Here is a 144,179-nt window from a genome sequence, read left to right as displayed (position 1 = left end):
TGATTGAGCAGGGGTCACGGATAACATTGGGAGACCGGTGACCAGAAGGCCAGTGCCCATGTGCCAATCTCCCCACTGACAGATTGGCGCATGCGCAGTGGCCCGCTCAGCACTATGCTGCCGGCCTCTCCAGCAGAATGAGGCCCCGCCCCCTACTTTCCGGCATGAATCTCTCTGAGGCACTCTCCCATTTTCCCACCCATTGGGCACCTAATTTGTTTAGGGAGAATCCTGTCTCTGGGGTCATGTTCCACCACCACTGGTACATGACGGTTTTAGTTTGGCTTCTTAACTGAAGTTCTTTTCAAGGCTTTGATGTAGGCGTGGAAAAGTCAGGCTGCCTGTAAAATCCAAACCTTCCACCCCCCCTCCCCCACTTCCCCTCCCCTCCTCTCCCTCCCTTCCTCTCTCCCCTTTCACCCTCCCCCCTTTCCTCCTCCCCACCCTTCCCCCTCCTCATATCCCTCCCTCAACTCCTTGTTTAGAGACAACAGAACTGTTGTGTTAATGTATAAAAACATTTTATTGACTGTTTAGAGAAATATATATTTTGGAAGAAATTTGAAAAGATGAGGCAATTAAACATGTCATAGTGCAGCTGCTGAAGTAAAATGTTTAGTTAAATGCTAAAATGGTACCGAAGTTTTGTATTTATAACAATAATATTTTTTGTTAATAAATATTTTCCATTAAACTACAAAATTCTACTAATATTTTATTGAACCAAAACATTTAAGTATGAATGTTTGAATGTGGTGAATCTGTGGAACTCTTTGCCACAGAAGGCTGTGGAGGCCAGATCATTGAGTGTCTTTAAGACAGAGATAGATAGGTTCTTGATCAATAATGGGATCAAGGGTTACGGGGAAAATGGGGATGCAAAAATATCAGCCATGATTGAATGGTGGAGCAGACTCGATGGGCCGAATGGCCTAATTCTGCTCCTATGTCTTATGAAATTATACAAATGCTTTATTGAAACATACAGGACAGTTAAATATGAGAATTATCAATGAAGTAAGCAAGGCAGAAGAATACTAATGATGAACACATTTAGATTTTCCACAGCTCAATATGTGATCTCCTTTGCTCAACTTCATGCAATATGATACCCAAAGCAAGGTCCAAGAAGCTCTGACCTCTCACATTCCCCGTTAATATTCTAAATTAAAACACACAAACACTTCTATAACTTCTATAATAATATAATGCAGATTTAAATAGTTTCCCAGATTTAGAATATTCTAAATTAAAACATGCAAACACTTTTAAGCATGCCACATGCAGAAGTATATAATAATATAATGCAGATTTAAATAGTAGTTTCACAAGCAAGACCTATTTATACATTAAATAATACTCATCTTCAATCATTAAAAAGCTTTTTAAATGAGCCAATAACAATAGGATTAACTACTTAAAATAAATAGTTTTTAAAATTTCAAAAAGCTTCAACACACCTTATATAACAGCAGGAAAATCCTTCGCTGTTTTCAATGTAAAGCTACAACTTCCAAGCTGGAACCCAATGGGTTTTCCCAGTCTGGCCGCATCATGAGGGGGTGTGGTTCGAATCCTCCTGTTATTCTGGGGGCTGCAGAGATGGCCCCACTGAACACCAAAGGCTGCTGCTCCCATTGGGAGTTCCGGCCCAATTTTTCATGGCAGGTGAGCACCCAAAAGTTTCTTTTATTTCTGGCAGAACCTTTGCTGTCTGCCGGCAATCGGGAGTTATGGACCATTAAGTATCGTTTCTATTTTCCCTACCAAGGTGGATAACCTCAAACTTATACACGTTAAACTCCATCTGTCAAATTTGGCCCACTCACCTAACCTACCCATATTCATTTGTAAATTTCTTTTTATAGAATCATAGAAACCCTACAGTGCAAAAGGAGGCCATTCAGCCCATTGAGTCTGCACCGACAACAATCCCACCCAGGCCCTACCCCCACTACCCCACACATCTACCGCACGAATCCCTCTAACCTACGCATCCCAGGACACTAAGGGACAATTTTGCATGACCAATCAACCTAATCCGCACATCTTTGGATTGTGGGAGGAAATCGGAGCACCCGGAGGAAACCCACACAGACACGGGGAGAATGTGCAAACTCCACACAGAAGGTGATCCAAAGCCGGGAATCGAACACAGGTCCTTGGAGCTGTGAGGCAGCAGTGCTAACCACTGTGCCACCCAATTTCTTTGTTGCACTTTGCTTTCCCACCTACTTTAGTGTCATCGGCAAATTTGGCTCCAATACCTACTATTCCTGCTTCCAAATCATTAATATAGATTGTAAATAGTAGGGGCCCAAGGACCAAACCCTGTGGCACCCCGCTAGTTACATCCTGCCAACCAAAGAAAGGCCCATTTATCCCCACTCTCTGTTTTCTGTTGGTTAGCCAATCCTCTATCCAAGCTAATAAATTACCCCTCACCCCACGAGATCTTACTTTGTGTATTAACCTTCTATGCGGCACTTTATCAAACACCTCCTGAAGTGCTGATATATTACATCTACAGAACCCCCATTATCCACTTCGCTTATTACATCTTCAAAGAACTCTAGCAGACTAGTCAAATTCAATTTATCCTTCATCAAACCTGATGGATTGCGTTTTGACTGTCCAAATATCCTGTTATTACTTCCTTAATCATGGATTCTAACAAATTCCCAAAACAGATGTTAAATTAACTGGTCTATAGTTTCCTACTTTCTGTCTCTCTTCTCTACCATCAAGGCTATCTCTATGGGAGCACTTTACTTAGTTGGACCTGCTATAGGGTAAAAGACTCAAGCCCCTTGTCAGGCTTCTCATGCAGTTTTTTTTAAAGGAGTTAAACTAACTGTTGTGGGTTATTTTTGCGCGTTGTGTCCTGACTGCTTCACTCAGCACTGTGCTTGGAAATGACCCTTCCTTTTACAACTGTAACATTCAGAATTTCTGCAGCAGCAAGCTTCTCGGGAGCGTTCTTCCCCTATTGAAAACAAGCTTCCGCCCTCATTGTTGTACTCCCTTCATCGGAGCTCTGCTGTGCCCTCACGCGAGCTGTTCTTCACAACTGCCATTTCCCGCCACAAACAATTCATCTCTTTTGGTGCACCTTGTAACTCGCTGGAACCTTGTTCAGCACATTCAGTTGCCTGGGCCAACTCCACAGCTATTTCTGAAGAGATTTTAGTCTCAGCTAGTAACTTCTTCTGTATTATAAGGCTGTTTATACCACAGACCAGACGGTCTCTTAACATTTCTCCTAAAACTGGGCTGAATTCACAGTGCTCTGCTGATCCTCTCAATCTGGCCATAAAGCCTGAGATTGTCTCCCCTGGATCCCCAACAACTGAATGAAATTTGTACCTCAACATAATGATTGAGGGTCAGGATTTAAAATGATTTTTTTTTACCGATTGAACTACCTCATCAAAAGACTTTGGGCGGGATTTTCCTGCCATGCTCGCCCCAAGACTGGAAAATTCCCCCCGAGCTCAACAGACCTTTGCATGGTGCTGTCCCGCCCGCTACGATTCCCGTGGCGGGTGGGACAGGGAAACTCCGCCCTTTGTATCTGGAGCACACAGCAATGTTAGACTCCTCATTAAGCTGTAAGTTTGTGGGCCACAGACTGTGAGCAGAATAATCTTTATCTTTTCTTCAGCTGTTACTTAATTTGCTACAAAGAAGTAACACAGCCTTTCATAATACTGTCCCGAGTTTTCCACTTCTGGGTCAAATGGTTTAATCTTTCCATTTTATTGTGTGTATGTGCCTTGCGTCTTCATAGTTTCCATACTTAAGTCTCCTCCCCCTCTCGTTGCTCACTGCAATCCCTGATAACTATTGAAGGTTTTTCCTTGTCGCCAGTGTGACTCGATGTGGCCCAAAGAATAAACGGGTTTATTTTCAATGATAAATAGTTATTTACAAACAAGAGTCTGACAGAACTAACTATTCAACTATTGTCCGCTCCTCCCTGGCTACAGCTGAGGATCCTCCCCAACCTGAGATACTCGTCCTTGCGCTGAATTGGTTCGACTTCCCACCTCAACACTCCATAGGGTGCAGCCTGATCACGTGACCTTCAGTGGTTGCCCCCTTAAAAGGGCCATGCTACCATAGGAAGGTAAATGGAGCTGAGGTAAAATCAGCCAATATCTGTCAGAATGGTAAAGCAGGTTAGGTGGTTTGAATGTCCAATTCCCATTTCTAGGTTCCACCCCTCTAATAATAGAGCAAACCAAACAATTAACTACATTTAAATTAAACTGATATGGTGATTGTATGCAATTTCTCTACATCTGTTATAAACCCCCAGTCTTTCTAATGTGGTGTCTTTATTGAACTGAATGCATCATGGCTGCCACCAGATATTCCTGCCTGGCAGAAGTCACATGACTATGGCAAGCTGGACAATTTAGTAATAATTGTATTTCAAAATCCAAACAGACTCTGGGTCCAATTAGTCCATCCACTAATCCCCCTGGTCTAATCAGAAGAGATTTTGGGCAAAATGGAAGACAAGCAAAATAAAAATGCAGTAAAGGCAATAAACTGGTTTAAAATATATACAGTGTAATGACTTCAATCAGGCCATTCAGGTTGGCCTTTTGGAATATGAACTCCCTGATTAAGGCGTAAATTGATGGGCCAACCAAGGAGTATTTTCCTTGTATTTAACCGGGCGTGTCAGTTCCTCTGGCACTGCCGAAGGTAGACTGCTGACTGATAGCACCCTGTGTACTGCTGTTGGAATTGTAAATAAAAGGGATTTTGGTGAAGGGACTTCTGTCTCCGAAGACTTATTACATACAATCCACAAACTTTACGGGGCAGCATGATGACACAGTGGTTAGCACTGCTGCCTCACAGTGCCAGGGACACAGGTTCAATTCTGGCCTCGGGTCACTGTCTGTGTAGAGTCTGCATGTTCTCCCAATGTCTGCATGGGTTTCCTCTGGGTGCTCCAGTTTCCTCCCACAGTCTGAAAGACGTGCTGGTTAGGTGGATTGGCCATGATAAATTGCCCCTTAGTGTCAGGGAGGACTAGCAGGGTAAATAGATGGGGTTACGAGGATAGGACCTGGGTGGGATTGTGGTCAGTGCAGGCTCGATGGGCTGAATGGCTTCCTTCTGCACTGAGGGATTCTATGATTCTAACTGGACAAATAAATCTGACAGATAAAACATCTGGATCCAAAGGGAGCAAATGGCCAAAAAGCTGGAAGTTTACTTGAGAAAGGTAGGGGTTACATTAAGGAAATGAACAAAGAAAGGGAGATGTTAGGCCCGAGCTCTGTGAATTATTTTGTAAGCAAATCCACTAACATAGTTTTCATTTTGTGTATAAGCCATGAGTCGGCAGCCCCTATTAGAACTCTTAGAGTGGGATTTTACGGCTTCGCTTGACCCGAGACCAGAAAATCCCACCTGAGATCAATGGACTTTTCCATTGTCCGCCCCTCGCCTGCTCCGATTCGGCGGGGGGGTAGAATTCCGGCGTTACTGTCAATTCACTATCACTTGTTTTGAACTATTATAAAGAGTCAAAATCAACCCAAATGCCTAACAATCACACACCTCAGCTTGAATGATCCCAGCTTGCCAGACATAATTTAAGATAAAACCAGTAGGTGGCAGTAGCCACTCAGGTTTGGCCTGTGGACAACTGGAGCACATATGGAGGCTGTAACAGTGAGTTGCGCAATGTTTCTTTCTGGAGAGATGGAAGCAGAGTAAGCATACAGCTTTTGCAGCATTGAGAGCTTCCCCTTGGTGCCAGGTGCCATTGGCTAAACACAGGTCACTTTGTGGGTACTGCGTGTAAGTTCAGAGATGTACAACAACTATGATGTCTTGATATTCCAGTTTTGGCAGGATAGTTTCCACTAAATTTCTCGATTTCTTGACAACTTGCTCAAAATCGCCCAGATGTCCCAGTTTGCAGCTTTTCTCTCTTTATGTGAACCACATCAGAGACTTCTGTCAGTGCTCCACCATATTTCCCAGAATCAGCGTCTCTTCACTTCCTCTACCCCAGCGAAGCCTCTGTTTTCACCCGTCAAGCCAAGAGCCATTAAAGGATGATGCAAATACTGACAGTTTTCTCCCATCTCCAATTCTCCAATCATTCTGCTGCCTGCTAAAAACCTTGTCCCTGATCTAGCTGAATGCTCCATCTTCAGTTTGCAGTCTTCATTTTCTCCCTCTTTTCTCCCACCTGTAGAGTGCTGCACTCATCACCTCGGGGAAAAAGGAGTGACCGGGGAGGAGGTGGCTAAAGGAGCAAGCCCACATGAACAATAACATAACAGAGGACAGGGAAGAGAGAACAACCCAAGCAGCAGCAAACTAACCAGACGCTGGGACGCTGAGATGCCACAATTTAGGATGTGCTTTTCTGAAAGCATTTTCAGACCCTTGTATATAAATAATGTAAATTATTTATATGGGTTCCCCAAAATAGGGAAACAGTGCTTAAAAATTTAATGACTCTGCCTCAATATGTGAATAGGAGTCTGTAATGTCCTAACTATGTTAGGGGATTGTGTGGTTTGCACTAAAAAGAAAAAGACATAGTTTGCACACGTTGATTCAAATTAACAACAGCAGATTTATCCTCCGATCTCTTACCCGTACAGAGGACAAACTGAAACTGAAACAGCAGCCTGTTTTAGCAACACCCTAATGATATCACCATCAAATCATGTGACTGGCTCTTAAAGCACTCTGCAACCACTTAAATATATAACATCCCTCCCCCTTTACTTCAGTCTCATGACCACAAATTACTACAATGTTACACATAGGATCACTAATACTCTATACACAATACTAAGCATCATTAATCATTATACACAGTCAATAAGCAAGTTGATCAGGAGGATGTGAATTCCTCTCTGGTTGTAAACAACATTCCGGAATTTGCCTGTCCTTGACCCTCGACAACTAGAAGTATGATCTGGAACTTCAGGAGACACTTCTCTTGGAAGTACTTGTGCATCATTCTCTCGTGGTATAATAGCAAAGACACTATCATCAGGCAACTCAGATCCAATTAAGTCTTCTGTAGTAGTATTCACAACATTAGCGACTAAAGAAGTTGTTTTTCTGGAGATGATTCTGAAAAATCATTTCAAGATTACAGCAATTGGTCAGCATGGTATCACCGAACTAGTTCATCTTCAGTTTGAACCATAAAAGACATTGAACCTGTTTTTGCTAAAACCAAGGCTGGTACCCATTTCTCACGTGTGGCATAATTCCATACTAACACTCGATCTCAAAGAACAAGAAAATTACAGCACAGGAACAGCCCTTCGGTCCTCCAAGCCTTCACCGACCACCTTGCCCACCTGAACTAAAAACCCCTACCCTCTATTCCCATCCTATTCATGTATCTGTCAAGATGCCCCTTAAAACTCACTACCGTATTTGCTTCCACTTCCTCCCCCGGCAGCGGGTTCCAGGCACCCACCATCCTCTGTGTAAAAAACTTGCCTCGTACATCTCCTTTAAGCCTTTCCCCTCGCACCTTAAACCGATGCCCCCTAGTAATTGACTCTTCCACCCTGGGAAAAAGCTTCTGACTATCCACTCTAATCATGCCTCTTATAATCTTGTAGACTTTTTTCAGGTCCCCCCTCAACCTCCGTCATTCTAGTGAGAACAAACCAAGTTTCTCCAACATCTCCTCATAGCTGCTGCCCTCCATACTAGGCAACATCCTGGTAAATCTTTTCTGTACCCTCTCCAAAGCTTCCACATCCTTTTGGTAGTGTGGCGACCAGAATTGAACACTATATTCCAAGTGCGGCCTAATTAAGGTTCTATAAAGCTGCAACATGGCTTGCCAATTTTTAAACTCAATACCCCAGCTGATGAAGGCAACCATGCTGTATTCCTTCTTGACTACCTTCTCCACCTGCGTTGCCACTTTCAGTGACTTGTGTATCTGTACATCCAGATCCCTCTGCCTATCAATGCTCTTAAGCATTCTGCCATTTATTGTATATTTCCCATCTGTATTAGATCTTCCAACATGCATTACCTCACATTTGTCCGGATTAAACTCCATCTGCCATCTCTCCGCCCAAGTCTCCAACTGATCTATATCCTGCTGTATCCTCTGATGGTCCTCATCGCTATCTGCAATTCCACCAAGCTTTGTGTCATCCAATCCAATCCAATCTCCTTGTTGAAATGAGTGTTGTTTTGCACTCACTTCTCATCGAGCAACTTGAGATTGTTGTTGATACTCTACTATCTCTGAGGTTTCTGGAGGTAATAACAAATCAAACGTATTTCTCAACTTTCTCTTTAAGAGTAGTAACACAGGTGAGTTTGGGTTGTTGCATGAGAAGTGTTTCTATAAGATGCCAAAAAGCTATTCATACCATGTGATAACAAACTTTGGTCTTTTGAAGCTTTTAAAGAATGTTTCAAGGATTGTATGATTCTTTCAGCTAATCCTTTGGTTGACGGATGATAAGATGTGAATTTTATATGCTGAATACCATTTACTTTGAGATAATCCTCAAACTCTTGTGAAGTTAACTGTGAACAATCATTGCTAACAATCTGTTCCGGTTTACCAAATCTTACAAAAAGTTCATCAAGCTTTTCAGTTCTTTGTTCAGTTGTAGTAGATCTCATGATGATGACTTCTGGGCGCATCAATTATGACTAAGAACATGTAACCCTCAAACAGACCAGCGAAATCTAGATGCAATCGTTGCCATGGCGTTTTAGGCCCTTCCCAAGGATATAAAGGAGACAACGGTGGTGTATTTCTTATTCATGCACTTTCCTACTTTTTCTTCAATCCAGACCCGGCCACCAAAAATAACTTCTTGCTAATTCCTTCAGACTACACCAGGATGTCATTCATGTAATTGTTCAAGATCTCTTCCATGCAGACTAGGAGGAATGATCACTCAGATTCCCCACAATTGACGCCCATCTTGGCTAGTCAACTCCAGCTTTCTTGACACACACAGTTTCAAATCAGGATGCATACAATGTGTTCTAACTAGTGTTCCTTTCAGTACCATATCCATCATCTTCCCCATCACAGAATAATTTCTGGTATATCTCAGAACTTGAGAAGCAGTCACAGGCAAAAGATCTACTAGCAAAATAAAGGGTGTGGGTCAATACACAGTCCAGATCCGGTGTTTGGGTCAATACACAGTCCAGATCCAATGTCTGGGTCAATACACAGCCCGAATACAGTGTCTGGGTCAAAACACAGTCCAGATCCAGTGTCTGGGACAATACACAGTCCAGATCCAGTGTCTGAGTCAATACACAGTCCAGATCTAGTGTCTGGGCCAATACATAGTCCAAATCCAGTGTCTGGATTAATACACAGTCCGAAACCAGTGTCTGGACCAATACACAGTCCAGATCCAGTGTCTGGTCAATACACAATCCAGATCCAGTGTTTGGTCAATACACAGTCTGGATCCAGTGTCTGGGCCAATACACAGTCTGGATCCAGTGTCTGAGTCAATACACAGTCCAGATTCAATGTCTGTGCCAATACACAATCGGATCCAGTGTCTGGGCCAATACACAGTCCAGGTCCAGTGTCTGGATCAATATTCAGTCCAGATCCAAGGGTGGGTCAATACACAGTCCAGATCCAGTGTCTGGGTTAATACACAGTCCGGACCCAGTGTCTGGGCCAATACACAGTCCAGATCCAGTGTCTGGATCAATATTCAGTCCAGATCCAAGGGTGGGCCAATACACAGTACGGACCCAGTGTCTGGGCCAATACACAGTCCAGATCCAGTGTCTGGGCCAATACACAGTCCAGATCCAGTGTCTGGTTCAAAACACAGTCTGGATCCAGTGTCTGAGTCAATACACAGTCCAGATCCAGTGTCTGGACCAATGCATAGTCCAGATCCAGTGTCTGGGCCAATAAACAGTCAGATCCAGTGTCTGGGCCAATACACAGTCCAGGTCCAGTGTCTGGATCAATACTCAGTCCAGATCCAAGGGTGGGTCAAACCACAGTCCAGATCTAGTGTCTGGGTTAATACACTGTGCAGATCCAGTGTCTGGGCCAATGCACAGACCAGATCCTGTGTCTGGGCCAATGCACAGTCCAGATCCAGTGCCTGGGTCAACACACAGTCCAGATCCAGTGTCCGGGCCAATACACAGTCCAGATCCAATGTCTGGCACAAAACACAGTCCAGATCCAATGTCTGGGTCAATATACAGTCCAGATCCAGTGTCTGGGCCAATACACAGCCCAGATCCTGTGTCTGGGCCAATACACAGTCCAGATCCAATGTCTGGACAAACACAGTCCAGATCCAGTGTCTGGGTCAAAACACAGTCCAGATCCAGTGTCTGGGTCAAAACACAGTCCAGATCCAGTGTCTGGGTCAAAACACAGTCCGTATTCAGTGTCTGGGTCAATACACAGTCCAGATCCAGTGTCTGGGTCAATACACAGTCCGGATCCAGTGTCTGGGTCAATACACAGTCCGATCCAATGCTTGAGCCAATACATAGCCCAGGTCCATTGTCTGTGTCAATACACAGTCCAGATCCAGTGTCTGGGCCAATGGATGGCCCAGATCCAGTGTCTGGGTCAATACAGAGACCAGATCCAGTGTCCGGGCCAATACACAGTCCAAGTCCAATGTCTGGCACAAAACACAGTCCAGATCCAGTGTCTGGATCAAAACACAGTCCAGATCCAGTGTCTGGGCCAATACACAGTCCAGATCTAATGTCTGGACAAACACAGTCCAGATCCAGTGTCTGGGTCAAACCACAGTCCAGATCCAGTGTCTGGGTCAATACACAGTCCGTATTCAGTGTCTGGGTCAATACACAGTCCAGATCCAGTGTCTGGGTCAATACACAGTCCGATCCAATGCTTGAGCCAATACATAGCCCAGGTCCATTGTCTGTGTCAATACACAGTCCAGATCCAGTGTCTGGGCCAATGGATGGCCCAGATCCAGTGTCTGGGTCAATACAGAGACCAGATCCAGTGTCCGGGCCTATACACAGTCCAAATCCAATGTCTGGCACAAAACACAGTCCAGATCCAGTGTCTGGATCAATACACAGTCCAGATCCAGTGTCTGGGCCAATACACAGCCCAGACCCTGTGTCTGGGCCAATACACAGTCCAGATCCAGTGTCTGGATCAAAACACAGTCCAGATCCAGTGTCTGGGCCAATACACAGTCCAGATCTAGTGTCTGGATCAATGCTCAGTCCAGATCCAGTGTCCTGGATCGACACACAGTACAGATCCAGTATCTTGATGAAGTTCCTTATTTCTGTGTCTAAATTGCTTTAGATTATTTTTAAGTATAAGCTACAGAAATGTCATGTTGCAATCAAAGGGGGAAGAAGCTATCAGATGGAGAATTTAGCCTGCTGCCTGTTCTCGCTGGAATCACACCAGAAACCATTTTAACTGTTCACTGGAGTTGGCAATTGAGGCATTGCTGTTTTATGAAATAAGTGAACCAAATTTAATATTGACCGAAGCTGGAGTGGGAACATTTCACTAACCTTCTGACCAGGGGATGGTAGGTGGGCAGCTGTCAGGGAGGACAAGGAGGCCCTTACGAGGTAAATGGGTGACCTTCCTGTAGGTTGAACAGGAATTTCCCTCCCTCCGTACCCAGAAGGAAGTCCATGGCCTGCTCTGCCTCAGACTCTTTTTTTCCCAAGAGATTGTCCAAAGTTTTTCCCCTGTGTTTTATCCACTTTCTTGTGAGTCTTCAAGCCAGCAGAGTCTGGCTACCTAAAGCCCAGCTCTCCCTTGCTGTCCAGTTATCACCACCTATTCTTCTGGGCTGGCAGCTCACTGGCAGTGTGAAGTCAGGAAGTTCAAATACCCGGGCCTCAAACCTAGGCCTGCGTTTTGCACTCGCCCTAAAATCAACCCTTAAAGTCAAACTCTTTTCCTGCGCTTTGTCCATCCAGCACAAAGCAAGCCGTTTGATTGGCACCACATCCACAAGCATCCATTCCCTCCACCACCAGCATTCAGTAGCAGCAGTGTGTACTATCTACAAGATGCACTGCAGCAATTCACCAAAGATCCTTAGACAGCACCTTCCAAATCCACAACCACTTCCATCTTGAAGAACAAGGGCAGCAGATACATGGGAACACCACCAACTTTTTGATTTGATTTGATTTATTATTGTCACATGTATTATCATACAGTGAAAAGTATTGTTTCTTGCGCGCCATACAGACAAAGCATACCATTCATAGAGAAAGAAAGGAGAGTGGAGAATGTAGTGTTACAGTCAAATCTAGGGTGTAGAGAAAGATCAACTTAATGCGAGATAGGTCCATTCTAAAGTCTGATGGCAGCAGGAAAGAAGCTGTTCTTGAGTCAGTTGGTACGTGACATCAGACTTTTGTACCTTTTTCCCGATGGAAGAAGGTGGAAGAGAGAACAACCAGGGTGCGTGGGGTCCTTAATTATGCTGGCTGCTTTGCCGAGGCAGCAGGAAGTGTAGACAGAGTCAATGGATGGGAGGCTAGTTTGCGTGATGGATTGGGCTACATTCACAACCCTTTGTAGTTTCTTGTGGTCTTGGGCAGAGCAGGAGCCATACCAAGCTGTGATACAACCAGAAAGAATGCTTTCTATGACCTGCAAGTTCCCCTCCAAGCCACTCTCCATCCTGACTTGGAAATATATCACCATTCCTTTGCAGTCGCTGGGTCAAACTCCTAGAATTTCCTCCTTCACAGCATTGTGGATCAACCCACAGCACGTGGACTGTAGCGATTCAAGAAAGCAGCTCACCACCATTTTCTCAAGGGCAACTAGGGATGGGCAATAAATGCTGGCCTAGCCAGCGACACCCATGTCCCACGGATAAATGAAAAAATGTAGAGTGTTCATGTCACTCTTACAAACAACTGCATTCATTGAAATGTGGTTGCAGTCTCTTTCTGAGCGTCAGTCCCACTCCTAACATTTCCTTGATGCTGATGAGCCACTAGATTGCTGCTAGCCTGGCTCTAGTTTCTGCAATTCTACAGAGATCAGCAATAAGGACCCAGCGTTATTACCACAATTTACCATGTAAATGAGATGGATCATGCACTCCTCTTAAACTTTTCACCACAAGTACCAACCCTGTCCTTGCCACATGCCAGCCTTTGCTGTAAGTGTAGACCTCACCATTGATCTAAACTGACAAAACAACATGTTTTTGTGTATTCGGGTCTTGGGAAGAGGGTGGAGCGTGAGGCAGGAACCCAACAGATCGCAAGTCAAGCTCTTGTCTGATCTGTGGGATGACCACAAATGGTGCCAGGCCCTCTGTAAACCTTCTGTGGTTGCTGGGGTCTTCGACAGGGTGGTGGTGTATGCGAGGCAGGATCGAGGAATGATTTCGAGCTGGGCTCCCTCCAGACTACTGACAGCTACCCTTTCCCAGGCGTTTGTAAGGTTACTGAGTGCCAGTGGGAACCGGAGCACAAATGCTACTCAGACAAAAGCACTTTGTGCCCTCAAACTTACTGGACAGGGACCAAGCCTGCGAGACGGCAAGCATTGTTTCAACTAATGATTCCAGCTTCCTCTAAGGGGAAATGCACAGCAGAATAAGATTCGATTCCCATCAGTGTTATTATTACACAGAGGAACTGACTCCCCACATCACTGAGGCAGCTAACGTTGACATCTTTTGTCTCATTAGTTTTGCAGAAAGTTGTGGCTGGGCGTAAAGGAATGGAAAAAAAAAACGAAGTGAGTAAAATAGTAAAAGCAGTGACGGATTATTCTCCTATTATTAGAATCCTCCTCTCATATTTACTCAGGATCCAATAAGGGTGTGATAAAGGGCAATAAGAAAACTGATCTGTAAAATAAACCTGTTGCCATTTTGTTAATGACTTGTGAAAGCTTTACTGTAGGACTCTATGTGAAAAAACATCCCCTCTGGGTCATTCAGAATGGAAATGAACAGTAAGAAGTATCGGTCAGAACAGCTTCATCTTGCGACTGAAAATTAACCAGTAGTGAGTGAATTTAGTCATTAATTTTAGTGTGGTTGGCAAACCCTAAAGTTTATACAAATTCATCTCTCAGTTCTCAGCATTATAAAATCATCATACAATCCCTACAGTGCAGAAGGAGGCCATTCGGCCCATTGAGTCTGCACTGACCACAATTCCACCCAGGCCCTATTCCCATAACCCCACATATTTACCCTGCAAATTTGCCTGACACTAGGGCCAATTTAGCATGGCCAATCAACCTAACCCGCACATCTTTGGACTGTGGGAGGAAACCGGAGCACCCAGAGGAAACCCACGCAGACACGGGGAGAATGTGCAAACTCCACACAGTAAGAAGTCTCACAACACCAGGTTAAAGTCCAACAGGTTTATTTGGTATCAAATACCATAAGCTTTCGGAGCACTGCTCCTTCGTCAGATGGAGTGGATATCTGCAGATATCTCCTTCGTCAGATGGAGTGGATATCTGCCAGATATCTGCAGATATCCACTCCATCTGACGAAGGAGCAGTGCTCTGAAAGCTTATGGTATTTGATACCAAATAAACCTGTTGGACTTTAACCTGGTGTTGTGAGACTTCTTACTTTGCTTACCCCAGTCCAACGCCGGCATCTCCACTTCAAAACTCCACACAGACAGTGACCCGAGGCTGGAATTGAACTTGGGTCCCTGGTGCTGTGAGGCAGCAGTGCTAACCACTGTGCCGCTATGCCGCCCTTTTTTGTGGCTATGGCTCATCTTTCATTCCCTCACCCTGCAGTATAAATATCTCCCACTTTCTATGCCTTTTAGCTTTGACAAAGGGTCATCTGGACTCGAAACGTCAGCTCTTTTCTCTCCTTACAGATGCTGCCAGACCTGCTGAGATTTTCCAGCATTTTCTCTTTGGGCCAAATCTCAAGTTCCGGATAACCCATCACCAACAATTCGACCAAACAGAGCTCCCCCCTCCCCCCATCTCCGTGATGCCACCTCCCACCTCACGAGACTACCTGACATTATAACGCTCCCACACCCTGTGTCTGTGACTCATTTCACACCTATTAACTGCTGTGTCAAACTGGACTCCAGGGGAATTGATTTTCTCACCAATTGCCTCTGACATGAACAAAACGAACACAGATTTCATTAACTGTTGGTGAAATGTGGGAGTGGAGAGCGAAGGGATAGTCCCATTTTGATTTCCTATAGATTAACGTGGACAATAAGGGAGAAGGGCGAGTACCATGCGGTGACTCTGACGTGTTTGCTGAAGCCTCTCTCAGAGAACAGGGTTTGTGTGATTTTGAATATATTTCCCTTCCTGCTCCTCTCCTGAAGGTAGTGAGTGGTGCCGTGTGTCTGATGGTCTATAGGTTGCAGCCTGAACTCAGACTTCCCTGTGGTCCCTGGCCCAGATAGTGAGCAACACTCTGCTTCTCGGTGGAACCCAATCCCCTTCTCACCTGACAACCACAAACACACTGTTCAGCGGGAGTCAGAGAACAACATTCAGGAGACAACACACCCTCCCCCCATTCATTCTGGAGATGGGAGTGGGGGCAGGGGATCCACTGTCAGAGTTCAAATGGTTCCAAAATTGGTCTTTGCAGAGATTTGCAAATGACCGAAATTCAGGCGTAACCGGAGGGAGGGCTGTTGGGCGCAGGAGAGGCAGGACCAGGCCAGACAGGGGACAGGAACATCAGGACAGGAGGAGACCACTCAGTCCCTTGAGCCTATTCCACCTTTCCATTACCTCATGGCTGATCTGTACCTCAACTCAATCCACATGCCATGATTCCAGAATTTTCTTGTCAGTTTTGACATTTTCAGTTAAGATCTTTTTGGGAGAGGGAGAGAGTTTTTTAAGGGGAGAATGTGGCATTGTGCTAATGTTACTGGACTAGTAATCCAGAGGCCCAGGCTAATCCTGGTGGAATTTGAGGTCTATTAATAAATGATAAGGCCTCAGTGACGCTGAAAGCAATCATTGCAAACCGTCATCTGATTCACTAATGTAGGAGATCTTCCCAATGGAAATCTGCTGTGCTTACCTGGTCCAGCCTACATGTGACTCCAGACCCGCAGCAATGTGGTTACCACCTAAATGCCTAGCAAGCCACTCAGTTCAAGGTTAACAAATGCTGCCCTTGAAAGCGACACCCACCTCCTATGAAAGAAAAAATACTGGATCTTTTACGTTCATTTGAGAGGAATGCTGAGGCCTTTGTTTAATGTCTCATCTGAAATAGTGCACCTCTGACAATGCAGCACTGCCTCAGAACTGCACGAGTGTGTCAACCTTGATTTGATGCCCAAATCCTGGAGTGGGATTTGAAACCACAACCTTCTGACTCAGAGGCGGAGTGGATGGCTGAGAAAACATGGCAAATTAGATAGTAGAGCACAATAGTACAGATAAGGAAGTCCCCATGGCAGCAGGCATTGGTTTCACAGGTACTTCATGTTACTGTATATTGAACAATGGGGCAGAGCATTTGCATGGGCTTCACTTCAAACACTAACACATGAATTGAGCAATACAGAAGTCGCAGCCTGTTTGGTTTGTGAATGAAGTAGGTGAGCATACATTAGCAATTGTGATTTATTGAAAGGAGCAGTGAAGATACTGACAGGTTTAGAAATTAGATAGGTCCTTCGAGTTTGTGTCAGAGAGTGTCCCTTTATGAAGTCTGGTTCAGCTGGAGTTAGTTGGTGGCAATCTCATCTTTAAATCAGAACATTGTTGATTCAAGTCCCATTCCAGCCCTTGAGCCCAAAATCGAGCCTGCCACTCTGGTGCAGTACTAAGGGAGTGAGTGCTGCACTGTTGAAGGTGCCAGCTTTAGGTTGAGACATTAAATGGTGGCTCTGTGTTCCCTCGGACATACATGAAAGATCCCATGGCACTATTTCAAAAAAACATGGGAAGTTATCCCCAGTGTCTTGGCCAATTTTTGTCCCTCAATCAATGTCACAAAAAGCAGATTACTGGATCATAATCACCTTGCTGTTTGTGGGACTTGCTGTGTGCAAATTGGCTGCTGTCTCTCCACTATTACAACCAAGACAACACTTCAGGGACATCCAATGTGGTGAAAGGTGCTAAATTCACACAGGAGTCTCCTTTTCTGGTGAATGGCTGATGGTATACTGAACAAATATGAGCAGGTTAATGTAGCCCAGGAGGAGTAGCAAGACCTGAGCCAGAGTCTGGGAGGTTTCCTGCTTCCCCTCTCTCTGGTGGAGGAGTTAATGATGTGGAGTTAAGGCAGAGATCGTTCCTGGGTGCAGGAGCTGCAGAGAAAAATCCATCACAAATGGTATATTCACTAAGAGGAGGTGCAACTGTGGGGTAGCAACACCCCCCCCCCCCAACCCCACCCCCACCCCCGTATGTACAATCTTTGTAGGAGTGGGCAGTGGGGAACTAATGCAAGGATCCACCAGCCAGACATTTACAGAGAAGGTGAAGCAGTAATATTAATGGGTGAGTAATCAAACAGTGATGTAAAGCACAGACATCAAAGGTCGAATTTTAACCTCATCTGTAGAGATTCACAGGAGTCCATGACATGTAATGTTGGCCAGGGTATAGAAGGGACATCTGACCCAAACCACTCCATTCCTACTCATTCAATTAGGTAAAAATTGATCCTTAAATTTTGGATGTTGGTTCACATTTTATCACTATGAGGGGATGGGTGAGTGAGTTAATGTCAAATGAGTTTCCCAGGTTACCTCCAAGCAACATATTTGAAGACACTTCAATCTGTCTGGAACTGCTGATCTGGAGAGCAAGGCATCTTCTTCTTCCATAGATGCAGAATTGAGAAAACAGAACTTGCCTTTCCTTTCCACATTTATTCCTGGGCATTTCAAAACGCTTCAAAAATGAAGTACTTTTGAACTTAAATGTGAGTATGAAGTGGGGAAATTGTAGCATTTTCTCCGCCTATTTTTCACTAAAATGGTCAGAAACCCGTTATTGCGTTCAAGTACGTTCTCAGCATTCCTCTGGTCCTTTTGTCAATGATTTTATCCCTTACCTTTTATTTATGCTATCAAATTGGCCAGCATGGTGGCACAGTGGTTAGCACTGTTGTCGCACAGTGCCAGGGACCCGGTTTCAATTCTGGCCTCGGGTCACTGTCTTTGTGGAGTTTGCACATTCTCTCCGTGCCTGCGTGGCTTTCCTCTGGGTGCTCCGGTTTCCTCCCACACTCCAAAGATGTGCAAGTTAGGTTGATTGGCCGTGCTAAATTGCCCTCTAGTATCAGGGGGATTAACAGGGTAAATATGTAGGGTTGCTGGATAAGGCCTGGGTGGGAGTGTTGTCAGTGCAGGCTTGATGGGCCAAATGGCCTCTTCTTGCACTGTAGGTATTCTACGAAACCCATGATGATTTTGAACACCTCTATTAAATCTCCCCCTAGCCTGCGCTGCGTCACTTGCTTGGGGAATCAAGCCTGTGCCCGACCATTCATTGCCACAGCAGGCTGCAGTTTAAGCATGCAGCGCTGCCCACCGCCAGACTTGTAACAGCTTCTGTACTGTTAACATGGCAAATTTAAAAATGACACTTCGGCTTTCTCCTCTCCAGAACAGTTCCGCTATCAAGGTGAAATAATTTACAAAATTAAATTGTGTCAGAAAATAGAACAACAGATATAGAGGGTGGCAGCAGAATTTCATTCAATTTTCACCCTGCGGCCACCATGCCATTCCGCTTCAGGTTTTCACAGCTGAAACATGGTTGCATTTTGTGAAATGTGCCTTTTCTCGGATGGGACGACTTCAGTTTAACCTGATCAGAAATAGTAAACGTAAGCCTGCTCATGTACACAACCTCCGTGTTCTCATATTCACAGCAAAATGCCAAATGCATCCCCCACGGTCCGACACTGCCACTTCTGAACATACCATGAATGCATGTAACATGATTCACAATTATTTTTTCAATTGCATATTTCAAGCTGGAGCTTGTGAGGATTATCCATCATACACTTTTGCTCACTTTCATTGAGGGAAACATCATACTGTAAAGACCATAAAGTTCAGGCTGAAACATTTATAAGGAATTATAATTACATAGCAACGCAGCAAACAATGGTAATATAATACTTAACTTTCACAATATTATGAGCTGTTCCTTGAAGAGGTTTGAATATGAGAATGTGAAATTGCGGTGCTAGGGGACAAGCAACCAATGTAGTTCAGCAAGAATTGAAGTGATGGGTGAATGGGATTGATGATAAATAGGATCTCAGCATCAGTTTTGGTTAGGTTTAAGCTAACAGAGATTGGAGCCCATCTAGGGGAGCACTGATTTATGACCAGATGAACTATCTCTCCTCCATTTAGCCTCCCCGGTTAATCACAACAATTCTTTTATTTCCCCCATGGATGCCTTTTTCAAAACCAAATGTATTTTTTCCTATCTATGCAGTGAACAAATAAGGAGCCAGTGAACGAGGGAAAGAATCATAAAAGACGCAATGTTGCACACACTCATATCAGAAATAAGGAACATTAGAATTCAAATAAAAGCTAAAAGAATAAATGGTTAGATGCTGGTCTTTGAGGTGTAGATTGTTGAACGTTGCAGCCATTTCAACTTAAGCTGTTCCTTTAAAGTCCTGTTCTTTTAAAGTTGTACTCTCTGGAGACTATTCCTCTTTTTAATCCATAAACCATCTTTTCCAGAAATTGAAGCGTTTCTCCTGTGGTTCCTTCCAGTAGAAATGCACAATCTCGATAGAGGATTTTTGACTGTTAAGATATTGGAAATTATTTTTTGACTGTTAAAAGTTAGTACTTTGTTTAGGACGGAGATGAGGAGAAATTTCTTTACCCACAGAGTGATCGGCCTATGGAATTCACTACTACAGAAAGTAGTTGAGGTCAAAACATTGCATGTTTTCAAGAAGCAGTTAGATATAGCACTTGGGCATAGGGGATCAAAGGCTTTGGGGAGAAGATGGATCATTATTGAGTTGGATGATCAGCCATGATAATAGTGAATGGGGGAGCAGGCTTGAAGGGTCGAATGACCTCCTATTTTCTATGTTTAACTTCAGCGAGATAGAGAGATTCTTTACTACTTGTTTGGGTTTTGGAATTGCAATCCTGTGCTACCTGACTAACTTGCTTGCCATGGTCATGTGACTCTGGCATGAGGCCGCCTCTGGAGGCAGGCATCTTAGAGCAGTTCAATAAAGCATCTCACAGAAACAGACACTGAAGAAGACTGCTGTCCTTTTAGATGAAACATTCCTTCCTATTCCTCCAGATTCCTCTGATTTTTGGCATTACTTCATCCTTCACAGGGCATTTGAATGTCTGTTGGGTGTATATCATGGATAGCTAGCAGTTCCCCACTGACTTAAGAGTTTATTTTTGAGGGGCTTGACACTGACATTCCATGAGCAATCAAGTCAGGGAAGGTTTGCAGTGCAATCCATATAGGAACTTTTCAGTCAACTTACAATACCAGACATCAGATGACTTGCGGCAGCCATTTTAGTAAGTGTCTTTTCTTGTCCTGGAAGTGATCAGGACATAGATGAGGGAATAGCAGTAGACGGATTGAGGCAGGCAATATTATATAAGTGATCTATGATAAAAATAGAAAGTGCTGGAAAAGCTCAGCAGGTCTGGCAGCATCTGTGGAGACAGAAACAGAGTTAATGTCTTGAGTCCAATATGAATGTCCTTCAGAACTCCCGTGTGTGACATTTGAGAGTTTGAATCAGAAGGTCAACTTAGTGTAAGATTGTTACAATCCCCAAAGACAATGATAACTGTGAAAAAGAAATGCAAACTTCCAGTTAATGACTGACAAATCACATGGCAGGATGTCAATTTTTCAGAATTTTACTTCAACAGACAAGCCAAAAGCAACTTTGATTAAACGCTATTTCAGTAGACAATTTATACACCCGACTACAGAAAATATTCCCCATTTAACATTTAAAATTAGTGAAAATCTACCTCCATTGTTATACCTTAAGTAGACACTTCATTCTCCGTTGCTATTCTCAGTTTCATTTCCCTTTTCCTGCTAGATAGCTTCTACACCCTGAACTGATTTTCATGTTGAGGGACAAATTGGAGATCCCTCCCTCTCGCCAAAGCTTCGTTTAAACCCTTATATGCTTAGTCTCTTCAATCTGAATGCAAGCTCCCACCCGCATCCTGTGTGGTGAACAATAGAGGCTTTCTGCCTCGATCACTCTGCACTCTCTCCCTCTCCCTGTTTCTTGCAGAGTGTCCTGTTTGGTGGAGTATAGTATTTTCTATTAGAAAAACCTGCAACCCAATCATAAGTGGCTTCCTATGGACCTGTCCCCTCTCAAAGCCCATTTCTATGGCAGCGTGAATTACATGAGCCTGGTATCCAGAGAGAAATGCTAATTAACTATCCTTTACAACCCCAACTTCATTCTATCTTGGAATTAAATAGATAGTTTAAAGTATAACCATTTCATGGAATCCCTACAGTGCAGAAGTCTGCATCAACTCTCTGACAGAGTAACTTACCCAGGCCCTCTTTCCCGCTCATCCAGTGTCACTGATCCAGGACTAGATATCAGCTAAGAAGTCTGACAGCACAGAGGCAATGGAGGGACCAAGAAAGTAATGGTGAGGCAGAGCTGGGTGCATCCAGTGTGCATGTAGAACATGTCCCTGTTACTCCAAATGATGCTGCCAAGGTGTTACTTGTAGATGAGGAAGAGGAAGGGATCATCTAGCATGGATCCTCAGGGAACTCCAGAGGTAATGATGCCAGAGATGGAGAGAAAGCACTGTAATTGTAATGACAATGATTGGATAGGTAAGAGTGGATTTTTACAACAAAGGAGGTGTAGTAGAAAGATAATAGAGTTGATCGTTTCAAAAGCGTTTCAAGGGGAGGCGGTAGCATATTGGTATTGTCGCTCGACTAGTAATCTAGAGACCCAGGGTAATGCTCTGGGGACCCGGGTTCGAATCCTACCATGGGAGATGATGAAATTTGAATTCAATAAAAATCTGGAATTAAAAGTCTAAAGGTTACCATGAAAACAATTGTCAACTGTCTTAAAAACCCATCTGGTTCACTAATGTCCTTTGGGGAAGGAAATCTGCCGTCCTTACCTGGTTTGTCCTATATGTGACTTCAGACCCACAGCAAAATGGTTGACTCTTAAATGCCCTCAGGGATGGGCAATAAATGCTGACACAGCCAGCGATGTCCACATCACATGAACAAATAAAAAAAAGGCTCCAGAAGGTCACAAAGGTCAATGCCACATGGTCAGCGATGATATCACTTGTGACTTTGGAAACTTGATTTGAGAGTCAAATAAGGAGTTGCAGGAAAGATGGGTGTGAATTTAGACGATTAGAGCACTTTCAAATGCTTTGGAGAGAAGGGAATTGGATCTATAGTGATAGCACTGCTGCCTCACAGCGCCAGGTACCTGGGTTTAATTTCAGCCTTGGGTGACTGTGTGGAGTTTGTTCTCCCTGTGTCTGCGTACGTTTCCTCCGGCTGCTCCGGTTTCCTCCCACAGCCCTAAGATGTGTAGGTTAGATGGATTGGCCATGCTAAATTGTCCCTCAGTGTCCAAAGGTGTGTAGGTTAGGTGGGTTAACCATGGTAAATATGCAAGGTTACGGGGAAAGGGCAGGGGGAGGTGGTCCTGGGTAAGATGCTCTATCAGAAAATCGGCCCAAACTCAATGGGCCAAATGGCCTCCTTCTGCACTATAGGGATTCTATGATGGCTTTCAAGGAAAGAAGGGGGGGGGTCAAGGGCGTTCTTTTTGGCAGATGTTTTCAGTTTTAAAAGGAGAAGGATGATGGTACAATACTTGAGGGGAAAGCAGTTTATAATGCCAGCTAACATGGAGTACAGGAAACGGGGTGGAAAGCAGTTTAGTGAGAATTGGGTCAAGGGAGCACGAATAGGACTCATCACTCAATAATTTCCAACTTTCATCTTCACTATCCTGCAAGTATCCCTTTTAGTTACTTTGATATTGTTTTAATAGCCCACACAACCTCCAACCATTCTAATTCCCTCTTCCCACACTGTTGCCATATCACTCTATCCCCCTCTCCCTCGTGGATGCATCAAGACTTCCCTTAAAGGTATCCGGACTATCTGCTTCAACCAATCCAAGCAACACTCAGTTCCACTCTGTAAAGAAATTCCTCCTGAACTATTATTACTCTGTGGCTCTCTTGTATTAATGCCCACTTGTCTGGATTTGCCCATGAGTAGAATCAGTTCCACTATATCCACCTTATTAAGCTCTTCCATAATTATAAATGTTTTTTATCAGGTCTCATGGCATGGCTATGTACTGGTCACAAACTGTAATCACTTAGATAATGATTATAAATGGCCAAACCTTTGCTCTTGCCATCTTGTGAAACCTTGTGAGATTACTGCCTTGTAATCACTCTCAGGTATCCATTGTTCTCCACACAAGCAACTATATTTACGCAGTCAAAAAGTTGTTGTTTTCAACTCCACTTAACAATTCAGCACATAATCTGGGAAAACATTCCAGGGCACTACTGTGGCAGTGCAGAATTTTTTGGGTGATTTCTTTCAGAGGATATGTTACAACAAGTCCTACTCTGCTTCTTCAAGTGGTTCAGGTCTGTGTTAAAGATCTCACCTGATGCTACTGGAAGATTAAGGAGTTCCTCCCAGTGTCCCTGCCAATATTCCACTCTCCACCAAAACCATGTGAAATAGATTCACTGGTCATTCATTTGCCGGATCATCGACACAGATGCCATCATCTCACGTGAGAACACCATCCACCAGGTACACGGTACATACTCTTGCAATTCGGCCAACGTTGTCTACCTGATACGCTGCAAGAAAGGATGTCCCGAGGCATGGTACATTGGGGAAACTATGCAGACGCTGCGACAACGGATGAATGAACACCGCTCGACAATCACCAGGCAAGACTGTTCTCTTCCTGTTGGGGAGCACTTCAGCGGTCACGGGCATTCGGCCTCTGATATTCGGGTAAGCGTTCTCCAAGGCAGCCTTCGCGACACACAACAGTGCAGAGTCGCTGAGCAGAAACTGATAGCCAAGTTCCGCACACACGAGGACGGCCTCAACCGGGATATTGGGTTCATGTCACACTATTTGTAACCCCCACAGTTGCGTGGACCTGCAGAGTTTCACTGGCTGTCTTGTCTGGAGACAATACACATCTTTTTAGCCTGTCTTGGTGCTCTCTCCACTCACATTGTTTTGTTTCTTAAAGACTTGATTAGTTGTAAGTATTCGCATTCCAACCATTATTCATATAAATTGAGTCTGTGTCTATATATGCTCTGTTTGTGAACAGAATTCCCACTCACCTGAAGAAGGGGCTTAGAGCTTCGAAAGCTTGTGTGGCTTTTGCTACCAAATAAACCTGTTGGACTTTAACCTGGTGTTGTTAAACTTCTTACTGCATTCATTTCTATGCAGCTGTATTGGGCTTTTTGCCGCTGTGTTTGTCCACATAACTCTTAATTGTGCTTCAAAGCAATTCAAAGTATGTGGTGTAAGGGCGGCACGGTGGTAGAGTGGTTAGCACTGCTGCCTCACAGCACCAGGGACCTGGGTTCAATTCCCGGCTTGGGCCATTGTCTGTGTGGAGATTGCATGTTCTCCCCGTGTCTGCATGGGTTTCCTCTGGATGCTCCGGTTTCCTCCCACACTCCAAAGATGTTCAGGGCAGGTTGATTGGCCATGCTAAATTGTCCCTTAGTGTCCCGGGATGTGTAGGTTAGAGGGATTAGTGGGGTAAACGTGTGGGGTTGTGGGGATAGGCTTGGGGTCAGTGCAGACTCGATGGACCAAATGGCCTCCTTCTGCACTATAGAGTTTCTATGTTTACTTTCTGACCTTTGAAAGATTAGTAATAAGGCACTTTATAAAATGTCTGTCCTCATATACTATATTTCCTAATCCCCAGCATAATCTGGCCAATATTCCAGCTGAATTAACCTTTGTTTTAGCCTCCCCTGCCTTTGTTTTGAAGTGAGGAGTTTAAATATGTTTGTACACCCTCTAATCTTCTATTACAGGGCAAGGTGTCAGCTATGGTTCACTGGGGGCACTCCTGTCTCTGGGTCAAGAAGGTTGTGGCTTTAAATTCTACTCCAGGGAATGTGTACACAAACTCTGGGCTAACATTCCAAATGCTATCCTATCCTAAACCAAAGCTCTCTAAATCCTCATGGGTGGATGTAAAACAAAAATCCTAATTTTGAACACGAATGCTAGACTTATCGCTGGTGCTCTGGCCAATATTTGTTCCTCAATCATTACCAGTAAGACAAGTTCCGGACTCACATGAGCACACTTGTGGGAGCTTGCTGTGTACAAATTGGCGGCTGCTCTCCAGACATTAGAACAGTGACTACATTTCAAATGGCATTTCATTGACTGTAAAGCACTTGGAGACAGCCTGGGGTGGTGAAAGGCGCTATCTAAATGCAACTCTTTATTTTGTGCATTTATCATATATACTCACCAGATGATGACCTCTGTTTAAGTATTGCCAGTCTGTGCAAAACGGGACTTTCACAGTATAGTTCCACTCACTTCCTCCAGGAATTTTTAAAGTGAACTTCATTCCATTAGGATTTATATCTACAGAGGAGGAAGGGTGAATTTAAAATAAACTCATCTGTTCTGGTTTAAGTTGGAGACCCTTAATTTGCTTTTTTCCCCTCTCTCTCACATATCTTTCGTCACGATTAGAAATGATTGCAACAAAAACAAAACTCAGAGACCAAAGTGTTGGATTCGGTCCAAAAAAACGCCAAAAAAAAGTCTTGTCAGAAACATCCGCAACCTAATGACAGCCGTCAGAATATAAATATACACCTTCCACAAATGCAAAAAAAAATCCTCCCTAAACTATGTACAAAGTGAGGCTGCAGTGAGAGGGAGGCGTTACTCTACAGCCCAAGTTGCCACAATGCTGTGTGTGCCTGGCTCCCAGCTCTCACTCTCCACTACACTTCACAGCCCAGCAGCCGGTTAAAGAGCTCCTCTCGGACCCTGTCCACCACACACACTCCAGGCTGCCTACCGTGTGGAGATCTGCCAGTATTTCAGGGTAAGTGATTCTCGCCGATTATTGGGTTCCTGTTCATGAAAAGCAGAACTCTGTGAGTGTGTTTGTGGCTGGGCTGCAGGGGCTCCCAGTCGCTGCTTTTTAAGAACCCTTTGCTCCTTTCTTGTTGTTGTTCTGCTGTTCAGTTTCCTGCTGTGGCTCTCTGCTGAAGACATAGAAACGGAGAAGCAGCACATTATACTCACCAGATACCGTAAAAGTCGGCACTCGGGCAAGTGCCCCGCGTCTGAGAAAATTACCCTGAGATTATTGCTTCATAATAGTGCTATCCACCCCTCACACACACGCTCCCATGTACACACTCCACATACTCACATCTCTCTCTCACACACAAAAGTTCGTACATAGTCCCATATACCAAATCTTACATTTTCCCACCCAGCCCACACACAATCTCACTCACCCCCTATCAGCCTTCCAACACATACACTCCCCACTCTCTCTGCCCCCCACACAATCACATTGTCTCTCTCCCTGACATTGATATCCTCCATCACACCATCTTGCCCTCTCCCCCAGTTCCTCACATATACTCGTGCACATATGTGACCTTTCCTCAAACACATACAAACACACTTGTGCCCCAGACACTCATACCCTACAGGTGCACCCTCTCTCTCTTTCACACACACACCCTCCTTCTTACAACTGTTAGGACAGATTTTTGATTGACAGGAGTCAAGGGTAATGGGGACAGGCAGGGACGTGGGATCGAGACCGCAATCAGATCAGCCATGATCTCATTGAATGTTGGAGCGGATGCGATGGACCGAATGGCCTCATCCTGCTCCTAATTCTATTGATCTTATGATCTCCATCACACATTCACTAAAGTTCATTTAAAGTAATTCCACTGTTTTCTTTGGCAGTGCAACAGATGAATTACTAATAGAGAGGTTTTTAACGCGTCTTTAAGTTTTGGGTGGTATTAGCAATGCAAACATTTTTGCTGTACCCATGACTGTAAGATATAGTGTGGGACAGGAAGCGAGGTCCTGGGACTGTTTATACCAGGACTGATTGTGTGAGCAGAGGTGGCATATATAATCAAACGGGAGATAATTGCCCCATTCTAAGAGCAGGGGTTGATTGTATGTTTCATATGATTGGTTCATGATGTCGTTTTAAACTCATACCAATCGCACTGTATTCTGTGTACTGGACATGCTCGCAAACCTTTCAGTGCAAATTTAAAAAGATCTTTTCGTTTAAGTATTGTACGAGTAACATGACAACAGCAAGAATTTCCATTGATATGCTGCCTTTAATATTAAACAAAAGTCTTCACGAAACAAGGTGGAGATAGAAATGGAGGCTTGAGTTATGAGAGACCAGGAGCGGTGTCTGAAAATAATGTTGGACTGCTGGGTTTTTAGCAAGCTTTTTAAAGGAGGAGAGAGGGGGAGGCGGAGAGCCCAAGAGGTTGATGGAGGCCATTTCATAGAGTGTGCTCAAGGCTGCAGGAGACTGTGCTTTCAATGCTGGAGCAGTGGAATGGTGAGAATGCACCAAAGGCCAGAGGGTGGAGGCGGGGAAGCCAGAGAGAAAGGAGTTGGAAAAAGTTGTGTCTAGTAATTACAAAAGCACAGGAAGAATTTCAGCGGTTGAGATAATGGTGGGCAGGAGTGAGTAATATTACTCAAGTGAAAATGTTGGTGTTGTGACATTTGAAGCTCAGCTCTGGATCTCGCAGGATGCCAAGGTTCAGGAGAATCTGTTAAACCTGAGAGATTGGTCTGAGGAGTGATCGAATCAACACTGAAGTTTATGACGGGGGCTAAAATTGAAAGCTTTGTTTCTCCTGATAAGTTGGAGGAAGTTGCAGCTCAGGGTGAGTTGATGTTGAATAGGCAAGCTCACAGCAGAACAGTCGTTGGGTTTCAGAGAACCGATGGAATCAATATAAAAGGATGCCTGCGGGTTTACATAGAAGCTGAGGTGTGGGGATGCTGTGCTGAGGAGCAGCATATAAATGATAAAGGGGAGGAGGCCTAAAAAAACAATAGTTTGGAGTTAGAAAGATAAAATGTTGCTGGGATATTGCTGGCTGCAAATAGGTTGGAGTGGAACATACCAAAGGCAGTCCCAAAAGACAATGGAGGGGGTTAGAATGGTCCCCTGTATCAAGGGCCAGAGCTATGGAGGATATGGTGGGGGGAGGGGGGGGTCATGGCTTTTACCAGTCCTGCCCTAGTGTTGTCAGCAGACTGGAAAGAGGGATTCCACCAGAAAATCCTGAGAGATGGGCATGGAGTTGGCAGGAGGTGGCAATTTCAAGAACCTAGGAGAATGAAGTGGTTTTGATAATGGGGTGGTAGTACGAGAGTGGATGGCCTTTACAGGAAGCAAGCGGTGACAGTAGTTTTCAAAGACTGAGGTACAATGCCTGGCAACCCAGCAGTTTATTGAAGTGAGGATCTAGAAGGCAGGAGGTGGGTCTCATGAACAAGATGAGTAAGGAGATCTCACAGAGGGCAATGGAAAGATGATAAGAATTTGGAGTTAGTGTGGGAGTATCATGATTGCTTTACAACTTTGTTTACTGCAGTACTCATTGTCCATGCAGCTTTTTGCATCTTGATAGGGAATCTTTCGGCAGTTCAGTGCTCCAGCCTGCAGCTTGTTGGCAGTTATAATACAAGATGCAATATACGAGCACATTTCCGAGGATTGACGTCTTGCCTCTCTGTGGAAGCAGGATGAGGATCTGAGGACAATGAAGAGAAAGGTGTTTTTCCACCAGGCCTGATCTTATTGCACCTCCTCATGTCTATGACCAATACGCAAAGTGACCAGGATATATCCTCATTGGATACTCTTCACAAGGGAAGCAGTCATGGAAATAATATTGTCTAGTTGAGACAAACCTTCAGACAAGTTTCAGAATAGGAATAGAATTTCCAATGTTTTTAAAACTTTTATGCTACACAGTCCTTCCAGCAATAGAAGCAAATATGTGCCAAATAATACAACTAATAAGTGCACTGACGATAAAGCAGGTGCTGGACTGTCTTAGTTGTAAGGTCTAATTTCTTAATTTTCATATGGAAAGCAACCAGCAGCAAAGAAAACATTGAAATTTTATACAAAGTCAAGTTTTCATTAAAAAAAGATGCAGCTAGTGTGGGCTCTTACCCTCCATTCCACTGAGAGAGAGTTCCAATTCCATTAATGTTCAGCTAGACTGTGACCAAAGACATGAGGTTACGCACTGCAATGTATACTGCTCTGACAGCACTCATGAACCTCTAATACAGCAATTATTTAAAACGGCCTTACCACAGTTACCCCTTGAGAACTACTTTTGAGTGGTTGTTGCTTTAGACTGATGTAACAAGGCACACACTACCTCTAGAGTCATAATAAAACATTGCATCAGAAAGTTGAAACAAAGTTTCTGATGTTTAGACGGACGTAAAGGGTGTTGCAATACAACTCTGACTAACCAGTTGCAAATTATTCATGTCAACAAGGAGACTCTTGTGCTATCTCCTTCTCTTAGGCAGTCCTTCGGAGTCGGGGGGTGACTTGCTCCCACACTAAAGGTGACTGAGGAGTCCAATGCATGACTTACAGTCTCTGTCCCAGGTGGGACGGACGGTGGTTGGAGGAGCGGGTGAGTGGGATACCCGGTTGCCACATGCTCCTTTCGCCGTCGACGTTTGGCTTCAGCTTGCTCTCGGTGATGAAACTCGAGGCGTTCAGCTCCTTCCAGAGCTTTTCCCCCACTTTGAGCAGTCTTGGGCCTGGGATTCCCAGGTGTCGGTGAAGATGTTCATTTTTTCAAGGAGGCTTTGAGGGTGTCCTTGAAATGTTTCCTCTGCCTTCCCTGGGGCTCACTTACCGTGTCAAAGCTTGTCTTGGGAGTCTTGTGTCAGGCATGAGGACGATGTGGCCTGATCGAGCATGGTTAATGCTTCGATGCTGTGGATGTTGGCCTGAGTGAGAACACTGACGTTGCTACACCTATCCGGCCAATGGATTTGCAGGACCTTGCGGAGGCAGGGCTGGTGGCACTTCTCCAGGGTTTTGAGGTCCTTGCTGTACACATCTCTGAGCCATGTAGGAGGGTGGGTATCACTATTGCTCTGTACACCGTGAGCTTGGTGTTGAGTCTAAGGTCCTGGTCTTCCTCACGTGATCGAAGGCTGTGCTGGCACGCTGAAGACAGTCGAACCTCATTATCCATGAATGCCTTTGTTGATAGTGGGCTCCCAAGGTATAGAAAGTGTTCCATGTTGTCCAAGGCCTTGTTGTGGATTTTGATAGCTAGGGGGCAGTGTTGTGTGGTGGGAGCAAGTTGGTAAATGACAGTTGTTTTATGGATGTTTAATGTAAGGCCCATGCCCATGTGAAAGTGAGTGCAAATGTAACATTCCAGTGGGAAGCTTGTTGAGGGTGAGATGGAGATTGCAGCAAGGAAGATTGAGAAGTATATTGGCGCAGTCACATGGCCATGCTTGACCCCAGTCTGAACATGAATTGGGTCTGTGGTGGATCAATTGGTCAGGTTCACGGGTTGCATGTCATCGTGGAACAGGTGGAGGATTGTGACAACCAAAACAGGGGAAGGACACTCCATAATCCCTCACGGTTGACAGTGTCGAAGGCCTTTGCGAAGTCAAAGAAGGCCATGGACAAGGATTGGTGCTGTTCTCTTTATTTCTCTTGTAGTTACCACATGGTGAAGATCACATCCATAGTGCCCCTTAATGGGCACAATCCACATTGCGACTCTGGGAGGAGTTCCTTCAGATACAGGGAGAAGGGGATTAAGGAGGACGCTTAGGTTGACTTTCCCTTTGGCCGACAGCAGGAAAGTTCATCTGTAGTTACTGCAGTCAGGCTTGTCACATTTCTTGAAGATTGTCACGATGATGGCATCATTGAGATCTCCTGGCATGTTCTCCTCCTTCCAAACAAAGGGAAATGAGATCATGGCTTGATGCCACTAATGTTTCTACACCATGTTTTAGTGCTTCACCGAGGATTCCATCCACTCCTGATGCCTTGTTCTTTAGCTGTCAGATAGCCTTTTCTACCTTGTGCTGGGTTGGGGTTGTACTGAGTTGGTGGCGGGTGGCATGCTGCGGGATCCAGTTGAGGACACTTGCCTTGAAGACAGAGCCTCTATTAAGGAGGTCTTCAAAGTGCTTCTTCCAGCGGCACTGACTGCCTCTCTGTTCTTGCTGAGCACCTCTCGTTCTTGGCCGACTGTCGGATGGGGCCTTGGATGCTTGGATCATGCATGGTCTTGACTGTGTAAAGAAACCTCACATCTCATGGTTGTCGGCTAACTGTTGGTTCTCCCACCATCTTTATGTCATGGGTTTTTTGCTGGACCTCAGCCTGCTTTCTAGCTCTCGAGTTGGGTTGCTGGTTCAGGTTCAGAAAAGCCATTGGAAGAGAGAGACGACTGATTCCAAGCTTGGAGATTCCCAGCGATGCCCAAAATGTCCAAGACTGGTTTTAATTGACCAACCCTTCTTGCACATCCCTATTGTGCCCAATGAATATTCAGTCATGCCCATGTATACCCAATAAAGTGAGCATGTCAACTACCTGCACTATCATCCTCTGCTCCACAGCAACTTCTCTGTTTGATGCAGCTCCAGAACATTTGAAACTTGAGAACATCCAGCACAAAGCAGTTCACTTGTTCGGCGCACTATTCACTGACTTAAACATCTACTCCTTTCACCATTGGCACACTGTGGGTGAAGTGTGTACTCATGTAGGATGCATTGCAGCAAATCGTCAAGACATCTTCAGCAAAAACTCCCACACATGTTAACTTCTGTTCAGTAGAAGAACAATAGCGGCAGATGCTTGGGAACACCATCACTTCACAGCTCCCCTCCGAGCCACACACCATTCAGCCTTGGACATATACCGTCCTTGGTCCATTGTCGCCATATTAAAATTCTGGAACTTACTGTCTAAAGGCATCATGGGAATGCTGGTTCAGCGAGAAGGCTCACCACCACCTTCTCAAGGAACTCAGCATGGGCAATAAATGCCAGCCTTACCAATCACACTCATTTCAGTAAATAGTAGGATATTGTGCAGCCAGAAGTAGGAAGCTATACAAGGAGCAGTAAGATGTTATACTAAAGGAGCAGTTGAATATATAGTGAGCAATAGAGTAATGAAGGCAAACAGTGTACAGTGATATATCGTATCGTTAAACATTGTCTATTATGCATGGAGCAGGTGGGCATTATGTAGTGGGATATTATGCAACTAGATTTGAGATGTTATACAGCAAGCAGTGCGATATTCTGTAAAGAGTGAGAAATTTCACTGCAATGAACTATTTATTATACCATGAGTAGTGGGATATTCAATAGGATTTTAATTAAGAAGCTCGGCACAACATCGTGGGCCGAAGGGCCTGTTCTGTGCTGTACTGTTCTATGTTCTATGTTCAAGAGCCAACAGGATGGTTTACAGTGGCGATAGATATATTAAATGAGTACATAATAGTTAGATGAACAATGAGCTATATGGCAAGCAATGAATATCATACATTCAATGAGCAATTAAATATTATACCATAACATTTGATGGGAAAGGTTTATGATGGATTGTCTAGTTTAATTAATTTTTAATGGCCTCCTGCGATGCCAAGTAGAGGACATCCCTTATTGATGTCATGTGCTCCACACTCTGGGACTCATGGTCACACTTTGGGTGATCCCACATCTGCCATTTATGGAACTGGGGGCCCCATTGACCATGCCCTGTGTAGATTTGGTTGAGTGCTGTCCATTGTCTTGGTCGGGGGGGTCAACACTTGGGACCTCTGCTGTTTGGTCATTGATAATGTATTGGTTCTTTTATACTATGTATCTCCCATGAGTCTGTCCATCTGGACAATGGGTTGATATCCTCTGCATGTTTGTTAGGTACCATTTCCCACAACAGCGGCTGTATTGTCAAGAGCTTTTCCAGTGGGTTTTCTGAATCTTTTTGATTGGGTATGTGTTATGACAGCCACGAAGGACACAGGGGGATTGCCCATAGATTTCCCTGTCTGCTTCATGGAGTACGAACTCCCTTATTGAGTGAGTGGAACCTCGCCCAATGAGAAGTGAGCAGCAGGAGCTTATAAACCTGTTTCTTTAACCCAGATTGTTGCTGTAGGTTACCGGGGTACAGTGGTTTATAAGCCGTGAGTGCTGCTCTTTCTTTTGGTTTCCAATGAAAGGTTTCTGGTGACGGGAAACTGGCTTTGGCTGAATTGCTACAGTACGTCTATGTTGCTCATGATCTTTTCCATCTCGAGGAATATAGTGGTGTCATGGTGAATGGCAGGCAGGGCAATGTGGACTTGACACTGTTCCCACGACACTGTTTAGCTGCACACCCGTGACATTTCAGCAGTGGTTGAGAGACCATGAGAGAACTTTTGGCAGCAGAGTGGAGTAGGGCCACTGTTGCATTGCACAGAGTTTGGACTGTGCTTCCCCCATGATGATTCCAGACAAGGTTCGCTGTGCGTTTGGCCTTCATAGAGAGAGGATTTGAGTATAGACATAGGGATGTTTTGCTGCAATAGGGCATTGGTGAGGCCACATCTGGTGTATTGTGTGCAGTTTTGGTGTCCTTATCTGAGGAAGGATGTCCTTGCTATAGAGGGACTACAGCGAAGGTTTATCAGTCTGATTCCTGGGATGGCAGGTCTGTCATATGAGAAGAGACTAAGTTGGTTAAGATTATATTCATTGGAGTTTAGAAGAGTGAGAGGGGATTTCATAGAAACTTATAAAATTCTAACAGGATTACACCAGAATAGATTCAGAAAGAATGTTCCCAATGGTGGGGGAATCCAGAACTAGGGGTCATAGTTTGAGGATAAGGGGTGAACCTTGTAGAACTGAGGTGAGGAGAAATTTCTTCACCTAGAGGGTGGTGAATGTGTGGAATTCACAACCACAGAATGTAGTTGAGGCCAAAACATTGTCTGATTTCAAGAAGAAACTGATATAGCCCTTGGGGCTAAAGGGATCAAGGGATATGGGGGGAAGGGGAGATCAGGATATTGAATTTGATGATCAGCCATGATCAAAATGAATGGCGGAGCAGGCTCGAAGGGCCCAATGGCCTCCTCCTGCTTCTAGTTTCTATGCTTTTGACCTTTCTGACTGGTGTTGATGAGATGGGGGTCCTGATGTGAAATGTTATTTCACCAGCAACTGGAAATTACACAAAGGACTGTAGAACTTTACAGAATAAACAGTGGGGTATTGTGAGATGGTGGACTGTACAAATGTTGTACCACAGATTCTTAGAAACATAGGAAAGTAGAGCCCGTTCTACCATCAAATTACATCATGGCTAATCCACAGCTTAACTCCATCCAATCACCTTGGTTCTGTGACCCTTAGTACGTTAAAAAAATCTATCAATCTCAGTTTTAAAATTTTCAGTTGACACCAACCTGGTCCTCAGCAGCTTTTTGGGGAAGAGACTTTCAGATTTCCTTTGTGTGAAGAAGTGCTTCCTGATGCCACACCTGAATAGCCGAACACTAATTTTGAGGTTATTCTCCGTCCTTCTGGCTTCAGCACCAGAGGACATGTTTCTGCCTGTCTACTCTGTAATCATCTTAAACATTTCAACTCCCGTTAGAAATCACCCATGAAGATGTTGGGGTGGCAACAGGTCCCCCCCTTCAGTTGCCGTTCTGCCTGCAGCCAAGCTGACTGACTATTTGGGCAAGGTAATGGACAGCCGCCGGTGAATGTGAAGCCGCACCTCGTCACCGTCAGGAGAGGGTGAGAGTAAAAATAAAGGAAGAGAAAGATATCAGGGCTGACTTTCTCCTGTGTGTGTGTGTGTGTGTGTGCGCACGTCCAAAGTTCCTACACCAGCAACACATGCTGTGAAAACCAGCCCTCTCGGGTTCAGTGAGGCCTGGGGCTAAGATGTTAGAAATGGAACCTTTACTTTTCTCCTTTGGAGAATCTTACAGCCTCGTCTGGAATGTTTTCGTTCCTTTGTTTTAAATGAGTTTTGTTTGAGGCAGATTTATTTATTTATTCACTTATTTCCCTCATGAACTGATACCCAAAACAGGACTAATCAGCAGGCAGAAGTTTGAGTTTGGCTGCTGCTTGGCTTTCTGTTAAACTTTCTGTTTGTATTGGTTTGGGGTTTTTTTTGTGCTATTGCTGTTCTGCGGCCCATGGCCATTGGCCTATGAAACACAGCAGAGTGATCGAAGCGATTGAGTCGCAACTTTGCAGCAATTGTCCAAAAGCAGCAAAAACAGGTGCAGATCAATGTCCTGCAGCTGCAGGTTCCTCTCTGGGATTTAAAACTGGGGGTGTGGGGGGGCTGACTTCCTCAGCAATTAGCAGCCCGTTACAATGATACTATACTCAGAAGGCATACAAGTTAAAACTGCCTGTTGCCAATCATCCACTAACATCTCACCCCAGTGACTATTACCCATGGTTAGTAATGCTGCCTCACAGTGCTCGGGACCCGGGTTTAATTCTGGCCTTGGGTGATTGTGCAGAGTCTGCACGTTCTCTCATGTCTCCGGGTGCTCCGGTTTCCTCCCACAGTCTGAAGATGTGCAGGTTAGGTTGATTGGCTATGCTAAATTGCCAGGGGGGAATAGCAGGGTAAATATGTGGGATAGGGCCTGGGTGGGGTTGTTGTCGGTTCAGGCTGGATGGGCCGAATGGCCTCCTTCTGCACTGTAGCGATTCTCTGATTCTAAACCTGAACACTGGGGGGATTAACTGGTTGGGTTTGAAATTCATGATATGGGGTGGAATGGTGGTTTTATATGCCACCCAATATTAAGGATATCATTGGAGAATCGATTAGGATAAAGTATGAAGCCAGTAGTGCACCCAACCTTACCAGTTTTCCACAGGGCGGGTTAGATTAAAATGGCCCTCTTAGGTGTCAGATGACTATTTGACCACAGGCATCATCACAGATGAGTTGAACTTGTTCAAACATATGTGCATTTTGAACCTCAGCTGCTAGATAGTGACTGGGAGCATGAGTTGGGGCCAACTTTATCTTCCCTTCCTAACCAGAAGCTGAGGCTGAATGTAGCATCTAGGCTGACAACAGCTTTCTCAGCCCACACTGTGAATTAAACCAAAGACATTTCTGGTCTGTATGACTCAACAGCCACTAAATAAACTCATTAAGCCAGTGGGGACAGTCCCAATTAGAGAGGCACGGGTTATTATTCTTTAAATTCAGTGCCTTTTTCCTCCACCCTGTTATCTTTAAAGAGCGAGGGGAGTTTATGCATGAACATAGTAGCAGATAATATTGTTATAAAATGTAAGCAGGTCCTCATAATGACCAGCCTGGAACAAATGTCCCATCATGTATGTGTGCTCCTAGAAGTGGGACGTGAGGGTGCTGGGTTTAGTGTGACTCACTCCTCTATATACAGCCTCAGTGGTGCCCACAGTTGCGATTTGTTTGATTCCCACACATACTAATAAGAGCTGAGGGAAAATATGATTCAGGTGGTTTCCTTCTTGCTGCCCATTTGCTGATATTCACATTTCGGCAGTGGTTCACAGCACTTTCTGGGTGCCGAGACCTACAAATTTCCTACCAAGGTAGGCCCATCTGTTCCTCTCCTGCTCTCCCTCCTGCCGGTCCCTCTCCCACCGGTTTCTCTCTCCCCCCAGGTATTGTTCTTTCATCTCTCCTCTGCCCCCCAACCCCAGCTGTTTTTCTCTTCTTTCTCCCCCACCCCCATTTGTCCATTTATTCCTCTCTCTGTCACCTCCTGTATCCCCCGCCCCCCACCACCACCCCCCGCCCCCCACCACCACCCCCCGTCCCCCACCACCACCCCCTGTCCCCCACCACCACCCCCTGTCCCCCACCACCACCCCCTGTCCCCCACCACCACCCCCTGTCCCCCACCACCACCCCCTGTCCCCCACCACCACCCCCTGTCCCCCACCACCACCCCCTGTCCCCCACCACCACCCCCTGTCCCCCACCACCACCCCTGTCCCCCACCACCACCCCCTGTCCCCCACCACCACCCACTGTCCCCCACCACCACCCTCTGTCCCCCTGCCTGTTCCTAAGTTTAAGTTTATTTATTAGTGTCACAAGTAGGCTTACATTAACACTGCAATGAAGTTACTGTGAAAATCCCTGAGTTGCCACACTCCAGCACCTGTTTGGGTACACTGAGGGAGAATTTAGCATGGCCAATCCACCTAAACAGCACATCTTTCGGACTGTGGGAGGAAACCGGAGGAAACCCACGCAGACACAGGGAGAATGTGCAAATTCCACACAAACAGCGGTCCGTGGCACTGAGACTAACCACTGTGCCACCGGGCTGTCCTACTCTCCTCCCGGCTGGCCCCCCTCTTTCCCCCTGCCTCTTCCTTTCTCTCCCTCACCTGTTCCTCTTCCCTCTCCCCGAAGCCTGGTCCTTTCCTTCTTACCTGTGCCTCTCCCCTCCACCTGCTCCTGCATTTCGAATCCTTAGAGCTGACCTCCTCCAATAGAAAATTAATTGATGATCAAATTGAAGTGTTAAGATTATTAAAGGCCAACAGAGTGAACAAAAATAAACTATCCATTCTGACAGGAGAATCTAAAACGAGGGAATATAACCTTAAAATTAGAGCTAGGCTGTTAAGGGGTCATGTCGGAGTAGTTCTGGAATTCTGGAACTCTCTCTCTCAAGCTTGTGAAGGCTCAAGGTCAATGGAAAATTTCAAAATTGAGATTGATAGCTCTTTGTTAGGCAAGAACATTCTGGAACCATGGCATGTGAATTGAGCTAAGGTACAGATCAGCCATGAGATAATGGAAAGGTGGAATAGGCTCAAGGGGCTGAGTGGTCTCCTCCTGTCCTGATGTTCCTGTCCTCTGTCTGGCCTGGTCCTGCCTCTCCTGCGCCCAACAGCACTCCCTCCGGTTACACCTGAATTTCGGTCATTTGCAAATCTCTGCAAAGACCAATTTTGGAACCATTTGAACTCTGACAGTGGATCCCCTGCCCCCACTCCTACCTCCAGAATGAATGGGGGGAGGGTGTGTTGTCTCCTGAATGTTGTTCTCTGACTCCCGCTGAACAGTGTGTTTGTGGTTGTCAGGTGAGAAGGGGATTGGGTTCCACCGAGAAGCAGAGTGTTGCTCACTATCTGGGCCAGGGACCACAGGGAAGTCTGAGTTCAGGCTGCAACCTATAGACCATCAGACACACGGCACCACTCACTACCTTCAGGAAAGGAGCAGGAAGGGAAATATATTCAAAATCACACAAACCCTGTTCTCTGAGAGAGGCTTCAGCAAACACGACAGAGTCACCGCATGGTACTCGCCCTTCTCCCTTATTGTCCATGTTAATCTATAGGAAATCAAAATAGGACTATCCCTTCGCTCTCCACTCCCACATTTCACCAACAGTTAATGAAATCTGTGTTCGTTTTGTTCATGTCAGAGGCAATTGGTGAGAAAATCAATTCCCCTGGAGTCCAGTTTGACACAGCAGTTAATAGGTGTGAAATGAGTCACAGACACAGGGTGTGGGAGCGTTATAATGTCAGGTAGTCTCGTGAGGTGGGAGGTGGCATCACGGAGATGGGGGGAGGGGGGGAGCTCCGTTTGGTCGAATTGTTGGTGATGGGTTATCCGGAACTTGAGATTTGGCCAACTTGGCAGGAAGTGAATTGAGCTGGAGGCTGAGGGAATGGTGATGAAACTGTTCCAAATACATGGGCACGGAGGGAGTGACCATGTACCCATTCTGAATACTAGACTGGGCACTGAGGGAGTGACCATGTACCCATTCTGAATACTAGACTGGGCACTGAGGGAGTGACCATGTACCCATTCTGAATACTAGACTGGGCACTGAGGGAGTGACCATGTACCCATTCTGAATACTAGACTGGGCACTGAGGGAGTGACCATGTACCCATTCTGAATACTAGACTGGGCACTGAGGGAGTGACCATGTACCCATTCTGAATACTAGACTGGGCACTGAGGGAGTGACCATGTACCCATTCTGAATACTAGACTGGGCACTGAGGGAGTGACCATGTACCCATTCTGAATACTAGACTGGGCACTGAGGGAGTGACCATGTACCCATTCTGAATACTAGACTGGGCACTGAGGGAGTGACCATGTACCCATTCTGAATACTAGACTGGGCACTGAGGGAGTGACCATGTACCCATTCTGAATACTAGACTGGGCACTGAGGGAGTGACCATGTACCCATTCTGAATACTAGACTGGGCACTGAGGGAGTGACCATGTACCCATTCTGAATACTAGACTGGGCACTGAGGGAGTGACCATGTACCCATTCTGAATACTAGACTGGGCACTGAGGGAGTGACCATGTACCCATTCTGAATACTAGACTGGGCACTGAGGGAGTGACCATGTACCCATTCTGAATACTAGACTGGGCACTGAGGGAGTGACCATGTACCCATTCTGAATACTAGACTGGGCACTGAGGGAGTGACCATGTACCCATTCCAAATACTAGACTGGGCACTGAGGGAGTGACCATGTACCCATTCTGAATACTAGACTGGGAACTGAGGGAGTGACCATGTACCCATTCTGAATACTAGACTGGGAACTGAGGGAGTGACCATGTACCCATTCTGAATACTAGACTGGGCACTGAGGGAGTGACCATGTACCCATTCCAAATACTAGACTGGGCACTGAGGGAGTGACCATGTACCCATTCCGAATACTAGACTGGGCACTGAGGGAGTGACCATGTACCCATTCTGAATACTAGACTGGGAACTGAGGGAGTGACCATGTACCCATTCTGAATACTAGACTGGGAACTGAGGGAGTGACCATGTACCCATTCTGAATACTAGACTGGGAACTGAGGGAGTGACCATGTACCCATTCTGAATACTAGACTGGGAACTGAGGGAGTGACCATGTACCCATTCCAAATACTAGACTGGGCACTGAGGGAGTGACCATGTACCCATTCTGAATACTAGACTGGGAACTGAGGGAGTGACCATGTACCCATTCTGAATACTAGACTGGGAACTGAGGGAGTGACCATGTACCCATTCTGAATACTAGACTGGGAACTGAGGGAGTGACCATGTACCCATTCTGAATACTAGACTGGGAACTGAGGGAGTGACCATGTACCCATTCTGAATACTAGACTGGGCACTGAGGGAGTGACCATGTACCCATTCTGAATACTAGACTGGGCACTGAGGGAGTGACCATGTACCCATTCTGAATACTAGACTGGGAACTGAGGGAGTGACCATGTACCCATTCTGAATACTAGACTGGGAACTGAGGGAGTGACCATGTACCCATTCTGAATACTAGACTGGGCACTGAGGGAGTGACCATGTACCCATTCCAAATACTAGACTGGGCACTGAGGGAGTGACCATGTACCCATTCTGAATACTAGACTGGGAACTGAGGGAGTGACCATGTACCCATTCTGAATACTAGACTGGGAACTGAGGGAGTGACCATGTACCCATTCTGAATACTAGACTGGGAACTGAGGGAGTGACCATGTACCCATTCTGAATACTAGACTGGGAACTGAGGGAGTGACCATGTACCCATTCTGAATACTAGACTGGGAACTGAGGGAGTGACCATGTACCCATTCTGAATACTAGACTGGGAACTGAGGGAGTGACCATGTACCCATTCTGAACACTAGACTGGGAACTGAGGGAGTGACCATGTACCCATTCTGAATACTAGACTGGGAACTGAGGGAGTGACCATGTACCCATTCTGAATACTAGACTGGGAACTGAGGGAGTGACCATGTACCCATTCCAAATACTAGACTGGGCACTGAGGGAGTGACCATGTACCCATTCTGAATACTAGACTGGGCACTGAGGAAGTGACCATGTACCCATTCTGAATACTAGACTGGGCACTGAGGGAGTGACCATGTACCCATTCCAAATAGTAGACTGGGCACTGAGGGAGTGACCATGTACCCATTCTGAATACTACTCTGGGCACTGAGGGAGTGACCGTGTACCCATTCCAAATACTAGACTGGGCACTGAGGGAGTGACCATGTACCCATTCCAAATACTAGACTGGGCACTGAGGGAGTGACCATGTACCCATTCTGAATACTAGACTGGGCACTGAGGGAGTGACCGTGTACCCATTCTGAATACTAGACTGGGCACTGAGGGAGTGACCATGTACCCATTCTGAATACTAGACTGGGCACTGAGGGAGTGACCGTGTACCCATTCTGAATACTAGACTGGGCACTGAGGGAGTGACCATGTACCCATTCTGAATACTAGACTGGGCACTGAGGGAGTGACCATGTACCCATTCTGAATACAAGATTGGGAATTGAGGGAATGACCGTGTGCCCATTCTGAATACTAGACTGGGCACTAAGGGAATGTTGATGGACCTTGCCCAGAAACTGAGTGGGGAACTCTGCACACTTGTTCATGCTGACCCTGGGGACTAAAGCTAGGTCACAGAGCTCCCTCAGAGAGAAATACAGGCAGGTCCTTCAAAGTCACTTTATCTATCCTCAAAATGATTGGGGGACGGGGCGGGGAACAGGACATTGCCTTCTCCATTTTTGGCTCCCCTGCACCCAAAAGCCTTCCCTGATGTACTCAGTTAGTGATTCTCAGTGGCAGCAGCCTGAGGTGGCAACATTGAAAGGAAAGATTTGCAGGGCTATTGGGAAATAGCAGGAGAGTGGGAGTAATTAGATAACTTTCTGAGTGTGTTAGCGCAGGTGGTCAGGCCAAATGGCATCCTTCTGTGCTGTGAGCTCCATGATGAGGGTGGTGTGGCCAGTGTTTATAGGAGCTGATGAACAATAAGAGATCTTTCCGAGTGTTGGGAGAGGAATGGAGGCTCGGTGAGCGAGTGTACAGCACTGGGCGAGAAGCCAGGGGAAAATATATCAGAAAAAAACAAGTCTTTCTCTTTGAAAAGAGAAAGAGCTGATGTAAAATCACAAGACCTTCATCAATAGGCTGCCATTGTTTGTCATTAATTGCCTTTTCATCAGGAAGATGAGCATGTGATTAAGGAAACAAATGGAAAGGAAATGCAAATTCTGGAAATTTACAATAACACAAGAAGCTGCAGGAGGTTTACAGCTGGTCAGTCAGTGCCCAGGATAGGGAAAAGGCAAGTCTGAGTCACCCCAAACATAATCATAATTACATTACATACCAACTCCATGCTTGCCCCTATTGTTAATTAATATTATAGTCTTAATATTCTGAAGTTTGTCTAATATCTCCTTTCCACCTCAACTGTTATAATATCTCTCTTGACTTCATAGAATCCCTACAGTGCAGAAGGAGGCCATTCGGCCTATTGAGTCTGCTCCACCATACAATAGGTTTATGGCTGATCTGATTTGGGCTTCAATTCCACTTTCCTGTCTGCCTGTTATAACCCTAGACCCCCTTGTCAATCACAAATTGATCTAACTCGGCCTTGAGTATATTCAATGATCCAACCTCCACTGTTCTCTGCAAAGAGAATTCCAGAGACTACTAACCCTCTGGGAAAGAAAATATTCTCCTCCTCTCAGTCTTAAATGGGAGACATTAATTCTTAACCTGTGTCCCCTAGTTCTAGTCTCCCCAACAAGGAGAAGCACCCACCCTGTCAAGCCCCCTCAGGATCTTAATAAGATCACTCCTCATTCCTCTAAACTCTAAAATGTATAGGCCCAACTTGCTCAAGCTTTCTTCATAAGCGAACCCCTTCATCCCAGGAATCATTCTTTGGACTGGATCCTTTCTAAGTAAAGAGACCAAAACTGTACATAGTATTCCAGATGTGGCCTCACTAAGGCCCTGTACAACCACAGCAACATTTCCCTATTTGCTTCCCCTTGATAATAAACACCATCATTTCATTTCATGAGCTAATCACTTTCTGTACCTGTATTCTAACTTGTTTATGATCCATGTACTATGCCATCCAGATCCCTCTGTACCACAGAGTTCTGCAATCTCTCACCATTTAAATAAAATTCTGCTTATCGGTTCGTCCTGTCAAAAGTGGGCAAGTTCACATTTCCCCATATTATACTCCATCTGCTAAATTTTGCCCACTCACTGCTCTTTACTTTGCTGCCTATCTTTGTGCTATCAGCAAATTCAGCCGCTATGCATTCGATCCCTTCATCCAAGTCATTGATATCAATTGTAAATGGTTAAATCCCCAGCATCTAACCCTGTGACACTGCAATTGTTACAACACTAGGCCATTTTAGCTACTTGAAAGCTTTTGTTTTCAGTGTGGTTACACTGGCCTGGGGGAGATCGTACAATATAACACCAATTTTCCAGTTTGCGCCTAGTCACCATGCCAGCAGTGAGCTGCTCGTACATCTGGAGCATAATTGCCAGTCGCCAGGGGCCAAACAAACAGCAACTGCGATGTGGATCTCAACTGAAACAGATAAGTGAAAGCAAAGCGATAGAGGTAATTCTGGGAAAGTGTTACAGAAGGATCCGGTATTGGGACTGATAATTTTTATGGGACCAAAGGGAGAGTTAATGTTTCCTCCTCACCCCACAAATATCATTGGCAAATCTATCAAATTAAACATTTTCTAAGCTGTCCGTTGGCAGACATTTAAGGACTAATGTTTAGATCACTAGATTTCCAATTCCAATTCTCTTCCCACACCTCATGGTGCACGAAGGGAGACTTGTGTCTGTTTCCATAGCTTGTCATTCCTGGAACAGGTCACTAGTCTGTCGCCAGGGGCCTCGGCACCTCCCTTTGCAACTGGATCCTGAACTTCCTAATTCAAAGACCACAATCAGTAAGGATAGACAACAACACCTCCTCCACGATCATCCTCAATACCGGTGCCTCACAAGGCTGTATTCTCAGCCCCCTGCTATACTCCTTATACACCTATGATTGTGCGGCCAAATTCCCCTCCAATTCGATTTTCAAGTTTGCTGATGACACCACCATAGTGGGTCGGATCTCAAACAATGACAAGACAGAGTACAGGAATGAGATAGAGAATCTCGTGAACTGGTGCAGCAACAATAATTTCTCCCTCAATGTCAACGAAACAAATGAGATTTTTTGTCATTAACTTCAGGAAGCGTAAAGGAGAACATGCCCCTGTCTACATCAATGGGGACAAAGTAGAAAGGGTCGAGAGCTTCAGGTTTTTAAGTGTCTAGATCACCAGCAACCTGTCCTGGTCCCCCCATGCCGACACTATAGTTCAGAAAACCCATCAACGCCTCTATTTTCTCAGAAGACTAAGGAAATTTGGCATGTCAGCTACGAGTCTCGCCAACCTTTACAGATGCACCATAGAAAGCATTCTTTCTGGTTGTATCACAGCTTGGTATGGCTCCTGCTCTGCCCAAGACTGCAAGGAACTACAGAAGGTTGTGAATGTAGCCCAATCCATCACGCAAACCAGCCTCCTATCCATTGACTCTGTCGACACTTCCTGCTGCCTTGGCGAAGCAGCCAGCATAATTAAGGACCCCGCGCACCCTGAACATTCTCTCTTCCACCTTCTTCTTTCAAGAAAAAGATACAAAAGTCTGAGGTCACGTACCAACCAACTCGAGAAAAGCTTCTTCCCTGCTGCTTTCAGACTTTTGAATGGACTTACCTTGCATTAAGTTGATCTTTCTCTACACCCTAGCTATGATTGTAATAGTACGTTCTGCACTCTCTCGTTTCCTTCTCTATGAACAGTATGTTTTGTCTGTATAGCGCGCAAGAAACAATGCTTTTCACTGTATGTTAATACATGTGACAATAATAAATCAAATCAAAATCAAATCAAATCCACATGAAGTGTGACTGGCCAGGAGTCTCCTGCTCTTACCATCAGTGTGTTTGGAAGGATTTACAGGTTGACACTCAACCTGTTTGACCGCATTATGAACGCACCTTTCTTGGCCATCAAGTCCTGGGGTGGGACTTGATCCCAGAGCTTCCGGCTCAGAATAGGGGCGCTACTATCTGAGCCACAAGACCTCCTAGATCACATAACACCAAATACTAATTGTATTAGAGTTCTACTGTTGCTTATTTTATTTTGAGACAATGCGGTAGCAGCTACACTCAACCCTTTAGTACTGTAAACCCTCATGTACATTCAGACTTAGAAATGCACCACAAACACATAAAAAAAACTACAGATGCTGGAAATTTGAGATGCAAACAGAAACCACTCAGCAGGTCTGGGGCGAGAGAAACAGTTAACGTTTCAGATCAACGATCTTTCATCAGAATGCGGGCATTTCCAATTTCACACCGTAGCGGGAACATTGCTATTTGCAGCCTTCACAGTCATGCTGCAAACAGCCCCCCTGTTAATTGCTTCAATCAGTTTACAGCACTGTTTATGAACCTAGATGGATAGCTGATTCATTTCTGGAGCTGGGTTTGATTAAATCAGCATCCGTTTGGTGCAATGCCCTTTCATATCTCTCGCTGTGTTTCCCTTTTTCAGAAGTTGCTAATTACCAGAATGTTATCTTTCTCTCTGACATTTTCAACTTTTGCCGCTTCTTCCGGTAAAGTTTTGTCGGTGCTGGAAGGGACGGTATTGCCAAATTGAGTGATTCCTGCAGAGAAGCCCAGTCTTCAGTGTACAGGACAGCAGTGTGACATTAGCTTGCTTTATGGTTTTTGGGGGAAGGGCCTGAGGTGCAGTACCGCAGAAGGGAAGATCGCTGGTTCGATTCCTGCTGGGTGCTGAGTTGCCCAAGCATCTTGGGCTGGGAAAGGGGGCAGAAGAGGAGAACATCAGGGGCTTATTTTCCCACTTGCTACCTTCACCCTCTTGGGGAAAGAGGCCCAGTGAGTGAGAAGAAGATGGAATGCTACTCTTGAATAGATGTGGAATAACCATGTGGGAAAGCTGCCATCAGCTCACATTAAGTCCAAATGTATGTCAGTAAAAATCCAAAAGGAATGGGGAATAATTGGGTTTGTGTAATGGGACTGTGTCATGGGACAATTCCAAACCATTATGGATTAATTGCATGTGACGCTCATTACAGTAAACATGGCCTGGTTGAGTGGAATAAGTCACGTGGCTATCTACATTTAGAATTGGTGTAGGATAGACATACATTGAGTTTGTACAAATGAGGAGAGAGGGCTCCCTCCCGCCCTTGCTATTCATTATACTGCCCTCCCTCACGTCACTCATAGCTTTAACCAAATTTACTAGCTATTTGCAAAATCTTCTAATGCGCACATGAGAAAGGACAAAATAAGATGTAATGTGCGCCCTGACTCAGTTAAGTTAAAAGATAGGAGAAATAATGAAGAGAAAGGTAGTAAGAGTTAACTCTTCTACGTGATTGGTCTGTCATGATCTAAATAAATGGCAGGACAGACCCAATGGGCAGAAAGGCCTCAACTGGGTTAATAGATGGCTGAGGGAGCCCAGTACAGATAAATCTAGGGCGGAATTCTCCCCAGACAAATTCTGTGTCGAATTCGGGTGAAAACTGGAATAATTCACGCTGGTTTTTTCAGTGGGAGTTCACACAAGAATCTCCCACATTCTGTGCAATGCAGAGGCCAGCGTGAATATCATTAGATTTCAGAGGATGGGGCCTATTCCCGCTGAAATCCACACGCTGAGCGGGTTATTGCTCATGCGTCGCTCTGTCAGTGCCGAGTTCAGCGCATGACCCCCCCACTGATAATCTCACTGATTGCTGGCCAGCCCCATGACCCCAGCAACGCTGGCTTTCCAACCACCCCTCCCCCCACCTCACCATTCCCATACACAGCCTCGACCCCCAACCTCCCGGCCCGCTACCCAACCCCCCCCCCTCTCCATCCAACCCCCCCTCCCCCGACAGCTTCCCAACCCACGCCCCGCAGTTAACACCCCAGCAGGCTAACATTCCTGCCCCCCCCCCCCCCCCCCGCGCCCCCCACACCTCTGCCAGCCCACCTCAATCGCTCCCCTCCTCAATCACTGCCCTCCATCCTTCCTTCATTGATCCCTATGCAGCGGGACCCCCACCCCAATCCAGCGCTGGGAGATTCTATCACGGCGGGAATGCACCCGCGAATCCCACGCATCACCCGTAGCGAGATTCTCCTAGCCCGTTGCGCTAAAAAATTAGCACGGCAGGATGGGAGAATCGCCTCCTTAATACTTCCACCAGGGATACTAATATGCTATCATGCTGAGTGCTAGAGAGCCACAAGGTACAGAGGGACAGCACGGTGGCACAGTGGTTAGCATTGCTGCCTCGCAGCGCCAGGGACCCGGGTTCGACTCCTGGCTTGGGTCATTCTCTGAGTGGAGTCTGCAGGTTCTCCCCGTGTCTGCGTGGGTTTCCTCCGGATGGTCCGGTTTCCTCCCACAGTCTGAAAGACGTGCTGGTTAGATGCATTGACCTGAACAGGCGCCTAGTGTGGCGACTAGGGGAATTCCACAGTAACTTCATTGCAGTGTTAATGTAAGCCTTACTTGTGACTGATAAATAAACTTTACTTTAGACTTTTTACAGAAATAGGAGGATAGTGCAGATGAATGTGTGGCTCAAGAGTTAGTGCAGGAGAGAGGGTTTTAGATTCCTGGATCACTGGGACCATTTCTGGAGTAGGTGAGACCTGTACAAGCAGGACAGTCTGCACTTGAACCAGAATGGGATCAACATCCTTGCAGGTGGGTTTGCTAATGCTGTTGGGAGGAGTTTAAACTGGTTCAACAGGGGGAGGGGACACTGAGTATTAGCACAATAAGAACATAGCATACTATAGTATAGGAACCAAGATAGAGGGAGTTCAGCCATGTTGGGTTCCAAGGGAATGGAGCAAGGCGAGGCTGGTGGCCTCTACTTCAATGCTAGGAGGATTTTCACAGTAATTTCATTACCGTGTTAATGTAAGCCTACTTGAGACACTGAAAAAAACACTTTAAACTTTGTAAGTAAGACTGATTGAGTTAAGGGCATGGATTGACATGTGAAATTGTGATATTGGCTGCGATTCTCCCAAAAGCGCTGAATTGGCTGTTTCATCAGTTCAACGTCGTACCTGAATCTCCCCACTCTGCACTGCAGAGGTTCCAATCGTGAATCTCATTAAAAACCCGGGGGGTGGGGCCTATTCGCGCCGGAGTCTGAGAGTTCTGGAACTCTGTGCATGTGCAGTGACCCCGATCTGCCAGACTCCCCGTTTGCTGGCCAACTCGATCGCTGGCCAGCCCGGGACCCCTGCAGTGCTACCCCTCCAACACCCCCCAAGGCCCAATCGCGGCCCCCACAACAATTCCCGGGCCAGCCCTGATCCCCCCGTCCCCTTCACTCCAGCAGACCCCCATCCCCCGGCTGACCGCCCCCCGCCCCCCCCCCCCCCCCCGGGGTCAGACCCCCCCCACCCTCCCCCCAGAGGCAGCCCCCCCCCCAGCAGACCACCACCTCCCCAGCCTGCCCCAATCGCTGCCCTCCCTCCAGCCCCAATCAATCCTGTCTGCAGAGTGGCAGCGAGACCCCCCCAACCCCACAGATCACCCCCAGGCCCCACCCACAATAGGTCCCATCCCCTTGGCACTGCCCGATGGGCAGTGCCAAGGTGCCCCCTGGACATGGGGCACTTTGTTCCTTGGGCAGTGCCAGGAGCACAAGCTGCCAGGGTACCCATGCCCAGGGGGCACCACCACCCCCCTGCCGCTCGACCCCCTTGGGGACCCCAATTGTCCCCCCTTCATTCCGGCGGGATCTCCCGCTAGTTCCCCGAACGTGGGGAGCTATTCTAAACCCCGCCGAAATGAAGTACTCCTGGCAGGGTGGGGAATTCAATCGGGACTGGTAAGTTCCCGATAATTACATTCAAAACATATTAAAAACAGATTCAAATTACTTACCTGCCTTCCTCCCGGTTTCTAGCATGGTCTGACTGGCGACTGTTCGCCGGCTCTGGGAGACGCGCATGCGCAAATCCCAGAACAAGGCCGACGACACTCATCTCCCACCCCGACCCACCAGAAAAGGTGCGGGTCGGGATGGGAGAATCGCGGCCATTGTTGCCATCACAGAGACATGTTGAGGGAAGGGCAGGACTGGTAACTCAACATTCCAGGATCTTCAGGTATGGCAGTGGAAGGTGTCAAAAGGGGAAGTGGTGTCGCATTGTTAGTCAAAGAGTCAGTTACTGCAGTAAGGAGGGATCATATTTTGGAAGGGTCTTCAAATAAGGCTTTGTGGGTAAAGCTTAGGAATAAAAAGGAGGCAATTGCATTGCTGGGAGTGTACTATAGGCCCCCAAACAGTCAAAGGGCAAAAAAGGAACAGAAATGTAGACAATTCACTCTGTGTAAAAATAATAATAGCGTAATTATATTAGAGGATTTCAACTTCCCCAACATTAATTGGGATAGTCATAGTGTAAAAGGTTTGGAGGAGTTGGAGTTCTTGAAATGTATTCAAAAGGGCTTTTTATGTCACTACATGGAAGATCCAACAAGGAACCATGCAGTGCTGGATCTAATTCTGGGAAATTAAGCCAGCAGTGTTTTCGAGGTGGCAGTGGGGAGCATTTTAGTGATAGCGACCACAACACAATATGATTTAAGTTTGCTATGGAAAAGGAAAATGATGGTTTTGAAGGCAAAATTGTTACAATAAGGCAGGATCTGGCCAAAGTAGACTGGGAACAGCTCCTTGTGGGAAAAGTTACAGCAGAGCAGTGGGGGGTGTTCAAAAGGAAATGGGAGACTACAGGCCCAACATGTTACCTTCAGGACGAACTGTAGGAGCAACAACCCTGGCTGTCTAGGAATGTTCAGGATTGGGTAAGAAAGAAAAGAGAGGCTTTTAGGAGGTACAAAAGGAGCAAATCAGCAGAGGCCTTGTAGAGTATAGAAAGTAGAGCGGGAACTCAGGAAAGCAATTAGGAGAGCAAAGAGGGCATGTGATTCACGATTAATCCACTCGGGAGGCTAGATCGTACCCGGGAATAAAGGCTTTTATTCGCAACAAGAATAGAGCATACTGCTTAACAATACAATCCCAGACTAAAGGGTCACTAGGAAGTGCAGTGACCTTTATACTCCTATAGGAAGGCGGAGCCAACCGGAGCGTACCACAGAACAATGCTAACAGGTGGAACACCCCAACCCTAACCCCAACAGTAACAAGAGTAACATATGTACAAGTACCCATAGTGATAACCATCTATGGTTCAGTACCCATAGTGGTAACCATCTATGGTTCACCACAGCATGAAAAAGCACTGGCGGGTAAGATTAGGGAGAATCCTAAGATATTCTATAATTATATTACGAGGAAGAGGATAATGAGGGACAGAGTAGGGCCCATTAGGTACCAAGGAAGCAATCTGTCTATGGAGCTGGAGGACATTGGTAGGATGTTAAACAAGTATTTCACATCTATCTTCACTCAGGAGGAGGATGTAGGTACAGAACTTGGAGAGAGAGACTGTGCGGTTCTTGAATAGTTTGACATAGGGAGTGAGGAGGTGTTGGAGGTTTTGGTGGGCTTAAAAGTGCACATATCCCCAGGTCTGGCTGAATTGTATCCCAGGCTGTTGTGGGAGGCAAGGGAGGAAATTACAGCGGCTCTGATTCAAATTTTTAATTCCTCTCAGGCCACAGGAGAGGTGATGTGGAGATGACAGCATTGTGATCAGAACTCCCACCCACCTGACGAAGGAACAGCGTTCCGAAAGCTAGTGGCTTTTGCAACCAAATAAACCTGTTGGACTTTAACCTGATGTTGTTAGACTTCTTACACAGGAGAGGTTCCAGAGAATTGGAGGATAGCTAATGGAGTTTTTCACTTTTCAAGGAGGGTGGTAAAGATAAACCAGGAAACTACAGACCAAGTGAGTCTCACGTCAGTGGTAGGGAAACTATTGGAGAAAATTCTGAAGGAGTTTAATCTTTTGCTGCTTGTTACAAGCCAACAATGGCAGCTATGTCCTTCAGACCTTGAGCAACTCTGTCAGTGGTGGTTCTACTGAGCTGCTGGCTGGAATTTTCCAGCTGTTCTCCTCCCCAACGGCAGATTTTCCCACGGCGGAGGCAGCTCACCATTGGCATCCTGCGGGAACTGCCGGTCCCACTGAAGTCTACAGCGTTTTGCATTGCTCACCATCCCGACCCATAGCAGGGGTCGGCTTTTGTGGGACTGGAAGATCCCACTGGCGGGAAGGGCCTAAAAATCCTGGTCACTGCATAACTACCTCATTCAATCTGCCCTGTCACTGGGATGGAGAGAGATGATTCTGGGACATTTGCTGGGAAAGGCATGATTCTGAGTATGACCTTTTCAGGCTTTTGCTAGGCTAGTTTGTGGAACAACTCTTGCAATTGTGGGACACGTTCCCGGATGTTGCAGGGCCATCTGTGCTGGGTGTGCCTTTGTTGTGCCTGAATCTGAGGCCTAGGTCAAAGACCAGGTGGTCTGTCCATTTTTATTCTTGCTGTAGCTTGGCATAGCCATTTGAAATGGTCTAACAGGCCAACTAGTTGTACCAGAGGGCAGCTGAGAGTCAACTGCTGGAGTCATATGGTTGGGTCAGGATGGATTTCCTTCTGTCCGAGCTTTAGTGAGACTAGCTTTTTGTTCCCAATTTAATTAACTGAATTTAAATTTCCCAGGTACCAAGGTGGGATTTGAACCCATGTTGCCAGATGATTAGTCCTGACTACTCCAGTAGCATAATCACTATATTACTGTTCCCAGTATTGAGTAGGTGTTAGGGTCAGTGATGTCAGAATGTGAGTAGGTTCTGCACGTTAGTCAAACAGCATTGAGGAACGCTCAGCACTGAAATGTTTACAGGAAATCAGTTCCTTTATTGTGAAACCATTGAAAGTTATTTGTCATCTGAATACTGAAAATGTTCGATACACCCTCTTCTGCAGAAAAAAGGGTGAAAGTTGTTTTTTTTAAAACTTTGGATGGTTTCATATCCCCAAAATGCATAAAGACACACATACAACAACTTAAACACATGCACTAGTCGTACACATAGCAGTAAATACACACACACACACATTGTTACAATTGTGAGGTTTACAACATTAAACATTTAAATTTAGGACAAATGAAGGGAGTCATGTGACCTGTTCTGAAGCCCGAGTGGTCTGATTGTTAGAGATCAAAGGAAGGCTTTGATTGTGTTACTGGGAAGAGTGTGCGTGGTATTTATGCTTGGAGACAACGGCATCAGTCTCTGCGTTCACAATGGGTAATCTCCCAAAGCCCCTGAACGTTGTAGAAGGTATTGAGTTGTAAGCAGGTTTGCTGTAACCTGCCCATTTAATTTGAAGGTGAAAGAATGTTGGGGTGAAGAACAGCTATTTAACATTTCCACCTGGATGCGAGATTAATTTGTTTCACGTTGCCACGGGGAAGAGGGCAGAGGATGCCCGGTTGCAGGCTTCCCTACAAGTCAATGTATATCACAGACAGGCACTGTATAGTCAGCGGAGAGTAGAGGCTGCGTGGCCTTGTATGCTATCACAACTGGATGCAGCAGAGAGAGACAGTCTCTAGTTGAAGAGACTCATCGACAGCCCTCTATGGATTTCAAGAGATTTGTTCTGGTCTGACAAGGGGAAAGAAGAATGGTTGAAATAGGCTTTAGTGCTAGTGATGGGTTTAAGAAATTCTATTAAAATCCATAACAGTGTCTGGATACAGTCACTAGGTTACCATTTAGCAAAATGAAAATGCAGGAACCATTGAGAATTGAGGGCATCAATGGACCATGGAGAATGTGAGGAGTGATAAATATACAAGAGAACATACCTCTCTGTAGTTTAAAGTATAAATTGCCCACAAAAAGAAAGTGGTGTTTAGTCATGGTGGCTTTTAGTCATTTGTTACAGTAAAGGTTTTAAAGTGAGAAATTGTGTGGCGTCACTCTTTCAGCTATCAACTAGAAGCTCAAATCTCATTTTAAAAGTTGTCAGTCTCTATGGAGGTTGCAACACACACACATGTACACACAAACACGCACACACATCTATACACACAGACCAATCCATACATGCACAAACACGTTTATACACACACACACAAACACATCTACACATGCACAATTCAGTACATATGCACATACACCAGTACATACACATGCACACGCACACACGCACACACACATAAAGACACACACAGAAGAAGTGGGGAAGGCTTTTTTCCATGGATATCTTGATGTGACCATATGGAGCATTTATATTAAGTTTTGATGATTTTAATTAGGTGACCTATGGTCTGATTTTAGGTTTACTTTATCCACATCTCTCAATTAGCTAATCCTACATTTTTCAGGGTTTATATCTGTTTCCACAGCTCCAAATCTATAAAAAAAACCATTTGTAAATTTGGCGGGACTGGTGGAAAAGTGGAATAGCTGGGATTCCAGCCGATTTTCTTGTAACTCAGTGGTTCAGAATCTGACAGTGCCTGAGGGTATCTTACTGTATGATTGACTGATGATATTTTCATAATGTGGAGATGCTGGCGTTGGACTGGGGTAAACACAGTAAGTAGCTTAACAACACCAGGTTAAAATCCAACAGGTTTATTTGGTAGCAAAAGCCTCACAAGCTTTCGGAGCTGCAAGCCCCTTCAGGGACTTTAACCTGGTGTTGTTAAACTTCTTACGATATTTTCATAGCCAGATCTCCTGGATTTTAATGTGTCTGCAGGAAACATGTCCCTTTCTATCAAAGCAATGAATAGACGATATAATTTGAACCTTGTTTATGAATGACTCCCAAAGACCCATTGTAAAATTCACTGGGGGTAAGTAGATTAGAAATCAGTAACATTTTCCATTTTTATTAATTATCCGATGACTCTGGAAAGTGTGTGTGTGGATGGACTTCCTCATGAGGATGAATTGTGCTTTGGCCATGGTGCTCTTCACTCTCAAGCTTCACCTCATGGCCAGGTGAAGAGGGTGCCAACTGGTAGCTATTGCATGTGGAACTGGGCATGAAGCCAAGTCAGTATATCTGGAGAGGGTGGGAAAGGAGAAACAGTTGTGCTAATGAGGTGGAGAGTGAATCTCAATCCATGACTGGATGTAGACCAGCTGGCGATTGGATTAAATCCCAGCCCTTTCCTCTGATTCAAGGTTAGACCCAGGTCAGACATCCTTGTAATGATCTAAAATGAAATAGCTTTCAGGTATTCTCTCATTCTGTGACATGGGACCACATTACAAAACTGTCATAACCACATTGTCACTGTCTCACTCACTCAGTTTCTGTCTCACTCGCATGCACTCACTGGGCGGGATTTTCCAGCCACGCTCGCCCCAAAACCAGAAAATCCCACCCGAGGTGATCCAGGGTGAGGTTTCTAAATGGATACAAAATTGGCTTCTTGACAGAAGTCAGAGGGTGGTTGTAGAGGGTTGTTTTTCAAACTGGAGGCCTGTGACCAGCGGTGTGCCTCAGGGATCGGTGCTGGGCCCACTGTTATTTGTCATTTATATTAATGATTTGGATGAGAATATAGGAGGCATGGTGAGTAAGTTTGCAGATGACACTAAGATTGGTGGCATAGTGGACAGTGAAGAAAGTTATCTCCAATTGCAACGGGATCTTGATCAATTGGGCCAGTGGGTTGATGAATGGCAGATGGAGTTTAATTTAGACAAACGCGAGGTGATGCATTTTGGTAGATTGAACCAGGGCAGGACTTACTCAGTTAATGGTAGGGCGATAGGGAGAGTTACAGAACAAAGAGATCTAGGGGTACATGTTCATAGCTCCTTGAAAGTGGAGTCACAAGTGGACAGAGTGGTGAAGAAGGCATTCGGCATGCTTGGTTTCATCGGTCAGAACATTGAATACAGGAGTTGGAATGTCTTGTTGAAGTTGTACAAGACATTGGTAAGGCCACACTTGGAATACTGTGTGCAATTCTGGTCACCCTATTATAGAAAGGATATTATTAAACTAGAAAGAGTGCAGAAAATATTTACTAGAATGCTACCGGGACTTGATGGATTGAGTTATAAGGAGAGGCTGGATAGACTGGGACTTTTTTCTCTGGAGCCCAGAAGGCTGAGGGGTGATCTTATAGAGGTCTATAAAATAATGAGGGGCACAGATCAGTCAGTTAGTCAATATCTGTTCCCAAAGGTAGGGGAGTCTAAAACTAGAGGGCATAGGTTTCAGGTGAGAGGGGAAAGATACAAAAGTGTCCAGAGGGGCAATTCTTTCACACACAGGGTGGTGAGTGACTGGAACAAGCTGCCAGAGGTAGTAGTAGAGGCGGGTACAATTTTGTCTTTTAAAAAGCATTTAGATAGTTACATGGGTACAATGGGTATGGAGGGATATGGGCCAAATGCGGGCAATTGGGATTAGCTTAGGGGTTTTAAAAAAGAAAGGGTGGCATGGACAAGTTGTGCCAAAGGGTCTGTTTCCATGCTGTAAACCTCTATGACTCTAGGTCAACGGACGTCTGTGTAGTCCGGCTCCCACCCGCTCCAATTCCATGGCGGGCAGGACGGGAAAATTCCCCAAGCTGTCTCACTCACACTCGCTGTCTTGCTTGCACGCTCTCACTGTCTCGCTCTCGCTGACTCACTCGCATGCGCTCACTGTCTCACTCACTCGTGCATACTCGCACATGCTCGCTGTCTCACTCACTGTCTCACTTACTTGCATGCGCTCACTGTCTCGCTCACTCGTGCACACTCACTCGCGCGCACTCGCTGTCTCTCTCACTCACTGTCTCACTCGCTGTCTCACTCGCGCGCGCTCGCTGTCTCGCTTGCTGTCGCACTTGCATGCACGCACTCGCTGTCTCACTCGCTGTCTCACTCGCGCGCACTCGCTGTCTCACTCGCTGTCTCTCTCACTCGCGCGCACTCGCTGTCTTGCTTGTTGTCTCAATCGCATGCTCTCGCTATCTCACTCACTCACGCACGCTTGCTGGCTTGCTCACTCTCTCACTCTTGTGAGACAGGCATTTAAGGTGACTTCTCATTTGTAGAAAATATTCCACTCTTCTGCTATGTTATAATAACCAGAAATGATGAGCTTCGATATTACACTGAGCTGCCAGTGTTGGGGCTGGAAAATCCCACCCTTTATTCTTTCCTGGGAAGCAGGTGTCGCTGGCAAGGCCGACCTTTGTTATCTTTTCGTCTTTAGACCAAGTGGCTCGCTGGGCCATTTCAACTGATAGTTAAGAGTCAACCACATCATTGTGGGTCTGGAGTCACTTTTAGGCCAGAGCAGGTAAGAACAGCAGATTTCCTTCCTTAAAGGACATTAGTGAAGCAGATAAGTTTTCACAACAATTGGTATAGTCACCATTGCAGGGACTAGGAGTGTCGATATCTGGACCAAGTTTCCCTAGGTACAGCCTGTTTTCACTGAACATACACACATCATTACTTTTCCACAGAGCTCAGTCGGAGCCTTTGGCTGATTGGTTTTTACCTGCCGATTCTTCCCCGAGGGCCAATTGTACCTTGGTGAGACCGGGTAACATGTAGACTGAGCATTGAATCTGAGCTTAAATTACAAAGAAAATGAAGGGAATGAATTAATAGTGAGCAGTAAGACACGAGGTTATTGTAATCTTGAACTTGAATCAAGTCACTGAGCTGATGAACCATCCTGAGGACAACAGATTCCATTTAAAGGGACAGTGCTTTTTTCTGATGAATCATTTATTTGTAAACACAGTCCACGTTGATTTCAAACCATTCTGACTTTTGAACTCTGTCGTGACAGGGATTAGGCAAAGACTCTTCTGGGTTTTTTTAACCTTCCCTTTAAACACAAACAATAATGTTTGCCAAACAGACAAAGAACTAATATGCTGCTGTTGTATCAGTGGGAATTAATTCCTGGTCAGAGTCAAACCAAGGGGTCACTTTAGCCTGTTTTACTTGTTGGAATATTTTTCTGGACTTAAAGGGACCTGTGATTTGAAAGGCAAACTTTTTCACCGATGTGTGTCAGTTTAGGATCAGTTACAGCAGAAGGATCAATTCCTGATAAGAACAAGTGGTTGATGTCAGCAATTTTACTGAACCTGCCCTCAACCTAAAACCAATTGCATGCTCACAGACCCCGCCTGTTTACAGTCAGGCTAGCTTTTCCGTGAAAGCCTCCCCGAATTTAATCAGTTTACAACTGTTGTGACCCTTCCTCGCACTTTCCCTTCCTCTCTTGTTTTGCTGTTTGTGTGAACTCGCCATTCAATTAGCATTCAGATAGGCAAAAGAGATTCCTTTGTGTGTTGTCTTGGTGCTCAGGCAAATTAGATTGCCTCTGGCTGGGCTGCCTAGTGCTGTACTGTGAAAAAGGATGACAGCACCAGCAGCAGAATAAACAGCCTCCCAATGAGCGTGGCTTTGTGCTTTGCACAATGTAGGAGGACAAGGAGGTTATTTTGGACACTCTCGCAGGTTAACCTCAGGAGGAAAATATGTGTTTCTCTCAATGTCAGCAGTGCTGATTGTGTCCTTCAGTCCAGTCCTTCAGCAACACGAAAAGCTGCATGTGCAGAAGGCTTGATGCAAGTGACCAGATGTAACACCTTCCTTATATAGAGGTCTGACGAGTGCACATTGCATGTTAAAACATGCTGGCTGCTTTTATTTTTGACTATTTTCCAATTCCTCTCCTCCCTTTTCTGAAAAGGAGAAGCATGCATTTAGCTAGGGGCTTCAGGATGTCCCAAAAGCAATTGGTAGGTCATGAAGTATTTTTGAACGTATTGAATCCTTGCCAGAGCACAGTGCTAGTGGCACCAGGAAGTCTCTATCCCCACTGTCCATTCTGGAATGGCGGACGCTTTCACCGGGATTTTCCAGTCCCACCATTGGCGGCCATCATTGCAGGCACGGCGGAAAATTTTAGATCTTTAACAGCTCTCCCGTCCCTCTTCCGACGATGCCGCCATGTTGGGGCTGGAAAATACCACCCTTTATCCTTTCCTGGGAAGCAGGTGTCGCTGGCAAGGCCGACCTTTGTTACCTATTCGTCCTCAGACCAAGTGGCTCGCTGGGCCATTTCAACTGATAGTTAAGAGTCAACCACATCATTGTGGGTCTGGAATCACTTTTAGGCCAGAGCAGGTAAGAACAGCAGATTTCCTTCCTTAAATGACATTAGTGAAGCAGATAAGTTTTTACAACAATTGGTATAGTCGCCATTGCAGGGACTAGGAGTGTCGATATCTGGACCAAGTTTCCCTAGATACAGCCTGTTTTCACTGAACATACACACATCATTACTTTTCCACAGAGCTCAGTCGAAGCCTTTGGCTGATTGGTCTTTACCTGCCTATTCTTCCCCAAGGGCCAATTGTACCACCCAAGGTGCAGCCCTTGATGAGACCGGGTAACATGTAGACTGAGCATTGAATCTGAAACCTGTTGCTCAGTGTAGTTTGGTGTGACTGGGTATTACCCACATGGCTATTGGGAACCATGGGAGGTTATCTAACAGGAGCTGAGAAAGGTGCCTGATGAGACAATGCTCCCAGGACTTGTCGGTGGATCTTTCTGCATTGTGGCCTTTTTTCTTTTAAATCTACAGAAAAGAGGGGAAAACATCATTCTGCTGTCTCGTAAATAATAAAACAATTCCGTGAAAGACATGCATTTATTGTAAAGTGTCTCGAGGTGTCCAGGGGCTATGAAAAGTGATTTTTAAATGCATGTCTTTTTTTATACATCACACCTTTTGCACCCTCAGGACTTCCTACAGTGCTTTACAGTCATTTAAATACTTCTGAAGTGTAGTTGCTGTGTTATAACAGAGGAAACGTGGCAGCCAATATGTGAGCACAATCTCCAAGAGGGCTGCATCTTAGTTTCTGTAGGGGGAGAGGAAATTCACTGCCCTCTGAGAGAAGAAATTCTGCTCATCTCTGTCTTAAATGGGCAACACCCTCACTCTAAGATTATGCCTTCTGATTCAAGACTCTTGCACAAGGGGAAACAACCTCTCAGTATCAACTCTGACAAGCCCCCTGAGAATCCTATATGTCTCAATAAGGTTGCCTCTCATTCTTCTAAACAATGATGAGTACAGGCCCAAACTACCCAACCTCTCCTCCTAAGAAAATCCCTTCATAGCCGGGATCAACCTAGTGAACCTTCTCTGGACTGCCTCCAATGCCAACATATCTTTCCTTAGATAAGAGTGCCAAAACTGTTCACCATATTCCAGATGTGGTCTAACTCGTGCCTTTTATTATAGTTTTAGCAAGACTTCCCTATTTTTAGACTCCATTTCCTTTGAAATAAAGGCCAGCATTCAATTTGCCTTTCCTATTACCTGCTGAACTTGCATGTTAGCTCTTTGTGATTTATGCACAATCCTTATGAATCATTTAAATAATATTCAGCTCCTTTATTCTTCCTCCCAAAATGCATAACTTCAGGTTTTCCTGCATTATATTCCATCTGCCAAGTTTTTGCCCACTCACCTAACCCTGTCTATATCTCTGTAGACTCTTTGGGGGCGATTTTACCATTTTTTGACGAAGTGCTGGGTGGACTTGAAACTGGGAGAGTTTCACATCTGTCTTTTGGGCGTGCTTTCAGGCTCCCCCATACGCATTCTGCCTGCAAAATTAGCAGCAAGCCTGTTGCTCTCTGCAGAAACCTGTGGGCAGGGCTTAATATGCCCTACACCCTGCAGAGGGAGGTAGTGCGCATGCACAGGCCTCTGATGCTGCATATGCACTGAGCAGTAGCAGGGGTCTGACAGAGGGCCCGAGATGCAGCCCCCGCCGACCCCCCACCACAACCCAGATTGCTCGCGGACCCCCTCCCACACCAATCGCAGACCCACTGCCTTCCCCCCACCGATCGCTGCAGAGTGGCAGTGGGCCCTCTCTGCCCATTGGCCCCACCCCCACTGGCCCCACCCTACTGGCCCCACTCCAATGGGCATTGTCCAGGTTCCAGGGTGGCACTGTCAGTCTGGCACTGCCCAAGAGGAATCCCCTCTTGCCCTCGGCCTCCCTGGGGGGCCTCAATGGCCTCCAGTTCCACCGGTGGGGCCCAGTCGACTGCTCTCCGTTCATGGGGAGCATGTCTATTCCTCACCGGCGAAAAACTTTCCCAGCAAGGTCAGGGGGGCAGGCCCGGACGATTGAGCGTTGGGCTCAGTAAGCAGATCTAAAACAGCATTATAATAAATTTACATACATTAACCTGCCTCCCGCCCATTTCTGGCAAGAGGCTGACTGTGCCGGAAATCCGGCGCTCGCAAAATGGCGCCCTTTGTGTCATCCTCACAACTTGCCTTCTGAGTAATTTTTGTGTCATCTGCAAACTTGGCAATAGTACATTCACTTCCCTTGTCCAAGTCATTAATATATATTGTAAATAATTGTGGCCCAGCACTGATCCCTGTGTCACTCTGCTAGTTACAGGTCACCATTCCAGTGTAGGCAATTGGGTGGGGAGCAGACAGCCTGATTGTTTAATTACGTTCTTCAAAGGGCGGGAAGGAAGGGCAGTGTTTTGATCCTCGGGGCTATCCTTTGCAGATGGGGATGGCCTATCTGAGATTAAAGATTAAACCCCCTGCCACCCTGTTTCTCTCTGCCTCCTACCTCTCTCCCTGACATGCCAAAACCAACCCTGCCCAAGATCCCAAACTTACCAACTTTGGGGATCCATGGACCTTGTTCTTCTCGCCTTGCAGTCCCGGCAGTGGCCACTTGGTGCTGCGTGGATTGATGGAGCTCCAGAGGGTGGGACCTCCTCCCCAGTGAGGGGGTGCTGAGGTCCCACACTGGCCCTATTAAACCCACCAGCAGCATGTTGCAGCTACTGGGCGGGGTGGCATGGAAATAGTTGGCTATGTGTCGAGTTTGCTTCCGGGGGCGGGGGGGGATGATTTTCTTCCCATCCGTTGGCCCCCCCACTCGTCCCCGCCCCCGCCTCCACCCCCACCGGTATTATTCATTCCATAGCAATGAAATAAGTGCGCATAGTATCTGCTTTTTCAGTTTTGTTTGAGGAACGGGTAGAGACCAGGGCCACTGCGAGAGGGATCATAGAATCCTACAGTGCGAAAGGAGGCCATTCGGCCCATTAAGTCTGCACCGACCACAATCCCACCCAGGCCCTATCCCCATACATTTACCCTAGCTAGTCCCACTGACACCAAGGGTCAATTTAGCTTGGCCAATCCACCTAATCTGCTCATCTTTGGACTGTGGGAGGAAACCGGAGCACCCGGAGGAAACCCACACAGACACGGGGAGAATGTGCAAACTCCACACAGAGTACTCCTTCCCAAGCCAGGAATCGAACCCGGGTCCCTGGTGCTGTGAGGCAGCAGTGCTAGCCACTCTCCCAGTACTTTCACATGGGATCTTTTACCTCCACCTGATGGGGCAGAACAGGCCTCAGTTTAACGCCTCATCCGAAAGGTGGCAGCTCCGACACTGCAGCACCCTGTCAGTGCTGCACTAGAGCGTCAGCCTTAATCAGGTGCGAGTCTCTGCTCTGAGACTTGAACCCACAACATCCTCTGACTCAGAAAGCAACATACAACTGAGAGGGGGGTATAGCTCATGGGGCGCAGTGGTTAGCACTGCTGCATCACAGCATCAGGGACCCAGATTCGATTCCCGGCTTGGGTCACTATCTGTGTAGAGTTTGCACATTATTAAATTGACACTAGTTTCGGGGGGATTAGCAGGGTAAATATATGGGGTTACAGGGATAGGGTGGCACTGTTGTTGGTGCAGGCTCAATGGGCCAAGTGGCTTCCTTCTGTACTGTAGGGATTCTATGACTCTGTGATTACCAGGTGCCCACGTCCACAGTTGGGCGCTGCCTGTTTCCTGGCTGGCAAGGATGAAGGCCGAACAAGTTCTTGTTGAAATATTGGAATTTCTGTCACTGTGAGAGCAGCAAGGCATCAAACTAACAATGATTATTTTTTCATTGTTTTCCTGCAGATTCCTTTGGTCTTCTGTCCCAGTCGGTGGAAGAAAGCAGAAGCCTCAGTCCACGCAGACTTCTTAAAATTAACCGAAGCCCTGGAGGCGACACTCCATCCCAACAGCTCACTGAGGCCTCACAGAGCAGCAGAGATCCAGGGCCCCTCTCTCCCATGGTTGTGCCCAGGGGAGGATGGGCTCTTTCCGGCGACCCCGACCTCGCTTCCTGAGCTCGCCGATACTCAGTGACCTACCCTGCTTCCAAGCTGCCCGACATGCTGCACTGCTGGGCTCCAACAGGGCCTGGAACAGGTAGGAGCAGACTCGCCTCCTTAAACAGAAAAAGTGACAGTAAAGACAAAACTGGGGCTCTTAAATTGAGACCCACCCTCCTTAATAGTACCTCTATCAGGGGAAAATAATCTTTCCCTTGTCAGTCCATTAAGCCTTTCCTAATGTTAGAAACTGCTCCATAGCAAACACCATCCGAGTGAACAAGATCACCACAATTTTATTCAAGGGCGGCACGGTAGCATAGTGGTTAGCACTGCTGCCTCACAGCGCCAGGAACCCGGGTTCGATTCCTGGCTTGGGTCACTGTCTGTACAGAGTCTGCACATTCTCCCCTTGTCTGCGTGGGTTTCCTCCAGGCACCCCGAACAGTCCAAAAGACATGCTGGTTAGGTGAATTGGTCATGCTAAATTCTCCCTCAGCGCCAAGCAGGCGCTGGAGTGTGGCGGCTAGGGGATTTTCATGGTAACTTTGTTGCAGTGTTAATGTAAACCTACTTGTGGCACTAATAAACTTCAAACTTCAATTTCTAATCAAAGCACCACTGCTTGAGAATCGTGTGGGTGGAATTCTGAGTTGGTCGGCACTCTTTGTCCATTAACCTCACAGACCTGAGTTTTAATTTCTGAATTAAGCTCTAATTTCACACGCTACATGGGCACCCACTCACAGAGATTGAATAGGGATGGTTGGTGTAACCAGACTGTCTGGTAGAGGTTACAGCAGAGGAACAGTAAACCTGAAATGGGAGGTTTTTTTATTCGTTCACAGGATGTGGGTATTACTGGTTAGGCGGGCATTGATCACCCATTCCGAAATGCCCTTGAGGAGGTGGTGTTGTGCTGCCACCTTGAACCGCTGCACATGAATTAGGAGCAGAAGTAAACCATTTGGCCCCTCGGACCTGCTCCGCCATTCAATGCGATCATGGCTGACCTGTTTGTGTTTCGAATTCCACATTCCAATCGACCCCGATAACCTTTGACCCCCTTGCCTGACAAAAATCCACCTAAAGAATATTCAATGATCCCTCCTCCATCGCCTTCTGAGGCAGAGAGTTCCAAATTCACACAAGCCTCTCAGAGAAAACATTTCTCCTCATCTCTGTCCCAAAAGAGCGAACCCTAATTTTAAAACAGTGCTCCCTAGTTCTGGACTCACCCACAACAGGAAACATCCTTTCTATGTCGACATTGTTGAGACATTCAGGATCTTTGATACCTCAATCAAATCACCCCCCACTCTTCTGAGCTCCAGTAGAAACAAGCCCAATCCGTCCAACCTTTCCATGTAAGACAACCCATTCATTCCAGGTATCAATCCTCCCAACCACCTCCAATGTATTCACATCCTTCCTTGTAGGCCTCACAGCTCCAGAGACCCGGGTTCAATTCCGGCCTTGGGTGACTGTCTATGTGGAGTTTGCACATTCTCCCCGTGTCTGCATGGGTTTCCTCCGGGTGCTCCAGTTTCCTCCCAAACTCCAAAGATATGTGGGTTGAGTAGACTGGCCATGCTAAATTGCCCCTTAGTGTCAAGGAGATTAGCAGGGTAAATATTTGCGGTTATGGGGATAGGGCTTGGGTGGGATTGTTGTAGGTGCAGACTCAATGGGCCAAATGGCCTCCTTCTGCACTGTGGGGATTCAATGATTCTTAAATAAGGAGACCAAAACTGTACACAGTATTCGAGATGTGGTCTCAACAATGTCCTGTAGAACTGAATCATAATATCCTTACTTTAATGTTCAATTCTTCTCGTAATAAAGGATAACATTCCTTCTTAATTCCTCATAGCTGCATTCTAACTATTTGTGACTCATGTATTAGAACACCTAGATCCAGTGGCAACTCAGAATTCTGCAGTTCTTCTCCATTTAAATAATACTCTGCGTTTTTATTCTTCCTGTCAAAGTGAACAGCTTCACTTATACACCATCTGCCAGATGTTTGCCCACTCACTCAACCTATCTATCCATTTGCAAGCTACTGTGTCCTCTTCACAACATGCTTTCCAATTTATTTTTGTGTCATCTGCAAATTTTGCTACCATGCCTTCACTTCCCTCATTTAAAGTTGTTGATGTAAATTGTAAAAAGTTGAGGCCCCAGATCCGTGTGGGGCTCCACTCATCACATTCTGCCAATCAGAAAAAGACCTATTTATTCATACTCTCTGTTTTCTGTCAGCCAGCCAATCTTCTTTCCATGCTAAGATGTTACACCATGAACTCCAACTTTGTGCGCCCATGTGGTGTAGGTACAATCACAGTGCTGCTAGGGAGGGAGTTCTAGGATTTTGATCCAGCGACAGTGAAGGAACGGCAATATATTTCCAAGTCAGAATGGTGAGTGGCTTGGAGGGGAACTTCAAAGTGGTTGGTATTCCCATGTATCTGCTGCCCTTGTCCTTCTAGATGGTAGTGGTTGTGAGTTTGGAAGGTGCAGTTGACGGAGTCTTGGTGCATCTTGTAGATGGTACACACTGCTGCTTCAGTGCGTCGGTGGTGGAGGGAGCGAATGTTTTTAGAAGAGATACCAATCAAGTGGGCTGCTTTTTCCTGTATTGTGTCAAGCTTCTTAAGTGTTTTTGGAGCAGCACTCATCCATGCAAGTGGGGAGTATTCCATCACATTCCTGATTTGTGCCTTGTAGTGGGCAGACAGGCTTTGGGGAGTTAAGAGATGAGCTAATCTGCACAGAGTTCCTAGCCTCTGTCCTGCTCCTGTAGCCACAGTATTTATCCAGCTTGTCTAGTTCAATTTCTGGTCATGGTAACCCCCAGGATGTTGATAGTGGGGGATTCAGCGATGGTAATGTCATTGAATGTCAAGAGGTGATGGTTAGATTCTCTCTTGTTAGTGATAGTCATTGTTTGGCACTTACGTGCTGCAAATGTTACTTGCTACTTGTCAGCCCAAGCCTGGATATTGTCCAGGTCTTGCTGCATTCCAACATGGACTGCTTCAGTATTTGAGGAGTCATGAATAATACTGAACATTGTGGAATTATCAGCGAACATTCCATTTCTGACCTTAAGATGGAAGGAAGATCATTCATTGATGAAGCAGCTGAAGATGTTTGGGCCTAGGACACTACCCAGAGGAACTCCTGCTGTGATGTCCCTGGAGCTGAGATGTTTGACATTCCATAACCACTGCCATCTCCCTTTCTGCCAGGTATGACTCCCAGCAGAGAGTTTTCCCCCAATTCCCATTGACTCCAGTTTTGCTAGGGCTCCTTGATGCCCACTCAGATGCTGCCTTGATTCAAGGATTGTCACTCGCATCTCACCTCTAGAGTTCAGTTCTTTTGTCCATATTTGAACTAAGACTGTAATGAGATCAGAGGCTGAGTGACCCTGGCGGAACCTAAACTGAGCACCAGTGAGCAGGTTATTGCTAAACAAGTGCTGTTTGATAGCATTCTTGATGACCCCTTCCATTACTTTACTGATGATCAAGGGTAGACCGATGGAGCGGTAATTGGCCATGTTGGATTTGTCCTGCTTCTTGTAAACAAGACATAACTGGGCGATTTTCCACATTGCTGGGTAGATGCCTGTGTTGTAGCTGCACTGGAACAGCTCGGCTAGGAGTGCAGCAAGTTCTGGGGCACGGGTCTTCCATGCTATAGCTAGAATATTATCAGGACCCATTGCCTTTGCAGTATCCAGTGCCTTCAGCCATTTCTTGATTATCACATGGAGTGAATCGAATTAGCTGGAGACTGACACCTGTGATGCTGGGGACCTCCAGAGATTTCAATCAGGCAGTTGACAACTTGCATCCACCCATTCAATCATAGAGATTTCCTTTCTCTCCAACATTTATTTCAATCCATAACCATTTCTCACTCACTTTTTTTGGAATGTACTCTCTATCCCCCAATGAACGCTTATCCACATAGCGTTCAATGGGTATGCCAACTTCCATACGCCCATTATACAGAATCTCAATTAAAACATTTGGCAGGTAGAATCCTGTATCCATTACCTTCACAAGAGCCGGTGTTTCAGCGGACAGAGTCCTTTAAAAATCCTTTTTACATTCTTAACTTCCCAAGCTAAAGGAAAACATTTCCTCTTCATCCGTTAAAAATAGGATGAAATGACCCATTCAGAGGTCAGCATGTGAAGCATGTTCCTTGGGTCGCCTAAGGTTGAGAACTTAAGTACACTTTTCTCCAAAGTTAATTTGTTAAAATGTTTTATTTGCCCTTGAAACCTGCTTTCCTTTAGGTTTTTTATATTGTTGCGCTTAACCCGCATACATCAAAACTAACGTTTGGTCTAGTCTGAGCCCCGTGACCAGTTCACTTGACCAATGTAGCTTCACAATTACTTGATCTATACTTTAGACATAACAGCCCATAACTTCCTAGTTCCCCAGTGCCGGCACCAGCAGTGGTCACTGCTCCTGGTGGTGTTGCTGAGATTCCAGATCTGCCAACCCTCCGATTGTGCCAGCAGGGTCCAGTGACTGTCCTAAACCGGACAACAGCCCCTACAACTTGAGGGAGAAATATCACCGACCACCCATGCATATTGCCGGCACACAATTCAGACTGAAGTCAAAACCTCGACAAAAGTTAATAAAGTCTTGTCCCATTTTAGCACTCTCTGAATAGGATTGCTGATTTTAAGTTATTCCAGACTTACTCTGTTTAATATCTACACCAATATGTAAAAGGCCCCTAAAGGTGATTCCCAATTTTAAATTCTACCCTAATCCTATTAATAACACATTTCTCAAATTCCGCAGTACCGCTCCATATGAAATCATCAGCATGCATCATGAATGTGCCTGAAATGGGGCAGCACACATGCTGCCACACAGTGCCAGGTACCAGGGTTCAATTCCGGCCTCGGGTGACTGTGAGGAGTTTGTACAATCTACCCGTGTCTGCATAGGCTTCTTCCGGGTGCTCTGGTTTCCTCCCACACTAAGAGTTTTAACAACACCAGGTTAAAGTCCAACAGGTTTATTTGGTAGCAAATACCATAAGCTTTCGGAGCGCTGCTCCTTCGTCAGATTTAGTGGAAATGTCATTTAACCTGGTGTTGTTAAAACTCTTACTGTGTTCACCCCAGTCCAATGCCGGCATCTCCACATCATTCCTCCCACACTCCAAAGATGTGCAGTGTCAGCACCCTTAGGTGGATTGGCCATGCTAAATTGTTCCTTAGTGTCCCAAGATGTGTAGGTTAGGGGGGATTAGTGGGGTAAATATTTGGGGCTATGGGGAACAGGTCTGGGTGGGCTTGCCCCTTAGTGTCAGGGGGATTACGTGGGGTTACAAGAATAGGGCCTGGGTGGGATTGTTTACAGTTCAGACTCAATGGGCCAAATGGCCTCCTTCTGCACTGTCAGGGTTCTATGATTCTATGAAAGTTTTCCTTTATAATGCCAATAAAATATTGAGGGATCTGTTTTTAACTGATGCTACCTAATTTCAGCAAAAAAATGAGAGCTACCATACTGTGGAAGCCTGATTCCAGCTGTGGTAATGGTTATGCTGTCATCACAACTGCATTTGTTTAAGATTCATGGTTTATGGTGTTCATCTGCCGTCTCTTTGGGTGATTTCAGAGGCACTTTTGTCACAGTGTTTATGTCAATTGATTTATATCCCAATGAATTTCTGGCCAAGAGAGCTCAGGAGATCTTTGCGATTACTTTTCCAGCTGTGGGTCAGTCCAGTTTAACATCTGTATCACTCAGTTACTTTTCTAATTCCCTAGCAATACCTCATTTAGCCTTATAAGCTTCACTTGCAGGCTTTTGTGTACAAATCATCGGTGAGACAAAACTGATTGTCCCTTTTCTGATCCCTCAGATAAACTCCAAACTCCAAACTCTTTCAAATCATCTAACTCCCTTTGTTTAGTTTATCCTCAAGTTTATTAACAGTCTCCAAAAACTCTCAATCATGAAGACTTTTGGTTCTGTTCCAAGACTGTACTGAAGCATTTATTTTTATATACATTCGCTCAGGGGATGTGGGCATTGCTGAGTGGACCTGCATTTATTGCCCATCCCTAATTGCCCTTGAACTGAGTGGCTTGCTCAGCCGTTTCAGGGGGCATTTCCGAGTCAACCACATTGCTGTGGGTCTGGAGTCACATGTAGGCCAGACCAGGTAAGGATGGCAGATTTCCTTCCCGAAAGGACATTAGTGAACCAGATGGGTTTTTACGACAATCATCGTCATCATTAGACTTTTAATTCCAGTTATTTATTGAATTCAAATTTCACCATCTGCCACGGTGGGATTCGAACTCTGAACCCACACACACCAACAGGCACTTTCACCCATTCCCACAGAGGGTGAGGGTGAGTGAGTGAGTCAGCACCCTGAGATTGGGAGTGAGCGGGACACATAGGCTGGAATTTTACCAGCCCACCCACCACGGGAATTGGAGCAGGCAAAGGGCGGAGCATGAGAAGGACCGTTGATCTTGGGCAGGATTTTATGGTTGCAGGACGAGCGAGGCCATAAAATCCCGCCCATTCTCTCACCCTTTCACACTCGAATGGTCTTTTTTATTTATTGCTCATGTTATTAATTGTCAATTTATTATCATGACCGCTTATTCTCAGCACATTGTTTCTTTTCATACATCAGCTTTTTTTAAAAAAATCATGTTTGATGTTGTGTCGAACCTTATCTTTCTGAGATTTCCTCATCAGCCCCCTAGTGTGAGAAAAATTGAATGTGACGGCCCACTCAAATACCCTCCATTATCAGCCAGATACCGCTGATATCCAAAATCTAATCCATATCTATTTCTCTATGATATTGTCTATAATAACACTTCTGTCATTTATTGCAGAAAGACTAAATCTGGCCACCAGGTCTACAAGATGTACAAAGAAAATATTTCTGTCTTTGTCCTGCACCTTTAATTCCATGGTAACTACCTTCATAGAATCATAGAGTGCAGAAGGAGGCCATTCGGCCCATCAAGTCTGCACCGACCACAATCCCACCCAGGCCCTATCCCCACTGCATTTACCCTAGCTAGTCCCACTGACACTAAGGGGAAATTTACCATGGCCAATCCACCTAACCCACACATCTTTGGACTGTGGGAGGAAACCGGAGCACCCGGAGGAAACCCATGCAGACCCAGGGAGAATGTGCAAACTCCACACAGACAGTGATCCAAGCCAGGAATTGAACCCGGGTCCCTGGTGATGTGAGGCAGCAGTGCTAACCACTGTGCCACCATGCTGTAACTTGTTAAAGTTACATGCCAATGCATTGCACAGCGGCCTCCAATGCTTCTACAAATTTCAAACTTCACTTTAATGTCCTCTATTAGCCACGTATATTCTTCACGACTCAATCAGACTCAAACAGCATTGATGGGCTGAATGACCTACCTCTGCTCCTATGACTTATGGTCATACCTGCAGATTTTAGAATAATTTGTAACCTTTGTCAAGTTGGGTGAGCAAATTGTCGATACAACTTTAAGACAATTTATTTTCTCTGTGATTTTTATGACCTGATGCTATTCACATTGTCTGACACTTCATTGAGAACCATCTGGTTTTGTTAAAATACAATAATGTCTTGATGGGTAAACTGCAGATCCACTAACTTTCCAAAAAGAATTACTTATCATGCTCCGTATCATGTTTAATTGGTGCTTTTTCATAGAAGGATTACTCAGTAATGTAGGCCTTCACTGGAGGGTGCATCACTACTTATTAAATGGCTTACTCCATTTTACTTGGAATTACAACTATTTTTAGGGATATCCAAGTGTTGTGATCACCAAACTAAAGGAAGTAGCCCCTTTAAATTCCTTAACCGTGCATGTTTCTTCACTATTTAGTGAACCAAGATGCCCTTTTAACTCAGTTGCTCCACATACAGTTGAAATGTAAGCATTATCTAGCACTGCACAGTTAAACTAGTCAACAACTTAACACATTCATCACAGGACTAAAACTCCTTGTGGCCAATGTAATTTGTTTGGATTCATCCTCCTCCTCAGAATTCCCCTTATCATGAATCATTTTGAGGACCATGTATCTCCGCTCTGGGCAAATCACTGCGTAATGATACTTGAAATCAGACCTGAAGCAGCCACGTTCCTTGGAAATTCCTGGGATTCATTCACCTATTATTATGACCTCTGCAGTAATAGTCATATCTGCTGAAGATGCTTTCCTCCTCATGGAATGTTGAATTTGTTCCACAAAGGCTGAAGGAAATGACTTATAGCCCCCAGGGATTTTGTCAAGGCCCTCGCTGAGAACTGAAGAGTTGGAACCAGAAGCCTGTCCAAATGAGACATCCCAGCACAATCCCGCAACTTAAAACACAAGTTATGATTCAGCGATCGCCAATTAGATTTTGTCAATCCTTTATACAATTTGTTAAAGTTCATGATATATTCCTCTGAGGAGTAGCCATCTGGTTTCCAATAACTATCAAGGTCCAGCCATGCTTTATATAAATAAGCATTTAAAAAATCATCTATTTTGTAAATTTTATCCAAGATCTCAAAAAAAGACCCAAACCTTAATCAGTGTCCAGCTGACATACATGAAGCTCACAGAATATTTTATTCCTGGTAGGAAACACTAAGACCATACTTGGTTACCTCTTTGGTAAGAACATGACCCATATCCTCATATCTATTTCATTCTTTCACTGGTCATCTGGTTCAGACTCCAATACAAAGGTTAATCATACCCTGACAAACACTTACTTTCTTCCATTTGCCACAACAGCTATAAGGATTGTAGCTTTCCGTCCATTAATCTTTTTCTTATCTCCCAACTTTCACCATTAAGCAACCATATACTGTTACCAAGCTCTATTGCAGAAAGCCAGTTAGTGAAGGCTACAACTGGAGCCAATCTTTACTCACTTTTACATTTATTTACTGCTAACACATTATAAGCATACGCCTCCTAAACCAACAGTTTAGGCTGCGTCTTTTTGTAATGTCTCAAGTGAATCCCTAGTTAATGCCCAACGACTGCATACAATTAACATATATACGTAACGGCACAAATATCAAGGTTGAAAGAGGAATATTGGTCAAGACCCCAGGAGCATTCTTTGCTGTTCTTCACATCGGACCATGGAATCATTGATGTCAACCAGACCCAATCTAACCTCTGGCAATTCAGTGCTGACTCAATACTGTACTGAGGTGTCAACTGTGATTATATGGTCAAGAGACAAGATGTGGCTTGAACCCACAGCCTTCTGACTCAAGAGATGAAAGTTTCACCACCTAAGGCAAGCTCTCCCTGCTGTGTAGAGTTTGTTGACATTCATGTTCACATCCAATAGAACACCCTTTTGGCCCATCTAAGATTTTCAGTTGGGGTATTCAACAGAACCCCATCAAATACTCCCAGATCAGGTCCTCCCAGATCAGGTCCTCCCAAATCAGGTCCAACATGGCTTCTGCACAGTGTAAACTTCCTTCTGTGCTTCCCAGACCAGCTATCAAATATTGATTTTAATATCAATACCACTTCTATTCCTCCATAATTTATTTTGTTCTCACTAGCTATCGATTTCCTTTAGCTCAAGTCGCCTGGTTTAGGCAGAGTCTCCTCCAGGTCTCTCCTAAAGGTGCTGTGTAACAAGCCAGTAGGGGGCGTACAAGGCCAGTCAGATTGGCGCATCTTTTGATTTCCCCTTCCCCTGTCGCATTATCACTGATAATCAGGAGATCCCGTGTGGCCAGTCTCCAGGAGAACCCACATCCTATCATTTAGCTTCACAGTGAGTTAGGCACAATAAGGCCATTAGATGGCAAAATTTTGAAATGACTTCGAAAGGAGAATTATTCTCCAGGTTCTCTGCATCATAGTTTTTCTTTGTTGGCCAATCAACTTGTTTTGGCAAATTTAAAACGAGAAGGTTTGTCTGAAAGAGGAAGTATCAGCATCCTCTTTTTCAGTCTTAGTGCTGATTGTTGGTCTGCTGCTCAGTGGCAGCCAAGGACAGAAAGAACTCCGGAGGCTATTCTCCCATCCTGCTGTGCTAATATTTTAGTGGAGCGGGCCGGGAGATTCCAGTGGCACCCGAACTGCAGGATCCGCGCTGGGCATCCCGGCCTGATAGCATCTCCCAACGCCGGATTTCTGGGGCGTCAGCTCCTCGACAGAAATTGGCGGGGAGCCGCATAAATCATTTAAATGAATATTAACATTTGTATTGAATACAAATAGTGGGCCCAGGACTGAAGTCTCCAGGCCCGCTAGCACCTCCCCCCCCGCCCGTCGGAGTGAACCACTTTGAGCTTACTACAGCTCCCCATTTTCAGGGAGCTGGTGGCCTGACCCTGCTGGAGTGAAGGGGGAGCAATTGAGGCCCCCCCAGAGGGTCAGGCAGCAGGGGGTGGTGCCCCTGTGCATTGGCACCTTGGCAGTGCCAGCCTGTGCCCCCGGCACTGCCCAAGAGGCAAAATGCTGAGGCCCAGGAGGCATGGAGCAGTGCCAAGGGGGTGGAGCCTAATAGGGTTGGGGCCTGATGGGGGCGATCGGTGGGGGTTGGGGGACCCACTGCCCCTCTGCACTTTGGGATCGAGCAGAGGGCGGGAGGCCAGCAATCAGGCTGGGCATTGGGGTGGGGTCAGCCTGCCGAGGGGGGTTTGGGATGCAGGGGGGTCGGGGCTGCTGGTGGTGGGGGGGGGAAATCGGGGCTGCAGGGGGATCGAGGCTTGCCTGGGAATGCATGGGGGGAAGGGGGGGGGTGCCAGCGGAACCCACTGATCAGCCGGCATGCGGGGTCGCTGACCAGCATCCAGGGGGCCAACAGACAGGGGGCCACTGCGCATGCACCGATCTCAGCACTGACAGATCGGCACAGTGGCCCGCTCAGTGCTATGCTGCCGGCCTCTCTAGCGGGAATAGGCCTCGCCCACTGATCTTCAGCGTGAATCACGTTAGTGCGCTCTGCAGTGCACAGAGTGTGGGAGATTCTTCTCTGAACTCCCACTGAAAAAAACAGCATGACTTACTCCAGTTTTCATGGGAATTTGACACTTAGAATTTTTTGGGGAGAGTTCTGCTTTCCGTGTCAACAGGGATAAGCAGCACTGATGCAGTGAGCTGAGCTATAAGCAATTGAACACTTGGGGCTGAATGGCCCTCTCTGCTGTCGTTTCTGAGATAAATCCTGAGGTGACTTTTTCTGTCTGAAAACCTGCAGTACTAGGCCCCACAGTACTAGGCCGTGTTGTGAATGACCTTTAGAGAAGAAACACTGCTGCCCAACCCAGTTAGTCTCTATCTGACTCCAATCCCACAGAAATGTCATTGATTCTTAACTGTCCTGTGATGTGGCCTAGCAAGCCACTCAGTTGTGTTAAGCGGTAGAAGGGTAATCAGGGATGGGTAATAAATGCCAGCCTTGCCAGTGATGTCCACATCCTGGGAGTAACTTTCTGTTAAAAAGCATAGACTGTTTAAATGGTAAAATGTATTGTCACTAAGGTTGCTTGGGATAGCTTAGCACATTAATGTACATCTGCCTCATCCAATTGCAAGCATTTCTCCATTTTCACTTGCCTTCTCTTTCTCTCTGCGTTTTTCTTATGCTTCTCTTTCTTCCCCAGCTGCCTCTCCAAAGCACACTAGAGAGTTACAGATATAGTCCCTATGTTCAGAGACCCACAAGCCTCAGGCTGGAGGCAGGAACGCTGGGAGAGTTGGTAAACCAAGCAGTGAATGGCAATTGTCACCCAAACCCTCCAGGTTTGGCTGGGGAGACAGACATATAAAAACGAGTAGTGAACGTATTATAGTAACGGCCTGTCCAAAGTCCTGAAAAGGCTTATCACAGTCCAATGGTCCTGGAAAAAACACTCAGTTGAAATAAAAGGTTTTAAGACAGGCTCCTAAAGGCCCAGGTGAGAACAGGAGAGCAGGAGCTAAAACCGGCCCACCACACGGGCTCCTGCAGGAAATTCTGCTGCAGGATTGTAATGTTATGTCAGTTCATTGTTTTTGGTTTCTTTCTCATGAAACATCTCTTTCTTTTTGTTTCCCTCTCAGTGTGCATAAGGCAGTGATCAAAGTGTTCCAGGGAGGAAGTTTACAAGATAATGAACTGTACTCTCTGAATGAAAACATACGGTAAATATACAAGAGAAGCAAGCAAACAGCTTAATTTGAAAAATGACTGCAGAACAGGCTGGTTAATACCCAAACGTCACAACCCGCGAGCAAGTGGGAAATCAGAAAACAAAATCTTTTTTCTCCCGTGTGGTTGAAACACTCGGGGAGAGCAATGGATTGGAGTATAGGGTACACAACAAGCAGATGGACACTTGAACTGTTGTAGAAACCCAACTGGATCACTAATGTCATTAAGGGAAGGGAGCCAATTGAGCATACCCACTCTGGCCTCTTTGTGACTCCAGTCACACATAGAATCCCTACAGTGCAGAAGAGGCCAGTTGGCCCATTGAGTCTGCACAGAGTGTCTTACCCAGGTCCTCTCCCCCGCCCTATTCCTATAACCCCACACACTTGCCATGGCTAATCCATCTAAGCTACACATCTTTGGACACTAAGGGGGAATTTATCATGGCTAATCTACCTAACGTGCACATCTTTGCACTGTGGGAGGAAACTGGAGCGCCTGGAGGAAACCAAGCAGACGTGGGAGAATGTGCAAACTTCACACCCAATGCTGGAATTGAACCCGGGTCCCTGGCACTGTGAGGCAGCAGTGCTATATAAGACCCTCGTCAGACCCCACTTGGAGTACTGTGCTCAGTTCTGGTCACCTCATTACAGGAAGGATGTGGAAAAGTTTGAAAGGTTGCAGAGGAGATTTACAAGGATGTTGTCTGGATTGAGTGGCATGCCTGATGAGGATAGGCTGAGGGAGCTCGGTCTTTTCTCCTTGGAGAGATGTAGGATGAGAGGAGACCTAATAGAAGTATATAAGATGTTGAGAGGCATAGATCGGGTGGACTCTGAGGCTTTTTCCCAGGGTGGAAATGGCTGCTATGAGAGGACACAGGTTTAAGGTGCTGGGGGGTAGGTACAGGGGAAATGTTAGGGGGAAGTTTTTCACACAGAGGGTGGTGGGCGAGTGGAATCGGCTGTCATCAGTGGTGGTGGAGGCAAACTCAATAGGGTCTTTTAAGAGACTCCTGGATGAGTACATGGGACTTAATAGGATGGAGGGTTATAGGTAGGCCTAGAAGGTAGGGATATGTTCGGCACAACTTGTGGGGCCGAAGGGCCTGTTTTGTGCTGTAGTTTTTCTATGTTTCTATGATAGCTATCTGAGTCTCGGTTTCACATGGACTGGAGATGAAAACGTACCTCGGCCTATGTGTTTGATCTGTGATGAGAAGCTTTCCAATTCCAATATGGTCCCAAGCAAGATGAAAAGACATCTGTTGTCAAAACATGGAAATCTGGCGAACAAGGATGTTCAATATTTTGAAAGGCTTTTGGAACAGCAGAAATGCCAACGATCATATTTTGAAAAATGAATGACAGTCTCAGATAAGATGCAGATTGTATCTTACCAAGTGGCTGAATTGATTGCTCAACAGACAAAACCACATACAATAGCTGAAAAATTGATTCAGCCTGCCTGCAGCTTGATTGTGAAAACTTTGTTTGGTGATGATGCTGAGCGAGAAGTTATGGAAATTCCTTTGTCTGATAATACAATTCGCAGAAGAATAGTTGATATGTCAGCTAATATTGAGAAGCGTGTTTCCGAAAGTATGAAGAATTCTAAATTTGCCATTCAAGTTGATGAATCGACCGACATTAGTGGAAAAGCACAGTTGCTTGCTTATATCAGATTCATTCACAATGACGAAATAATCACACAGTTTCTATTTTGCAAGGAACTTGAAAAATATACCAGAGGACAAGATATTTTCCAAACCTTGTCTGAGTATTTGGAAAAAGTTGAGATTTTATGGGATTCTTGTATTGGAATTTGTACGGATGGAGCGCCATGTATGATAGGGAATGTGAGAGGCTTGGCGGCACTCATCAAACAGAAAAATCCAGATGTAATATCAACTCACTGTTTTTTACACAGAGAGGCATTAATCACCAACACCCTTGTAGCTGATTTGAAGTTGGTTCTAGATCAGACTGTGCGCATTGTGAACTTCATCAAAGCAAAATCACTAAAGGCGCGGTTATTTGCTCAACTCTGCAAAGACATGGAATCAAAACATCAATGCCTAATTCTGCACTCGGAGGTTCGCTGGATGTCCCGCGGAAAAGTTTTAAATCGGGTGTTGGAACTGAAGAACGAATTAAGAGAATTTTTGGAACAAGAAGGGAACCCATTGTACCACCAACTGGATGACAATGACTGGTGTGCAAAGCTGGCATATTTGGCCGATATCTTTTCCCGGTTGAATGTGTTCAATGCCAGTGTGCAAGGCCGCGATGACAATATCCTCACAACTACAGACAAACTAACTGCATTCAAAAAAAAGCTTCAGCTCTGGCTCAGAAGAGCGATGCAACATAACCTCGAAATGTTCCCACTGGTAAAAAGTTTTAAAAGGAGCAATGAATTGTACGGCCTCATACAGGAACACCTTGCAACACTGGTAGAAAAGATTGATCATTACTTCCCATCGTTGTCCACAGAAAAATTCGACTGGGTTAGAGACCCCTTTGCGAATTCCAGCTGTTCAGGTCTGACATTGGATGAGGAGGAGGAAATGGCCTGCATTTCTGTGGGTGGAGGTTCGCAACAGGAAGGGGTCAATAACTTTACTGGGTGTTTTCGATAGGCCGCCCAATAGTAGCAGGGATGAGGAGGAGTAGATTGGGAAGCAGATCCTGGAGAGATGTGATAATAACAGAGTGGTCATGATGGGAGATTTTAATTTCCCAAATATCGATTGGAATATCCCTAGGGTAAGGGGTTTAGATGGGGAGGAATTTGTTAGGTGTGTTCAGGAGGGCTTCCTGACACAGTATGTGGATAAGAGGAGAGGCTGTACTTGATTTGGTATTGGGGAATGAACCTGGGCAGGTGTCAGATCTCTCAGTGGGAGAGCATTTTGGGGATAGTGATCATAACTCTATCTCCTTTACATTAGCATTGGAAAGAGATAGGATCAGTCAAGCTAGGAAAGTGTTTATTTGGAGTAAGGGCAATTATCAGGCTATTAGGCAGGAAAGTAGAGGCATAAATTGGAAGGAGGTTTTCTCAGGGAAATGTACAGAAGAAATGTGGCAAATTTTCAAGGAAAATTTGTCTGGCGCTCTACACAGCAACGTTCCAATAAGACAGGGGAGTTATGGTAGGTCACAGGAACCATGGTGCACGAAAGCTGTAATGAATTTAGTCAAGAAGAAAAGAAAAGCCTACAAAAGGTTCAGGGAGCTAGGTAATGTTAGAACTCTAGAAGAGTATACGACTAGTAGGAAGGAACTTAAGAGGGAAATTAGAAGAGCAAGAAGGGGTCATGAGAAGGCCTTGGCAGACAGGATAAAGGAAAACCTCAAGGCATTCTACAAGTATGCTAAGAGCAAGAGGATAAGATCTGAAGGAGTAGGACCTATCAAATGTGACGGTGGGAAAGTCTGTATAGAACCGGTAGAAATGGCAGAGGTACTCAATGAATACTTTACTTCAGTATTCGCAGTGGAAAAGGATCTTGGTAGTTGCAGTGCAGACTTGCAGTGGACTGAGAAGATTGAGCATGTGGACATTAGGAAAGGGGATGTGTTGGAGCTTTTGAAAAGCATCAAGTTAGATAAATCGCCGGGACCGGATGGGATGTACCCCAGGTTACTGTGGGAGGCGAGGGAAGAGATTGCTGAGCCTCTGACGATGATCTTTGCGTCATCAATGGAGACGGGAGAGATTCCGGAGGATTGGAGGATTGCGGATGTGTTTCCGTTATTCAAGAAAGGGAGAAGAGATAGCCCAGGAAATTATAGACCAGTGAGTCTAACCTCAGTGGTTGGTAAGTTGATGGAGAAGATCCTGAGAGGCAGGATTTATGAACATCTGGAGAGGAATAGTATGGTCAGAAATAGCCAGCACGGCTTTGTCCAAGGCAAATCATGCCTTACGAGCCTAATTGAATTTTTTGAAGATGTAACTAGACACATAGACGAGGGAAGAGCGATAGATGTAGTTTATATGGATTTCAGCAAGGTGTTTGATAAGGTGCCCCATGCAAGGCTCATTGAGAAAGTGAAGGGGCATGGGATACAAGGGGACATTGCTTTGTGGGTTCAGAACTGGCTTGCCCACAGAAGGCAAAGAGTGGTTGTAGATGGGTCTTTTTCAGCATGGAGGTCGGTCACCAGTGGAGTGCCCCAGGGATCTGTTCTGGTACCCTTGCTCTTCGTGATTTTTATAAATGACCTGGATGAGGAAGTGGAAGGATGGATTGGCAAGTTTGCTGATGACACAAAGGTTGGTGGGGTTGTGGATAGTGTAGAGGGATGTCAGCAGTTGCAACGAGACATAGATAAGATGCAAGACTGGGCGGAGAAGTGGCAGATGGACTTCAATCCAGATAAGTGTGTGCTGGTTCATTTTGGCAGGTCGAATAGGATGAAAGAATATAATATTAAGGGTAAGACACTTGGCAGTGTGGAAGATCAGAAGGATCTTGGGGTCCGGGTTCACAGGACGCTCAAAGCAGCATCGCAGGTAGAGGTTGTGGTTAAGAAGGCGTATGGAATACTGGCCTTCATCAATTGAGGAATTGAGTTTAGAAATCGGGAGATAATGCTGCAGCTGTATAGGACCCTGGTCAGACCCCACCTGGAGTACTGTGCCCAGTTCTGGTCGCCTCATTACAGAAAGGATGTGGAAGCCATAGAAAGGGTGCAGAGGAGATTTACAAGGATGTTGCCTGGATTGGGTGGCATGCCTTATGAGGATAAGTTGAGAGAGCTAGGTCTTTTCTCCTTGGAGAGGCGAAGGATGAGAGGTGACCTGATAGAGGTGTATAAGATGTTGAGGGGTATTGATAGGGTGGATTCTCAGAGGCTTTTACCCAGGGCTGAAATGGTTGCCACAAGAGGTCACAGGTTTAGGGCGCTGGGGAGTAGGTACAGAGGAGATGTTAGGGGTAAGTTTTTCACTCAGAGGGTGGTGGGTGCATGGAATCAGCCGCTGGTAGTGGTGGTGGAGGCGGATTCGATAGGGTCTTTTCAGAGACTTTTGGATAAGTTCATGGAAGTTAGTAAGATAGAGGGTTATAGGTAAGTCTAGTAGGTAGAGACATGTTCGGCGCAGCTTGTGGGCCGAAGGACCTGTTTGTGCTGTAGCTTTTCTATGTCCTATGTTCTATTTCAAGTGATCACACCTTGAAAATGAAACACGGGAATATGCCACTGGACTCTTTTTGGATATACAACCAGAAACAGTATCCACACATCTCTTCAAGAGCATTAGCTGTTCTTCTACAGTTTTCCACGACATATTGTTGTGAACAGGGATTTTCAGCTCTGACAAATATCAAAGACCAGAAAAGAGAAAGGCTTCTTTGTGTTGATGAGGAGATGAGAGTTTGTTTGTCTCAAATTAGACCTAATATAAATGAGATTACCTGACAAAAACAAGCTCACACCTCTCATTGAGTTTGTATACTTAAGGTTACATATGTAAAAGGCTCGTCTATAAGTATATTTTGGGAATGAATCATGTTTTTATGTAGCTGCATTGTTTTATACTTTCTGGATGTCCCATGATCAGAATATAAAGTAGTTGTGTTCTATGTTATGAATCAAGCACTGCTAGGAGTTGTTTTTTTTTTTGTTTTTGAATGTATTTCTTATCAATAAAAAATTCGGTGTGGCGTGAGCAAATTTTTATTCCGAAAGTGCGGCCCAGTGAAAAAAGTTTAGGAACCACTGGTGTAGAGAGAATCCGAGTTAACATTTCAAGTCAAACATGACTCTTCTTCAGGTTCCGAAGAAGTCATATTGGACTTGAACCATTCACTCTCTCTCTCCCCACAGATGTTGCCAGACCTGCTGAGTATTCCCAACACTTCTGTTTTCAAATCTTCTGCATCTGTAGTATTTTACTTCAATTTAAGTTATTATTCAACAAGTCTGACATTTCCTTTAATTCATTTTTAATATTATCCATTTCTCTTTTCCTTCTATTATAATTGTAAATGTTTTTGTCTGGAATTATCCGGCCATTCACACTCTGCCTTTGCTGTCAGCGAGAATGGAGAATTTGGTGCTCAGCCAAATCTCCTTTCACCGCAGTGGGACCGGCGAATCCCAGCGGCAGGTGAGGTCAGAGAATTCCAGTCCTTTATGTTAATCGTGATATCTCTTGCAAGTTCCTTTTTGCAACTCTTACGATACTTTTTTTTGTCTTTCTTTGTTGTTCATTGTATCTTTTCTAGTTTTATTGGATCTGTACCATTCCTGGCACTTTTGTACCTTCTTTCCCTGAGTTTTGATATCTCTCACCTCTTTTGACAATCTTGGTTGTTTTATGTGTCACAAGGAGCTCTTTCCCCTTAGGGGCAAATTCTGCTCCTATATTACTATTTCGAAAAAATAAATTCCTTTCTCAGTTACGAAGCCAATGCGCAAAGTGGACTGGGAAAGTCTTTAATCCATATCCTTGCTTGCTCCAAAAATCAATTCAAATTCACATTGAATCCAATTCATGGTCCCCACAAAAGAGACATGCTAGATCTAGGCTGATGAGAACAGGCGTTACGCCTGATTTTGTATCCAATTGTTCATTAAACACCTCCCATGCTTATTCGTATTTTTACCTGATAACAGTTTGACCAGTTTGCTCAGTCTGTCTCATCCCATTTAAGTCAATCTTGCCAAAATCTAGAACTGTGTTAAGTTTCTTCTTTTCAAACCTAACATTAAATTCACTCATATTATGATTACTCAATGTTGCCTTACCGTTAGATTATTAACTAGGCTTGGCTCATTGCTATTACTAAATCTAGTATGGCCTACCCTCTTGCCAGGACAGTGTGCTAACCCAATGCAACATCTAATATTTATAGAATGGTGCCTGATAACCAACTGTAGCAATTAAATGTGAAATTTGGATTATTTTGCATTGTTCTAAGTTATATCCATCTGTTTTCTGCTTGTAATATCTTAACAATAGTACATGTAGTGACAGACTGTCCATCACACTTCAGGCACATCACACAATATATGCAAATTAATGTGTAACACTTTCACTTAATTGTTTAATGTAACATTTCTTAAAACAGCAGCGAGTCATAACTCTGCAATTGTGAGTCATAGAGCAAATCTAAACATGTAAAATAAAGATTGAGCCAATGTGCTGAGGTTTTAAAAGCAGTAATTACTTACAAATCGTTTATTTGCAGAACGGTGGCCCAGTGGTTGGCACTGTTATCTCACAGCACCAGGGACCTGGGTTCGATTCCCAGTTTGGGTCACTGTCTGTGCGGAGTTTGCACATTCTCCCTGTGTCTGCATGGGTTTCCTCCGGGTGCTCCGGTTTCCTCCCACAGTCTGAAAGAAGTGCTGGTTAGGTGCATTGGCCATGCTAAATTCTCCCTCAGTGTACCCGAACAGGCGCCCGAGTGTGGCGACTGGGGGATTTTCACAGTAACTTCATTGCAGTGTAAATGTAAGCCTACTTGTGACACTAATAAATAAACTTTTATTTATTCAAACTTTTATTTATAAAGATGGGATGCAGGGTGTAATTCCTGTCCCTGAATGATGAGGCTCAAGGTGCCTTAATGGTGGGAGATATAGGAAGGATGTCCGAGGTAGGTTCTTTACTCAGCGAGTGGTTGGGGCGTGGAATTGGATACAAAATCAGGTGTAATGCCTGTTCTCGTCAGCCTAGATCTAGCATGTCTCTTTTGTGGGGACCATGAATTGGATTCAATGTGAATTTGAATCGGTTTTTGGAGCAAGCAAGGATGTGGATGAAAGATTTTCCCAGTCCACTTTGCGCATTATAGGGCTGAAATTCTAGCTGCGTAAAGATGGGATGCAGGGTGCCCCTGAATGATGAGGCTCAAGGTGCCTTAATATTGGATCAAAGCAAAATACTGAAACAAAAACAGAAAATGCTGCACAATCTCAGCAGGTCTGACAGCATCTGTGGAAGAAGAATAGAGCCAACGTTTTGAGTCTGGATGATCGCTCTGACATCTACTCTGACGAAGCGTCATCCAGACTCGAAACGTTGGCTGTATTCTCTCTCCACAGATGCTGTCAGACCTGCTGAGATTTTCCAGCATTTTCTGTTTTTGCCGTAATATTGGACCTTGGACCTCATATCCATGAAGCAGCTGAACTGCAGATAGTAAGAAAATGGTACACAGAGGTTGAGTGAATAGTTAAACAAGGGTGATGTTTAGCGATAGGGAAAGTGATGGGCTAATGAGGAGGTGAAGAGGTAGGGAAACAGTCAGAGTGAAGGGGTCGGGGGAGGTTGCATGGTGGAATTAGTGATGGGAAGCAAACTGCTCAAGGTGACATTTTCCTCGGGAACTCTTTAGAGAAAGACCATCACGCCATGCCACACTTCTCGTCACCTCTGACCGGAAAGCATATGCCAAAGAGGGAAAATAGGAATTCAAGAGAGAGAAGCAGATGAGAAGAGAAGAGCGAGGGGGAGAGAAAGAAGTTGCAGGTCTTATGAGGAAAGGTTGAGGGAGCTAGGGCTGTTCTCTCCGGAGCGGAGGAGGTTGAGGGGAGACTTAATAGAGGTTTATAAAATGATGAAGGGGATAGATAGAGTGAACGTTCAAAGACTATTTCCTTGGGTGGATGGAGCTATTACAAGGGGGCATAACTATAGGGTTCATGGTGGGAGATATAGGAAGGATGTCCAAGGTAGGTTCTTTACGCAGAGAGTGGTTGGGGTGTGGAATGGACTGCCTGCAGTGATAGTGGAGTCAGACACTTTAGGAACATTTAAGCGGTTATTGGATAGGCACATGGAGCACACCAGGATGATAGGGAGTGGGATAGCTTGATCTTGGTTTCAGATAAAGCTCGGCACAACATCGTGGGCCGAAGGGCCTGTTCTGTGCTGTAATGTTCTATGTTCTATGCACGTTAGAGCACAAGACAATCTGGAGAAGAGAAATAGCTAAGAGAGTTCTAACTCAAGAATGTGTCCATTGCCACAAGATATTAGACTCCAGCCTCCACTCGATTTTGTTTTTCTTTTGTCCTGATATATTTCCTCTTCTTCTTTAGCATCACTCATGTTCATCTCAGTGTGGTGAGGAACCTAAATTATAAAAGTGTCACATTGCATTCAGGGTGAAATTTACTTTCATTGAGGTGAAGGAATCTGGTCTAATTTAAGACTTGCCAGATGCAGAATAGAGTTCCTGTTGTGCTGTCCCATCCTTACCAACTGCAAATGAGCACCATTTGTTGTGACCACCCATGCTTAATTATCACTCAGAATTTACAGCAGCTTTGTGTCTGGGTGAATTTGGTAGGTTTGATGGCTCATGTGAGATATAGCAGCAGCTGGTATTAAAGCATATTAACCACACTATTCATATTCTATGCTTCTCTCTGCATGGTGATGCCAGTGTTAACTGGAATCTTTTTCCACAGGCAGCTGCTGAAGAGTGAGTTGGGCCCGTTCATCACCGACTATTTCCAGGTAAATATCTTAAACATGTTGGGGGGAATTTTCTCATCCCGAATTTATTTGTTTATAACACTTACTGCAATTTCTTTTTTTATTGTTTGGTTCATCTGATGCAGGTATCACTGGCTAGACCAGCATTTATTGATTTGATTTGATTTGATTTGATTTATTATTGTCACATGTATTTGTATACAGTGAAAAGTATTGTTTCTTGCGTGCTATACAGACAAAGCATACCGTTCATAGAGAAGCAAAGGAGAGAGTGCAGAATGTAATGTTACAGTCATAGCTAGGGTGTAGAGAAAGATCAACTTAGTGAAAGGTAGGTTCATTCAAAAGTCTGATGGCAGCAGGGAAGAAGCTGTTATTGAGTCGGTTGGTGTGTGAATTTCACTTGAAGCAGTGATGCTGAGCTGCCTTCTTGAACTGCAGCAGCCCCGTGATGTAGGTACACCCACAGTGCTTTTAGGGAGAAACTTTGACCCAGCGACAGAGAAGGAATGGCAGTATAGTTCCAAGTCATGATGGAATGTGACTTAAGTAAAAGCAAAATACTGTGGATGTTAGAATCTGAAACAAGAAAAGAGAATGCTGGAAAAGCTCACCAGGTCTGGTGGCATCTGTAGGAAGAGAAAGCAGAGTTAATAGTTTGAGTCCATTTGACTCTTCTTCGGATGAGAATTTGAAGGTGGTGGTACTCTCATATACCTGCTGCCCATATTTTTCTAGGTGGTAGATGTTGCGGGTCTGGAAGGTGATGTCTATTGCAGGAGCCTTAGTGAGTTGCTGCAGTGCATCCTGTAGATAGTACACACTGCTGCCACTATGCATTGGTGGTGGAGGGAGTGCCAACTAAGCGGGCTGTTTTGTCCTAGGTAATGACAAGCTTCCTGAGTGTTGTTGGACCTGCACTCACCCAGGCACGTATTCTTCCCAAGTATTCTTTTGAAGTATTGGTGTGCAGATGTGTGCGTTGCTGAAAGGTCAGATTGAGTGCTGACACTTCTGGAGTTAATAACTGATGTCATCCAGCTGTGTTAACAACTGGCCTCTAATTACAAACTGCATTCCCAAGAAATGAAATCAGAAATACTTTGTGTTTCCAAATATGTGAGACTGCTCTCTAAGTAATCTTGAAACAAGATGTGGTCCTTGAATGATTCTGAGAAGCGTGTAGGCTGCTGGTTAATCAAGGACAATAATAAAAAGAACTTGCTCCTTTTTATAGTGCCGACCACAGCCTCAGGAAATCCCAAAGTGCTTTACAACCAATTAAGTATTTTTCTATTGCACTCACTGTTTGGAATGTAGGAAACATAATGGCTAATAACAGCAAGGCCCCACAAACAGCATTGTGAATTTATCACATGCTGGTTGAGGAGTCCAGGACACTGGGGAGGCCACCCCTGCTGTTCTTCACGTAGTGCCATGGCATCCTTTATACCCACCTGAGTTGGCAGATGGGGCCTTTAATGCTTTAAGCAAAAGCTCGCACCTCCAATAGGACTTCAGTCCCTCAGTACCTCACTGAATTGTCACCTTAGATTATGTGCTGAAAGTATCTGAGCTTGGATTGGAGGGTGGCCAGCATGCTACCGACCGAGTCATAGCTGAAACGACCAATGACTCTGACCTGGTTAGGTGGCGAGACTTTGGAATGGGAATCGTCCAGGCCTTCTGTCAATACAACTAGGGGCGGCACGGTAGCACAGTGGTTAGCTCTGCTGCTTCACAGCTCCAGGGACCTGGGTTCGATTCCCGGCTTGGGTCACTGTCTGTGTGGAGTTTGCACATTCTCCTCGTGTCTGCGTGGGTTTCCTCCGGGTGCTCCGGTTTCCTCCCACAGTCCAAAGATGTGCGGGTTAGGTTGATTGGCCATGCTAAAATTGCCCCTATTGTCCTGAGAGGCATAGGTTAGCGGGATTAGCGGGTAAATATGTGGGGATATGGGGGTAGGGCCTGGGTGGGATTGTGGTCGGTGCAGACTCGATGGGCAGGATGGCCTCTTTCTGCACTGTAGGGTTTCTATGATTTCTATGAACTTTGCTTTGTCCTGCTACTGGGGCAATGACTGCAGACCGTGCTGTGGAAATTGTCTGGTTCCATTCACAACATAAGCTGCACAGTGCAGAACACAAATAATGATTACTATTGTCCCTGTCCATTATTAAATATTTCTATCTTACCATTCCATGTCAATGGAGGTTTTGTTAGTATTAATATTACTTTGATCTTGCAAGTTTCCCTCATAATTTTCCACCCCTCACCCTTGTTTCCAGGCTGCGATACAGTGGGTGCTGGGCACACTCCGACACCTCATCCAAGGCAAGCCAAGGCTGGTCCAAGAAAGCACTCTGGGGATCATCAGCATATTTCTGTCAAATCACCAGTTTGGCAAGGATTGAGTTGGGATAGCCAGCTATCTGCCTCAGTATCTTCAGGGATGGGGGGGAGCAGGGGAATGGGTAAGCAGGTGAAGAGTAATAGAAGGAAGGATAATAGGAAGAGGGAGAAGAATGGGGCAGGTAGAGGAGAGTGGAGGAGGGAAGGAGAATGGAGGAGGAGGCAGTAGAATGGGAGGGGAGTGGGAGAACATTTGGGGAGGAGAATGGGAGGAGGCCTTTTAAAAAAATTTTACTCACCATTTTAAAGTTACAAAACCAATGCACAGAATGGACCCCAATCCATCTACTTGCTTGCTCGAAAAACCAAATTCAGATTGAATCCAATACATGATCCCCACACAGAGGGAGGGATTCACCGGCCTTGTCAGGCAGCTGGCAGGAATCCCGATGCCCCGCTGAATGTGGCGCAGCCAAAAATAGGGATTCTGCCCGGTGTGACATCTATTACCTTCCCTGCTGGCCTTGATCGGGTCCCTGCCCATGGCAGGCGGCAACCCAATTATTATCCAAATCCACTAATTGCAATGCAAGGCAGATTGAGGTATACGTGTGGGGTTAACGCAGGAGCTGAAATATCATGAGATTTTGTTTTTAATTTTAAAATATTTAATTGAAAAAATCTCAACTGTGACATTTAATACACTCCAATATAAAAACAATTCTCCAGGACCAGGTTGGCTCTTCAACTACTTTTTATTTAGATTGCCTCTTGAACCCCAGAATTAGAAAGGGCACTTGAGTGTCCTCGGGCTGGCATGGACAAGGTGGGCCAAATAGTTTCTTTCTGTGCTGTAACCTTTCTGTGCGTTCTATAGTTCTTAACAAACAATTGAACAATGCTTCACTATTTATGGAGTTCCACAGTATTGTGAAAGGGGAAGTTCTCGCCACATTAACTGAATTCACTGAATGCTGTCTCCGCAGTGGTGGCGTGGGGGGACGGTCGAAGGTGGGGGATGGTGCAGCGTGAGGCAAAGCAATGAGCGACAGACCAGGTTAATCTGAGCTTGTGCTAAATTTGGAACTCTTTGACCAGTCAGAGGGGTAATGACAGTGACCTCTGACTGTCTGCTGTCACTGCTTGTGAATTCCACAGCTTCTCACCCTACTGTGTAAAAGGTTTCTCCTACTGCAATCTCACTTAGCTTTATACCACATCCCTATATTCTAGACCCCTTCAACCACTGAAAATCGCCAGTTCCCAACTACTCAGTCCCAGCCCATCATAACCATAAAAAAAACCTTTGTCAAATCATCCCCTTGACTTTTGACATTCAAATGAAAAGAGCCATAATTTTAGAGTGAACTGGCCTTGTGAATTATACAAATAACCTCCTTTTGAACAGGAGAGGGAAACAGAATGTAGCAACAATACAGCAAGTCACTGATCTGCCAGGTACAATACGTTCTGACTCGGCAAATTGGACAAACCAATTCAAGAGAGTCATTTAATCTTTATCTTTAGCGATGGTTGCATTTTAATATGAGTTGAATGCCTGTTATCAGTAATGAGACCAAAGTGCACTGATAATACAGTGGGTGATAAAACTGAATCGTAGCAATATTAACACCAGGACCAGACTTAACCCACTCCTGTATGCTACAAAGCCATGTCTTTCTGAACTCAGATAAGGAGAGTGGGGGAGCACCGGAGGATATTATTTTACCACAGACCTCATTTAAATCCATTGCATTGAAACATTTACACTTATAGGTTATATGTAACTACTGAATAATTGATGCGCTACTCAAACACGAGGCCTGAAGCTCAGTAAATGAAAGGCTTTTATTTACTGTAACGAAGCTACCAGAACTTATATACACTATCCCAGACTGAAGGGGTCCCGGCCAGAGCAGGGACTCTTATACCTCTCCCAGGAGGTGGAGCCCGACTGGGATGTGCCACAACACTACAGTACAAAGGTGTAACAACCCCACCCTAATCCCAACAGCAACAATAGCACAACCCAACAGTAACATATGTACATCCTTGTAGTACTGGCCAGCCCCTGGCTCAGTACTATCCAGTGGGAACCAACGATGGTTCACCACAATAATTAAGATGCTTATATTTGTATGGACACTTCAAAATGATGAGGGTTCAGGGCAGAGTAGATAACGAGAACAGTTCCCATTCATGAAAGGGTTGAGAATGAGAGGGCACAGTTTTAAGGTAATTTGCAAAAGAAGCAAAAGCAATATGAGAAAGAAACTTTTTCACATAGCGCGTGCTTAAGGCCTGGAATACATTGCCTGAGAGTGTGTTAGAGGCAGCTTCAATTGAGGTATTCAGTAAGGGAATTACGCTGTTATCTGAAGAGGAACAATGCGCAGTGTTACAGGGAGAAGGCGGGAAAATAACACAAAGTAAATTGCTCCTTCAGAGAGCTGGTGCAGACATGATGGGCCAAATGGTCTCCTCCTGCACTGTAACAGCTCTGTGGCACTGTTCCAGATGCCACTTTAAGGGGGGTGAGGAAAGGGGGTTCATTTTATCCTCTGGCTGGTCAAGCTGGGGCTGCCCACCTGAGAGCTGTTCCAATGTTGCAATAGAATCGGTGAGCTATCCCTCACAACCCACCACCCCAATGCTGCCCGTCAGATTGGAGTCAGCCCAGAGTCAGGGAGGAGTCCTGGCAAGGGGGTCATCTGGATTATTTTTTGTAGGGATTGGTGGGGGCTGTTGGGGAATGGGAGGGGGTGGTTCTTGCTCCTAGAAGGACAGTTTAAAGCTTCACATGCTTGGGCCTCTTACATTGACAGTGAACCTGATCAGAGGCTGCATTATCAGAGCCTAGTCTGCATTATGAAAGGAGCCGCATGACTGAAGCGGGCTTTGCCCACCCAGTGGTAGGTCTCTGTCAAAATGGTGCTGGACAGAGTGTCAAGATTATTAAGGAGGTTGGCTTACCAACACCATGTGAGGTCATTACTCCCTGTTAACAAACATTTCAGCAAGTTAAAATTAGCCCCACTCAATGGTGCAATATTGATCATGTCAGATTCAAAATACTCAGATTCAGTGACCTGTTTAACTTGACTATTTCCTCTCCTCTTCCCTGTCCCCAGAGATTGGATGACTGGAGCAGGTAAAATGTTTTCAATGGGACAGGCTTGATGGACAGCACGGTGGCACAGTGATTAGCACTTCTGCCTCACAGCGCCAGGGACCCGGGTTCAATTCCGGCCTCGGGTCACTGTCTGTGTGGAGTTTGCATGTTCTCCCTGTGTCTGTGTGGATTTCCTCCGGGTGCTCCGGTTTCCTCCCACAGTCCAAAAGATGTGCTGGTTAGGTAGATTGGCCAAACTAAATTGTCCCAAGATGTGTAGGTTAGATGAATTAGCCATGGGAAATGTATGGGAATATGGGTACAAGGCGGGGGGAGAGGGCTGGCTAAGATACTCTGTCAGAGAGTCGGTGCAGACACGATGGGCCAAATGGCCTTTTTGCACTGTTGGGTTCTATGATCTATGACAGAGGCAATGGTCTTTTCCCCTCCTTTCCCACGTGGAAACTAATGTTTCAGAGTTCCTCCTGTCGGGAACCAGCTGAGGGAACAAAGGATACTTAAAACACCCGGTGCAGAGACAGGGAGCAAACACATCCCTAAAGTGGGAGATCTCCCACTCCCACTCACCTGACGAAGGAGCAGCACTCCGAAAGCTAGTGGCGTTTGCTACCAAATAAACCTGTTGGACTTTAACCTGGTGTTGTTAGACTCCTTACTGTGATCAGATGTATCCCAGTCTCCTACTGAATCATCCAGCTTTCCCACTTGGGTCTTCTGCTCGGAAATGGCGGTCGGGCTCCAATGACTGATTTATTTTAAAAATGACATCGCTGGTACGCAGTGAGCTTCCCCCTCGCCTTCTCTCAGGCAATGGTTAAGAGCAGACCCTGTGGAAAAGCAGCAGTTAGGTGCGCGTCAGTACCACGAGCCATTGGAACTGCCAAGATCAGCTGGGACAGGCAAGAATAAATTTGGCATTCAGGAATCTTCCAAAAGGAAGAAAAATAAAGCAACGGAAGGAAAAGATATCATTTGAAAAATAACTGCTGAAGCTTTTGGTTTGACCACAGAGCAGAGATCCTCAATAAGGACGTGACCTTTTGACCAAACCACACGCACACTTTGCATTTGTTTGCTTCTGTCTCATGGACTCGCTTTCTTTGTTCTGTTGCTTCGATCAAACACAGTATGGTCATTGTTTCTTTGGTTCCGTTTGTGGACTCGTTCAAAACAAATTAGACATTTCAGGCTCCTCGTAATGTGCCCTGGTTGTAGTCTTTACACTTGGCAGCACTCACTCTCCACAGAGACATAAATAATTAGAGATGGTTGCAGCACTGGATGTGACCAATGGCTGCATGCTGACTATTTGGAAATGGAAACGACGAGACATAATCATAATTACATACCAACTCCGCACATGGCCCTATTTTTAACTAATATTACATTCTTAATATTCTTAAGTTTGCCTCCTTTCCATCTCAACTGTTATATCTCTTGACTTTTCATAGATCATAGAAATCCTACAGTGCAGAAGAAGGCCATTCAGCCCATCGAGCCAGCACTGACAACAATCCCACCCATGCCCGAACCCTTAACCCCAAATATTTACCCTGCTAATCCCCCTGATCTTAAGGGGCTATTTACCATGGCTAATCCACCTAACCAGCACATCTTTCGGACTGTGAGAGGAAACTGGAGCACACAGAGGAAGTCCAGGCAGACACGGGGAGAATGTGCAAACTCCACACAGACAGTGACTCGTGGCCAGAATTGAACCCAGGCCCCTGGCGCTGTGAGGCAGCAGTGCTAGCCACCGTGCCACCGTGCCGCTATCATTTCCATTCCTTAGTCTCTGGTGTTAATTGAGGTAAAGGGTGGATTTTCTGAGGCCATTGGGTGGTGGGTTCTGGATCAAACGGGATGAGAAAGATCCCAACAGGATCCTGATCTCTGCCTGCTTTCCCCGGCACAGAGTTGAAGGTGAATGGGGAGCCTGTTGTCATCTGTCAGGTCAGTCATGAAAAAGTTTTTAAGAAGCCAAATACTAGCCGTTTTGATACTCCGTGAAGAGCTGCAGCCATGGCCATTGAGCAACTGTTGATCAAGGTACTTTTTAAAGTAAGGTTTCACCGCTTGACTGACGATGGCTAATGATACTTGCACTGACTTGTGTAACGTTCACCTTTAGCTACATTCCCTGCTTCCAACCTTCACCACAGCATGGGAACAGCTTATTCAGCTCCAACCTCCACCTCTGCTGAGGAACAAAAGCAGAAACCACACAACTGCCAACAGCTCCAGCAGCAACACCAGCAGCAGCTGCCCTTTCCTCAGCCATACATTCCTCCAAAGGACAGAGAGGACAGATACTGAGAACCAACTCAAAGAGAGCAAGATCCGCAACACAGAGTCTGCAGGCAAAGCGAGGGTCAGCCCTGTCGGCATGTCCGACCAGAAGGAGGCTCTGTCTCTCATGGCAGATTGTTACAGACATCAACAGCCTCCTGGAGCATGACATCCTTCTCCGCAGAGCAAGTGGGCACATAGTGGTCAATAAGGGCCAACACCCCATCACCTCACGCTTCCCCCTCCTCCCCACCGCCGCACCACCACCTTCCCTCCACACAATTCTCTTCTCTGCCTCTTGCCAGCTTTGTGCTCTCTTGCAAGGAGAGAAGGCAGAGAGATGTGAGTGACGGAGGTGACGTGAATGGAGAGGAAAAGGGGTCACCACTTGTAGAGGGTGACTGTGAGGTATGGATACAAGATAGGATGAGGGTGAGTGTTGGCTTCTCAGATGGAGAGGTGAGTTGCTTTGAGTGAGAGGAATAAACGCAACTGAAAGATACTTTGTTCTCATTAGATCATGATTATAAGGAACAGGAGCAGGAGTAGACCATTCAACCCATCAGCCCTGTTTTGCCATTCAGTAAGATCATAGCAGATTAGCTCTGATAGCTTGGATTTTTGGTTCTAATTTTATAGCTAGCCAAGTTTCAGAGCATATTTACATCCCACAGTTAGAAGAGTTTGATGCTTGTTGATACTAACATGTGAAGAGGAACTTTCTTTTGCACAGTGAGTGGTAATGATCTGGATCTTGCTGCCAACCAGGGTGGTGGAAGTGGAAACAATCAATGATTTCAAAAGGAAATTGGACAGACATTTGAAGGGGTATGAGGTTCCAGAAGGGGAGAGCGACTGACTAGATTGCTCCATGGAAAGCTGAGACCCCCTTAGAGCGGATGGGAGGGTGGACCTGGGTAAGATGCTCCATCAGAGAGTCGGTGCAGACTCGATGGGCCGAATGGCCTTCTTCTGCACTGTAGGGGTTCTATAGGTTGGCATGGCAGTGTGGGGACAATGGGATGGTGGGTACGGGGAATAGGTTGGCACAGGTTGGCATAGATGGGGCGTGGGAAATACGTAGGTGAGAAGGGGTGAGGGCTGAGGGGCTGTCTTTCATTTTATTGTTGGCCTTTTGGCAGCATGGCAGCTTCTGCGCTTGTTTCAGGGTTGGCAGAAAAAATCCAGAGCACAAATGACCCAACTGGGACCGAAAATCCAGCCTTTGCTTTTCTCAGCTTCTGGATCTAACCACGTCGTCCTGGGCCTATAGGAAGTGCACCAGTCAACTTATCAACTTCTACTGAGCTCTGATGGGTCTGTCTACCAGATCTTTTAGTTTCCAATCTCAGTTTCAGTGCAGTTTCAGCAGCATTTTGGAGGGTCAGTTTCCATTCTCAGTTTCTTGTCAATTCGCGTCTGCCACCATACTCCTAAACTCTGTTGATCCCTCCTTTAAATATTGTCATTTTTCTTCTAGCTCTTTGTCAACATTTATCTCCAGTTTATCTTTCTTTGCTCTGTCCTCATTCTCTCATAGTTGGCCTCTATCCAATCTATACTTTCACCTTTCTATATCTCCTCATAACCATTATTTTAAAGTAAATTGTGATCACCATTCCCTGAATGCGCCCCCTCACCGGTTTCCTCCTGATTAGGCTTCTTATATATTGGATCAACAAATAGCCTTTGTTGGAGTAAACTCGAAATTAAAAGATACAAGATGGTTACCTGGCACAAAATGGACTCTGTGAAAAGACATTAAGATGTGCTGACTTAGGCACAGACATTGCACAACGAGTTAAATCCTGTAAGTGTCTAATTACTACAGGAAATAAATCAGACCTTGAGGCCCAGATGATCACCTTAGCTTAAGGTAAAGCAGAACCAAAACAATGAGTTTTGGTAACAAGATCAGTCGTTGAAAGAGGGGCATAAATGTATAACGATGTGCTAACTGCTAATGTCCGTACTTGTCCACTATTTGAAAATGTATAAAAGAAGCTCAGCTGCCATTTTAAAGTTGAGAAGGTGGCTGCATGCACTGCGGAGAGCCCAGCGCTTCTCCCAAAGCTTTGTCTGATAAACTGCATATTGAATCTTTAAATCTGACTCTGAGTGGTGATTTTCCCACAACAGTCTTGTACAGATTTGCATCAATACAGCGAATTTTATGACCTCAGTACATTCCAAAGCTTTTTACTGCAACTGAAGTATTTTTTAAGTGGAATCACTGTTGTTGAATAGCCTTATTTAAAACTTTAACCTTAGAGTCAATTTTCACACAGTAAATCCCACAAACAGCAACTTAAATAAACAGCCAGGTAATCTGTTTTATAAAGAAAGAAAGACTTGCATTTATGAAGTGTTTATCTCAACTACTGGGCATCTCAAAGCATCTTCCAGCCAGTGAAGTACTTTCCTGACGTGTTGTCACTGTTGTGAAGTAGAAAGTGTGGCAGCCAATTTGCACGCTGCAAACTCCCACAGACAGCAATGAATGGGAAAAGAAAAATATACTTGCATTTATACAGCACCTTTCATGACCTCAAAGCACTTAACAGCCAATTAAGTATTTTTGAAGTTTTTGAGATGTTGTTTGAGGGACAAATACTGGCCAGGACACCAGGTAAACGCTCCTATTCTTCATCCTGTAGAATGCAGATTTATATGGGTGAAGCAATTTACTGTTATATCTGGCATGACATTCCCTTTAATTTTCAGATGTTCTCTTTTTTTTCTCGTTGGTAGAACCATCTTCTGTCCAAAGGCTTGATCTTGATGGAAGAAAAGGTGCGAGTCTGTGAAGGTCAGTATGACGTCTGCAAAAAGAAGGGACTGAAGGTGGCACGGTGACACAGTGATTAGCACTGCTGCTTCACGGCGCCAGGGACCCAGCCTTGCGTGACTGTCTAATGTGGAGTTTACACGTTCTCCCTGTGTCTGCGTGGGTTTCCTCTGGGTGCTCCGGTTTACTCCCACAGTACAAAGATGTGCAGGCTTGGCCATGCTAAATTGCCCCTTAGTGTTTCACGTTATGTAGCTTAGATGGATTAGGGGTTATGGGGATTGGGAGGGCAGTGAGGGGAGTTTGGGCCTGGGTAAGATGCTGATTCTGTGCAGATTCGATGGGCCAAATGGCCTCATTCTGTGTTGTAGGGATTCTATGATTCTGTGATGTTTTTTGGAGGTTAAAACAGTCTGCTCCTTTGAATTCAAACCCACTTAATTCAGAACAACTAAGGATTCCATTTACTGAGCAGCAGCGTTCCATTTGCTTTGTTTTTTGCATTGCTTAAAATATTACGTTACTTAATCTTTGCTTCTATTGAGGGTTTTCTATTTTACATTTTATCATAAGATGCAACAAATTCCCAAAATCTAGCACAGCACATAGTGACCATTTTTCCACATATTCCACAAATATACAAACGATTCCAATAATCAATCATTGAAACCATTGTCATTGGTGTCCACTTTTGTACGGATAAAGAAAGGACACCAGAAAGGAAGGGGAAATCTCAGATAACAGGATAAAGCCATGGGCCCATGGCAGCATGGTATACAGGATAACAAAGATAGAGCTACACAAAATACAACCAATTGGGATCTAACTCAGCAGCCCAAGACCTCCCAGCAATGAAAGGATACCCCAGAAAAAGGGGAACATCAGTGGGGGATACCAGCTTTGGTATAAGATGTGGCGTGGAAGTGTATTCTCTCCTTTACAGGTTTCTCGCACCACACCAAGATTCGACACACAATAGACTTCATTGCTCTCCAGCCATATCAGAGGCACTGTTCAGACCCCACCATCACCGGAAAACTTAAACCATTTTCCACCAAGGAAACCCTACCAACAAGGAGAAGAAAACCATCAGGATATCCATCAACGGGATATCTTGGGGAGAGATATGATTCTCTTCCTTCCAACAAGAAAAGGGAAACCCTCTAGAATTAAATATAACTAATCAGATACTGTATCAGCACCTCACCTATCCAGATAAAGAGAGGAAACCCCAGAGAGAGCGGAACACCAGGATTAGCCAATGCATGCCAGATGTGGTCTATCTGTACTCTTTCACAAAAAGGATATCAAGAGCAGAACCTCATAACCAGGTTATTGACCCCAAGGGTGCCCAAGCCTCAAGAAGGAGGACAGTCTGGAAGTCCCTAAATAAGACCACTTGGAGGAGGGCAACCTACTCCTCTGCAGCCTAACCTCCAATTGAAGAAAGACTCTAACAACGCTGAACTGAAACACTTGCACTCAGGGCCCCACAGCCAGGATACTACAAGCCCTGGGGAACTAAGTCTCGAGAAGGAGAGTAGTCAAGAAGCTCCCAAAAGGGGACATCTTGGGGGAGAGTGACATACTCCCCCACCCAGCATACCCTCCACCTGACCCAGATAAACACAGTTGCGACTGCCCTAACCTACTTAGTCAATCTAAACTAGAATTAACGACACACTAGAATAAGGGTTGACAGGCCAAGAATTCTTGCATCACTCTTGTACGTTGAACAAAACAAATACTGCCCCTATTTCTGTGCACCCCAGAGGCACCACGCCAAGACTTAGTTCCCCAGGGCTTGCAGTATCCTGGTTGTGGGGCCATCAACAGGATTCCATACATTTCCCTTCATCAAAGAAATCCTAACAACAAGATGATATGCCCACTGTACATTCCATGAGCCATGTGATCATGTAACCACTGTCACTACACGCACAGCCAAGTAACTATATGAGACCAACCCAAGAAAGGCCAGATATTCCAGGATTAGCTGACAACGCCTGGGCATGCACCAGTACACACATCCCCCACTCCAACAACACAAGAGGCATCAATGTCAGAAAAAAGAACCTGATCCTTTCCTGGATACATGATCTGTCTGTAACTTTCAGAGGAAACAAGCAAGGATTCCTGAATCCCAAAATAACAGAAGTATAAAAGAAAAACGTGGCACCAATAGTTCTAATGGGGATTTTCCTCACCCCCAATGAGGACTTATAAGACCATACCAGCCCCCTCTATACCAAACCACCACGCAGCCACCCTGCTGCGGCGCAACTCATCTATAAATAAATTAAGGGTATCAAAAATATGCTCCCCCAGTGTAAATGCAAGGATTATAACACATTAAAAAACAGGTAAATACCGCACAACCATCATGTTATACAACCAACTCAGCATGCTCCCTATTAGAAAGAAGAGCTGCAAACCAACCCCAAACACGGAAATACCTCCATATTGCAAACACTGAAACCCAAGAATTAGAATTTGACACAGGGCCCGAAGCAGAGTGGGCACCACCCCCCACCCCCCGCCCCCCCTACCCAGCCCACTCCCCCCCGGTAACACACACCAAAACCCAGATCGAACACAAATGCTAATGCACATTAAACTAAGGCCTCCTTCGTCCCATTGTTGTATAGCACGCTGGTGGATGAATATCATCAAAGAAAAAATATAGACAATCCTGATTTTCACAGGATAACAGGTGACAAACGCCTCTGTGCTCAGAGACCATACACTCCTGTCAGGAGAAAAGACATTGGGCGCAATTCTCCCAAAAACATTTCTGCAGCTGGGATTTTCTGGTCCTGCTGCAGGGGACAGAGAGTTGGCTGAGCGCCAAGTTCTCTGCTCTCGCTGGCAGCTGCAGCGGGGCATGCGAGACCAGCGGGAAATGGGTGCAATTCCCATCAGGTGGGCCAGCACTCTCCTGATTGCAATCCACCCACACTTCAAAATGTTTTTGGAGTTTGGGCTGATTTGCATTGTGAGTGAGATGTGAGGAACCAAAAGGTGCCAGCAAGTTCGGCTTCTCTGATTGGGTCACTGTTCTTAAAGGGCACCCTGATCTCAGAATAATGCAACAGAACCCCTCCTTTCTCACTGGCAATAATGCCCTTCCCCCCAATCGCCGGCATCAGCCACCCCTACTACCCCCCCCACCCCCCATCCCCCCCAACCAAGTGAGTGACATCCCACTATGGGGTCACTAAAGGCCGCACACCACTCAGGCTCTCCCTTACAGACAGGCCCTCCCAGGTTGGCATTGCCAGGGCGCTTGGGACACTGTCCAGCCATGGTCCCTGACTATCCAGGACTACAATGGGCAGCCATCTTGATGCCTACAGCACTGCCACTGCATGGGCCCACTCACCAGTGAAACCGCCACTGCAAACTAGACCCCACCCTGGCTGTCTCCAACCACCTCAATCAAATGAGGACTTCCTTGACTTAACTCGGCTGCTTGTCACCAAAGTCCAGCCAGGATCTTCCAGGGACAGAGCATGAATTATACAAATCAAGATCAAACAATTAATTATGGGTTGTGCATCAGGATAAAAAAAGGATTAAAAAGATGAGTAGCGCCAGAGCTTGTGACGACACAGCCGCTCCCACCCTCACATCATGTGAATGTATTTCATTCAGTTCAGTATGAAGCAACATGAGGTTCCAATCAAACTATGAACATTATTTATCTGATAAACGGCACTGAGTGGGAGAGTAGCGGTATAATGACGTGATGAGCACTAGTGTAAAATGAAGTTGGCAAATGTGCCCATAAACAATGCATTCTGCTCAGTCTACAAAAGCGGGCCGCTGTTCCACATAACAATGTCTACTGTCTACTGAATTTGGAAAGTCAATATTAGTCATGCCCATGTTTAAAATGCTGGTGAGGCAAGTGCATATTGAATGTAACACCAGCCAGTTACTCCACTCACAAGCACAGGAAATAAAAAGCACCAAGTCTACAAGTCATTCCATCACTCGGGCAGTTTATGGAGAGGCAGCGGTAGGATTCGGGCAGATATCTGGAGAGAGTCAGAGAATTGGGGCCCAGACTGGAAACAACCCTGAATTCCGTTACAAGCAACGTCAGTCTTTGCGTTGTAAGCACAGAGGGTGAACGGTTTTCTGGTGCTACACAAGACTGTGATTAGAGATGGAGTACAACCAGTGTTATAGTCCAACCCTCTTCTAATCATTGTCATCATTATAATGGATGGGTTGCTGATTCGGAAAAGATTGACTGATCATTATGATCAAATGATAACTGCCAGTAGCAATCACAGGATGAATTCCATTCTGTTTCTTTGGGCCACTCTAGCTTTCCAGCCTCTAGTTACTAATCGTGCTTGTCAAATATTGACTGAATATATTGTCAGTCATGATGAGCATGTGTACTTTTAATAGGTCTGCAAGCACAGTGTGTTTATACAACAGTCTTTTTAATTGTGACTTCTAATCCATCTTATAATGATGAGTTGACAGTCTCCATGGGCAGGTTTGTAGGCCGGGGCATGAGCGTAAGATTTTCAGAGGGCCTTCTCACTAGATTCTCACCTACCCCAACCTCTCTACAATTTTCATAGAATCATAGAATCCCTACAGTGCACAGAAAGGCCATTTGGCCCATCGAGACTGCACCAACAACAATCCCACCCAGGCCCTATCCCTGTAACCCCCATGTATTTATCCTGTTGATCCCCCTGACACTGAGGGGCAATTTAGCATGGCCAATCAACCTAAGCCGCACATCTTTGGACTATAGGAGGAAACCGGAGCACTCAAAGGAAACCCTCGCAGACATGGGGAGAATGTGTAAACTCCACAAAGACAGTGACCCAAGGCTGGAATTGAACCCGGCTCCCTGGCGCTGTGAGGGAGCAGTGCTAGTCATTGTGTCACCGTGCCGCCTAGGTCAGGTGGCCCAAGCCAGCCCACCCATCCTTGCCTCCATCGAGGCACTTAAGTGACCAACTATTGACCACCTACGGGCCATTTCCCTCCCAACCTCAATTTTCAGGCTGGCAGGAGGAGTTCTGAGGCATGGGGGAAAGCTCAAAAATTAACTCGGTTCAGGCCTTGGAGGGAAGGCCTCCATCAGTAGTCTCCTTTTAACATCAGGCTCCCTCCCCACCCCCCACCTCTCCAATTATACCTCAATTCCCCCCTCTTTCCATCCCTCCAGGCCTCCACTGCTCTACTCGCCCTGAGACCCCCAAAGGGAGACCCCATCATCCGAAATATCCTGCCCCATATTATGGGCGTGACTTCCAGCCGTTCCTGCTGGTGGGATCTTCCAGTTCCTCCAACAGTGACTCCACCCCCCCCCCTCCCGCCATTGGTTTCCCAGCAGCAGAGGATGTAAACCCCGCTGACATCGGTGGGACTGGACGATCTCGCTGCCATCCAATGTTGGGGCACCTCTGCAAAACATGCCATGTGGGAGCTGCAGGAAGTGTCACCCACATGTCAGCTGGAAGCTTAGTGCAGACCCGACTTTCTTCCAGATGGATTCAAACCCACAGTCCTACATTACACAGAACTGTCTGCCCCAAAGGGGTTACGGGAATTGTAATGAAGTCAATAGAACTGGGCCTCCGCTGCAGTAGGAAGTGTTCAGGGTACAAAAGACTTGTATCTAAAGTAAGGCCTACATTGATTTAGCACTTTTCACAGCCCAGGATGGCCCAGGGCACCTTCATAAGCAATGACATACTCATGAAGTGTAGGCATTGTTGTAATGCAGAAAATGTAGTAGCCAATTTACACACAGCAAGCTTCCATCGAATCATAGAAATTTATTGCATGGATGGAGGCCATTTGGCCCCTTGTGTTAACACTGGTTGACAAGTAGCCAAACAATCTAATCCCACTATCCAGTTCTTGGTCCATAGCCTTGTAGGTTACAGCACTTCAGGTACATTTCCAAATATTTTTAATTGTTTCTTCCTTTATCACTCTTTCAGGCAGTGAGTTCCAGAGCCTCATCTCTGGGTGAAAAAGATTCTCCTTGAATCCTCTCTAACCCTCCTGGGCCTTTCTCGAAATCCCTCCTCGTTTTGGATCTCTCAGCCCAGTGGAATAGAGCTGTCCTAACCACTCTGTCTACAGCACTCAATGTTAAATATTTAGATCTTCCCTCTGCCTCTGTTCCAGAGAAAACAATCCTTGCCTATCCAATCTTTATACTTCACTAAAATTCTCCAGCCCAGGCAACATTCCCAGGCAACACCCTTTAAATCTCTGCTGTACACTCTCAAGTGCTATGAAGCACTGATTGCAAAATGAAATGTGGTAATGATTAGATCACCGGTTTTGGCTGAGGGATAAAGTTGACCGGATCACCGGGCAGAATCACTAGATCCCCTGCTCTACTTTGAAGTAGTACCAAAGGATCTTTTATGATCCTGAGAGGGAGGTCAGTGCCTCAGTTCAACCTGCAGCACTTCCAACACTGCAGCACCCCCTCACTATTGTACTGAAATGTTAGCCTAGATTTAGGTTACAATGTACAATTGGGATAAAGGCAGACTTACCCTGTCTTTGGGTAGTGTTATAACTCATCAAGGATCAGGAGGAATAAATTAGGAGGAAAATTACATTCTTCAACACTGGCTTCCCTCATTTAGAAATAATTGTTTAATGGAATCAACTGGGTGAACCTTGCTTACCATTCAGCAGTTCTCATTAGAGGTTTACTACCATTCACAGTTGCTCAATTCTTTCTTCATTTGTTCTCAGGTGAAAATCTTTTGGAAGCTTTAACCAGAAGTTGGGACAATTTCTTCACTGAAATCCTACCCATGTTACAGGCCATATTTTACCCTGTGCAGGTAAAGATTGACTATCCATCAGGCAAAGGCTATGGTTGGTGTGGTGTGATCTGGACACTCAGTAGGGGCAAACAGGCTGGCTGGGGCCTCGAGGACCTCGAGTTGAAGAAGTTCAAGGCCCTGATTTGATATTTGGGCAGTGCTGAGTCCGATGATCTCAGTCATGGTGGTAACAGCAGTGTAATATGCACATTGAGTCAGGGAAAGGGAACAGATCCAATATTCCTGACCGCAGCCTAGTCACAGCTGTTGGAAAATGTTATGTGTGCCTGTTGTGTGTGTACATGATTTCCACACTGGTATGTGTAGGTCTGTCTCTCTGTGCATGGGTGTGTATGTGTTAGGATATTGGTTTTGGCGTTGATTTCCCTGTGTGAATAGTGACTGATTAAGGTCATACATGAAAGAATGGCAATATGGGTGATTCACAGGATCACAGAATCATAAATTATTACAGTGCAGTAGAGGCCCTTCAGCCCATTGAGTCGGCACCAACGCATGAAAGGCCCTGACCTGCCCACCTAATCCTACTTGCCAGCACTTGGCCCATAGCCTTGAATGTTATGGTGTGCCAAGTACTCATCCAGGTACTTTTTAAAGGATGTGAGGCATCCCGCTTCCACCACCCTCCCAGTAGTAACAATTGTGCATAGAGCCACAAACGGCCAGAAAAGGTGGGATAGAAATATACTCAGGGAATGAAAACAACACCTCAGTTGATGTTTTCATGCAAATGTGACACAACAATGTTCCATTATCCTTTTGTTCAGGGTAACTTCTCATATTTTACCCGTGGTGGTATTCTCACTGTTATGAGACTTTGTTTTTTGGGGAAAATTCCGCCCCTGGTGTACAGAGCAGTTGTTGTCACCACACTCCTGTATTGCAGTGAGCTGGATTCCATATCAGCGCTAGGGAAATTCCATCAGCAATGCCTCCACCGCATCCTCCAGATTCAATGGGAGATCCATTGAACAAACACTAGTGTCCTTCTTGAAACCAGTTCTGCAAACATTCAGGCAACATTCCTGAAAAATGAATTATAATGGATCAGACATTAAACACCCGGGAATATCCGTCAGTCTACTCAACCTCTCCTCCTCAAACAATCTCCACATCTCAGGAACCAGACTAGTGAATCTTTGTTGCACTCCCTCTACGGCAAGCATGTCATTCCTTAGGTAAGGAGACCAAAACTGTACGCAGTACTCCAGGTGTAGTCTCACCAATGGCCTGTATAATTGTAGTCAGAAAAGGGCGGCACGGTAGTCACGGTAGTCGGTAGTCAGTATAATTGTAGTCAGAAAAGGGCGGCACGGTAGCACAGTGGTTAGCACTGCTGCTTCACAGCTCCAGGGTCCCGGGTTCGATTCCCGGCTCGGGTCACTGTCTGTGTGGAGTTTGCGCATTCTCCTCGTGTCTGCGTGGGTTTCCTCCGGGTGCTCCGGTTTCCTCCCACAGTCCAAAGATGTGCGGGTTAGGTTGATTGGCCAGGTTAAAAATTGCCCCTTAGAGTCCTGGGATGCGTAGGTTAGAGGGATTAGCGGGTAAATTAGCGGGTAAAAAAAAGGGATTAGCGGGTAGGGCCTGGGTGGGATTGTGGTTGGTGCAGACTCGATGGGCCGAAGGCCTCCTTCTGCACTGTAGGGTTTCTATGATCACAATATGCAACTCTAAATATTACACACGCAATCCAAATTTAATGACCCCCGACCCTCATTTGTTTTTTTTCCATGAAGCTACTGAGCCACAATGGGACAGGAAGGTCCAGGTTCAGTCCTGGGCCTATACAGAGTTGGTTGTTGGGAGGGTGAAGGAAGGTTACAATTGGCCTCACCATGGCCTTGGAGGGAAAAATCGGCCAAGCCTCCTGCTCCGAGTCATAATTCAAAGGTACTCACTGTAAGTGCCCGTTACAGAGGTGCAGGGTGAAGAGAGAACAAACCTCGGTTACAATGCTCCTCACCATTGTTCAAGGTTTGCAGAGGTAGGAGGTCCATAATAATAGTAACTGTCTCCCATCTCCCAGCAAGGAGTTACTGTCTTCTGGAAGTGAGGAGATAGTAAGGTAAGTTGGTGAAGGAAACATAAATAAATGAGTTTTATCAGTGCAAGGCTGAGAGAGAATCAATCCTCCCTTACTAACCATCACACACACACACACACACACACACACTGATCCCTACAGTGAGTCAGAGACAATCACCAAACTATACGGCTCCAGAAAATTTGTTGAGGTCATCCCTCCCACTGAGTAGAATTTAGAAACATACAGGTCATCCAATTGGCATAGATGACATAAACGAGAGCAGGTTTTATTCCGCAGTGCCACGGGATTATTGTAAAGACAGTGGTACAGAAAAGGAAATGACTGTGAGTGTTTGAAGGAGATCAGCATCACACCCTGAGGACAGCACTCAGTTCTGCCTTCAATCCTTGTTTGCTGCATGCAAAGTATCTGAAGATGTACGCAAATCCCCCCTCTCGATGACAGCAGCCTGTGGAGAAAGCATCTGGCTCATTACTTCCTCCCAAAGGCTGAGCTCTGATCTGCTTTGTGAGAAATGCCCCAGTGATGTCCAAAGCACTTGAGGCACAGCATGTTGCTAATCTAATGTCTGCACCTTTGTGCTATTGTTACAAGATTTAAAGATGTTCTAGATGGCGCAGTGAGCCCACATCTGTATCAGCGTTGAAAGCCTTCGGCCTGCAGGCACATCCTATCCACATGCATTTGTCTGTTGTCACGTTCTTGTTACACTGTCTGTGTCATCTTTCTGTTATAAATGAGTTTGTCCTCATTTACAATGGAAACCTCAGCTCATAGCTTGAATGAGTGTCAAACACTTGTTTATCTGTTGTTTAAGGGAAAGGAAGTGGCCAGGTGGAGATATAGAGAAAGTGGCACAGGACAAGGTGGAAGTATTTGAAGGTTCTTTCACTCTATGTCCAGCACATAAATGTGACAGCAAAGTGCCCCCTTCAAAAATCCAATTCCTTCCACTATATGAGGATTGTTATTACTGTACAGATTCTTAACATGCTGGTAGCATTCCCCTCTCTGTGTGATGTGCTTATTTCAAAGGCTTATACGTTTTCCCAATGACTTTGACAAAGTGATTTCCAGCCAGACAGAATTAAAAAGTTGCTGTTGCACAAGAGGTGTAAAATAACTTTGATGTTTGGCCCTTTCATTAGGGGCAGGAACTAACCATTCGTCAGATGGCGTTGCTGGGATTCCGAGATCTGGTGCTGTTGAAAGTAAACCTGGAGCAAGTGCTTCACCAACCTCACACTGATGTACCTCCATCCATCACACAGATGCTACTAGTGCTTCAGGTAAGAGATGAATGTGGACGGGTTTAGTTTAGGTGGGCTAAAGCTTGCAACTCCCTTTAGGAACATTACCAGGCTGATTGGTGCTCAGAGGATTACAGTTTATGTACAGTGATGGAGAGGGTGTGGGTTTGTGTACAGTGATGGAGAGGGTGTGGGATTGTGTACAGTGATGGAGAGGGTGTGGGTTTGTGTACAGTGATGGAGAGGGTGTGGGATTGTGTACAGTGATGGAGAGGGTATGGGTTTGTGTACAGTGATGGAGAGGGTGTGGGATTGTGTACAGGGGTGGAGAGGGTGTGGGATTGTGTACAGTGACGGAGAGGGTGTGGGATTGTGTACAGTGATGGAGAGGGTGTGGAATTGTGTACAGGGGTGGAGAGGGTGTGGGATTGTGTACAGGAATGGAGAGGGTGTGGGATTGTGTACAGGGGTGGAGAGGGTGTGAGATTGTGTACAGGGGTGGAGAGGGTGTGGGATTGTGTACAGGGGTGGAGAGGGTGTGGGATTGTGTACAGTGATGGAGAGTGTGTGGGATTGTGTACTTTGTGTACAATGATGTAGGGAGCCTACGTTATTGGGCCAGTGATTGAGATTTCAAATGCCTACATGGCAAGCAGTGATATCCTTTGGAATATATCTAGTGATTAGTGGCCAGCACCAGAAACCTGATAACCATCAGAGCTGTAGCTGTATTCTAACAAAAGGAACAACTCTTCATTGATGTCCTCTGGGAAAGACCCCCCTCTACCTGAGCTACCACTCAGTCCAAACTCACATTCTGTGATTGACTCTTACTCCATTCAGTTTTCAGAACTCGAAATGGACGATAAATACAATGTGCCAGTGCTGCCCACACCCTCAGATCAAATTAAAATGAATCCTTTGTAACTCCATGTAATCCTCTCTATGTCCTTGCACCTTCCCAGGTCAGTTCTATGAGACTTTTCGTGTTAGTCACTTCCTCCTGCATAGCTGGCTCAGCCTTTGCTGAGTTGTCTGGTACTTTTCCATTTCCCCCACACTGTACAAGAACATTGATAAATGTCCATTCGCAGAATTGAAACTTCCTGCTGCTTGTCAGGTTTACAGCCTGATGAATCTTTTGATTCATTTCAAAGCAGAGTCTAGCCAAATGATTCTCACTATAAGGATACTTCTTTTAAAAATAGTTCTAATTTAACAACCTTTTCTTTCTTTGCTTACCCTCTGTTTATTTCTATTTAGTAAGAAGTTTAACAACACCAGGTTAAAGTCCAACAGGTTTATTTGGTAGCAAAAGCCACACAAGCTTTCGGAGCTCTAAGCCCCTTCTTCAGGTGAGTGGGAATTCTGTTCACAAACAGAGCTTATAAAGACACAGACTCAATTTACATGAATAATGGTTGGAATGCGAATACTTACAACTAATCAAGTTTCTTAAAGACTTGATTAGTTGTAAGTATTCGCATTCCAACCATTATTCATGTAAATTGAGTCTGTGTCTTTATAAGCTCTGTTTGTGAACAGAATTCCCACTCACCTGAAGAAGCTCCGAAAGCTTGTGTGGCTTTTGCTACCAAATAAACCTGTTGGACTTTAACCTGGTGTTGTTAAACTTCTTACTGTGTTTACCCCAGTCCAACGCCGGCATCTCCACATTATTTCTATTTAACCAGTGGATTCTTGTGAAGTCACCTGGAGGGTTGTTGAACCCGACAGTCTGAGGGAGCTGTATTAACAAGTACTGCTAAAATGTCAAGCTTGTTAAAGCAAGTGATATTTCTGCTGATATTAACTGGATTAAACGACAGGATTGTCAGCTCTCTTGGTTATGCTCACTGTTTAAATTGATCATAAGGCTCATTATATGGGGGAGATATTATTTGATTTGATTTATTATTGTCACATTTTTTGGGATACAGTGAAAGGTATTGTTTCTTGCATGCTATACAGGCGCGAAGCACACCATTCATAAGGTACATTGGGGTGAAGGAAAGGAGAGGGTGCAGAATATTGTGTTACAGTTACAGGTAGGGTGGAGAGAAAGGTCAACTTAATATATGGCAGGACCATTCAGGAGTCTGATGGCAGCAGGGAAGAAGCTGTTCTTGAGCTGGTTGGTATTTGACCTCAGGCTTTTGTATCTTTTTCCTGATGGAAGAAGGTGGATGGGGTGTGGGGGTCCTTGGTTATGCTGGCTGCTTTTCCGAGGCAGTGGGAAGTGTAGGCGGAGTCGATGGATGGGAGGCTGGTTTGTGTGATGGACTTGATTCACAACCCTTTTTGTAGTTTCTTGGGGAAGAGCAGGAGCCATACCAAGCTGCTTTACATCTGGATAGGATGCTTTCTATGGTGCATTTGTAAAAGTTGGTAAGAGTCATAGAGAATAAGGTGGTGATATAGTGGTAATGTCACTGACCTGGTAATCCAGAGGTCAAGTTAATGTTCCACAGGTTCAAATCCAACCACAATGGCTGGTGGAATTCAAATTTAATGAGTAATCAGTCATGATGACCATGAAATAATTGTCGATTGTTGTAAAAAGCCACCCGATTCACTTGTGTCCTTTAAGGAAGGAAATCTGCCATCCTGAGCTGGTCTGGCCTACATGTGACTCCGGGACCCACAGCAATGTGGCTGACTTTTAACTGCTCTTAGCAATGTTGCAGAAAGCCACTCAGTTCAAAGGCAACTAGGGATGGGAAACAAATGCTGCTCACATCCCATGAAAGAATAAAGGAATCTTTGAAGTGCAGTGCATAATGTCACTTTAAAAAGTTGTTCCTCTTGGTGAAGCCTCCTGATGTGCAAATGATTGGGAGACTCTGATGATGAAACTCCTTTAAAAAGATTCCCACATTAAAAAGGACTTGAATTTAAAGGGGTCTTGATCCTATTTTAAATTGGAGTTCGGCAGGGGCAGGGGAGGAGGAGGGGGGATGCAGATGATGAGAACCCACCCCATGGATGAGATTTGGCCTGCTACAGTAGAACAGCTGCGCCAGTACACTCACAGCTGAACACAGCGAATTGTATAAGGTAGCAGACTGTATGGAGTGTTTGTCTGGTTCCCAGAGAGGACTCAACAGCTGCTGACAGGAGAAAAACTGACAGAAAAATGTGGCAACTGATGGGCAGGGAAGAAACTTGACCAAGGGGTTTGGACCAGACTTGGAGCTAGGCTATGGTTCATGACTCCTCTGAAGGTCCATGAACCATGTGCTCTTGAGAAGCTGCCTTGAAATCATGAAAATTGCGACGGGGGGTTGGTTTGAGATGCTAACCCCTTCAATGGAGCTGGGCTGGTGAGGAGTGCAGGGCGCTGGTTCACTACTTATCCCACAGCAACAAAAACTGGGGCAGCTGGACTGGGAGGTTTATGAATCCCGGAACCGAGTCAAATCGCCATTTGTAAAACGCCTTCGGAGTTGACCAAACGCCACAAGATTCCTGCTCTCCGTGTCAACTGTTCCAGATCTGTGGGCTGCACTGAATAACCTGCTGCATCTCAACTCACTATACACAATCCCACACCCTGTTCATCTCTGTACACAATCCCACACCCTCTCCATCACTGTACACAATCCCACACCCTCTCCATCACTGTACACAATCCCACACCCTCTCCATCACTGTACACAATCCCACACCCTCTCCATCACTGTACACAATCCCACACCCTGTTCATCTCTGTACACAAACCCACAGCATCTCCATCCCTGTCCACAATCCCACACCCTCTCCATCACTGTACACAATCCCACACCCTCTCCATCACTGTACACAATCCCACACCCTCTCCGTCACTGTACACAATCCCACACCCTCTCCATCACTGTACACAATCCCACACCCTGTGCAGCACTGTACACAATCCCACACCCTCTCCATCACTGTACACAATCCCACACCCTCTCCATTCCTGTGCACAATCCCACACCCTCTCCATCACTGTACACAATCCCACACCCTCTCCATCACTGTACACAATCCCACACCCTCTCCATCACTGTACACAATCCCACACCCTGTGCAGCACTGTACACAATCCCACACCCTCTCCGTCACTGTACACAATCCCGCACCCTCTCCATCACTGTACACAATCCCACACCCTGTGCAGCACTGTACACAATCCCACACCCTGTGCAGCACTGTACACAATCCCACACCCTCTCCATCACTGTACACAATCCCACACCCTCTCCATCACTGTACACAATCCCACACCCTCTCCATCACTGTACACAATCCCACACCCTCTCCATCACTGTACACAATCCCACACCCTGTGCAGCACTGTACACAATCCCACACCCTCTCCATCACTGTACACAATCCCACACCTTGTGCATCACTGTACACAATCCCACACCCTTGCCATCACTGAATACAATCCCACACCCTGTGCATCATTGTACACAATCCCACACCCTCTCCATCACTGTACACAAACCCACAACCTCTCCATCACTGTACACAAACCCACAACCTCTCCATCACTGTACACAAACCCACACCCTCTCCATCACTGTACACAATCCCACACCCTCTCCATCACTGTACACAAACCCACAACCTCTCCATCACTGTACACAAACCCACAACCTCTCCATCACTGTACACAATCCCACACCCTCTCCATTCCTGTGCACAATCCCACACCCTCTCCACCCCTGTACACAATCCCACACCCTATACATCACTGTACACAATCCCATACTCTCTACATCACTGTACACAATCCCATACTCTCTACATCATAGTACACCAACTCACACCCTGTAAACCATTGCACACAAACCGAGTTCCTCTGCAGCACTCTTGGGGGCAGTGGTGATGTCATACTAGTGTCACTGGACTTGTAATCCAGAGACCCAGGCTAATGTTTTGGGGCATGTGTTAAAATCCCACCATGGCAGCTGGTGGAATTTAAATTCAATTAATAAATCTGAAATTGACACCTTTTTTAGGATATGATAATTATGGAAACATAATTATTGTAAAAGCCCATCTGGTTCACTAATGTCTTTTAGGGAAGTAAATCTTCTGTGCTTCCCTGGAAATGTGAGTGACTCTTAACTGCCCTCTGAAATGGCCTAGCAAGCAACAAATTTTACACCTTAAAAAAATATATTGCTTCTCTCTTCTCAGGACCAAAGTGCATAACTTTACACTTTGTACATTATACTCCATCTGTCACCTGGTTGCTCACTCACTTAACCTCTTTATATTGCTTTGCAGCTGCTCTGTGTCCTCCCCTCAACTTACCTTTCCACTTAGTTTGGTTTCATCAGCAAACCTAGATACATTATTCTCTGTCTCTTCATCCAAGTCATTAATATAGATTGTAAAAAGCTGAAGCCTCATCACGGATCCTTACAGCAGTCCACTATTAACTGCCTGCCAACTTGAAAAAGTCCTATTAATGCTGACTGTCTGTTTTTCAATCCTCTACCCATGCTAGAATACTACAACCTATTCTATGCACCCTTATCTTGCCTGTTAACTTTTGTGTGACATCTTATCAAATGCCTTTTTGGAAATCTGTGTATATCACATCTATGGTGCCCCTTTATCTACCCTACTCGGTATATCCTCAAGAAAACACTAATAAATTTGTCAAACAGGATTTCCTTTTCATAAAGCCATGCTGACTTGTTGTCCATACTATGCTTTTCAACATGTATTATTAACACTTGCTTAATGATTTCCTTTAATGTCTGAAAAATGGGTCAGGGCACCTGGGAGGGGTATTTATTGGAGAGAATTCCAAAAGGGCATTTATTGGAGGGAGTTCTTGGGAGGAGTATTTATTGGAGAGGATGACACTTTAAAGGAGAAACATAGAAAATAGGAGCAGGAGTAGTCCAATCGGCCCTCCAAGCCTGCTCCACCATTCAATATAATCGTGTCTGATTCTCTATCTCAAAAACATACTCCAGCACTTTCCCCATACCCAATGACACCTTTAGAGTCTAGAAATCTATCTGTATGGCATGGCAGGGAGTGTTGGCCTGTGGATTCACACCAACTGTTCCACCATACCCACTGAGGCCCTTGTCTCACTCCTGTGGTTGTGGAGAATTATCAAGGCTGGGACTTGGTCACGCAGGATGGAAGGACGAGCCACCATGAACCATTCAAGCAGCTCATGAAGTTAGTCTCCACAGCAACAGGGCCTACCCTCTCGGCATGCGCCCTCCATGGCAGAGAGAATCCCAATGCAGGTGCAGGTGAGGAAAGATAAATAGGAACCGTTATCCTAAAAACATATGGTGCGCTTTACAGTAAATGTTCAAACCTTCTTCAAGTGGTTCATTTGCTTCTTTTACCAGGGAGCCCATGAGCCTAAAGGCCCAAGTGAGGAATACATCCAACTGGAACGACTGGTGCAGTTAGTTGTCTCCCCCTATCTGGGCACTTATGAACTGTTCTCCAGGAACAAGAACATTGCAGATCATGTCCACATACTTGGTAGGTCAATGCCATTTGCTATTTGTAGTCAAAGGGGAGCTGAGGGATAGAGGAGAGTGATGAGAAAGGCAAAATGCAGCCACATTCTCAGTGATGTTTGTCAGCCTGGACAGCTCTGAATAATAATCTCCTCACGCTCAGTTCCTTCATATGCATTATAGTTTTGAAGGGATTTCTTATAAAACTGTGGGTGGAGAGTCTTGAGGAAGACATTTTTCAAGTGCAACGTGTACATCAAGCTGATCTGTTGCCCTATCTAACATTTATTGCGCATATTGATTGGTGGTGATAGTAACTCTGTGCGAAACTGGGATAGTGACCTGACAGCCTGTTGCCTGGGAGAGTGATAAAATGGGCTGTCAACTCACTGTCACCCATCTTATACCAGGGTACAAAATCCAAATGACCTCCATTGCTGTAGCAAGTTAACCTATGAAGCGAATGGGGGTCGCCTTAAACAACAAGTATAAAATGTGAACTGTGGGCGTGTCTGATCGCATTTTGAAATGTGAGTAAATGAAGCACCAGTAATTCATATTAAATTAATGTGGCAGGGTTTATTGAATAAATTGTATGAAGATACCTTTAACCAGAATGCAAGTGTTTTGAAACTCATCAAATTCAAAGAGTTAATCATATTCATTCTGAGTCACTTTGGCTATGGCGTCATCAGGAGGATTCCACTCTGGATCAGATGTGGTGCTTTCAGTTTCAGAGTCATCCCTCTACAATAAATCATCTGTGAAGTTATTGAGACAGAAACATTTATTCATTCAGTCAGATAAATTTAAAAATAAAACTGCAAGAACTGTTGGACATGGATCTTTCCTAGAAGACTCCCTCTGCTGGTACAGTGTATCGTAGCCTCAAGTTGACAAAATAGACAATGCACATCCTTCCGCATTTTAGTAGATGAGAGACATGGCGGGTAGGATATTCTGGCCGTTCCCGCCAGCAGGATGTTCCAGTCCTGCAGATGGTGACCTCCACCTTGGGTTCCCCAGCGACAGTGGGTGAAAGCAGCGAAGGGACTGGAAGATCTCTTAAGCAGCCAATGATGGGCCACCTCCATTTCCATGGGGGGATGGAAAATCCCACCCAACCTGTTTCAATCCTTTGCTTCCAAAAGTATAAACAATAAACTTAAGCATAATTTGAATGTTTAATTTATTACATGTTCTAACAGTTAACTTAATACACTCAGTCATATGCAATGAGATGAAAGATCTGTTGACCAACTGAAAATAGTTAGTTTTGGAATATAGTCACCTACGTAAGTTGGATATTTTCTCTCACAAGTAGGATATCAAACATCTGACGTTGTTTCATTTAGCTCATATTCTTCATCTAAAATCTCAATGTCAGAATTAGATTCAATGCTTACGAGTAGTGTTTTCAGTGCTTTGAAGATTGTGATGCACTTAGCAGTTGGCCACAGCAAATGGCAGGGAGTCATAAGGGGTTGTTTGCTTTCTAACATGACAATCACATTTCAATAGCACTTTATCTTCCGGCTTTATCAGTTTGACTCTAAATTTCATGTTTCGCTCTGCATTTACTTTCATTTGATCCTTCTATTCTCAGCCGTGTTTGCGGATATGTTGATCATTAGCTCCCTGGAGCAGCTCAGGAAGACATGTGCATGTGTGATGTGTAGAAATGAGTAAAGTAGAGGCTTTCCCGTAGTCAAGTGAGGAGTTGTTCTGCAATTGTGAGGAATATCACTTGCTTCCTGATTAGCTCTCAGCCATAGCTGTACATGTCACTTTTTCAAGGTGCACATAAATCTCCTGACTTCTCCGTTAGCCCTTGGCCAGTGGGGTGTGATCTTTCAATGTGCGAAACCTCATTAGTTTGTAAATTTACTGAACGTATTGCTGTTGAAAGTCCATTCTCACTTCTCCGCATTTGAGGGAATCCAAACAAAGTAGAAATCTGGTAACGCTTTGAGAAAACTGCTTTTGTTGAAGTTTATGTAACAACTTCCATAACTGGGAATCTGCTCTGGTCATCAAGTGTTTGCCAGTGGAAAAATCTGCAAAAATCAACACAAACTTCAATTTTTGAATGCCTGTGTGTTTATTTGGACAGGATTAAGGGTTTCTTCAAAAGGAATGTTGCATATGTGATTTTTTTTTAAATTCATGAATGTTTCATGCACTTAGCAGTGTCATTTTGCGGTTCATTGGTTCTGCACCCAGTGTATACTGTAAGGGTGCTTTAGAGGTTCAGCAGATGTATAGACATTAAGTCAAACCATTGGATTGAAAAAATGCTTAAATCATCAAACACCATTATCTTATGACTGTTGAAATTGGCAAGAGCTTTTAAACATATGTGTTAAAAGGTTCTTGACTCCACAGCAGTCTTCCCCAAATAGAAAACCGAACATCACTTTAAGTGGTGCTGGATTGATGGAAGTAGGGGGTAGTGGGAATCGAAAGGGAAATTTAAAAATGCAGCCCTACACACCTCGCATTTCATCCTCTCCCTGCTCACCACTGGGAGATGAAAATTCAGCCCAAGCTGGTTCAATGTCTGACAATTTAGATATTTTGCTGCTGCCAAGTTCTACTTATTTAAATATTCATTATTGAAATGCGGGTGTTGTTGGCAAGGTTAGTATTTATTAGCATTCCCTAGTTGCCTTTGAGAAGGTGATGCTGGATTTTTTTCTGAATTGCTGCAGTTTGTTGCTCCGAAAGTGCCATTAGATTGGGAATTCCAGAATTGGAACCCACGGATGAAGGAATTGTGATTTATTGCCAGCGTTCCAGGATTTTAACCACACAGTTCCCTATTAGTGAGACAAACAGCTACAAAATTCTTACACAGCAAATGCAGGCTCCTTGGGAATGATGCATATTGTATGCAGAATTCATGCTATTTACAGAGCATGATTTCTATTTTAACTAGAATATTGCGGACTGCCCTTTAATATTTAAAGACCTCAGGAATGCCACCTCTTTATGTTCCGGGGCCTGCCTTGGAAGTTCTTCAATCAGTAAGCTCAAGCTCCACATCCAATAAAATCATCCCAGAGAAGGCCTTCAGGATGAAGTCTCAGTCATTAGAGTCATAGAGGTTTACAGCATGGAAACAGGCCCTTCGGCCCAACTTGTCCATGCCGCCCTTTTTTTTAAAACCCCCAAGCTAATCCCAATTGCCTGCATTTGGCCCATAACCCTCTACACCGATCGTACCCATGTAACTATCTAAATGCTTTTTAAAAGATAAAATTGTACCCGCCTCTACTACTACGTCTGGCAGCTTGTTCCAGACACTCACCACCCTCTGTGTGAAAAAATTGTCCCTCTGGACACTATTGTATCTCTCCCCTCTCACCTTAAACCTATGCCCTCTAGTTTTAGACTCCCCTACCTTTGGGAAAAGATATTGACTGTCTACCTTGTCTATGCCCCTCATTATTTTATAGACCTCTATAAGGTCACCCCTCAGCCCCCTACGCTCCAGAGAAAAAAGTCCCAGTCTATTCAGCCTCTCCTTATAACTCAATCCATCAAGTCCCGGTAGCATCCTAGTAAATCTTTTCTGCACTCTTTCTAGTTTAATAAAATCCTTTCTATAATAGAGTGACCAGAATTGCACACAGTATTCCAAGTGTGGCCGTACCAATATCTTGTACAACTTCAACAAGGCGTCCCAACTCCTGTATTCAATGTTCTGACCGATGAAACCAAGCATGCTGGATGTTTTCTTCACCACTCTTTCCACCTGTGACTCCACTTTCAAGAAGCTATGAACATGTACCCCTAGATCTCTTTGTTCTGTAACTCTCTCCAACGCCCTACCATTAACTGAGTAAGTCCTGCCCTGGTTCAATCTACCAAAATGCATCACCTCGCATTTGTCTAAATTAAACTCCATCTGCCATTCGTCAGCCCACTGGCCCAATTGATCAAGATCCGTTGCAATTGGAGATAACTTTCTTCACTGTCCACTATGCCACCAATCTTGGTGTCATCTGCAAACTTACTAACCATACCCCCTATATTCTCATCCAAATCATTACTATAAATGACAAATAACGGTGGGCCCAGCACTGATCCCTGAGGCTGATCACAGGCCTCCAGTTTGAAAACCACCCTCTGGCTTCTGTCAAGAAGCCAATTTTGTATCCATTTAGATACCTCACCCTGGATCCCGTGAGATTTAACTTAATGCAACAACTTACCATGCGGTACCTTGTCAAAGGCCTTGTTAAAGTCCATGTAGACAACATCAACTGCACTGCCCTCATCTACCTTCTTGGTTACCCCTTCAAAAAACTCGATTAAATTTGTGAGACATGATTTTCCACTCACAAAGCCATGCTGACTGTTCCTAACCAGTCCTTGCATCTCTAAATGCCTGTAAATCCTGTCTCTCAAAATACCTTCCAACAACTTACCCACCACAGATGTGAGGCTCACTGGCCTGTAGTTCCCAGGCTTTTCCCTGCAGCCCTTTTTAAACAAAGGCACAACATTTGCCACTCTCCAATCTTCAGGCACCTCACCCGTGACTATCGATGATTCAAATATCTCAGCTAGGGGTCCCGCAATTTCCTCCCTAGCCTCCCATAACGTCCTGGGATATACCTCATCAGGTCCCGGGGATTTATCTACCTTGATGCGCTTTAAGGCTTCCAGCACCTCCTTCTCTGTAATATGTACACTCCTCAAGACATCACTATTTATTTCCCCAAGTTCCCTAACATCCATGCTTTTCTCAACAGTAAATACTGATTATCTTGAGTCCGTCAGTACTGGTTAATTAGTGATTCACTATGCAGCAGTTCTCAGAGGGATGAACAGTCAGAGTGGAAGCAGTCAGCCCAAAGCCGGGCTCGAGGGTCAGAAGCAGAGGAAAGATGGAAATCCACAACACTTCAGTCAGGCTCAGTAAGGAGACAAGAGATAGGCCACGGTGTTCATAACCTCTCCTCCCTCTTTATAAAACATCACCTGCCCTCTCCAGCTTCTTCCAATTTTATTTTCAGCTTTGTGGCTCATCCTCCCACTTCAGCCCCAATTTTAAACCCTTGCACCCCCAAAGGGAAGGGTATTACGGGGGCTAAGGGGTTTAAAGTTGAGGTTAAAGTGGTGCCCTCTCAGTCCGTGTTCAATTTGAATCACTCACCATTTATTTACTGGTGAAATTCAGGCAGACGTGGGCTTTATTGAGGAGCCATTTTGCGATGTGTTCAGTGTGAGCAGCCCCTGACTCCAACAGTAAGCAGCATTCCCAGAAAATGATCAAACAGGGAAGTAAATTTTTTTTTCTTCATTCATGGGACATGGTCGTCGCTGGCTGGCCAGCATTTATTGCCCATCCCTAGTTGCCCAAGGGCAGTTGAGAGTCACCCACATTGCTGTGGCTCTGCAGTCACATGTAGGCCAGACCAGGTAAGGACGGCAGATTTCCTTCCCTAAAGGACATTAGTGAACCAGATGGGTTTTTCTGACAATCGACAATGGTTTCATGGTCATCAGTAGATTCTTAATTCCAGATATTTTTTATTGAATTCAAATTCCACCATCTGTCGTGGTGGGATTCGAACCTGGATACCAAGAACATTAGCTGAGTTTCTGGATTAATTGTCTAGCAATAATACCACTGGGCCATTGCCTCACCAAGCTTATCCTCAAGGTTTTCTTGTGGTCCAGCAAGAGTAGATGCAATCCACTGGGAATCGTGAGGAAACCAAAGACATTCCCGGCCCCAGGGCTTCCAACCTTCAACAATCGCCCCCTAGGACCACCCCCCTACACTGACTAACCTTTGCCAGGTTCCCATTTCACTCCAGCCTGCCAGCGCCACACCATTGACATCGGGTCCAGCCAGGAGTTGAAAAAGCCAGGATCCATACCAGCCCCAGGGAATATTGAGGATATCATTCAGGAAGTCAGTTAGGAACAGTAAAAGCTTGGGAGCAATAGATCTGCTACCCTGCTGGCAGAAATGATTTGGAGGGGAAACCTGAAAGGCAAAAATGGCCCCCAGACCCAGTCTTTTTTAAATTCATCCGTGTGACATGGGCATCCCTAGTTGCCCTTGGAGGGCAGTTAAGAGTCAACCACATTTGATTTGATTTGATTTGATTAATTCACATTGCTGTGGCTCTGGAGTCACATGTAGGCCAGACCAGGTAAGGACAGTAGATTTCCTTCCCTAAAGGATATTAGTGAACCAGATGGGTTTTTCTGACAATCGACAATGGTTTCATGGTCATCAGTAGATTCTTTTTAAGTGCTTAAGTTTATTAATTAGTGTCACAAGTAGGCTTACATTAACACTGCAATGAAGTTACTGTGAAAATCCCCGAGTCGCCACACTCTGGCGCCTGTTCGGGTACACTGAGGGAGAATTTAGCATGGCCAATGCACCTAACTAGCACGTCTCTGGGAGGAAACCGGAGCATCCGGAGGAAACCCATGCAGACACGGGGAGAATGTGCAAACTCCACACAGACAGTGACCCAAGCTGGGAATCGAATGCAGGTCCCTGGCGCTGTGAGGCAGCAGTGCTAACCACTGTGCCACCGTGCCGCCCAACCTTAGGTCCAGATATTTTAATCCAAATTTCACCATCTGCCGTGGCGGGATTCAAATTCGGGTCCCCAGAACATTAGCTGAGTTTCTAAATTAAAAGTCTAGCAATAATATCACCAGTCCGGCACCTCTCCTTATGAAATGTCTCTGAAATGTGCTGCTTCTGATCTGACCCAGGAGCAGTGGTACTTGCTGTTCCAGATCTAGAAGGAGAATGTTCAGGTGAATTTCAGATGAAATAGGTTTCAAGGCCCTAACATTAAACCTGGGAGGGTGAGAGGCTGAGACATTATATTAAAGGAACCTGCTCTCAGGCATCATCAGGTTGCTGCCACGTGGGTCTCGGCCAAGAAAAGGGGAAGTCTGCTTGGAGGCCTGCTTTTGTCTCATTCATTTAGCTTGCACTCACTGCCTCCCCATCACTCCCTCCCTGCCTCATCCACCAAGAAAGCTCTAGTAACCTTTGCCAACACCAAGGGAGCAAACACCCAATAAAACATATCTTTGTTCCACTTTCCTGAACTTGATACTAAGTAAATGAGTATTCCCAAAGGAAACCAACTCCAATAAATTTAAAGAGCGGGGTGGAGATTTGAGTCGTTAAGTGTAGTGATTTATCAAGTATTTTAAAGAGATACGTCGTTATCTGCTAAATAACTGCCGATGCATTTTGTCATGTAATGATCTTATCTCTGTGAGTATTCACATGAATTATATGCAATCTTTGTGAGAAAGGAAACAACAAGTTTTAACTGTTCATGTGCTTCTCAGGAAGTTAGTGTTGTCACGAGACTAGTAATGCAGAGACCCAGGGCAAGATCCGGGGACCTGAGTTCAAATCCTACCATAATAGTGAAGTTTGAATTCAATAAAAAATCTGGAATTAAAAGTCTAAGCATGATAATGAAACCATTGTCATTTGTTGTAAAAACCCATCTGGTTCACTAATGTCCTTTCGGGAAGAAAATCTGCCGTCCTTACCTGGTCTGTCTACATGTGACTCCAGACCAACAGAAATGTGGTTAATTCTCAAATGCCCTCTGAAATTGATGGCAGATAGGAATGGGCTATGCATGCTGCCCAGTCAAAGACGCCCACATCCTGAAAATGAATTTTATTTCATATATGGGATGGACTGTCCAAGTACATGCTCCTTCTCTCCGCTGAAACTATTAAGCAGTGTGATCTCCTTGTGGGAAAGTTACAAGGAATAAGCACCTTTGAATAAATCCCACTTTTCAATCTGTCACCAACATAGTCAATTCCCAGTCTTTCACAGTTTACACTTTGAGTCCAGTTTGACAGCCATCATTTTCATAATCAGAGACATTCTCCATGCGTCATCCAAATCTATCCTTCTGTACTGTTGATCATTGTGTTAAACTAAATCAGCATCAAGTGCCTTTAGCTTCCTAGAGTTACCTCACTGCTCAATGGCTGAGTGAATGAGTTGTGATCGTGTTGAAATGCTTGTTTCCATTAGTTCCTCAAAGACACTGGGGGGACGGGGGGGGGGGATCTTACCATCTTGGCCCGCCAGGAAGATCGGCGAGGCGAGCCAGGAAGATCGGGCAGAGAGGCAAAAAATCAGGTTCATGCCCGATTTCAGCCTCCTGCAATGTTACTGGCCCTGTTTTGATGACGAAATCGGCTTTGTTCCCTTTAATAGTCATGACCTGTGAACAGCGCAGTGGCTGAGTGGTTAGCACTGCTGCCTCACAGCGCCATGGATCCGGGTTTGATTCCCTGCTTGGGTCACTGTCTGTGTGAAGTTTGCACACTCTCCCCGTGTCTGCGTGGGTTTCTTCCGGGTGCTCCGGTTTCCTCCCACAGTCCAAAGATGTGCGGTTTAGATTGATTGGCCATTGTAAATTGACCCTAGTTTTGGGGGGATTAGTAGGGGAAATATGTGGGATTACAGGGAAAGGGTGGGATTGTTGTTGCTGCAGGATGGGTCGAATGGCCTCCTTCTATACTGGAGGGATTCTATGATTATATGACTTAATTTAAATGTAATTAGTGAGTCCCGGACGCTATCACCTCAATACACCCTTAGTCTCCTCTGTCCTAAGGAAAACACCCCCAGCCTGTCCAATCTCTCCTCATGGCTGCAATTTTCAAGCCCTGGCAACATTCCTGTAAATCTCCTCTGCACTCTCTCCAAAGCAATGATGTCCTTCCCGTAATATGGTAATCAGAACAGTACACAGTTATCGACAATCTTTACTGTTCCTCAATCATCCACCCAACGCCCCCCCCTCCTCCTCCCCCAACCACCCATGGTCTTCGGGCTTTTGCAACCCAATCACTACCCACATTGGTTGGTTACCGATACCAAGTACTTAGTCTGTCACTTAAACCAACTGCCATTCCGTCTTTAAATCCATCTCCAGTGCTAACAGTTTGTTTCTTGGCATATTTTCTTAACCATTCTCCCCTTTGTAGAAACAGTGTCACCTTCCTGTAAGAGGTCGTAGAATCTTTAAACCACTGATAGGAAGATGTACCTTGTGCCAACCCCTCATTACATTGTAACGGTTCCCAATCAGCAAGATCGCTTTAATCTTCATGGCCTTGGGATGGCTAAATTGACTTGTATTATATTTTATATGTTAGAATTACAAACTTATATTTCCAGGTATAATCTCTGAGAACAACTCCATAAAGATTAAAGCCAGACAGTGTAACGAGGGATTGACGAAAGCATGCTTAGTAAGCCTGTCTCTTTCACATTGTGGCTGGAATGGTGACAAAGTGCCCATGTCCCTACAAGCACGGCTGCAGGAAACGGAAGTTTTGTATTATTTCAGTTAGAAAGCCAGCATTTTTCTACCATTGCTTTAGTAGTGACGTTCAGTCAATCCTGCAGCACTGAATTCACAGAGAACGCAAATCAGTGCTGGCCTTGATTCTCTCGCCCACAGCCACTGCCCCTGCCCCAGGAATATGGGAAGACATCAAAATTGTTTCTCTTGTTTCATGCCTCCCAATGTTTTATTGCCCAATTCAGCATTCATTGTCAACCACTCCTTTATTCAGTGCAGACTTTTGATTCTTCCTTTACATGGCTTTGTCCTCCAGATTTCCCCTTAACTAGCTGTATTTGCTTTAAACTGCACTGGGAGTCTTTAACCACTTCTTCACCCCTGCGCCCTCCCCCATATTGTCATTTGCTTTGCGTAAGGCAGCAGAGGCGCGAGAGAGGGTGTTTATACAGTAGCACTGGACTCTCAGTGCCGGCACCATCTTGTGCCAGTGCATTAATACAGTAACTTTCTGATATCGCTGCCCTTCCAATTTTGTAATTATAATTAAATAAAATTATAACTCAATCAAATTTAAATGTTTTTCAGTAAACTGTGAGCTGATAGGACTTTCTGTTCCCTTCTTCCATAGTGATAAATGCACATCACTGTTTGCAGTGTCAAGTTGTACTTGCTCCTGGAAGCTTTTAATATCCCCAGCAATTGCTGGATTGTGATAATCAGGATATTAGTTACTTTATGGATCAATAGTCCTAGCATGAAGGCCAATACTTTTCAGATAACAGAGTTTCCCATCCCACCATCTCCGTGGGTCTGGAGTCACGTGTAGGTAAAGGTGGCAGATTTCCTTCCCTCAATGGCATTAGTGAACCATATGGGTTTTTACAACAATCAATGGTAGTTTTATGGTCGCCTTTACCAAGACAAGCTTTTTAATTCCAAACTTTATTAATAAACTGTAAATTCCTCTAGCTGCAGTGGTGGGATTTGAACTCATGTCCCCAAAGTCATCATCCACGTACAAAGAAATTCAGAAACAAAAGGACACAAACAAGCCAGCATAATAAACACAAACAAAATGGCGACAGAGGTTATAATTGAAAATTGTTGAACTCAATGTTGAGTCCAAATGTGTCAGCCAGTGAGTTGGAGGCGAGGTGGGGTTTGTGGTTTTAAGTTGCTCGAAACTGAAACTACAGCAAACAGGATCTCCTGCAAAAAGCAGTGAGTGGAGGACAGTTATATAATAAAATTACATGATTAAAATCAGTCATCCATGTCGTGGAGCAATGCAGTCTCCAGGCCTAGTTGGTGGGTAAATTGCACAATCTCCTGTCCTGCACTTGGGATGTCGATATATTCAGCCCTTTGTAATGCATAAGAAGTTTGAGAAGCTGCAACACTGCTCAAGTTACAGAAACAAAACGTATTGAATGTCAGTTTGCTCATTCTTACAGCTCTGTTGCACTTATAGGAAGGTCAGATAAAGGGACTCCTGAAGTCACGCATCAATAACCTGTTGTCGGTTTGGTAAAGGGAAAAAGGCTCACATTTATAGTGTTTTCCATGACCACTGAAAGTCTCAGTGCTTCACAGTCAATGACGTTACTCACCAATTTTTGAAGTGTAGTCCCTGTTGTAATGTAGAGAAAGTGGCAGCTAATATACATCCAGCAAACTCCCACAACCTGCTAATGACCAGATAAACTGTTTTTTGATTTTGATTTGATTTATTATTGTCACATGTGTTAACATACAGCGAAAAGTATTGTTTCTTGTGTGCTATACAGACAAAACATATTGTTCATAGAGAATGTAATGTTACAGACATAGCTAGGGTGTAGAGGAAGATCAACTTAATGCAAGGCAAGTCCATTCAAACATCTGACAGCAGCAGGGAAGAAGCTGTTCTTGAGTCGGTTGGTACGTGATCTCAGACTTTTGTATCTTTTTCCCGGAGGAAGAAGGCGGAAGAAAGAATGTCCAGGGTGCGTGGGGTCCTTAATTATGCTGGCTGCTTTGCCGAGGCAGCGGGAAGTGTAGACAGAGTCAATGGATGGGAGGCTGGTTTGCGTGATGGATTGGGTTACATTCACGACCTTTTGTAGATCCTTGCGGTCTTGGACAGAGCAGGAGCCATATCAAGCTGTGATACAACTAGAAAGAATGTTTTCTAAGGTGCATCTGTAAAAGTTGGTGAGAGTCATAACTGGCATGCCAAATTTCCTTAGTCTTCTGACAAAGTAGAGGCGTTGGTGGGCTTTCTTAACAATAGTGTCGGCATGAGAGGACCAGGACAGGTTGTTGGTGATCTGGACACCTAAAAACTTGAAGCTCTCGACCCTTTTTACTTCGTCTCCATTGATGTAGACAGGGGCATGTTCTCCTTTACGCTTCCTAAAGTCGATGACAATCTCCTTCGTTTTGTTGACATTGAGGGAGAGATTATTGTTGCCGCACCAGTTCACCAGATTCTCTACCTCATTCCTGTACTCTGTCTTGTCATTGTTTGAGATCCGACCCACTATGGTGGTGTCATCAGCAAACTTGAAAATCGAATTGGAGGGAAATTTGGCCACACAGTCATAGGTGTATAAGGAGTATAGTAGGGGGCTGAGAACACAGCCTTGTGGGGCATCGGTGTTGAGGATGATCGTGGAGAAGGTGTTGTTGCCTGTTTGTGAAGGTGATTGAGAGATAAATATTTAAAAGGATATAAGGGATAATGCCCCTGCTCTTCTGTGGAATAGTGCCATGGGATCTTTTACATGGAGCCTCAGTCCCATCTGAAAGACAGCGGGAGCGATTCTCCCAGTCCAGCACAGCGAGCCTCCATATGTAGGGCGGCACGGTAACATAGTGGTTAGCACTGCTGCTTCGCAGCTCCAGGGACCTGGGTTCGATTCCTGGCTTGGGTCACAGTCTGTGCGGAGTTTGCAGATTCTCCTCGTGTCTGCGTGGGTTTCCTCCGGGTGCTCCGGTTTCCTCCCACAGTCCAAAGATGTGCGGGTTAGGTTGATTGGCCGTGCTAAAATTGCCTCTTAGTGTCCTGAGATGCATAGGTTAGAGGGATTAGTGGGTAAATATGTAGGGATATGGGGGGAGGGCCTGGGTGGGATTGTGGTCGGTGCAGACCCGATGGGCCAAATGGCCTCTTTCTGCACTGTAGGGTTTCTATGATTTCTATGATATGTCTCCCGGCCGAAGATTTCCAAAGTAATCAGCTCAATGCCGGAAATTGGTGCGGAGCTGATTACCATATGGAAATCGCTATTTCCAATTCATTAGCAGGCCCAGTGTTTGAGCCTCTAGATTGCAGTTCAGTAAAGGAGACACAATTTCTGCTTCTTCATAAACTACCATTATTTCTTTGATCCAACTCCACGTATAATTCTCCATCAACACCCAGTGCCACCTGTAGCCCCTTTATATATCAGTGATTTCTATTCAATAATTGACATCAAATTAGGATTTAATTGGAAGGTCTGTTAACCCATTCCTAACACCCAGGACTGAAGTCTCTGGGCCCGCTAGCATGTGTGCCCCTCCTACCCCCCAACTGGGAGTGGTTCACTCCAGCGGGGTTTACAACTGCTCCCCACTAATGGGGAACAGGAGGCCAACCCCGCTGGAGTGAAGAGAGGCCATTGAGGCCCGCCAGGATGTCAGAGGCAAAAGGGGAAGTGTCCCAAGAACCCCGGCCAGCATCTCCCTGCGAGTGCAGCACTGCCTCAGTAATTCACTGAAGTTTCTGCCGGAATCTTTCAGCTCAAGTGCTGAAATGGAGCTTGAAGCTGCGACCTTGTGAAAGAAAGGTGACGGTGTGACCAATTGAGTCAATGACCAAGCTGTTATCTCTACTAACTCTCCCAACCTGGGCATCCAGCTAATAAAATTCTCACAGTTTTGCATTGTTCTGAAAGTGTGTGAATTATTTGTGACGAGCCAGCTACAAGGTTGCCTCTCTATCTCTGAAATGCGGTGTGATTGAGTATTGTACTGAGAGTTGTCTGAAACAGAAAATAATGATGTCAAGCTTTCGCTGGTTCTTTAGTTCAGTTTATCGTCAAAGTGAGATACGAGTTTGTATTCGTCTAAAAGACATGCCCAGTGATTCTTGTTGTTTCGGTATCAGGAAGTGGTTTTAGAAATATTGGTGAGCAATGAAGTATTATATTGCAACCTTTGTCTGCTGTGTTAGCCTTGCTTTAGCTGTGGGAGTAGGCCATTCTGCTCCATGAACCTGCCCCTTCATTCATTTGGATCATGGTTGCTCTGTACCTCAACCATTGTTCCCAAAAGTATTAATTTCTCCCTTTACCCATCAAATATCTATCTCGGCCGTAAAAGCCCCAGTTGTCACATCACTGGGGAGAGAATTCCATACTTCGAATCTTTGTGTGCCAAAGGGGTTTTTGATTGCATTCTTAAATGGCATGGCTCTCATTTTAACATCATGACTCTTGTTCTTAATTCCCCCGCCAGAGGAAATAATTTCTGTGTCTAGCCTACCAAACCCTGTTGAATTTTAAACCCAGTCCATCATCCCTCAATCTTCCATACTCAAGGGAACGGAAGCCAAGGGAATCTAAGGGTAGAATTTGCCATCCCCACCTGCCACCAGTGCTTGTCCGGTCCCGCCAAGAGCTAGTGGACTTCTGGCCACAGAATTTCCCATGGCAGGTCCCACTATGGAAAATCCCATCCACGTCCACCATGTTCTTCCTGAACTGGTGTCCAGAACTGAATACAGTCTAACTGAGGCTTTGTTGGACAGAAGGATAAAAGACCAACATTCCATCAATCTTTGTGGTTACTTTTTGCACCTGTCCACTGGCTCTTAGTGCTATGTATTATAGGATAAAAGCAAAATATTGCAGATGCTGGAAATCTGAAATAAGAGCGGAAAATGCTGGAAGAACTCAGCAGGTCCGGCAGCATCTGTAGAGAGAGAAACGTTTCAAGTCCGTATGACCTTTCTTCAGAACTGCTTCCAATGTAAGGCAGGTATCCAACATCCCTTTCTCCCTTTCATGGGCGGCACGGTAGCACAGTGGTTAGCACTGCTGCTTCACAGCTCCAGGGTCCCGGGTGCGATTCCTGGCTCGGGTCACTGTCTGTGTGGAGTTTGCACATTCTCCTCGTGTCTGCGTGGGTTTCCTCCGGGTGCTCCGGTTTCCTCCCACAGTCCAAAGATGTGCGGGTTAGGTTGATTGGCCAGGTTAAAATTGCCCCTGAGATGCATAGGTTAGAGGGATTAGCGGGTAAATATGTGGGGGTAGGGCCTGGGTGGGATTGTGGTCGGTGCAGACTCAATGGGCCGAATGGCCTCCTTCTGCACTGTAGGGTTTCTATGATTGATTCTCCCACGTGACATACAGCCAGAACTAAATTTCAATACAAGTATAGACAAGAGGAAAATTGAATTTATTTCAAAAACCAAAGCAACACCAATCAGTCACGTGACATTTGGAATAAAGCCTCCGCTATAATTCAAGCATCTGTTTAACGCTCCTTGTTTCCAGTGTTGCTGAAAAAAAGAGATGTTGCCAAATCCTTTTGTCATCAGGACAGATTCAAGAATGCCAAATTTCAAAGGGAGCAACAATTTATACTGCATGAGAAAAGGGTACTGATTGGTTAGCAAGTCGGTTCTGATTGGTCAAGGTGTTGTCATTGGGAATGCACTAGACAACTATTGTTCTTGCACTTTTGTTTCATGCAGCGCAATGCCTGGACGTATTCCTTTTGCCTGCAGAGGACAAGTCCCTGTATATGAATAAAGCTAGCAAGCGTGAATGAATTACATTGTAAACTTGTTTGATAATCTCAAACTGGTTGTTAGTGTAATTCTCAGCACACTTGGGATTGTTCATCAAGTGTTGTCCAATCATTGGGATGTACGATCTACATAGCTGGCATTGCACTAGCACTGAAATACATAAAATACATACCTTATTTTTTGTGATCTCTATGAGAGGAGAAACAATGAATGGTTTCAAGCAATGCATTTTAAGAAAAGATACCAGAAGAAAGTGACAATCTGGGGATAATTTTGACACCTCCTCTCCCAAATCGAAAGTCAATTGTGACAGGAATTTGCCAACAATTCTCTGTGAAATCTATCAACGAAATAAGGCAAAATCATTTGAGGAATGTATGAAATTAACGGGTAGGATGAGACCAGTCAGCCCATCGAGCCTATCCCATGCTGTGCCTGGGAAACCTAGAACACGGGCAGAGGCTCCAGCTGGCATTTGCTGGCTGTTTCCAACAGTAAGATCCATACAATAGGAAACCCTGTTGAGCAGAGGATCCTGCCGCCAACCAATGGCAGGCCATCTCCACCAATATGAAACACGCAGAGGGAGCGTGGAAAATCCTGGCCCCTGAGTCTAAGAGGCCGGTCATTTAAGACTGAGATGAGGAGAAACCGCTTCACTCAAAAGGTTATGAATCTTTGGAAATCTCAAACCCAGAGATAATAGATGTTCCATTGTTAGGTATATTTACAGCTGAGATAGATTTTCAGTTTCGTGAGGAATCGAAAGATAAGGGAAACTGACAGAAAAGTGAAGTTGAGGTAAAAGATCAGCCAAGCTAGTACTGAATGGAGGAGGGATCTACTCCTGCTCCTATTTTTCACGATCTTATGTAGAGGGAACATTGGTTATAGCCAACCCCCAAGATTGTTGTATTCATGGAATCATAGAATCCCTACATTTAACCCATCGACTCTGCACTGACACTCCGACAGAGCATCTTACCCAGGACCACCCTTCGCCCTACCCTCACAGCCCTGCATGTTTACCCTGCTAATTCCCCTGACCTACATATCTTTGGACACTAAGGGACAATTTAGCATGCCCAATCCACCTAACTTGCACATCTTTGGATGGTGGGAGGAAACCGGAGAAAACCCACGCAGACATGAGGAGAACGTGCAAACTCCACATAGACAGTCACCCGAGGCTGTAATTGAACCCAGGTCCCTGGCGCTGTGAGGCAGCAGTGCTAACCACTGTGCCACTGGGCTGACAAATCTAATCAGAGCCATTTTAGTGGAAAAAAGTATGGTCCTCTGAATTCTCTGTTGCCTTTTCATATTTTTCCCATTGAATTACACAGAATTGCATAGAACTTACAGCATTGAATCAGGCCATGTGGTGTTTATGCTCTGCATGAAGCTTCTCTCACTATCTTTGTCTAACTCCATCAGCATATCCTTCCATTCCACTTCCCTCATCAACATTTCTAGCTTCTCTTTGATCGCATCATCAATGCTAATCACCTCCACTACTCCTTCATATAGTACATTTCGCATACTCACTGCTTCCTGGGGTAAGAGGTTTCTTCCCACTTGTCGAATGGATTTATTAGTGACTATCATATACTTATGGCCCCTAGTTTTAGATTCCTTCACAAATGGGATCATGGTCAACATTAAACCGTACCAGTCTTGGAGTTGGGAGGGGGTGGGATGAAAAATTAAAAATCATGGTACATGGTGCCAACCCGTTGCATACACAGTGGCTACCATTTTTACTGCAGTGGTTTGTATGACAAGCGCGTGTCCCAACATGGACAACTTTCAATTATAATGCTGATATTGGACTCCCACAATGCAATTGGGTGCCTGATATAAATGTAATGGTTTTCCCAGCAGAGAAATGGAGTGGGGAGCAGTTGACCACAGTAAGTTAAGTGCTTGTGAGCCTGGAGGAGTAGGAATGCATCCCGTGGCCACATAAAAGAAGCCTTTTGCCAGTCCCCAATCTCTGGCCTCACAATTCCATCCACCAACCCCAATCCTTTCCTCCCAGTTCCCAATTCCGACACTCTCCCACTTCATCAATCCTCAATTCTACTCTCCCCTCTTCCCAATCTTTTACTCTTCTCTGATTACCACATTCTTACACCAGCTCCACCTCCCTGTCATCAAACCCTAATTTTTCCTGATTCCCAGGGACCTTGGCTACAAACTTCAAACTGGTGCCAGGCAGGAAACAGAGTAAAGCAAAGATAATGAGATTCCTGCCATTAAATTTGGCAGAAACCCCAAGACTTCCTAGTTCCCTCCACGCTCACTCGCCAGTGCTTTAATATTGGGGTTATTTTCTCTGTCTGCCTCCATCAAATTCCTTATCCTTTCTCTCCTCTGGAGAAAGGAGCCTCTTCCAGCCTGAAAGTTCAGGATTTTCAGCAAGCCCAGGAATTTCCTTACCATATCCACATTCCCAGCCAGACTGAGGTAATTACTGGGAGCAAGATTCAAACCATGTTAACATCACAAGACAGTCAGTGCCTGTACTGACAGCTGATGGTGGGACAATAAAACACAGCCGCCGCCCCCCCCCCCCCCCCACCCACCCACTGCCGCAAGCCAAAATAGAAACCCAGATCAAAGAGAGAGGGTAGGGGAGCTGGAGCAATGTGCACTCAGCTTCAGGAGGTTCCGTGAGAGAAGGTCTCTCTTTGAGTCCCACACATGTTCCATATTACTCCTGTCTGTCTTGAAGCAGTTTACTTAAAGTGTGCAGCCAAGTCATGGAAATATTTTGCGCAAGAATATTTCCAGGAAGAACATTGCTCAGACATAAGATGTGGAATGAATGGGAAGCGAGGAGATTACACGAATGAAACCTTTGTTTGTTTTAGTCGCTTTTGTAATCTGTGGAGATCTGAAGATAATGTCAATAAAAACACATAACAGGGTTTGAAGGCTGTGATCTGATCTCTGAACAACAAGAGCTTTGCTCTCATTGGTCTGATAACTTCCAAATAACACAATTAAATGACTGTCATAATTATTCCTTGACATTCCATTTATTCCATACACAACCCATCTTAACCTTTTGATTCAATTGCAGGCTGTTACTCATTCCCAGGTATCCATTGTTCTATTTATAATATTGTAGTTGTGAGATTTGCAAGATTATTATGGTTCAGGACTGTATTTTGGTTTACTATATTTTGGATTGCAGTCTTAAATTTAGGGTATGAAAATAAAGCAGATCATGTAACCTGTGCTGGAGTCTCCCTGACAATAAACCTGGATGATTGATTGTTAGAGATCAAAGGAAGATTCAGATTGTTTTATTGAGAGGAAGGTTCAAGGCATTTACACTTGGTGACAATGGCCACAGTCTCTAAACTTACCATAAGTAGAGCTTGAATCTCCTAAAGTCCCAGAAAGGCATTATAGGTATCGACTTGTAGGCAGCGGTGCTACAAACTATCCATTTACTTCTGAAGTGAAGGGAGTTGGGATCAAAGATAACTAATAAGCATTTATTTCCCATTACCTTGGAGAAGGTGGTGGAAGGTGCCATTTTTGAGACTAGGTTGCAGGCTTCCCTATAAACCCATGAATATTACAGACAGCCATTAGGTTCACAGTCTTACCTCATATAGTCTGCAGCCATCTGAGAGGTAAGGAGAGCAAGAGATAGACACAACCAGGTCTGCACTTTAAACAGAGAAAATGTGTACTCTATTGTTCATGCAAAACATGGATGGGAGTTCATGCTCAGATTGAAGACTGAGTCTGCGAGGATTTGAAGGAGGCTGGAAGATTTGCCTAGCTTGGAGCTAGAGGCAGGGATCTATAGCATATCCTTCATAGTGTAAGACAGTTCTGGATTAGATTTTACCCATCTGGGAAAGTAAGCAACAAGCAAGATCAGGAGCTGAGTATAATTTTAGACTGGTTCCTGGAGGATGAAGTGTCCAGTTAAGGACAGTGTAACATATAACCATAGTGGAAGAATTATAGTTGTGCTAAAAGTTAATGGGGAACCAGTTCTGTAATTTAAAGGATAAGTTGCCTATGAAAAGAAAAGAGTCAATCGTGTTTTTAGTCATTTGTTTCAGTAAAAATTTTAAAATATGAAATTTTGATGCATCATTCTTTCAGCTGTTAACTGGAAGTTTGCATTTCTCTTTAACGGTCTCTACAGAGATTGTAACAAAATATCCTGAACCCCTTAATTAGAATCTAGCCTGTAACTCACTCCTAGCAATACCTGAAGCATTGGATTAGACTCCTGTCTGTAACCAGTGGTGCAGTGTTGATTTCACAAAGGAATATGCAGTGCATTATGTTTATGATTCTTTCTCTCAGTGGGAAGTGAACTCTGGCATCTTATCTTGTCCCACCATCCCCTCAGAAAATTTAGTTTATTTATTAGTGTGACAAGTAGGCTTACATTAACACTGCAATGAAGTTACTGTGAAAATCCCCGAGTTGCCACACTCCGGCACCTGTTCGGGTACACTGAAGGAGAATTTAGCATGGCCAATCCACCTAACCAGCACGTCTTTCAGACTGTGGGAGGAAACCGGAACACCTGGAAGAAACCCACACAAACACAAGGAGAATGTGTAAGCTCTGCACAATGACCCAAGTCGGGAATCGAACCCTGGTCCCTGGCACTGTGAGGCAGCAGTGCTAACCACTGTGCCGCCCCATGAAAACATTTAAAATTTTACTCAAAGTTTCCAGGATTCTGATCTAGACTTTTTATATAGGTGTAAATGTTTTCTGAATTGGCTGCTACTAGATGTGGGAGAATATACCTTGCTAAATATGACTGCAACTAAATAATATATTTGCATTTTGACCCATTATGTTGCTGCTATACTGTCGCACTTTCTTAGCCCAGAAATGACTGTTGACAATAGAAACATAGAAACCCTACAGTGCAGAAGGAGGCCATTCGGCCCATCGAGTCTGAACCGACCACAATCCCACCCAGGCCCTACCCCCACATATTTTTACCCGCTAATCCCTCTAACCTACACATCCCAGGACTCTAAGGGGCAATTTTTTTTTTAACCTGGCCAATCAACCTAACCCGCACATCTTTGGACTGTGGGAGGAAACCGGAGCACCCGGAGGAAACCCACGCAGACACGAGGAGAATGTGCAAACTCCACACAGACAGTGACCCGAGCCGGGAATCGAACCCGGGACCCTGGAGCTGTGAAGCAGCAGTGCTAACCACTGTGCTACCGTGCCGCCCAATAGGAGTGATATTTCTCTATCCACAGTGTGAAGACAGACATTAAACCATTAACTTTAACAGGTAAACACCAGCATTTACAATGTCAGGCTGCAGAATGTTAGACAAACGTGATAAGAGTTTATTCTGCTGCTTTCACCAGCGGTAATTCTGGACTTTGTATCAGACTAATGCCTGATAAAATGATAGATTGGTGTACAATCTAGCTCTGCATTGTAGTCATTGTTCTATAAGGATGGTCATGCACGTTGCTGTGATCCTATGTGATTTGATATTATGTACTTTGCAGCCAGGACATCACTCTCAAGAAATAAATATTGGGCGTGGTTAGTATACCCTCAATCCACCAAAAAATGAATATAACCAGTGCACTCACAAGTCAGCATACTCTCACTCAGAAGCAGCCAAAATCTCTTGGCTCCTTATGAGTGTACTCAGTCTGGAAGGATGGTGCAAACAGATTCAGCAATAAGTTCCAAGAGACAGTTTGATAAACACTTGAAAGGGGGGGGAAATATTTCAGAGCTGTGGAATTAAACCATCAAATCACAGAATCATAGAATCCCTACAGTGCAGAAAGAGGCAATTCTGCCCATCGAGCCTGCACCGACCACAATCCCACCCAGGCCCTATCCACATATTTACCGTGCTTATCACCCTGACACTAAGGTGCAATTTAGCATGGCCAATCCACCTAACCTACACATCTTTGGAATGTAAGAGGAAACCGGAGCATCCGAAGGAAACCCAGGCAGACACGGGGAGAATGTGCAAACTCCACACTGAGAGTCCCCCAAGGCTGGAATTGAACTTGGATCTCTGGCGCTGTGAGGCAGCAGTGCTAACTACTGTGCCAAGAACCAGCAAAGGCACAATGGGCTAAATGGCCTCTTACTGTGCTTTTTTCCTTCCATTCTTTCCTGAGATTTGGGTGTTGCAGGCATTTGTTTCTCAACCTTAATTGCCCTTGAACTGAGGACAGTTAATCACATTGCTGTGTGTCTGGAGTCATACATGAGGACAAAATGAGGGCATTAGTGAACAAGGTGGGTTTTTACAACAATCGATGGTAGTTGTCATGGTCACCATTACTGAGACTAGCTTTTTAATTTCCAATGTATTGAATTGAAACACCATCGGTTGCCATGGTGGAATTTGAACCTGTGCCCACAGAACATTAACTTGAGTTTCTGGAGCACTAGTCCAGTGATATTGCCACTGTCTCCCCCTTTATGATCCTACACCCTCTTGTACATCTCTGGCTGAAACCAGTTGGTCTGTAACTCACTGCTGCATGTTATTCCCAAATATTCTTTTGAAGTGTTTGTGTGCAGATGTGTGCATTGCTGAAAGGTCAGATTGATTGCTGACACAGAGTTAATAACTGGTGTTAACCATTGTCCAGCTGTGTTAACAACTGGCCTCTAATTACAAACTGCATTCCCAAGAAATGAAATCAGAAACACTTAAAAATGTTTCCAAATATCCATCTATTTCTTAAAATGGTCTTGACACTGGCTACAATCCCCATGGACAGGAAGATTATGTATTGGGTGGAGAGCAGCTTTCAAAGCTTGAGAAAGATGCCCTCAGCTGATCTGGTGCTCATTGGTAACCATATTTATTGTTAAAATCAAGATAGTTGCAAACTGATCAGAAGGCTCGTTTACTGAGACATACTCACTACTCTTGAAATTCCTGAGGTAATGAAGGATTCTTAGCTGCTAAAGGGATCACTAATAATTTTTATTCCAATTAAACTTTGGGGGCCAAATTCTAAGAGGTAGCCAACCATGTGAGGAATGGCTACAGGAAATCCTGACGTGAGGAATATGAGATTAGAACATGGGGAGTAACACAGGAGCAGCCTTGGCACTCATGTCATCACAGCCATGTAGTCCTAACAAATAACATGGGCCTTGTCTTCAGCAATTAAAGAGCTGAATTTTACCACAGGCTTCAGAACCCCAATGTTGGGTCAAAAAGCAGGTCCTGAACCTACACTTGCCGGCAGCAGGATTGGCTCAGGGCTTTTACAGCAGGACGCCTCCTCATTGGCTGTCTAGTTAAGGATGGCGGGCTAGCTGGTGCCCAATGCTGCTGGTCCAATTGGAAGGCTGGAAGCTCCAGAGCCTCAGCTACTCCACAGGGAGGAGTGGGCGCTGCTGAGTCAGGTCGGTGAGCTCAGGAACATCTCAAAATAAAGGCGCCTTCCTGGAGGTCAAGTCCAGATTAAAATTCAGAATGACCAAGTGGGAAGGCCCCACTCGCCACAGGATAAAGGCCTCCAGTGGGCTTACTGGGGCTTGGAGGGCTACCTTTCTTGCCCTCTGCCTCCTCCTTGAGGGATGGAGCCTCAGACTCCAATGGCACCCCAGGCTACTGTAGGGATTTGATTTTTTGAATTGATTTAATTTAATTTATTGTCACGTGTTAGTATATAGTGAAAAGTATTGTTTCTTGCGCACTATACAGACAAAGCATACCATTCATAGAGAAGGAAAGGAGAGAGTGCAGAATGTAGTGTTACAGTCATAGCTAGGGTGCAGAGAAAGATCAACTTAATGTGAGGTAGATCCATTCAAAAGTCTGACAGCAGCAGGGAAGAAGCTGTTCTTGAGTCGGTTGGTACGTGACCTCAGACTTTTGTATCTTTTTCCCAACGGAAGAAGGTGGAAGAGAGAATGTCCGGAGTGTGTGTGGGGTCCTTGATTATGCTGGTTGCTTTTCCAAAGCAATGAGAAGTGTAGACAGAGTCTGGTTGGGAGGATGTGGGCACTACTGAGGCAGATCAGTCAGCCTCATTCATGACCCTTTGTAGTTTGTAGAGGCTGTCTCCATGAAGCTACTCACCTCTGCATATAGTTGCAAGGGGGGGAAGGCCGTGTGGCAGGAGCGTCCCGTCAGTAAAATACCGGTGGCTCTATAAAATGGCCCTTACTAGAGCCCTTGAAGATGCAAATTGGCTGGCTGCCTCCTTGCAGAGGGTAGTTGATCTGCCTCAGAACAAACCACTTGGAAACTTCCCCAGTAAGACTGGCTTAGGGAGCTGTCTCATACAGCTACCTGTTAAGTTATTGCCAAAACCACCCCCCCCCCACGCCACTTCCAACACCATTCCTGCCATTTAGATGCCAGTAAAACTCTGCCTAATTATCCTTGAACAATTCTGGTAAAGGATATCTATGACACCCATACACGTACATAATGTCATGGTGTAGATACGTGACTAACTGGGTAAGCACTCAGAGCACATATCCTCATTCTAGTCCAGTTCCAATCCCATCCGCTCTCCTCTCCCCTGCTTCCACACGAATAGACCCTGTCATCATCTGACTCAGTTTCCCGTAGAGTCTAACATCTGCTCCCTTGATTTCCTTCCCACTCCATTCATTAATGCTTATTGTTTCCTTGCAACTCCTAGTCACCAACTTTGTCTCCCTGACTCTTCCCTCAGGCCTTGATTGCCTCCCTTCAAAATCTTTGCCACATGCCCTTACATAAAAATTAAAACCCCACCACCCCTCCATCTTTGTGTCTCTCCTGATCTTCCTTCCTCTTCAAGGTCCGTGAAGGTATTGTTTATAACAACATACTTAACTCTATCATCAATCTCCACTCAAGTCTCTTAAGGTTTCCGCAGCATCTTTGTAGCTGCATCCAGGACCCACGTCCATCTCACTCTGTTTTCTGCCTATGGGCGCACAGTGGCACAGTGGTTAGCACTACTGCCTCACAGCTCCTGGGTCCCGGGTTCAATTCCCGGCTTGGGTTACTGTCTGTGTGGAGTCTGCGCGTTCTCCCCATTCCATGTGGGTTTCCTCTGGCTGCTCCAGTTTCCTCCCACAGTCTGAAAGATGTGCTGGTTAGGTGCATTGGCCGTGCTAAATTCTCCCTCAGTGTACCGAACAGGCGCCAGAGTGTGACGATTAGGGGATTTTCACAGTAACTTCAGTGCAGTGTTAATGTAAGGCTACTTGTGACACTAATAAGTAAACTAAGAACTTTAAACTCTTTCTCCTCCATCAGTTTCCTTGACTGGCCTCCTCCTGAGCTCATCTGCATTTCTTCCAGCTGTTTTTCCCCTCAGCCTGTGCTGTGACCTCTTGTGCGTCATTAGACTCCATTTTGTCAACTCCTAATGATTGTCTCCATTCTACACTCAGCAACATCAGCCTTGTCTCAATGCTGGCACTCTTGCTTCTGAGTCCAAAGGTTGTGGGTTCAAGTCCTACCGCAGGGACCTGAGCCCATAGTCCAGGCCGATGCCTCAGTACAGCAGTGAGGGAGTGCCACACTGTCAGAGGTGCCAACTTCCAGATGAGTTATTAAACAGAGGTCAACATCTGCCCTCTCCGGTGGATGCAAATACTCACAGAGAATCAGGGGATTTCTCCCTGATGTCCTTGCCAATATTTCTCTTTCAGTCAGCAATACCGAAAGAAAAATGAACCATCCATTAACTCATTGCTGTTAGTGGGATCCTGCTGTGTACAATTTGACAGTCAAGTTTTCAACGTTACTACAGTTCACTAAGTGAAATGCTTTGGGATGTCCTGAGGATGTAGAAGGCGATGTACAGGAGGAAAAGTTACCAAAAAATGGCAGAGTGTTGGTTCTGGTGAGGAAAAACGGCATGTTTCTCCAGAAAGTACCACAGTTGCCACAAAAAAAAAGCCTGGTGTGTTTCACGCCATCATGTGAGAGAGTGGAGCCTCAATACACTGGCAAAGCCTGGCTGCACCAAGATCGGGGCCCCATGGTGCCCCAAACAAAGCAAAAAGTAACTACCACCAACCCCCACAGCACCACGGAGGTCTCAGGGGCTCCCCCCCCCCCACCCCCCACCCCCCCCACCCCCCACTGACCCCCTGATTGGAGCTGGCATTCACCTCCCTTACTCCCACCCCCCACCCCGATGGGAGCAAGCATTTACTTCCCCCATCGGAGCCAGCAGTCACCCCCCACCACCATTCCTCCCAACCTCCCACTCACATAGCCATCGCCCACATCCCCATCTGCCACATCTGCTCCCGCCCACCACCACATATAGAGGAATCCCTCACCCTCCCCTATAAGGCTCCCACTGGGGTCTACCCATGGCATTGGATGCATTGGATCCTCTATCTGCAGGATCTTCCAGGAGGTGCAGCGAGTTCAATAATAGAATAATAGAAAAGTTGATGTATGGGAACCTGGATATGATTGCAGGTCACAAACCATCCTGCCTGTCCTGCCACCCAAAACAAATGGAAACTCCAACTAAAAAATTAATTAGGCCGACATCGCACAATATAATGCAAATCTTACCGCCTGAAACTCTCCCCATTCCCGCCTCCACCACAGGACTTAATCCCAGAATGGAAAATTCCATCCATATTGTGTCTCAATTCCAGCTGTGTTGGGTTTATCTCAAGGCTCCAAGGTGTTATCTTCCAGAGAGCCTGGGAGGTTCCAGTCTGGTATTTTCACATGCACAGGCAATTCTCACAGACAGCTTCAATCCTAGACTTTTGCTGCGAGTTAGCTCTTTTATAAAACTTGATTTAATTTTCCCATGGCCCCACTACCTTGCCACCTTTTCTGAACTGTGCCCTTTCCCTAACTGATCGCACCTTACTGTACAAGCTAGACAAGTTAGATGTTACTTTCTAATAGTAATGTTTGATTTTAACAATCAGCATTCTGGTTAGTAACCAAATAACTATGTGGTCCTGTTGTGCGTCAACAATGTTGACAAATCTCTGTGTAGCAGATAGCACAGAGTTTGGAGGTTGTGAGGGAAACAGCCACATGAATGGAGGGTCTGGCAATGGCGATTGTCACATTTTTATCAAGCTATGTAAAGGTGGCTTGAAATACAGAGCAGTCATATTATGGGATGGAATTGTCACAAGCTAAGATTTCTAAACACAACTCAAACAGTGCTCTTAAAATCAGCTACCAAAGATGTGCGGGTTAGGTTGATTGGCCATGCTAAATTGACCCTAGTGTCAGGGGGACTAGCAGGGTAAATACGTGGGTTTACAGGAATAGGGCCCGGGTGGGATTGTGGTTGGTGCAGACTCGATGGGCCGAATGGCCTCCTTCTGTACTGTAGGGATTCTATGATTCTACATTTGGAAATAGATGTCACACAACAGTTGAATGGCTGCAGACAGAGACAATGAGCCCTGGTTAATGACAACATTCCACCCCTCTGAACAGAGGGCAGTTTCATCCCCATCATCTTTGATTTTGTATCAGATAATTATAAAGAAAGGAAACATTTCAGAAAGTATTATTCTAACTGATTTACTCTTATTGAAGACTGATTTTTTAAAACCAACTTACGCAGTTCACTTAGATCTATTTCAGTATTTTTTTCTAAAATTGGAACGTGGTGTTAGAATGGGTGCCATCTTTCTGTAAATCGCACAAGTTTTGAAATTTTATTTTCCTCAAGTTTTCACTCAAGCTCATTTGCATATTGGTAAAAGCTGATTTAAACCTGCTCAATCAGGCAGTATTTAGAAAGATCTTTTAAAAATTTGCTTTGAAAATATTCCCTGACGTATGTAAGAATGGTAAATTGGTGTGGTTTGACCACTGCATTCTCTTTGGGCACAGCTTCCCCACTAGAAACATGAGACTGGAGCAAGTCATAGATCAGAGAATCCTAGAATACGGAAAGAGGCCATTCGGCCCATCGAGTCTGCACCGACCACAATCCCACCCAGGCCTTATCCCCACAACCCCATACATTTACCCTAGCTAGTCCCCCTGGCACTAAGGGGCAATTTAGCATGGCCAATCCATCATCTTTGGGCTGTGGGAGGAAACCGGAGCACCCGGAGGAAACCCACACAGACACGGGGAGAATGTGCAAACTCCACACAGACAGTGACCCAAACCGGGAATCGAACCCAGGTCCCTGGCGTTGTGAGGCAGCAGTGCTAACCACTGTGCCACCATGCCACCGGCAACATTTATTGCCCATCTTGAGTTAATCTTGCACGACTGAGCAGTTTGCTATTGGTCACTTATGAAGGCAGGTAAGAGTCAACCATGTTGGCATAGATTAGAGTCACACATAGACCAAATCAGGTAAGTTCAGCAGTCTCCATCCCTGCAGGATATTAATGAGTTGGCTCACCACTTTCATGGTCCCTGTCACTGATTAGCCTTTTATTTCCAGATTTTTTTGTAAAAATTGAAATCAAATTAATCCCCATTGCTGTGGAGGGTTTTAAACTTGTGTCCTCTGCTTTATTAAACCAGGCTTTGGGGTTACAAATGTAGTCCAATAATATAACTGCTGTACGATTGAAGTACAAATGTCTGCATTTTTCTCTCCAGATCGAAGATTTGCTGGACCCAGATCAAAAATGGTGGATTTTATGAGCGATGAGTATGAAGTAAATGAGACTATGCTGACGCCTTTAATTGAGCAAGAAGGTGAGGCCTACTTAGAGAAATGTGGGAGTATCCGACGTCACACGGTGGCCAATGCACCCTCTGAGCTCCAACGTTTGGCTATGACTTCTATGTTGCACCCTGGGATGGTGGAAGAACCGGACACTGAAGAGAAATGTCTCATGATGCCACCTAGCCTTAACCTCAGATACTATTCCAGTGAACCAAACATCCCAGAACCTCAGGCTGAGGTGATGGTAGTCACGCTGCAGGAGTCTACTGACATTAACTGCACAGCACTTGGCTAAACCACTCAGTCGGCATTTTGTTTTAGGCACATTAAGAGTAATCCCTTGACTTGACTGAGTCCCATCTCTGGGTCAAACTGTGAAATGACCTTGAACAAACAAACCTCGTTCAAGCTTGTCATGTGTATTGATGGACTGCACTTCTGACCCAGGTGCGTCTCTGTTATCAACTGAATATACCTCAGAAACCGAAACACAGTGCTAGCAGAAAAGATGATTGAACATGTTAAAATATTGGGACATGAGGGCCCTGGTGAAATTAAAGTTTGAAAAAGGAGAACGTCAGCAGCAGTAAGTTTGCACTAAAGATATCTAACAGCTGAGACAAGTCCTGAACTTTGAAACCCAAGATTGCACTATATCTGCAGCATTGTTTAAATACTGGATATTGATTTTGTCCCTCTCGTCTCTCCCAACAAACCATTAGTTTTAGCCAGACTGTTGGCTAGAAATGTCATCATTTCCATTCAACATCAATCTGCCTTTACTTGACAGAAATAATTTCGGATTTCACATCAGTGTGAGCTCCGTAACTTTGGGTGGGTGATGGTTTCCACATGTGCTCATGGAATGTGTTGCGTTTCCCATTCTTTGCAAACGGGTTTTTGATTATTCTTTTACATTGTGGCGCACTGAGGAAATCAGAAGCCGTGCCCAACCATCACAGTGTGTCCAACAAGGGTCTGTGCTACAGGGAGAACAGCAACTCATCGACTCCTGAGATTGAAGGACACTGGTAACACTGGAATCAGTTCTAAACTGCAGGCTCCTATAAAGTCAGCTCACTTTGCCTCTCAGCCTTTGGTCGCGTTTAACTTTGCGCACACGGGTTTGACTGTTTTGCTCCTGCCCATGCAGAAGCTTTCTTCAAACGTAACCCTGCTGTCTCAGGAGCAGGCTTTCTTTTACACTTTTACAAATAAACTGTGGATTATTTTTGTGAAAAATGTATTAATCTGTTGTCTCCCTGAAATGGTAGAAAAATTCAATTCTCAAAAGAGATTGGGGGGGGGGGGGGGGGTGTGTGAGGCTTAGAGCCTGTTTGATGGTTACTATTCTGCAGGCACTGCAAAAACATGCAACAGTAGGTGACACAAATTAACAGCGACTCATCCCCACACAGTGAGAGAATTTGGTTCATGCTTACCCTGCAAACAGGGAGAGGAATTTGTTCACGTAGCTACTTGCAAATTGGCATGGGGCTAAACAGATTTTTGATTGGCAAGGGAGTCAAGGGTTGTAGGGGTCCACACAGTAAGAAGTTTAACAACACCAGGTTAAAGTCCAACAGGTTTATTTGGTAGCAAAAGCCACACAAGCTTTCGAGGCTCTGAGCCCCTTCTTCAGGTGAGTGGGAATTCTGTTCACAAACAGAACTTATAAGACACAGACTCAATTTACATGAATAATGGTTGGAATGCGAATACTTACAACTAATCCAGTCTTTAAGAAACAAAACAATGGGAGTGGAGAGAGCATCAAGACAGGCTAAAAAGATGTGTATTGTCTCCAGACAAGACAGCCAGTGAAACTCTGCAGGTCCACGCAACTGTGGGAGTTACAAATAGTGTGACATAAATTCTGATTCTAGGATCGCATGATAAAGACTCAGGAGGAAAAAAGCAGAAATATTTATGTGAAATAGTGTGACATAAACCCAATATCCCGGTTGAGGCCGTCCTTGTGTGTGCGGAACCTGGCTATCAGTTTCTGCTCCGCGACTCTGCGCTGTCGTGTGTCGCGAAGGCCGCCTTGGAGAACGCTTACCCGAATATCAGAGGCCGAATGCCCGTGACCGCTGAAGTGCTCCCCAACAGGAAGAGAACAGTCTTGCCTGGTGATTGTCGAGCGGTGTTCATTCATCCGTTGTCGCAGCGTCTGCATAGTTTCCCCAATGTACCATGCCTCGGGACATCCTTTCTTGCAGCGTATCAGGTAGACAACGTTGGCCGAGTTGCAAGAGTATGTACCGTGTACCTGGTGGATGGTGTTCTCACGTGAGATGATGGCATCTGTGTCGATGATCCGGCACGTCTTGCAGAGGTTGCTGTGGCAGGGTTGTGTGGTGTCTTGGTCACTGTTCTCCTGAAGGCTGGGTAGTTTGCTGCGGACAATGGTCTGTTTGAGGTTGTGCGGTTGTTTGAAGGCAAGAAGTGGGGGTGTGGGGATGGCCTTGGCGAGATGTTCGTCTTCATCAATGACATGTTGAAGGCTCCGGAGGAGATGCCGTAGCTTCTCCGCTCCGGGGAAGTACTGGACAACGAAGGGTACTCTGTCCACTGTGTCCCGTGTTTGTCTTCTGAGGAGGTCGGTGCGGTTTTTCGCTGTGGCGCGTTGGAACTGTTGATCAATGAGTCTAGCGCCATATCCTGTTCTTATGAGGGCATCTTTCAGCGTCTGGAGGTGTCTGTTGCGATCCTCCTCATCCGAGCAGATCCTGTGTATACGGAGGGCTTGTCCGTAGGGGATGGCTTCTTTAACGTGTTTAGGGTGGAAGCTGGAGAAGTGGAGCATCGTGAGGTTATCCGTGGGCTTGCGGTACAGTGAGGTGCTGAGGTGACCGTCCTTAATGGAGATGCGCGTGTCCAAGAATGCAACCGATTCCGGAGAGTAGTCTATGGTGAGCCTGATGGTGGGATGGAACTTGTTGATGTCATCAGAGTTGTTTCAGTGATTGTTCACCATGAGTCCAAAGGAAGAAAATGTCATCGATGTATCTAGTGTATAGCACCGGTTGAAGGTCCCGTGCGGTGAAGAAGTCTTGTTCGAACCTGTGCATGAAGATGTTGGCATATTGAGGTGCAAATTTGGTCCCCATGGCTGTTCCGTGTGTCTGGATGAAGAACTGGTTGTTGAAGGTGAAGATATTGTGGTCCAGGATGAAGCGGATGAGATGTAAAATTGCATCTGGAAACTGGCAGTTGTTGGCGCTGAGCACTGAGGCCGTTGCAGCAATGCCATCGTCATGGGGGATGCTGGTGTAGAGTGCTGAGACATCCATTGTGACGAGGAGCGCTCCTGGTTCAACTGCTCCATGTGTGCCGAGTTTCTGTAGGAAGTCCGTCGTGTCGCGACAAAAGCTGGGGGTTCTTTGTACAATGGGTTTCAGGATGCCCTCGACATAGCCGGAGAGGTTCTCGCACAGGGTCCCATTGCCCGATACGATGGGACGGCCGGGCAATGGGACCCTGTGCGAGAACCTCTCCGGCTATGTCGAGGGCATCCTGAAACCCATTGTACAAAGACACATGGAGCAGTTGAACCAGGAGCGCTCCTCGTCACAATGGATGTCTCAGCACTCTACACCAGCATCCCCCATGACGATGGCATTGCTGCAACGGCCTCAGTGCTCAGCGCCAACAACTGCCAGTTTCCAGATGCAATTTTACATCTCATCCGCTTCATCCTGGACCACAATATCTTCACCTTCAACAACCAGTTCTTCATCCAGACACACGGAACAGCCATGGGGACCAAATTTGCACCTCAATATGCCAACATCTTCATGCACAGGTTCGAACAAGACTTCTTCACCGCACGGGACCTTCAACCGGTGCTATACACTAGATACATCGATGACATTTTCTTCCTTTGGACTCATGGTGAACAATCACTGAAACAACTCTATGATGACATCAACAAGTTCCATCCCACCATCAGGCTCACCATAGACTACTCTCCGGAATCGGTTGCATTCTTGGACACGCGCATCTCCATTAAGGACGGTCACCTCAGCACCTCACTGTACCGCAAGCCCACGGATAACCTCACGATGCTCCACTTCTCCAGCTTCCACCCTAAACACGTTAAAGAAGCCATCCCCTACGGACAAGCCCTCCGTATACACAGGATCTGCTCGGATGAGGAGGATCGCAACAGACACCTCCAGACGCTGAAAGATGCCCTCATAAGAACAGGATATGGCGCTAGACTCATTGATCAACAGTTCCAACGCGCCACAGCGAAAAACCGCACCGACCTCCTCAGAAGACAAACACGGGACACAGTGGACAGAGTACCCTTCGTTGTCCAGTACTTCCCCGGAGCGGAGAAGCTACGGCATCTCCTCCGGAGCCTTCAACATGTCATTGATGAAGACGAACATCTCGCCAAGGCCATCCCCACACCCCCACTTCTTGCCTTCAAACAACCGCACAACCTCAAACAGACCATTGTCCGCAGCAAACTACCCAGCCTTCAGGAGAACAGTGACCAAGACACCACACAACCCTGCCACAGCAACCTCTGCAAGACGTGCCGGATCATCGACACAGATGCCATCATCTCACGTGAGAACACCATCCACCAGGTACACGGTACATACTCTTGCAACTCGGCCAACGTTGTCTACCTGATACGCTGCAAGAAAGGATGTCCCGAGGCATGGTACATTGGGGAAACTATGCAGACGCTGCGACAACGGATGAATGAACACCGCTCGACAATCACCAGGCAAGACTGTTCTCTTCCTGTTGGGGAGCACTTCAGCGGTCACGGGCATTCGGCCTCTGATATTCGGGTAAGCGTTCTCCAAGGCGGCCTTCGCGACACACGACAGCGCAGAGTCGCGGAGCAGAAACTGATAGCCAGGTTCCGCACACACAAGGACGGCCTCAACCGGGATATTGGGTTTATGTCACACTATTTCACATAAATATTTCTGCTTTTTTCCTCCTGAGTCTTTATCATGCGATCCTAGAATCAGAATTTATGTCACACTATTTGTAACTCCCACAGTTGCGTGGACCTGCAGAGTTTCACTGGCTGTCTTGTCTGGAGACAATACACATCTTTTTAGCCTGTCTTGATGCTCTCTCCACTCCCATTGTTTTGTTTCTTAAAGACTGGATTAGTTGTAAGTATTCGCATTCCAACCATTATTCATGTAAATTGAGTCTGTGTCTTATAA

General features: G+C 45.4%; 1 protein-coding gene across 1 annotated transcript; it reads left to right on the top strand.

Annotated features, from left to right (window-relative positions):
- The first annotated feature begins 25,987 nt into the window (after positions 1–25,987).
- Positions 25,988–140,212, top strand: LOC144498772 (proline-rich protein 5-like). Its single transcript, XM_078220417.1, has 9 exons — positions 25,988–26,154; positions 62,151–62,444; positions 74,461–74,541; positions 83,992–84,040; positions 94,545–94,602; positions 101,338–101,429; positions 104,628–104,768; positions 111,086–111,224; positions 138,906–140,212. Exons 2-9 carry the CDS (start codon positions 62,326–62,328, stop codon positions 139,268–139,270), a joined length of 1,044 nt encoding a protein of 347 aa, XP_078076543.1. The 5' UTR covers positions 25,988–26,154; positions 62,151–62,325; the 3' UTR covers positions 139,271–140,212.
- Positions 140,213–144,179: the final 3,967 nt, after the last annotated feature.

The sequence above is a fragment of the Mustelus asterias genome, chromosome 9 (genome assembly GCF_964213995.1).
Source record: "Mustelus asterias chromosome 9, sMusAst1.hap1.1, whole genome shotgun sequence".
Taxonomy (NCBI): Eukaryota; Metazoa; Chordata; class Chondrichthyes; order Carcharhiniformes; family Triakidae; genus Mustelus; species Mustelus asterias.
The sequence above is the reverse complement of the archived record's forward strand: the minus strand, read 5'-3'. Positions and strand labels throughout refer to the sequence as shown.

Excerpts from the sequence above, each read along its gene's own strand:
- LOC144498772 (XM_078220417.1), top strand. The coding sequence starts at position 62,326 with ATGGGCTCTTTCCGGCGACCCCGACCTCGCTTCCTGAGCTCGCCGATA. Across the intron at positions 74,542-83,991 it reads TCTCTGAATGAAAACATACG|GCAGCTGCTGAAGAGTGAGT; the intron begins GTAAATATACAA and ends CTTTTTCCACAG. Across the intron at positions 104,769-111,085 it reads AGATGCTACTAGTGCTTCAG|GGAGCCCATGAGCCTAAAGG; the intron begins GTAAGAGATGAA and ends TTCTTTTACCAG.